This window comes from Clinocottus analis, unplaced genomic scaffold (genome assembly GCF_023055335.1).
Source record: "Clinocottus analis isolate CAN_PGR_092001 unplaced genomic scaffold, fCliAna1.0.p SCAF_17, whole genome shotgun sequence".
In the NCBI taxonomy this organism is placed as follows: domain Eukaryota; kingdom Metazoa; phylum Chordata; class Actinopteri; order Perciformes; family Cottidae; genus Clinocottus; species Clinocottus analis.
Genome location: NW_027175898.1, coordinates 319,886 through 455,000, shown reverse-complemented (window position 1 = coordinate 455,000; position 135,115 = coordinate 319,886). Strand labels below are relative to the sequence as shown.

The 135,115-nt window shown below is 43.5% G+C and overlaps 4 protein-coding genes across 16 annotated transcripts in view; 3 read left to right on the top strand and 1 right to left on the bottom strand.

Annotated features, from left to right (window-relative positions):
* daam2 (dishevelled associated activator of morphogenesis 2) overlaps positions 1 to 45,702 on the bottom strand; it is a 97,680-nt gene extending 51,978 nt beyond the window's left edge. Inside the window, exons 1-3 of one of the 3 annotated variants that reach the window (XM_068579760.1) lie at positions 45,545 to 45,702; positions 43,038 to 43,178; positions 8,638 to 8,927 (exon numbers count right to left, since the gene is read on the bottom strand). In XM_068579760.1, the coding sequence (XP_068435861.1) occupies positions 8,638 to 8,805 (168 nt within the window). In that variant the 5' untranslated portion in view covers positions 8,806 to 8,927; positions 43,038 to 43,178; positions 45,545 to 45,702. Of the gene's footprint in view, positions 1 to 8,637; positions 8,928 to 26,024; positions 26,267 to 43,037; positions 43,179 to 45,544 lie in introns of those variants that run through there. The other 2 variants (XM_068579758.1, XM_068579759.1) reach the window with 2 other exon arrangements.
* A 15,189-nt stretch (positions 45,703 to 60,891) lies between these two features.
* Positions 60,892 to 123,045, top strand: kif6 (kinesin family member 6). 5 transcript variants are annotated; one of them, XM_068580632.1, is made up of 23 exons: positions 60,892 to 61,099; positions 62,888 to 62,997; positions 63,329 to 63,403; positions 67,959 to 68,106; positions 69,296 to 69,405; positions 70,741 to 70,870; positions 75,327 to 75,533; positions 75,844 to 75,987; positions 76,658 to 76,744; positions 82,695 to 82,798; positions 84,668 to 84,773; positions 87,259 to 87,412; positions 93,762 to 93,962; positions 103,146 to 103,248; positions 105,774 to 105,829; positions 113,801 to 113,854; positions 114,334 to 114,409; positions 114,554 to 114,689; positions 117,115 to 117,197; positions 119,615 to 119,701; positions 119,790 to 119,876; positions 120,998 to 121,113; positions 122,453 to 123,045. In XM_068580632.1, the coding sequence occupies exons 1-23, from the start codon at positions 61,040 to 61,042 to the stop codon at positions 122,464 to 122,466; spliced, it is 2,448 nt and encodes an 815-aa protein (XP_068436733.1). In that variant the 5' UTR covers positions 60,892 to 61,039; the 3' UTR covers positions 122,467 to 123,045. The 5 variants fall into 5 exon arrangements, 4 of the variants coding, with proteins under 4 accessions (XP_068436733.1, XP_068436732.1, XP_068436731.1 ...); XM_068580631.1 differs by having other exon boundaries at positions 69,296 to 69,426; positions 119,808 to 119,876; XM_068580630.1 differs by having other exon boundaries at positions 69,296 to 69,426.
* A 3,205-nt stretch (positions 123,046 to 126,250) lies between these two features.
* LOC137787902 (potassium channel subfamily K member 16-like) lies at positions 126,251 to 129,288 on the top strand. Of its 7 annotated transcripts, XR_011077690.1 has the most exons (7): positions 126,661 to 126,859; positions 127,021 to 127,135; positions 127,217 to 127,383; positions 128,093 to 128,261; positions 128,381 to 128,614; positions 129,035 to 129,085; positions 129,202 to 129,288. XR_011077690.1 is itself a non-coding variant. In XM_068580664.1 (6 exons), the coding sequence occupies exons 1-5, from the start codon at positions 126,794 to 126,796 to the stop codon at positions 128,596 to 128,598; spliced, it is 735 nt and encodes a 244-aa protein (XP_068436765.1). In that variant the 5' UTR covers positions 126,661 to 126,793; the 3' UTR covers positions 128,599 to 128,636; positions 129,202 to 129,265. The 7 variants fall into 7 exon arrangements, 4 of the variants coding, with proteins under 4 accessions (XP_068436767.1, XP_068436765.1, XP_068436766.1 ...); XR_011077689.1 differs by having other exon boundaries at positions 128,381 to 129,085; positions 129,202 to 129,274; XR_011077688.1 differs by having other exon boundaries at positions 128,381 to 128,715; positions 128,826 to 129,251.
* Positions 129,289 to 130,587: 1,299 nt separating this feature from the next.
* On the top strand, positions 130,588 to 134,722 carry kcnk17 (potassium channel, subfamily K, member 17). Its single transcript, XM_068579724.1, has 5 exons — positions 130,588 to 130,797; positions 133,078 to 133,192; positions 133,929 to 134,095; positions 134,179 to 134,347; positions 134,472 to 134,722. Exons 1-5 carry the CDS (start codon positions 130,588 to 130,590, stop codon positions 134,720 to 134,722), a joined length of 912 nt encoding a protein of 303 aa, XP_068435825.1.
* Positions 134,723 to 135,115: the final 393 nt, after the last annotated feature.

Genomic DNA, 135,115 nt, shown 5'->3' with positions numbered 1-135,115 from the left:
GCAGCAGCATTATTGTGGCAAAAAGAGGGGGAAATCTGAAGGGTGTAAACTTCAAGGGGTCTATTGCAGATAGAAACCACAAAGAAGCTTTAGAATCTTTGGTCAAAGCCTTTTTTTTATTTTGCCAGCAGGAATTCAACGATGTATTGTGACTCACACCCGGACACCGTCGTCCTGGGTCTGCATTACCTGCTACGATAAACGCACGGTGCCGGTATTCAAGTGTCGGGCAGAAAACTAGTCGTCATGTGGTGGGTCGGCTTCTAACAACTCCCCCTCCACATCCTCGGGCTTAAAAACAAAAAGGCAGAGAAGCCTGTCTCTGGCACTCCACCTGGTCGCCGGGTTAAAGCCCTGCCGTCCAAGCTGCTGCTGTTGGGAGGAGCTGAGACTTGAAACTGGTAGGGAAATCAGTGAGAAAGAGACCTCTTTGGATTTTAACCAGATGGGAGCTGAGCCCAGCAACTGATCTCTCTGCTCTCTCCATCTTCTCCTCAGGCATCTCAGCTCATCCCACAATAGCTGGTACTGTTAGTCTGTTCTTTTTCAAGAATTCCATTTAGAAATAGATAGAAGATTACATAAGATTTTGATGCAAGAACCGGAAAACAGGAAAGGAGTGGCAGGGTGGGCCGAGGGCTAATGTATCTGGAGAGTTCAAAATGAGAACTGCATGTTTTATTTAGGTCCTGCCAGGCAGAAGTGGCACCGGTCTGCAGTTGAACCGAAGAAACGGAGAGATGGAGTTAAGGGGGTGGAGGATGAGGTTCGGGTGGGTGGAGGAATGATCATGTCATGCCAACAAGAGAACCTTTCGTTCCAGTTCTGCAATCTTTCACCATTTCTTTTTACACCCCTACCACCCAGAACGCCTTCTCCACTCACACCGACACTACATCACACGTCCTTTCCCCAAGGCCCAGACATTGTTACACCCCAAAAAAAAAAGCCAGGCGTCTCTCAAACCTCCAAAACAAAACCGAACCGCTCGGCTGTGTGAAACCTCTTGGTGTGTCCCCATCTGCCTTCGCCAACATGTTCCAGTTGGGAATTCACATAAACCAAAACTAATATTGTAACACCTGCTGCCCGAGAGGGAAAGATATGCATACCTCAGGTGCTCAACCTCTACTTTCATATTTCCTCCACAGCTGCCTGTTGAATAATGTTACAAACCCTCAAAACCATGTTTTGAGCTTTGACTGCTATGCACACCGACTGACCCTGTCGTTCAAAATGTCTATTTCTCTAAACACTTTGACACTTCTTTGAGATGTTTTTATAAGAGCCAGACTAGCCGTTTACTCTCACTCAAGTCTCGATGCTAAGCTAGGCTAAACACTGCCAGACACCCACCATCTAACTGTGTGTTTCCCAACATGCTTAGCAAGTCATCTAAATGGCAAACTTTCAGAGCAGGAATCACCCAGAGATCTTAGAGGTGAAGATGAGCATACTTATGCAACGAATACATGAATACTACAAACCCCGTAATGACAAAGGCCTAAAGACTCATAGGAGTAAAGTCAGAGCGGAGTAGGGGAACCTTAATACCTGCTTCTGTTTGGACTACTGTATGCCTACTTCAAGTGCTCTGAGATAAATATGCAAGCGAGGATAACTAATACCAAAATGTGAGAGAAACTAAATATACAAGAGGATAGAGGGGTCAGCAAGTGAGAAGGTGTGAGTGACTGGCTATCCTTTAAGGGAGGAGTGGGAGTGTCCCAGTGACAACTGACTGGGAATGTGTAAAGCTACACCTTGATGGGAAATGTGTGTGGTCCAAAGAATGACATCCTTTTCACACATGTGCGTCTGTGAAGTGGCATTTCCCCGAGATTTGAGGTGGAGACTATTCCCAGTGAACTCTAGGGCCCAATCCCAATCTCCACCCTTACGGACTCACGGACTTTGAGGCGCGCTCCCGTGAAGTCCTTGAGGGTTTAGGGGTGTCCCATTGTCAAATTGTGGAGTGCCTGAGGGCTCGGTGGCGGACATTTTGACCCCTCTATAAACCCTTTCCATAAGTCAACATTAGATGCTGACCATTTTGAACACACAGTTCCCAATGGGAGAATGGAGACGTAAAAAAACAAAGGAGATTGGGATTAGGTTTATGTAACACCTACTGGCGGCATCTCACTCTGCTTGTGAGACACGCATGATGGAAACTGGAAAGTTCTGCATAGCTCGCTGTTAGCTCATGAGCTAACTAGCACACGGGGGGAGACGCAATCAGCTATTAAACTCTAAAGCTGGCGTAGTGATCATTTTCATGGCGCGCCATTGATACATCCATCCATCCATCCATCCATCCATCCATCCATCCATCCATCCTGAAGCAATCTCTGGACGAGACAGAAAGGGAGAGGAAAGACGAGCAAGATGGCAGGAAGTCATATGAGGCATACAGTGAACCCACAGGAAGCTGTAGCTGCCATTATTGACCCAAACGAGTTTCTGTGTGTGTGTGTGTGTGTGTGTGTGTGTGTGTGTGTGTGTGTGTGTGTGTGTGTGTGTGTGTCAGCTACACCAGGCCCAGCCTCACAAGGCAAAGACAATCATCATAAAAAGGTCAAAGACCAAATTCTTACTCCTCTAAATTCTACTCGCTCTACTCTGTCCCATAACTAATCGACACACGCACACCACTTTGCAGCGTTCAGATGAGTCAAAGAAGCTTCTCTTTGAAGAGTCAGTCACTGCTGCCTCTCCCTTCGTCCAAACAAGGCTTGACCACTTCAATGATAAGGCCGACCGACTGAGGGCAGTGAGAGCTGGCTTCACAGCAGAAGTAGGAGGAGACCATTAGAAATGGGAAAGCTGGTTGGACAGGGAGGGAAAAGGAAAGGAAAGATGGTGCATCCCAGGGCGTAAGCTGCGGAGGAAACTCGCTCACCACAGCTCGCAGGGTGGAGAACATTTCCATTCCCCATTTCTTTTGATTGGCGTCCGGCTCGAAAGTCACACCGGAGGGAACATTAGGAGAGGATTTTATGTTTGACAGAGGCTGGTTTGGACTGTGTTTTGGGAGTGGACGCTATTAAGAGGTTGTGGCACGCAGATTCAGCCGCCAGCGCTGCACAGCTGGACCGCTGCCTGGAGTGGTTGGATTAAACCATCCCAAATTACGAGACGCAGAAAGAAAGAATGAGGCTCCCACACAGGGAACACTTTTTCGGATAGAAAAAAAGAGGGCAGAGAGAACACTCACTAATCTGACGTCTGCCGGCTCTGTGCTCGCCAGATGTTGCTCTCTGAGACCTGATTCCGTTGCACCAGTTTAGCGAGGTATACAGTACATTATATTCTCGCTCATCTTAACACAGACGGGTTAAAGACGGGGGTATTCCTTTTAATAAATCGCAGATGCAATTTGGGGCATCCGTTTAAAACCTCTATGCAAAAAATACAGTAGATGATCTACCCCGAGTGCCCTTAATCTGTGGCATTTTTTAAACCACTATTTACTTGTCTTTTTTAACACTTCAGTGGCACTGCTCAGTTGCGTTCAACAGGAAACAATGGCATGTGTGGTTCATTATAATAATAATAATAATAATAATAATAATAATAATAATAATAATAATAATAATAGGGCAGGTGCAGAGGTTTATCAGGTGAAAGCAAGTTGGAAGAGATGTGTTTTGAGGGCTTGCTTGTAGGGTGGGAGCCTGACGGATGTGGATGGGGAGGGCGTTCCAGAGGTGGGGTGCAGCAGCTCAGAAGGCCCCGTCGCCCCAGGTCTGGTGCTTGGTCCTGATGATCTTTAGAGTGGTTGTGCCGGCAGACGTGAGGCAACGGGTTGGGGCGTGGAGGGGGAGGAGGTCAGCAAGTAGGAAGGGGCCAGGTTGTTGAGGGACTTGTAGGTGATTAGTAGCAGTTTGCAGTCTATCCCGTACTTGACGGGAAGCCAGTGGAGGTTGTGTAGGACCGGTGTGATATGATCATTGCGTCGGGTGGAGGTGAGCAGTCGGGCGGCAGAGTTTTGGACATATTGAAATTTATTGAGGATTTTGGTAGCCGTAGAGGATACTGTTGCAGTCGTCGAGTCTAGATGTTATGATGGCGTGAATAAGAATTTTGATGGTGGCAGAGGACAGGGAGGGTCGGAGGCGTGCAATGTTCCTGAGGTGAAAGAAGGCAGTTTTGGTGATGTGGTTGGCGTGGGGGAGAAAAGAGAGGCTGGGGTCGAAGATGATGCCGAGGTCGTGGACCTGTGTGGAGAGAGTGACAACGGAGCCGTCAGTGTTCAGAGCAAAGGTCCGGGCGGAGCGGGTGAGGGTGTTTGGTCCGATGATGAGTATTTCAGATTTGTTGGCGTTGAGTTTGAGAAAGTTTTCTTGCAGCTATAATTTTATTTCATTGAGACAGGTGGTGAGAGTGGAGAGGTTGGCAGAGGTCATGGTCTTGGATGACAAGTAGAGTTGTAAATTGTAAATGCACGTCTAGCAAACATGTCCTTGCATTTTCTTCTTCTTGAAGAAACTGTCACCAGTGATGCATGTGTCCAACATCCTCCATCATCCATCTTCTAAGTATGAGATCAACTTCACATGTGGTGGTAATACATTTGACCTTGACAAAGCAAAAATAAAGCTGTCACTTCTTGAAGCGCTGCCAAACTTCACACATGGCCTATATATATCAACTATGCGTGCAAGCCTTAAAACGGTGGTGGAAACAAACAGTTTACAATGCAATCAACCACCACCACGCATACACAAAACGAACCTGGATCAGCGGCACGCAATTGCGATCAAGACATTCTGCAGCCAGCTGCAAATGTGTGGTTTAATTGATGTGATACATTTGCACGTCTGATGTGGCCTTTGCACACCACGTCTAAAATCAGTGGCAATCGCTTCCAGGCTTGCAATGGGTTGTCGAAATAGGTGGCTTTCCTACGGGTCCATGGCGAACTTGGAAGCAAGCTCAGGCGTTCCTGCAGGATGAGTTGTTGCACATTTGGCGGAAGAGAGAGAGTGTTTACACTAGGGGGTCTAAAGATGGATCCCACACATGCTTCTGCTGCAATATTAGTTTGGTCGGGTACACACTAAGGACAATAAGTCATCTATTTGCTACATGACGTATTTCGCGCCCATGCATTTTTTTCACAAAGTAGCAGAGACGTCAGTAGAGATTGCTCAGAGGTTGTACGTTTGAGAAGGTGCGGTGGTTTACCGCCACGACCACACGATCATGGCATTTTCTAAAGTCTTCTGTCCGGCTAACGCTGGCATCTGAGTGTACACCATGCAGTCTCTAGTGGAGGACCCCCATTATGGAAGCAAGGAAACGTGAAGGCAGTTTACTCCTCCGTTCGGCCCAGATCTGTCGCTCCCACTCCAGAGGCTCCATCAAGTTTCACTCTCCTCCTCAGGAAAGGCTTTCATAACAATAATCTCGTCTCCTGTTGCCATGGAAATGCACTATGTCATGTTATGCTCCATTTTTATTCATCCCCTCCGGATCACAGCTCTTTGCCTCGCTACATTTGCCTTCTTTACATCAGCGCTGTGTCCAGACAGAGTGACTGCCCCAGGTTTTGGTCCTGCTGATTTCTGGACGACTGGTTCAATGTATCAACGTGTCAGCAGCTGGATCGGTAAAACAGAAGTACAGAGGGGGGGGACCAGCAGCTTGGCAAGGGGATCATAGTTGGTAGGAGCAGTGCGTGCAATGGCTAGCCAATCAAGTCTCACATGAATCAAACTGTTATGTCAATGACCCTAGTGAAATATTGTGCATTTTGATGGACTGAAGGCTTGAGGGACCTTTAAGCACCCCTTTGGCTGGATCGCGTTGCTCCCCAGGCGAATGATTCAATATGTATCACAGTACAAGGATTACAATTCAATAAGTAAACAAGCAAGGTAATATATTGAGATTTTTTTAATTCAACGTATTATTTAATACGAACACATCAATAGTTTAAGTAACACAATGCCATGTGCCTTAAATTTGAGTTTATGCAATGAGAACAGTGGGACTGTTACATCCAACATTATGTCACCAGCTTCTAGTCTACTAGATTTAAGAACATATACAGGATCCAATATCCTATCGTGATGCTCGTAGTGGATTGATATGTGATTACAACTCAAAATATTGGGTGGCCATCATGAAACCAAAAATATTAAATATGTGTTCCTTTTGGTTTCAGAGATTCTTCCTCAAAAGGAGAGCACAGGAAGTGACTTAAAGAACGGATAGATTGATGTAACACACACACACACACACACACACACACACACACACACACACACACAGTTGGACTTTTATCTCCTCCTAGATGCAATGCTGACAGGAGGAACCAGAGCCTCACATAGACACGACCCCAGAGACCAAACGTCTGAGTGACACCACAAGTGTGGCCATCCAACCAGCATCTGAAGAATAATCGATCCACAACATGTGTAAGGGCCCAGATCCAATAACACAATGCCAAATCTGCTTTCTTTCCTGGGTCGAAAAACACAAACTGCAAGTCAAGAGGTTTTTAAATGGAAGATACACCATTCTGGCTGCTTCTCAAGCATCCTTGCATGCCCAGACGCTGACCCCCAACATAAGCTGTGGGTCATTCAGTCCTCTGAACCATGAGGGCTGCTGTGATTTGGCTCAGCACTCCCATGTGAAAGCCATCATTTTATCTTGTCTTTTAACTTGCAGCAGTACTCATCTCTGTTCCCTTTTCCAAAATTTCAGACCACGTAGGAGCACCAAGTTTCTAAAATGACAACCTGCTTGTTCACTAGAAGTAAGCTTTAGTTAATGCACAGCTGGAAGGGCATGCAATCAGGATTGAGGGGATCAACGTCTTGATTGCAACAATCCTAACTTTTAATTTTCTGTAATCAAGCCAAAAAATACACTGAGGCTACTGAGGTTTAATGGCATTTCCGGGGATTAGAATGGAGCAGAGACAGCACATTCAGGATCAAGCTAGGTCAATTAGCAGGAAAAACAGGGAAAGGATCCATAGTGGAAAAACATCTGCCTTGATAATAGCGAATCATTTCCTATCCATCCCAAATGGAATTTCACTTTATCTCCTGAATTGATTGTGACAGTTGGAGGAGTGCTATATCGTGCAGACGGTGAAGTGTAGCGCTCCGTGACAGAGGCAGAGGAAAAGGCTGAAGCCGTACTGCTGAACACGTTGCAGAGAAAGAGAAAGAGAGAGAGAGAGAGAGAGAGAGAGAGAGAGAGAGAGAGAGAGAGAGAGAGAGAGAGAGAGAGAGAAGGAAGGAAATCAGAGGTCGAGGGAGCACAGCGGAGGCGCAAAGATGGACCCAAACCGAAAAGCACTGTTCTTCTAGCAACGCCAGATCCAGCTCGCATGGCAACTGAAAACTACAGTCGACTTCTCCATTCTCACAGCTGTGGCCTGATCGCTTCTCGCACCATGGGTACATGCCAGTCTGGCACCAGTACAGAGGGACCAGCAACCTCTGCCAACAAGTGTGATCTATGCACGAGATGGGAACCGGCACACAAGGGCGGGCTGCTTAGTGAAAAGGATGAGCTTCTGAGTTTGTGGAATAGGGTTGGGGGGGCGAGGTCTCATCCAACCATCAAGACGCACTCCACAAGACCCGAGCCCTTCCAATGGCCATCCCCTTCCAATTGCCATCTCCTAATCCTGTTCGGTAAGGGGAAATAACTGGACTGCTCGGCAGTAGGAAAGAGAGCATTTCAGGATTTACATTGTTGTTTTGAGCCAACTCCATATACTTTACTCTAATGAGCAGCATTTCTTCATGGTGACTCATTTTGGCGCAGTATCCAAAAACAGTATCACAATTAAGTTGAACGTGCTCATTAAACAGACTCATTGGATGGTTTCAGGTAGATAAGCACATTATCCAACTACTCGCTCTACACTACCCACAACGTGTGCTGCCATAGGTTCTGATCCTACAGGAAGCATTATGGAAACTATCCTCAGTATACTGTTCAAAATAAATCCACAGTAACTGCTAAACAGCAGGCAGCTAGTTAACATGGAAGACATACTGATTTGTTATGTAGTCCTTGACACCACTTGGCGTCATGTTGCAGTTGGATTCAGTCGTTCACTGAGAGTGACCCTACTCCGCTATTGTAACCCCTAAAAGGATGCTGAATCTAAGGGCGTCCTCAGACCTATAGGTTTGTTCTGGTCCAGGTCAGGGACCAGTTTGTCATGAGCGGCTGTCTATGGGAGCTCGTTCAATCCAAAGAAGATGCAAGGCTTCTTCCAGTTGGGTCGGATAGAGATTGAATCATGTTATTACCACAAATGAGTAACAAACCCAACCAGAGTTAATTTATAACTCTGGTGCCAGAACAACCAGACCGAGACCTTGTTTAAGAGGTAGTCCTGGTCCAATTGTTATAGTGCACACCAGAGTGGGATTGCTAACTGGCCAAAAGAACACCACCAAGTGGGGTAAACTCTGCAAGGTTCAATTAAACCAAACTAAATAAAGCAGGTGTATAACACACGGCCTTACCACCAGTCCAAGTGGTCTATGTTAAGACTTCAGCTTAAGGCCTCACTGGTTAGATCGGTCAGGGGGCAAGCATTTGCTATGAGTGACAATCTAAGAATTCCTTCATTTACCCCGCTACATCTTTACTTACCACCAGTTCGGAGAAACGAGCATGCAGCTCCTCGGCGGGCGGCATGGGGGCACTGAACTCCAGCAGCTGTAGGGGCACGCTGTCCTTAAGGTTGATCTCCGGAGGCTCGCTGCTGCCGAAACAGCACAGGAAGCCCAGGCCCGGCCGCGTCCTCTTCCTGGGCGGCATGACGGCTGTGGTGACACAGGTGGCAGTGATGGTCCCGGGAACCAGGGGAGGTAGAGGAAGGGGCCAAGGGGCAGGGAGGGGGAGTGGAGAGGAGGACGAGGACGCTATCTAGGGGCCATGATCTAGAAGAGAGAGGAGAGAGAGTTAAAAAGCTTACAGAGACTTTGACAATGCAAGCTGTCATAAAGAAGTACTCTCAATGGCATGCAATGCATTTTGATAGCGTGTTAAATGTCATAATGCCACTGTACGATCATTGATCAATTTGATTGTCAGTCATCAAGTAGCACCACAGAGACTATACTCAGTTTATGAAGGCCTTGCATTAGCGTGCATGCACACACGCACATCAATTTTTCTTTTGACAGAAAGGGCTTGCTGAGCACAGGAAGTGGAGCAATTTATATTTCCGGCAGCCGCAGTTTGTTTGGAACAAACACAGGAAGATACATGATCTGCAACAGCCTCCACAGCTCAACAAAGAGGGTTTGGGGGGAAGAGAGAAGAGGGGGCAGGGGGGAATGCCACCTTAAGAAATGTATCAACTCTGTGCTTGGATTTTCTCATGACGTCACAAAATGCTAGAAATACTGGCCGAGTAGGGACAATCACTCGAAAGCCAACCGTTGATTTAACCTATTCAATTTTTCCAAATCGTCTTTATTCCCTCAACTATCTGTGTGAACCTGTGCCAGGGCCGGGACACGAGAGAGGGTCCGGTAACAGCAGGGGCCCGCCATCATATCCTCATCTTGACATCGGTTGCTCTCATGGCCGGACAAAGACACCTCTTGTCTGTGTGCTACAATGGTGCCATTCGCAGCGTGTGTGCTGTTTGTGCGGCTTCGCACCGAGAGCTGCCTCTGCAGAGCCCTCACTCCTTCAATAGAGTGGACACAGTGTGTGTGCGCGTGTGTATATATATATAGGCGGTAGCGGATGACACCCACTACAACAGGAGCAGGGCACTGAATAGGCCTCAGACACACAAGAGGATTTCCTCAATGCTACGAAAAGGATATGGGTGGTCTTCTTACTGTATGAATAACACACTCGCTACACCATATTACGACCAATCAACCACAATGTGAGCACACACCCACAGCCGGGTCGCACAGTTGCCAAAGCCTTTATGCCTTTTAAGTTCTTTATGCGGCAGTTTACTGCTTTTGTGAATGAATGGACCTCAAGTCTGTTATGCAAATACCACCGTCATGCAAATCCAGCAAAAAGGGTTGACCGAGAAATTCATTTCGAAGCTATTTATGTGAAATACAATCCAAGCGCATGGAACCAAGAGCAATAGAAGCAGATATTTAAAAAAGGCAAATACATCCATTCCCTTTCTAAATGTTATATTTTTATTGATTTTTGTACATAACCAAACAAGTATTTAGTCACGGCTGGAGCTTTGCAGCCATCTGTTTAATATGGCAGTGAAAGTTTATGATTTCTGTTTCTACGAGAAGCCACAATCTACTACATCTCTACCGACCATGACTCTTCTCCATCGCCCGCTCTCTCTCTCTGTAAATCTCTCTCTCACACATTTGTTCAGTGTGGGAGTTCTCACTGCACGGTTTAAAAATAGCCCGATGGTAAATTCTTTATGAATGCGCTGGGCCCTCGACAGGAGCTTAAAAGGAGAAAAAAATACTAACACCACGTTTCCATTTTGCCCCTTTATCGTTTGCTCAGTTGCTTTTTCCGCGTCTTTGAGTCCGCCATCCCAGTCGAGGCAAGCAGGGCGTTGCACAGCTATGAATGAAAACTGGAGGCTATTTCAAAGGAAAAGCAACCAAAGTTTCTCTTTGGCTTTTTCCAACATGGAAATGCAAGTTCTGCATCTTAAATTATTCTGTATAATCACCTTGAAATGTGTTTCATAGTCATTGCATCAGTGTCTTAATTATAGCACGCTAGGCATCTTGTAAATGTGTGTGAGGCACATTTGATACTGCACAACGGAGGTGACAATCCCTGAACTCCCCCCACCAAAACAAAATTAAATCAGAGAGAGATTAATCTGCTCCAGGGCAAAGGTGACTATAAGGTCACCTTTGACAAACTTTTGTTAGCCTGCTTGCTTCCATGGCTCTAAGAACGGGCCGTGTGCGTGATCACATCGGCCGAAAAACAAAACCAGGTGTTTACGCAGCTGAATGGAAATTGCACAGGTTCGAACGTTATGATTGTAGCGTAGTTGCGAGTATTTCCATTTTTTCTTAATCTCTGATGGTTTATGGTCATTTTATGATTTAATAAAAAGACATTACATATTATTCCTGTGAAACAATACTCACAAGCCGAAACCATTTTTTGGTTGCTGTAATTCCTGTGAAGAGACCACAGTCCAACATGAATGAAAAAGACTACAGACCAAATCCAGTCCTTGTTGCAGCTGAAGCCAACAATAAACTTCAGCAGTCAGAGCAGGAAAAATGAAGACAATATAATACAATGAAGTCCTTTTCATACAAAAATTCACTCTGATATTACTCTCAACGGATTTTTGTAACTAAAATAACTTTGAACATTCCTGATTCACTTGACTAACTCAGACTCCTGAACCCCTCATATTAGCTTTGGCTGGACATTGGAATGCATCGTTGCTCAGCACAGGGACTGTAAATCCTGTTTCCAGCTTGTACATGGAATCAGTTTAGGAAGGCCAGTGTAGACATGAGGGACCGCTTCAGTGACCAGAAATGCACATGAGAATGAGAGTAAATTGGACCAAATAGTTTAGCACTTTGTGAGACAAATATTTTCAGGGAGGTTTGTTTTAGTGTTGAGATGTCCAACAACACCCTATGGATGGTTGTTAGGAATATGGTTCTTCCTATTGGCTACATCATTATGGAATATAACCCTGTTGACATTCTATAACACTGTTGACAGTTTGCCCAGGCCCTTGAGGATCCGGGGCAGTTGTGCATTTTTGCCAATGGAAACATTGCCCAACAAAATAAGTCCCTGCTAGACATCGTGAAATTGCATCAAAATAACAGTGCTATCTGGTTCATCCCCAACAGAGGAACAGTGCTCATAAATGTAAGACAAAGCTCACAAGTTATTGTGCGCAATAAGTTGCAGATGCCCTGCTGACTTATATTAAACTAGATGTGGCTGAGGCAAGGCAGGTTGATCACAGATGAACGTAAAGATAAGCATTCAGTGCATCAGTGGGGAAAAAGGAAACGTAAAAAAAAAGCCCACTCCAAGATGGTAAATGATGGAGATTATTTTCCATGCATTTACATCGAAAACAACTCTCCTACGACTGCTTTTTATCATTTCTATTACTTTAAGATAGGGTATGAACTGCTGCCAAATCTTTACGGTGGTGATTAAAGGGCGAAACATACTCTTTCGTGTCTTTCGTGCTTGTGCCTCTGTGTAAAACCTGAGTATAAATCAGGCTTCAGTGTCACCGCTGTGGACAGCTGTCGAAGCCTAATGGAACAGAGGCCGCTCTACGGGGGGTGGAGGTGAGGGGTGGGGAGGGGAGTAGGGGTGGGGTGGGTGGGAGGAGCAGGGGAAATAGACCACGGAATTCAAACACACGTGCACACAGTGTACAGTACAGAAATACTGTGCGTACTGTAAATAAACAAAAGGTAGACCTTTGCCATCCTTCGTATGGTGGAGTCACCACACAAACACAATCCAAATTGACCAGGTCCACCGACATATGTGCCCTGAGAGCCCCTCTTATGGCCCAGCTTTTCTTTTTGATCCAACCCCCATCGGCCCTACCCCCACAACTTGCTGTCCCATTACTCCTCTCTTTTCAGAGTGAAATGGAGTGACATTTTCCTCCATCAACCCCCTCCCCCTCTTCCTGACAGTAACATCTGTCATTTTTTCCCTTGCTGCTCCTTGCGTGTCGTTCTGCCGTCCATAATCCCAACATATCCTACTCTCCTGTTCCTTTGAGTCTCTGCGCTCCCAACGTAATGACCAAGTGCTGCTTTTTGTACTGCTACCCTGAAGAAGGACCAGGCGGATGAATTGACCCTTGTTTCCATACTTGCTCTTCTGTCGTTTCCTCTTCAGTCTCTTTCGTGTCACCAAGCCAACGCACATCCAATGCGCACGCTGTTAAATACAACTGCATACAAACCTCCTCCTCCTCCTCTTACACACACACAGCTCATCACCGAGAAGCAGATATGTGCACGGAAGAGGAAACTGTCACAGAGAGTCAGTGCGGTTACATGGATTCGAATAACTGGCTTAGTCCGACTAAAATCGAATTATCCAGTTCATGTAAACACCTTTATTCGAATAACTGCGGTCCGACTACGATCCGATTAACACCCCTGGATAACTCGATTCGATTCGATTGATAATTCGAATAACGCTGCATGTATACGCTGAATCGGATCGGAACTGGACAATGCGTTTGTGCGCATGCTCAAGATCCCGCCGCCTCCTCCCTCCCGCCCTCCCAGGTCGTGACCCGGAAGTCGAAAGAGACGATAAGTTGTCACGGCCGGCAGAAACAAACAAACGTAAAAGTCGGGTTACGAGCCGATACTACCTTCGGTGGGTGTCTCTGCTAGCTCCCTGATGTAGCCAGCTAGCGCTGCTGCTAGTTCCCTGTTTGCTCTGCGCTAGCTCCCCGACAACCACCGAAGCTAGCGGGGTTCTCTCCATTATGAAGAGTGAAGAGGTCAAGCGGAGATGGCTGTATCACCACTACATGTAATGAAAACAGCGCCACCTGTCGTATCGGATATGACATGCATTCGGCCAATGATTCGATTTATTCACTGCCATGTATATTCGGATAACAGCAGTTGCCCCGAGAGAGAGCATAGTCCGACTAAAGCAAGATTCGAATTATTACCAGCATGTAAACGCACTGAGTGAAAACCTGTGGATCTTTGCGGGTTGGTGCTAATTAAAAAACATCCGTGTCAGTGCGGGAGGTGCAAGTAGAGGCGCACAGAGATTTGTGACAGGTCTAGAATTTAGGTCCAGGTCTGCAGAAAAGCGCACCGAATTCCCCGCTCGCATGCTTCTGCGGCAAACGCAACGTGCGCACACTCTAAAAAAGTCAGACACACCCACTCAAGGTTTTCACACACACACACACACACACAAAGAAGCAGAGAGGAGAGGCGGCTGGCTGCTGTGTGTTTGAAGAGTCTGAGCGGAGGGAGGGAGACAGAGAGATGAAGGAGGTGAGGGAGGGAGGCAGGGATAAAGGGAGATACTGCTGCCACTTCTCATTCAGCGCACTACTCCATCGCCTTATCCACAGCGCCGGGAAGTAGGTCAGTGTAGGAGGAGGAGGAGTGATGAGGGAAGGGCTGCTGCTGGTGTGCGATCATGTTTGGCGAGACGCAGAAGAGGTGTATATCTCATATTTAGTACCAAATTAAACAAATCCAGCTCCTGTTGATTCCATCCCTCATTGGGCCCAACTCCAAAGACTTACATAATGTTCCCACTCTACACGTCCCCCTCCTCCTCACTGCAGCTCCTGCATTGGGGCTTCTGCATCATGCTCTCTGTCACCCTCCTGCCTTCTCTACCCGCATCACACTCCAGTACCTCCAACTGACTTTGCAATACATGGACGGATGAATGGGTTCCGATTGAGCTCTCTACACCCAACTAATGCCGAGCAGATACGGAGAGGCAAAGAAAGGAGGGCAAGTGTGATGTGGCAGGAAATACAAGATGCAGTAATAAACCGGTTTGAAACAAATAACAAGTAGAATAGGCGAAGAAAGGCATGCCGAAGAAAGAGCTGGATTATTTTAAAGAGGCACTGAATAAAAGATCAGAAGGAAGTCTGCGGCACACTTTTCTTTTCCTTCTCACCCCCCCCTACCCTCACACACATTGTTTCTGGGTCCCACAAATGACGACCATTCCTCCAAGGGTGCTGGGCCTGGTGGAGGAGGGTTACATAAGCACTCAGCACCAGAGATGTCAGAGCAGTGCCACGCTGGCACGGCCACGAACAAGTTGGCGAAATGAAGGGCAGATTAAGGAATTGTCGTTGTTCTGGCAAAATGTTGGCATGCAGCTGGCGAGAGGAGCGCACGTCTGACCGAGCCAACCCCTGCTTCCGATGTCACGGAAGCACCGGGCAACTAAAATCCCTCAAGTTTCAGACCCGGCTGATCTGGTGGCACCTATGGTTACTGCTGTACAGCGAGGTTAAGCAGCTTCTTTTAGTATGAAAGGAGCGCAACCCGATCGCAGAGAATTTATGGATTCACGTTGTTATAACAAAGAAAACAATTGTCCAACAATGTAACACAAAGTTTATGATTGACTGCCATTTCCTTTGATCAAATGCAGTTGGAAGCCTGCAAGAGGAAGGGGGGACTCCACATGGAACAACCAAAACTATTACATAAAAGGCACTTAAGGATTTACATTGCACAATGTAAATCCAATCAATAGCTATTGTCAAAGAAATGTCAGAAATAAATAAGATCATAGAAGGAGGTTTGATTAGAGATGTTATATGCACCAATTTAATATCATAGGGTCAAAATTGAAGACAGGATTAGTTGAAGAGTAAGCCACATCAATTCTTTCCCATCTCTGTTGAGAGTTGCTCAGTAGTGATCTGGCAGGTGTGAGCAGAAAGTGTAATGTAAAACCCAAGGTCTGAAACAAAGATTGTGAGAATTGGAACGCTAAAGAAATGATCCAACCTTCAAACATCCCACCATTTCTGACAAACCACAATACACGAGTACAAATCCTTACTTTCTCTCGCACCACAAAGGATTACTGACGTCATGACGCAGGACGCCAACATGGAGAAACATATGTGAACACTCACAGGTCACAGGAAGTGAACCTCTCACACTTTAATTTGACATGAAGTAGCTATTCAACCCAGCAATTGGACACATTTAGGCTCTGCCACTTTTTGGGTGCTGTTGCCCCAGACATGCCCTCTCCAACATGCCCTTCCCTCCCTTTCTACTGTCTGCCTATCTGTTCAATGACTAATAGGCCTACCCAATTATATCCCCCTCCTCGCCCACCCTCTCCAATGCCACTGGCTGCAAGCCAAATCACCTGGGACACTGAAAACCCATTCTCCCATGAACCCCATTGGATCTGGGGCCCACCCACACTCGCTGCAGCAGGCCTCGGGGAAGCCATGGACACGTCATACATCTTAGATTGCTCAGGTCAAAGTTTACACTGTAGTACAACATACAGTACAGGTAGCCATTCCCACATACAGACATATAAACACATTTTAATTTGTTCCGTCTTACGCTAACCCAGGGCACTGCATCATTTACACGGGGGTCAAGCACCATGGGACGATCACTTCACAAGACGTGTTTAAAGTGATCGTGAACCAGCTGGTGTGACTAATAGACAATATCCATTAATGTTCAAATGAATGTAAACACAACAAGTGCACCGCACTCTGCACGCATCGCGACCAGCATTCTTGATGGGTGACATCACTCGTCTATCCAAGCGCATGTCTCCGCGGTTGGTAGCGAATTTCAGGCTCAACTGACAAATGACCGTTGCGGACCGAAGGGGTACTACCGTTATGTCACGGTACATTTGCATGCCAAGCATTCCTGCGCTGTCCTGAAAGCTACAAGCACACAGAAGGCCGGGCGCTTTCATAAGAGTCCAGTGTTTCCTCTACTGTTATTAGGGGCCGGGGCCCCACCCTGAAGAAAGCCCCCGCCCCCCAATCATTTTCTCTATAGCGCCAGATGACAAAATGTCATTTACGGTTCTCTTTCCTATAGAACAGGTATACATTTTTCTGTTATTAAATAAATTAAATGGCCATATTTTATTGATTGTATGTACACAACAACTTGTCATTTATGTTTCTACGTGGTCGTGCGACTTCCGCCCCATGCGCACGGACACGGAGGTTGATTCCTCCGTGGTGAGGGCAGTGCACGACCATGTCATGTCTGCGCGCTACAGCACATTAAATAGCCTGGAGTTTTTTTTCAGCGTGAGAAATACGATGTGTGGCGGGAGGGCGTGATTTAAGACCGAAATGCGTGACAGTCACGCTCAATGCGTGACACTTGAGAGCCCTGCTTGCGGGCATACAGGTGAGCACTGAGCATAGTCACAGCAGCGGACAGAGAGCGTCGAAAAATATGCCGCGTGAAAAGCAGACAACTATATCTGCGTTTTAAAAGCTCCCAGGTTGAAGATGGCAACAGTAGCTCTTCTGCAAGGAGCACCAGAGCAGCTCTCTGAACCCAGAGTTGCTTTCCTGCTACCGGAGCAGCTCTCCTGCTCGAAGTGCTTGTGTCTTGTAGCCAACAATGAGCTGCTGGCTTCACACACTACAAAAGTACAAAGTACACGGACATAGAACTAAGTCATTAATAAATACATGGTGAAATGCTTGTACTTTCGGGTAAATGTTTAGTTATGCCGTTAACAAGTTAAACTCGCCAATTCCTGCCGTTTTGTCAAAAGTCAATCTCTAGAAGTCTCCGTGAGGTTTTTTCTGCTGTTCCGTCTCTCGAAACAGAAAACTCTTATCAACATGGAGCATGAACTGAGAGCGGCCATATCAAATCTACAACCACGTTTTAAAAATATGTGTAAAGGAAAGCAGCTTACAGCAGCCACTAATACTAATATAACCTGATGGCTCACATATTTGCACTAATTCTGTTTTGTCAAAAAAAATATTAGCTTATTGTTTTTTACAATGAGCTATTTAAAAGTAACTAAATATTAGGTTTTTTTGCACATATACAATGTTATTTTTCTTTTTCGAAGTGATTGCAATTAAAAATAAGTAAAAAATAGTCTGATGGAGCAACCTGGTTTACTTGAAAGTAATTGCAATGTTCTTTATTCTGTTATCTATAAAATCACAGATGGAGTCACAAGATGATATTATTCAAAGAAAAAGTTTGAAAAGCTTGTTTGGTGGCCGATCCAAACTACACGGTGATGGAAGAGCAGAGGGGAGGAGGGGGGGAGGATTGGGGGGCTCCTCCCCAAGTCCACTGTCATCTCTACAGTCTTGGACTTGTTCCGCTCCAGGTGGTTCTGACCACACCAGAGGACCAGCTGTTCAACCTCCCGTCTGTTCGCAGACTCGTTATCGTTCCTGATGAGGCCGATGACCGTTGTATCGTCTGTGAATTTCAGGAGTTTAACAGACGGGTCCCCAGAAGTGCAGTCGTTGGTGTAAAGGGAGAAGAGCAGTGGGGAGAGGACACATCCCTGTGGGGCACCAGTGCTTATAATCCGGGTGCTGGATGTGATTTTTTTGCATAAGGTTTTAGTCTGCACACACATGTCTTCACAAAAGCTGATATATGATGTCACAGTGTCAGTGACCTCGTCCAGGTCTTTAGCAGCAGCCTCGAAAAACACTCCAATCAGTGGAGGCAAAGCAGGACTGTAGCTCCAGTTTAGCCTCTGTAGTCCATCTCTTCACAGTCTTCACCATAAGCTTTGCAGATTTGAGTTTCTGGACCAGGCAGTGATCAGAGAGCTCCAAAGCTGCACGAGGGACTGAGTGATATGCATCCTTTATTGCAGTGTAGCAGTGGTCCAGTGTGTTGTTGTCCCTGGTGCTACAGTTGATGTGCTGTCTGTATTTTGGCAGTTCTTTGCTGCTGTTTGCTCTGTTAAAATCTCCAAGAACAATGAGCAGGGAGTCTGGGTGTTTGTGCTTCACTGTGGTGATCTGCTCAGCCAGGTGTTGAAGCGCCTCGCTCACACAGGCCTGAGGTGGGATGTAGACACCGACCAGGATGAACGAGGAAAATTCCTACGGTGAATAAAATGGTTTGCAGTCTATTAAAAGTGATTCTAGGTGTCTGTGTCGGTGTTGCCGTCGTGCTCCCCCCAAAGCTGTAAACATAAGGGAAGCACTGGAGTCTGTACAGCGAGGAGCTTTCATGTGGACCTGGACAATGGGCCAGAGGATTTGGTTTGGACATCACTGCTGGGGGCTGACAGTGGAGGTAGGCTGCTGGATGCCTCTTTTGGCCTGAGCAACTTTAAATTTCTTCCATGAGCTCCAGTAAGAGCAAGCTCAAATCGTGACACGAGCACCTCATAGATAATAATAATTTTATAATTATTTTAATATTTAAAAAAATACAAATTTTGATTTAAAAAATATATATTAATAATCATTATAAGTTATAGTCTTGAGTTTCCCAAAGCACGATGACGGCAACAAACCAGCATTCAATGTTTCTTAATGCTTATTTATTGCTCAGTGCTCTTTTAAGCTGTTTTTGTGTGCGCTCTTTTGCAGCAGAACACGGCAGGCAGTACACACACAGCTGTCTTCCGACCACATGGCATGTAAAGACCGCTGTAACGCCTCCTGCTGCAGGAGAGCACACACACAAACAGCGTAAAAAAGCGCTGAGGAATAAATAAGCATTAAGAAACATCTGGGCTGGTCCGTTGCCGTCATTGTCTTTTGTTGGGAACGGAACGGAGAAGCGCTACAGCGGTCTTTACGTGCGGTGCTTTCTCCTGGTGTATCAGGCTGCGATTCTAGCCTACTCCTCTCGGCGCTGCTCACTTCCACCTCTTCCCGAGAGGCAAGCTTGTCACGTTTTTTTTACGTTTCCTATAATGTACCGTATACCAGTGGAAAGCTCCGCTTATTAGTGTTCAGAATCCGTAAAGCGTTAACTTTTGAAGTGTTGCGGTAATTTGAATTCGGCATGTCACTTTTTGTTGCCGGAGACAGGATTTGTCCTACAAGAGTTTTAGAGTTGTAAAATTAATGGACAGCTGAATCCAGATTATTTTTACTTAACGAACACACATCAGACCCACAGGACTTTGCCACCCTGCATGCTCATGTAATATAGGATTCTGCCTGCCAGCCCCTTCATTGAGCCCTTCTGTAACAATGAGTTGACCAAAGAAACGAAAAAGTCGGCGGTGAGTGCCAAGTGTTTAATGAGAAGTGGACTGCTAAATATTTTTTCACTCAAGTGGGTCAAAGGCTGTATATCTTATTTGACAAGAAACCCTTGCAGTTCTAAGAATACTATATCAGCCAGCACTTTTCCACCAAGCATGCACATGCTGCGTTCACACCAAAGGTTGGCATTTGACGCAATTAGATTACATGCAAAGTCAATGGAAAGACGCGAATGGTTTGCAAAAAAGTAATATTATAAAACCCAGGCACGATGGTGTTTGATGTTTCGATGCATGTAGAATTCACGCCACGTTCCCTTTCAGGCGCGAGTAGCATTCGTGACGCATTTGGTGTGAACGCAGCTTTACTATGCAAGTCCGGCCTGACTGTCAAAATTCATTATGAAACTCATTATGGCCCCTGTGCAAAAAAGTTTGCCCAGCACTGTCATAGACTGTGGTTACATGCATTCGAATTACTGGCTTAAATCGGACTGAAATAGAATTATCCCTTTCATGTAAACACCTTTGTTCGAATAATTGTGGTCCGACTACGATCCGATTAACACCCCTGGACAACTCGATCTGACTCGGTTGATAGTTCGGTCATCACGGCATGTAAATGGTGAATTGGATGAGGAACTGGACCATGCGTCATTGCGCATGCTCCAGATCCCGCCGCCCTCCTCCCTCTCTCCCTCCCTTCTAGGTCCTGACCCGGAAGTCGAAAGAGACGATAAGTTGTCACTGCCGGGAGCTGGCCGGCAGAAACGAACAAACGTAAAAGTTGGATTACAAGCCCATACTACCTTCGGTGGGTGTCCCCGCTAGCTCCCCGCTGTAGCCAGCTAGCGCTGCTGCTAGTTCCCTGTTTGCTCTCTGCTGGCTCCCCGACAACCACCGAAGGTAGCGGGGTTCTCTCCATTATGAAGAGTGAAGAAGTCAAGCGGAGATGGCTGTATCATCACTAGATGTAATGAAAACAGCGCCACCTATCGTATCAGATATAACATGCTTTCGGCCAATGATTCAATTTATTCACTGCCATGTATATTAGGCTAATAGCAGTTGCCCCGAAAGAGAGCATAGTCCGACTAAAGCAAAATTCAAATTGATACCATCATGTAAACGCACGGATAGAGGCATATCCGGTCTTCAACCGACAGCTATATTTAGCCATGACCGCATGGTCTCTCTTGAGAACATTCTCAGGCCACTCTGATTGGCTCATCGAACTCATTGAAGAGAATGATTTTAAGATGTCAAGTACGGATTCTTTTTAATAATATATATTTCAGAATAATAGGAATTAAACGATATATCGACATGACCCTAATTATTTTTGCCATAACCAGACAAGGTATATGACCACAAAGAAACTCACTAAAATGTTTTCAGTTAAATAAACAGTAGAGGTAACCAGTTTAAGACCTCGACGTTGTGCAGACGTGACACATTTTATTCATGCTTTATTTAGAATACATATGTTTTAATACATGCATATTTATTTAGAAAACATTTTTTAGTCCATCAAATTCCTGAATAAGAATGAAAAGGCTTTTGCAAAATTGTGTGATTGTATTGGACTGCAACTATATTATCAGTATAGCTGATAGTATTATGTTTTTTTTCTGGTTTCTGTTTCTTTCACTATAGTAACAGGACTATTTTTGAGTAAGCAATACGGTGAGGCAGTTACTGACACCAACATCATGGCTGCGTCCACAGACTCTCTGGGGATTTCAGGCAGCTTCTGATGAGGGCCGTCTGCCTCTTATGCCTACGTGCATCTTCCAGGAAAAGAGCCCTGAATCAAATGATCAGAACACACCCTTCCTTTCCTTCCCTTCACCCCCCCCCCATCCCTCCTCCACACACACACACACACACACACACACACACACACACACACACACACACACACACACACCTTTTAACCATTCCTCCAAACTTTCCTCATTCCTTTGCTTCACTTTCTTTCTGCCCTACAATCAGATAGTGGAGGCTGTCAGGATGAGATGACTGAAAACCTATACAGTTTGGGAGCGCTGCCTCCAGACGGAGTCGTCGGGAAAACAACAATTTCAATTCAGCTTATTTTGTATAGCCCGAAATCACAAATTCGTCTCCGAGGGCTTTACAATCTGTACACATTGACAATGGACTTCAAGCGCACGGGGCTTCAAACTTGTTTCACTGTATATAACGAGCTTAGAACTAGAGCGACAGAACAATGTAAAGAAGGTGTGGTTGAGCCCATTCCATGGCATGGAGCTTCATGAACAATTCAAAAGTAGCTCTGGTCAAATTGACCGCAACTGCAATTATTATTAATTACTTTAATATCTTGTGGTCAACACTGCTGCTTAAATATAGCCAGACTGTCTCCAGGGCAAATGCAATTGCATTTGGACCGAGAGGCATTTTTCATTTTCTTTTGTTTACAAACCAATCTATTCATCAGCCAGCCAATGCAAGGATCGCGTCATTATATGTAATCGCCCCAGGTTTGCAAAGATGTCAGCAATCGTGTTTGTGAAGCACACAGATCGGGAAGAATGGCAATGGTTATCGAAGGTTTTTCATATCCATCTCCCGTCCATTGATGTCCCATCAGTGTGAACTCAACTGCTACAAAGTGGTTGTTCTTGAAAAGCTGTCAGAGCTGTCCATATTGTTTCGTCTCCAACATACTTCATTTCATTTAAAAACAGCAAACCACCACCTATACGTGGCAGTCTTTCAACATCATCACATCATAAACTCTTTAAACTGTCTACTCTTTCCCTGCCAACATTTGAGAATTCTCTGAGGTCTTATTGGCTTCTAGCCTCATTCAAAACAAACACATAAGCACAGTTGGCTTTAACGGGGCCACGAGGCACAGTAACCCACCTCACCCATAAAGAGGAAATGCCTCAGTGGTTACACTGGAAAAATTGGAGGGGTGGGGGTGGGAGAGAGAGAGCAATGTTTCCAATCCTCCAGGGATGTCATTAACAGCCATTTCATTTAGCTTGATTCATTTAAAAAAAGGGGGGAAAGAAGCCATTTTCCGATGTGAGGAGCAAACCACATGAAGTACCAAGGGGTTGTTACAACTGGGCCTCTAGATTGAGTTTTTGCTTTGATCAAAACAGAATGGAGCAGCTCCAAGAAGCGGCCTTGAGTTCCCCAGCCAGTTGCAGTTTGAAATTATTAGAAACATGTTAAACCCCTATATCGAAGTCACGGACCACAGACATGAGTTATACAAACATAAATTGAAATCAAAACCCCGTGCAGAAGCAAACAGCTTAGTAGAAGTTAACGACGAATCAAGGCAAGTTTGCAGAAGCACTTTTTTGGGCTGCCCAACAAGACAAAAAGCCCTTTCTTGCGAGACGTCCATAAAGGCTTCAGCAACTGTATTCAGATGGCCATCCACATGTTGCACAAGGAAAGTCCACCAGTTGCTGTGTGGGAAGCTTAAACAACGCAGATGTTCTGTTGGCTCAAGAAGAAGGTTGTGTCGAGGTGGGGGGACCGACCCACTGCTGACCCACTTCTCGTCTGGCCCACGGGCTCATCTCCGTGAGTCACATCTATGCTCATCAAACAGACAGGATCGCTGGAATAACCACGCTATTAATACTGGGAATGAGAAGAAAGTCAGCCACGCCACATTCCACAGGCCCAAACATTCCCACATCTTAACGGGCCACGGAATGAAATCCCATACTTGGCATCCCTTTCCCTCGAACACCAAAGCGCTACCCTGCCGTGTCAAATTATTTACTTACTTCATACGAAAGGAAAACCAGAGTTGCAAGCGCCCAGTCCAACTCGAGACGTGTTGTCATCATACGTGTTGATAGAAATGGCTCGAGTGCAAACTCAGAGGTGGTTCATCTCAAGAGGGACGAGATGCTGGACTTCCCAGAGACTCCATGTTCTTTAAAATACCCCAGAGGCCTGCCTCTTCCCATCAGTGCTGTGCACTTATACAAATCACGCAGATGCCTGAGAAGATCCAGCTCCTCCGGGGGCTGAAAGTGGTAACTTTTCAACATATCACTCCAAACTTCAAAGACTCACTGTTACATTGATCACCAACTACACCAACTAGCAGGACTGGGTCTTTGTCATCAATATCTTTAAAAAAAAAAAAAAAAATTAAAAAAGGTATCACCCAAAAGTTCTCCATTCAAACAACACCCTGAATTACTCCCTCTTGGGCTCTGGTCTCCAATAAAATGACAAATGTCCGTTGTTTTGCACGTTGCCAATCAGCACATCTCAATAATTGCATGTGCACACAGGTTGGAGTAAATCCATCAATGGCGCTGAATGGATTGGGTCAGTCCATATTGTGCATTGTTAAGCTATTAATCTTGCCTGGGTAAGAGGTCCACAGCTGCAGTATAGAGGACAGAGGGCTTCTGGGTAATGTATGGAATGCTCTTCTGGGACAGTTATAGCTACACATATATGACCAGCATTTTTTCCCCCTTTAAAATAGCCTGCGGTAACACTACACTGAATTGAAGCGCTGTAAAGAGAAGATATGCTTACACATCATAAACCCCAGAAAGTGTGTCACTGGCACAAATACAATAGTGGCGTTTGACACACTCTCATTCAGTGTGGGGGACTTCCAGTGAAGGAGCGAGAACAATAGCAGCCTTACTGCCCTGGGTTTTGTTCCTCAGGCAGCACAACCACTCGACTGTAAATACAACAGCATGATAATCCCTCTCAAAATATAAGATAGTTGAATTTAAGCAGCTTTACAGACCTCATCTCATCTTCCTCTCTGTCCTGGTCGTAATGAGGAGGCCGTTGAGCTGCCAGTCAGCAGCAGGGCCGAAGCGATAAAAATAAAAATAAAACACTGTTCACTAACTCGTCCTCGCGCTCCCTATAATCCTGTGAAAGCAGTTCATGCATCCGTAATTGTCGGTAAAATATGAAAGCCCTGACGGCAGCAGAGTGCATATATGTATGCTACGTGTGAGTCCTCAACATGCACTAATGCCCCCCAACGCACTGAATCTTTTAGCGATGTCACTCCGCATGCCCCCTGGCACACGTGAGGGGAGGAGGACTTCCAGCCGACTGCAGAACGAGCCTTTAATGTAGTGGAAGAGGATAGCATCTTGTTCCCAATGCAAAAAAGACATCAAAGAGAGCACGTGGCCTCATGACTGCAGAAATGAGTTTTGCCTCTGGTTCATCAACCTGAAAGGAACCGATTATGCTGAATGTTGCAGTAATCATGTTTGTCTTGTGCCCATTCATACAGCCATTATCTCCCAGATCAGCCATTTATGAAGCCAAAGCCTCAAGTAAAATGTTCACAAACGCCGTCGCATCTGTTTTGGGACGCCTTTCACCCAAATAATCCGTTTCACAGGTGTAACATTTGGAGGGAGCTCCACTGCTGTGCTTTCGACACGCGCTCAGGATTTACAACTGGCTGGGAGAGGCAACGCTTCCACACGGGAAAGGAGGCTTCACAATTTCTTCCAATTAGGAATCCTGGGAGACTCCCACAGAACGTTTATGTTGGTCTGGGCTGTAGACGGCTTCTCTTCAGGGAAATGTGGATAGTCTATCAAAAGGCCATTCCAACATCCCAAGCAAAAGCAGGCCGCATTTAGAGGCATGCAGAAGCCTTCTCCCATAGCTCCGTATTGGGTTGAGTTGCTAATAGGAGATGTACAGCACATATGGAATGTCTGGCTGCCAGGTCTACCATTTACACCAAAGGGCTTACTGTGTGATTAATGAACTTGTATGATCAGCCAACGTCCAGGACCCGACATAGGACACTGTCCCATCCTCCCACAATTCCTGAAATTACAAACATTTCCCTGAACTTTTTTTTGTATGTTTAAACAGACCGTGGTTATCAATCTCTTTTAATTCGCTCCCTCAGCTCTCAATACTGCTGAACCCCCGCCCCTTATCCAACCCTGAAACTGTCCAAAGTTTTCCAAAGAAAATGAAACTCCAAACGACCTGAGCTCAATTTGAATCCAAGACTACCACCGATATGCCAAAAGTCTTGCACATGCAATGCAGCACCGTGCATGTGGGGGTAAAGCCAGCTGGGCTGTCAACACCGCTGGAGAAGGTGCCCGGACATAAAGACCAACTCATCTTTTGCTGCTGTTCATGACCTATAAAGTTAGTAAATTACTGTATGCAGTGCATGCAATCGGTGCACGGACAAACTGGGTTTTAACTTCAAACAGCCAGTTCTGTGTGTGTGCTGTCTCCTGCAGAGTTGAACAGCACCACGATGTGTCTTGGAAATGAGATCGAGTTTCCCTACTCACCCACTTGAGAGATGGATTGTCCCTGTCACGTCACTTAAAAAAGGGAAACCAGTAGCCTTTTAACAGAGCGAGGATACGAGAACGTTTTTAAGCGTTCCTGCAGCCTCCGGATGTAGGTCCCTCTTCATGTCCTGTGGAGTCTGTGTTTCGGGTCCGGATTCCATGCCTTCGGCGAGTCCAACAATGTTTCCCGACCGAAGCTGCTGCGTTTTTGTCTGCTTCCCCTCCCTGAGCTTCTGAGCCGAGCCCTGGATTTCAGCTGACTGCACTGGGAGCTGAGCTGTTGACATTGTCCCCGCTCCCTCTCCCTCTCTCTCTCTCTCTCTTTAGATCACTCACCCTGCCCCCCCCTCCCTTTCTGGATTCCGGCTCCAGTGTATGACAGCATCCATGTGGTTGACAGAGGGGAGAGGATGATGGACTTTTTGTGAATATTAATGCATTTATGTACATGTGCGTTTGTGTGTGTGTATGTGTCCAAGAGAGAAGGCAAGCTGAAAGAAAATTACCATTCCCACCCTATCTCAACACCCAATGCGTTCCCTCACCGAGCAGATCAAAAAACAATAAAAGCTGTAGATGGGGGGATATTACACACATGTTCAAAGGAAACCCCTTTTCCTGTATCGTCTCCTTATCGACAACAGACGCATAGATGCACACAGGCACACCCGAGCACACACGCAGACGTGCCAAATATGAGATTCACCATTATGGACTTGCCCCTGTGACACAGACAGGAAAAGGCTTTCCCTGAGATACAATCGGTGTTCATTGAGCGGAAGGTGAGACAGGATGCTTGATTGTGCGAAGTTCTGTTGGCGTTGTCAAGTTTACACCCTTAGCTATGATGGGTTGTAACCCGTGGAGGGAGGAGGGTCAGCTGGAGGGCCACACCACAGACGGGTTTGTGAAGTGTGGTTCAAGTATGTTACTGTGATAGTACACAGGGTCGGTGAGTGCAAACATTGGCGTCATCAACCCGAGACTCCCTTTACACTGGCCAGGACCTGGACACCCCGGCTGGCCCCACACAGGCCCAATCAGCTGGGAACATCAGCTTGAAAAAACTCTCAAAGACATAAAAGTGCAATATTTAAAGCACCACATTACCAACGTTTAGGGAGCAAGTCAACTCCTATTCCCATGCTTATGGAAAAATGTGTACAATGTTGGGCTCTCGTAGTAGCTCTGTCCTGTTTAGTAAAATGTTTAGGTACTCTACTCACTTTATACTTCTAGACTATTACAAATAATATATTACATTATACAATATTGTACTTTTAGCTGCCCAGTACTTATTTGACAATAGTAATTAGCAGATTCAGATTCCCAATACCCTAAATCAAAAAATAAACTATGATGCATTATTAAGGATGTCGTTTACAAGTATATAATCATTCTATGCTTAATGTTTATAAATAATATAAGCAGCTCAGATAAGCTTTGTCTTCACCAGCTGCAACATTAAAGTGATGAACACATTGTTGCAATATTAATTAGAATCCGATGACATATTATATCGCCTATTATTTTAAGACGGCCCATTTTGCTATCTCTTTTTTTATTGCAGTATTTTTATTTTAAATATATTTTGAAGGTGAGGGGTGCTGTAAAGCTCATTTTCTTAGCTGTGTACACTTTCACAACGGTGCGTTTATAATAAAGCTAAGAAGTCAGACTATGGTCATAGGTTTGGGCAGTAAAGGTATATTGGAAACCCTGACATCTATCAGCAAGACCTCCAGAGCCATACAGTTCTACCTTTACTGCCCAACCTTTTGAGGACAAGGTTCAAATGTCAATTGATTTTATACCAAGTGATCTTATCTTCACAGATCGGGGGAAGGGCCAGCTCGCCTGCTGGTTATTGCATTTAAACAGCTGGTCTCTGCTACACAGCAGCTCTGTGCAAATACCAGTGCACAATAATACAAAAGATAATAAATGTGGAACCTCTAAAGCAGGACCCAAATGCATACATTAACCAGCATCCGGTCTCAGTGAAACTGTGGCATTTGCACTTGCACAAATAAACTAAGGAGTCGAGATGGGTGAAGGAGGGGGTTGGGGAGGTATAATATCGTTTGTCAACTTTCTCTAGGGATGGAAGACAGACGACACCGAGTTGCCGGCGGTAATGCCTGGGTGCATTCCTGAGCGAGCCCAGGGGATGCATCCATTAACCCTGCTCTCAGAGGGGTCCAGCTCATCTCCATGATGTCCACTCTCCCCCCCAATCGCCTCTTTCTTCTTTCTGTGCAGCGTCCACGATGAGGGTTTGAGTCACTTCTGCGTTCTCTCTAAGAGGTAACAACTCTATCACCAAAACAGGTGGAGGGGAGGACCTAGAGGAATAGGCAAAGCTCATACCCCGGCCCAGCTAAGTGCACTTTCTGCCTCCCCTGTATCATCCATCACAGTCGGCTAAATTACAGCCACTAATTGATGCAAATGGAGTGGGCTTGGCATGCTCGCAATAAACATCATGCCTCCTTCAAAACAAAAACAAGAGGGAGAGTTGGGGATCCAGTAAGCCTTCCTTGTGTCCATTTGTTCTCCTGTTTTTCTTTGGAGGGAACCTTTGTTTTCACTCGCCATGGACAGCGTGCATTTTGCGGGAAAAAAAGGAACTCCACACTGTCACTCTGTGTGCCAGAGAGATGACCGACGATTGTGGCCTCCACAAAACTTGGGTTTTAGTGAACTTGTGCTGCCCCTCGGTGTGATTCCTTTCACAACACAAGTGAGGTCGGTGTTCAGCCAAAGTGAAGAGTCACAATGGGACTTGCTGCAGAGACTCCACAGCTCAGGTTAAGGTACCTACCTCTTCGTAGCAAGCAGCTCCAGACAACCTGCCACTCACCAGTCAGACCTGTCGGTTAGATGGTTAAAGCTGTCTAGACCCCGGTCCTGTAAGACTTCACTCAGCGTCCCAGGCAGCGATCTTTCCCTGAGGTAAAACCCTGCACCTCCACGCTGCAGCAACAATTACAGTCTGGCTAACGAGTGCTAAACGAGGCCAGCAGGAGGAGTAAAAAATAATAATTGCCACTCAGAGTGGGACTAAAAAAGGTGAACGGAATATTGGACAAGAAGAAGGCACGTTCCCCCAAGGTGGTCTCCTTTAGGCTCGTAAACCACCTCCCTCCTTCAGACCTCTCATACGCTGTCAGACTCGATAACAGACGAAGAGACAGCGAGCAGCGAGGCCCTCGTTTCACATTGGATCTCCTCGCCACTCTTTCCACGGTCGGCACTAAGGACAAGCGACATGAGAGGCAGAGTGTCCTCCTCCAGAAGCACCGGCAGCAGAAGCAAACACGGCAAACGCTCATGCTTTACGACGTGTTGTTCCTGAATGCTTTATTTAGGGTTCCTCCTGGCCCGGCAGCTCTTGCTGGCCAGGAATTCCTTGTCGCAGCCTTTTGCACATAGCCATTTATTTCCCACTCGTATGGAGAAATATTGCGAGTAAGAAAGAGCATTTTTTTTATTCACGGTCTAATTGTACGCTGGCTATAAAACACTATGCAGCCATATTTCAAAAGCCTCTGCGGAAAAGTACCCTAATGACAGAAAGCCATAAAACAAAAATCTGTTTGTAGTCACTATGTTCTTATTGTGACATTCCTTTCCGTCTTTGTTATTTACAGCCTTACTGTATACATTCATACTTTCTACCACGCAGATGCACTTCTTCCTTCAACCCTCTTTTCCATCACTAATATGAGATAATCCACCTGCTGATAAGAATCAACCTTGATTGAGAGTAAACAAGCAGCTCAACGGGATGACCAGTCAGAGCGAGAAAGTGCTTTTGTGAATGGCTTGTTTGTCCCGGAGGCAGACTGGGCAAGGTCAGAGGTCACCCAACCGCCTGCACCCACAGAACCTCTGCTGTGTGCCTGGATGTGTGCCAGCTAAATGCAGTCATGTTGAGACAACGTTCCAGCTTTCTGCTGACTGACTTATGACAGCTTCATCGTGGTAACCGATGATGTAACACCATCTTCAGGCGCGAAGATCAAGCTCTATTCACTTTTGGATAATGTTAGAATAATTGTATCACACAGTGCAACCATTTTTAAAATGTTGCGATGCACAGGTTTCTTTCCACGACAGCAGAAACTAAAACCATACTTTGCTTCTCTTGCTTCTCTTGACTGACAGGAATCCAGGTGTACCGGGGTAAACAACTGATGGCAAAATTCAAAAGGAAACGACCTTGCTCTTTTTTCCAGATGCCACCATTCAAAAGCGATGTTTATGTATTCTCGTTGCTGTTATATTGCCGATACAGGGACTTCACTCCAGAGAGTGCAACTTCAGCTGGACGACTGACATAATAATTTATCACTATTTCTTATACCGACATAAAAAAATTCATAAAGCTCAAAAAGCGCCAGCCTTTTCAGGAGGGACTTCCTTTGTGAGTTCTTTCGTTGACCACAGACTCAACCCGAGACTAAATTCTCCATCTGAGCTTCTCCAGGTGCAAGAGTGTCCCTTCTTAAAACCCATTCAGAACTATATAAATCAAGGCCCTCAAAAGCATTGCATATGTCTGTGCATGGTGGAGCATGTCTGGGAAATAGGAATAAAAAGTTGAGTGCAATTTTAAATTACATTCTCACACACACACACACACACACACACACACCTCCAGAAAAAAAAAAATGCATGTAGTTGCATCTGTTCTGCAAAAGGGGCCTCCTGCGGACAGGTGCATGTCCGCGTCCAAGACCTTACGACAAGGTTGCTGACCCTTAACCTCTTGTTATGGGTGGGAAAGTCTTTGAACCTGGCGGCACCATTAGACACTGACACTTTTTAATGACACTGGCCAAGGTTAAGTGTTAATCGACGGTGCTGGTGGTTGTTTGTCGTTCACCGCTGCCAAAGCAGCAGGTCAGAGCTTCAAGCAACCTGGCTGGTCCCAGAGAGATAAGGTAATGCTGAGGGCATAATGTACAGGGACAAAATGCCAAACAACAGAAACACAGCAGTATTTCATTTGCAAAATGCTGTAACAGCTACTGTGACAAAAGAAATAAAAGCAGTTCTCTCCTTTCTCAAAACATTTAAATCACAAAGCAGAGGAAATGGATTTCCTAAAAATAGCCCACCAATTTTTTTCTCAAACCCTCTGGTCTGGCCTGACCATAATGGATCCAACCAACCTAAGTAAAGCCACAGTTTACTCTGAGTGACGCGGCTTACATCGTCGTTTCTCAGTCCCTCTCTTTCTGGGCAGATGATGATGGCCTTTCTGGGTTCTGCACTGAAGCTTCTTATCCCATCTTATGAGCTCTCCAGAGATGACAAACTAATAACAAACACTTCCTGTTTATCCACATAGTAGAAGTGCTGAGGGACAGCCAGTGCAGTCTATCCCCCGTTAGTGCTGTAGGAACTATACAATACTTTACATTTTACACTTTATAATAGTTAGAAGGGGAAAACCGTAACTTAAAGAATTCAACTACAACATCCCATCAAATCCACAACCGAACAATTTTGGGACCACGCAAATTTAAATCAAGGATCTCTGCACTCGCGAAACAGCAGTCGATCTTTGACCCATCAGCATCACTCGAGCACACGTGCCTCGTGTTCAGTGCAACCACACAGAGAGCTTGTCTGTACAGCTGCCTCCTACATGGTGGGAAGGGTCAGATGTGTTATTACAATGATTTACGATCCCCTGAAGCTGAGGAGCCCTTTGCCACATCCTGTTCCCCAGCTGAGGAGGGGGCTCACACAAAACCAAAATGAAGTTACTTCGTGATTTTATCGTGGACTGTCACATGGATTACGTTGCTGTCTGCCGGGTCAACACTTTCCCTCCAGTGGCTGAGTGCAACATACTGGGGCCAAAGGTTGTTTCTGCGGGACTGGGTCAGGACTTTGATATCTTCCTGCAGTCATCAGCCAGTTATATATGATGGACACAAGCATGTGATTACAGATTACACCCAAACTAGATGCGTCCCTCCACTTCCTGCCGCCTGTGTCACAGTGGACAAAGATGGGTTGCTCTGCATAGAAGCAGAGCAATCCAGCATGCCCAATTCATTTATTCATTCATTACAGTTTAGTACAACTGGGATCATATTTGAGTAGTTTAAGTCATCTTTGCCACCGGCAGCATTTATAAATACCTATATATAGATATATCTATATATAGCTCCTTTAAGCAGCTGTGTGTGTGAGCAAAGGAGTGACTGTGCTGGTGAGAGTGGGAACACAGACATGGATCTTCTCATTGCTGTGTGTGTGTGTGTAAGATAGACAATGTTGGTGGGACGGAGAAAGGGGAGACGGGGACGGGAGGGGACGGAGGGGGCGGTGGGGAGGGGGGGGGGGGGGGCAATGTGTGCCCATTACTCGCAAGAGGGGTAAATGATGGTGTTGATTAAAGCCAGCTATGCCTAGAGGCAGGAGCTCAGCACATCCTTCACCTCCGCTCTGAAATATGGCTTCTCAGTGACAGTCACTGACAGACAGCGCTTCTTTATTGTCTGCTGCTAAAAAGTGTCACTTCCTGTTTTAGACAGACAGATAACTTGTAAAATCAAGCTAACAAACTGATGATGAGAAAACTTTGTCGCAGTATTTATTTTTTATATAAATACAATTCATCTGCAATGCTGTGGGTTTTTGAATACGCACAGCGTTGCAGATGCATTGTATGTACTGTATGTGTGCAGGTTCTGGACACCAGGCTGAAATGTGTAGAATGTAGTAGTGTGGATGTAGCCTTGCTGCCCATAACTGTATCTACGTTCAGAACGTACAGGTAGGGTGATCCAGAAGGACAAACCATACCATCAACGGCTCCCATCATCATTAACAGAAAATAGAGTCGAAGAGTATAATTCTAGCTAAAAAGAGTCTGGTGGAGGAGAGGAAACTCCACCTTGAATGGCCCTCAAATCCTTAAATGTCCATGTTTATGTTGTTCCCCATCTTCCGTGTGATTTCAACACAGACCTAAGAACATTTCTGCTGCGTTTCTTCATTTGAGACAGGGCTGTTTTAACTTCCTAGTAGTAGTTCTTTAACAGCTAAATTCCTATCCTATGATTTCTATAACACTAGTGTCCTAAATACCATCCTGAAGTGAGATAAGATAGTGTAAGCGACGTGGGTGTATCAGCAAGAATAAATCAGTCCAACACGTTCTGGGTTTTCCTCATAACTTTAGTCACAAGTCCACATTCCAGCCGCACCGCCAAGTCCCCGTTTTCCCTTTCACTTCTCCTCACTCTTCTTCTCCCTCTCACTTTACCCTCTCACATCCAGACGCACGAACAGCGCTGACTAGTGGTCATACCTCATACACGTAATTACATTTACATCATGCAATTTCACTCTTACAATAGTATTCCAGACTTCAGTCCTTTCTGTAATGAGGCCTCTGCTACGAATAAAAAACAAGCCACGACCCCGGTAAAACAAATCTGGGTCAATCACATCTACTCTGGCTGCGTACAATCAACACACATTGTTTCGATTACATGCTATTCCAGCTAAATGGCCAGGTCGGGCCTGCAGTCCTTGTCCCATTGCACACAGCAACAGAAATGTGGGTCAGCATTCTTTTTTCCTCCGGCGGCTTTTCCTCTCGCTGCATCTCGGTTTCCTTAATGGAACAATGAGTCTGCCTTTTTTTTGTTCCTCTCGAGACAGTAGGACTGTCGTGAGAACTGGCATTATTATGACCACGGGGCACGATTATGAAGCTGAACTCGGTGACCTCGCCTCACAAACGCCTATGAACCATTTCATTAGTCACAAGCATTGATTGTTGGGACCGGGATGAAAGGAAGGGGCGAGTGTGTCTCAGTGGATAGCATTGCTGTTTTCCAATCAGAGGGTCAGTGGTTCTGCTAATCCATGTCGATGTGTTATTCAGCAAGACACTTAACCTCAAATTGCTCCCCGTTGCTGTGTCTATGGTGTACAGAGCAAAAAAATGTAAGTCGCTTTGGATAAACGCATCAGCTAAAATTCAATGTAATGTAATTGAAGCCGATCGATGAGATGACCCAAGGGAAGGGCTCGACGGCCACTTCACGCTCGTCCTCCGTTGACAGCCTCCTTTGAGCAAAAATGGCTTCCTAAACTTTGGGCCTAGAGTTCTAGAGAGACAACGGGAAGCCAAGCTGCAGAGAGGTGGTCTGCAAGTGGAACAGAGCTAAAAATAACCTACAGTGAAAAATGTACTGACAGTTGATATACTGTTACATTGGAAGTCTTCAAGTGTATTCTAATGAAACACACACGAAAAAAATAAGAGCGGGGATAAGTCTGGGAAATGTATTGCGCGCCGCTTCACCAGTAGCCAAATGCACAAGACAAATTTATGACCGGCGTATGCTTTAACACTTTGTCCGCTGTGTTAAAAGTGAGTTTGTGCGCGCTCGAATATCGGCGACAAAACAGATCACAGCGGGGTTTCTTCCCTCCATTCTGCTACACAGGGCCACACCAGCGGGCAGCAGATTTCTTTCCTCTTCCCTTAGCTCCTGGAAGGAATGTCAGGAAGGTAATGTGGTGACGGGTGGGTGAGGAGTGTGCGTTCATCCATGCGAGCTACATGGTAGCATACGCTATGTTAGGACTGCTTCATGGAAACTGACATTGCAAAATATATATTTTTGCCCTGCAATATGATAAAAACACAAGATTATTCATCCTGTAGACTGTTGCCTATATTGGAAAGTGAAACGCATCCGTCTATCAGAGATTTGCTTCCCTAAAAGATGCCGTTTTATTTCTGGCTTAAAAAAGGTGGGAAAGGGGCGGATAGAAAGATGAGGCTCCATTTGCTTCTGGAGCTCCTGCTCCCCACTGAGGGGTGAGAGATAAAGAATGCACAAGCCTTCCTGCCTCGCGGCGCTGCGTTTCCACAAACGTCGCCCGGTTTATGTACCGAAGCCTGTCACCAAGGCAACCTGGCAGTGAAACGGGGCCCAGCACAAGAGCGGGGGAAGGAAGGGGACGAGTGAGAGAAGCAAGGCTGGGAACAGGCTGAGAGCAATTCTTCTTCATCTTTATTTTAAAGCAAGATGATCCAGATACTGTGAATACATAACATATCCTCCTGGAAAATCTTATTTAATTCTCATGGAATAATTGAATTTTCGCTCATTATTTCAGCAGTATTTCATCAATACCTTTAACTTGATAAACACGCCTAAACGTCCGTTCAAAGTTCCTCTCCTCTCTCGCTGTCCAACAACCACTTCAAAAAGAGGATCCCAACTATTTTAAAGTTTGTCACCATGCCGTTGTAATAGCCCGAATCACTCTGGTAATGAATTGTACATTTAAGGCAATTTGTTTGTTAGCGCAGCAGGACGGTGGACGTGTGCATGGGTTGATACAGCAGCATTAAAATGTCTGCACCGAGGGTCCAATCTGTCTGACTAATGCCTCTAATCCCCCACACCCTCCCCCCCGGCGCTAGCATCAATCCCACTAGATGTGGTCAAGGGCAAGGGTACAGTCGGGTAGGATCACTGCCACTCCGCTGACCTCTCCCATTTCTCTTCTTCCTATCTCTCTGCCGATCACTAATGTCTATCGGCCTCCGCACACTTCACATCTTATCCTCACGGCTGCTGGACAATGTATAAGGTGTAAGAGGGGTTGCAAAAAAGTCATTTGCGAGATGGATTACTACCCTAAAAACAATTAATGCTCCCATGCTGTTGCTAGAGGGAATCGGCCTCAAGTAACCTTTTAACGCCGGCCAATTCCTGCGCTGCTGAAACCGTCAAATTGTTTGGCGCACCGACAGCAATGACTTATGGGTTATCTCTCCATCAGTCCATTGCTGACAGGACAGACCTTTCAACAGAATAGGCACACATTCTTTTTTTAGTTTTTACCTTCCTGGATCCGTTTTTCTCCTATATTCTGACACTTGAATGCCAACCGTGATCCTTTTAACTGCAAGCCAGCTATGGCAACCACAGCCAACATCGGCGGCGACAAGCGCTACGTGACCATAGTAGCAGGCGACCGCATGTACAGGTGCACACTCTAAATGACTAATTGACCACTGGCAGGTCTAGAGACAACATGCATCACGTGCCATCTGGCGCCTTCGCCGATGTCGCTTCAAAACAGGAAAAAGCGGTGTCCCGCTTCGCGTTTCCAGCCCCGTGTGATCTTATACAATTGTACAAATGAGTTTCCCTTGAAACCCATACACAAATATAAACATCTGTTTATGAAACACAATGCGCATGGATACTGAAGCGATCAAAAATAACGGTTGCCATGACTTGGCTGGGTCATTTGAGTTCCCCCTCGTTGGATCTAGGCGTCTATTTACGCCAGTGCTTCCTGAATGCTGATGGCAGATAGTCCCCTGGTTTACACAAGTGGAAGGAGAGGAAAAACAGCACACTGCTCTGAGAGGCTGCTGCCGGATGCATAGGAGGAAGTTGGAGAGGAATGGCGGGGGGTGAGGGGTAACCAAGGGAACAGCACCAAGGAGGTCACCTGATGTCCACATGTGATGTTTACCGCAAAGGGAATGATGGAGTGTACGTAAGAGGAGTGTGGCAACCGTTTTAACAGGAGAGCCATTGTGCCGTTGTGCATCAGCACAAACGTGAAAAAGAACCTGTGTTTTACATCAGTATTGATCAGGGAGAGCGGACAAGAAGAAAAGAGAGAGAAATACGGTTAGAGGGGGAAACAGCTACCACGTGTCAAGAGGCCGAGTGAGCTGTACTGGAAGGAGAAGGGACGACCCGGTACGAAGAACCCCTCTGCCGACAATGGAACTGTGCAAAGGACTCAGTTCCTCACACGGCACAAATAAATGCTTCGCCTTTCAACGGGCCATTTGAAGTGCAGCGCCAGAGCCCGGAAAAAGAACCTGAGTGAGATCAATCTGCCTCTCTGGAGGGATAAATGCAAAAGGCCCCATTTCAACAAGCCCTCTCCTGAGACAGGCCCCTATTCATACTGCCTCTGAATGCTTTAGTTGTTACCAACCACGCGGTTTGTCACTTGGCAAAAAGGAGTTTTTGAAAAGAACTTGCCGGGGATGAAGGATCTATGGTTCGGCTCCACCGTTCAGGCAGAGTTGGTCTGTTTAGCCACTCAATAAGCAAAAAAAAAAGAAGTTTCTTACCGCTCCTGTATTCTTCAGCAACATGCAGCCATCCATCTCAAAGCTCAAGCACAATGAGAGGAGAGTTAGCTCAGATGTTGCATTAAAGGCTGAGAGAGAGCCCGTAGCAAGACCGTAAAAGTGTCCGTCACAGCTTTCAATTCCACTTAAGAACTTTGGACTGTGCCATAAAGTCATAGCATGATTGGAAAGAAATGCAAATTTAGTAATCTAAAAGTCTTAGCAGGAATTACGACAGTGTTGAGCTAAAGATATGTTTTACTTCTTGGTACTGGTTTGAAACAAAGTGAGATCAAAGTTTTGTGTTTAAAGCATAGGTCAAGAATATTATGACGGATTAGAAGGGTGAACGGGATGCGGCTGCATCTTAAATCTTTTTCAGATGCTCCAGGTTTATATCACTGCGAGTGAATTCAAGTTGCCTAAATTGAACGTAGGATGGTGGTGGGAGGTTGGGTTATCTGACGGTTTGTCTAATCGTTGAAAAATAATTACAGCTCGTTCCTATGCTGATCCCTGCAAGGCATTGTGGAATCAAAAGCCTGAGAAAGTCTTTCAGGGGAATCCCATGAATCAGATAGTGAACATTAAACAGTACCCAATTGTGAAAGTGGAAGCAAATCAATGCCAGTGGTAACTGAATGCATTGAAAAGGAAAATTGGAATTCAGAATCTAAATAAGCTGAAAATTAAAAATTAAAAATCAAAAAAATCCAGCTTTGGAGCCAGCATATTCTACTAAAGTAGCCAAAGTAAACCCACCACATTCTGGCTCATTTAAAAAGTAAAAACCTGTGTCAGATCAACATCTATGTCTCCATCTCAGCCCCATCCCCTCTCCCCGTCTGAAGTGATTAATTGGTAAGGAGTGCTTTTTGCCAGGCTTCTTTATTGCTCTGCTGAAAAGACTGAAGGATCTCCCCCTTCTGCCGCTTCTGAAAAGATAAACTGCTGCTGGACTATAACACAAGGGGGCCTGGTCATACATACAGTTAGTGACTTGGGACTACCCTACCACTAGAGGCTGCCGGGGGAAGAGGGGGGCCTCGAAGCAATGGTGGGACTCAGCCTCTCCGATTCTGGAGGACCCCAGGGGAAAAGCCGGTCCAGAGAGCGGGGGACTCTCACGGATAGTCAAGCAACTTTCCCACAATCAAGCACACAAACAGAGCCGCCCAGGGCAGCGAAAAGGACCCCTGTCCGTCGAGGAGAGGGAGGGACCGAAAGAGGAGGGAGATCTGTTTGTTACAATACCACAGCCCAAAGACGTGCATGCCATGCCGTATGGCTGGTGAAAATGCCCCGGCCCTGTGAAGGATATTCAGTGGACTCACCCGCAAGTAACCTGAAGTAGATTTTAGAACCTCAGAGGGCTGGAATGAGCCTCTACCAGATGATTTGGTCAAACTCACACAAGCCCATTGGTAAATTACCTCATTAAGGTAATCTGTCTTCAGCACAATCTCCCACTACAAATACCATCTGCTAGGCATTAAATGGGGTGTCAGGCCACTGAGGACATCTAGATTGGTAGCGGTGAGGTGAGACTAATTTAGGGAGGAGTTGATCCTGGGAAACAAACAATGCAAGATAAAAATTCTAGGACAATAAATTCTGTTCTCAGTTTCCCAATCGGCATTTGCAAGCTGAGGAAATTCTCAGTGTGAACTTTATCGTGAAGGGAAAACAAAGCCACATGATTCCAGATAGATTTTCGAACGCCATCGACTACCCAACCTGACATGTCAGGATAATTAAATCTGAAGCGCATACTGACAAGCTCTTTGTAAACACAATTTATTTCTGGGAGGGCCGGCCGGGCAGTAGGGCCGCGTCACAGGTCAAAGGTCACCTTTCACCAGGTTTCACTATGTGTTGAGTATACGCTTAACAACATAGGTTTGACCTCTGGTACAAAGAGTTGCATCTGTTGCAATCAAATGTCAGGGCCTTAAATCCTTTAGAGGTACACCAGGATGTTAAAAAATCAGTACACTGCTGAGTGAGCTGACAGCTTCGTGTCTCCATTGCTCAGTCTCGTACCCCACTGTCTCTGACCCAAGCCATACTTATTCAGGGTCCATCTCCTGGAAATCTAAAGGTTACGTCTTAAAAATGTGGCATGTAAGCCTCCCTTCGAGTTGGTCAGCAGAAGTCCTCAAACTTCCTTTTATAGAAGTAACCCCCCGAGCTGAATATCAAGGCCATTATAAATAAGAAGCTGGAATGCAGAAGGGGAAAAAATAAACATCCAGGCCGCTTCGTTATCTCCACTCAGCTGTGCCGTTTAGAGGCCAATCCTTCGAGGTGATGTCACGCTGGCATTGCGTTACTGTTAAAATAGGTTTCCTGTAATTTTGTATGGTGACTAATTCATTCAAGGAAAGGCAAGCCAACTCTACTAAATGCAGGACCTTGAATTAAGGTAATACAACCTTAAGGATTGTATATTGTGGAGAGATTGCATGTCTTGTTAAATTATGAAGCAGGTCCTAGTGCTAAATATATATATATATATATATATATATATACTGTGAATGTATTGAAATGCTCAATCCACTAAGAAACTAATTTTACTCATGTTTATTTAGAGACTGTGCCTGTAAACAAGCAGTCAGGATTTTAATCAGGTTGCGATGTCAAAACTATATAGTGACTTGTAAAAGGGCCGCTAATCTCTGTGTAGTTGACACAAGCGGTAAGTCCCCAACTGCAAGGACCCAATGAAGATGGCGACCAATCAGATGCTGTGCTTTTTTATGAAGGCTTCTTAAAAAGAAATGCCCTAAAACAGAGTGTTTTAGAGTCAAACATTTAGACAGAGGCTAAATGCAGGTAATTTTACATTAATTAAAGCATGCAAACACCAAACACGTCTTAGTAGAAACACAAATACATACATGAACCTGAAAATGAGCATGATGCGTCTCCTTTAACTAAAATCTCATCAACTGCAATTAATAACAATTGCCCTATGGGGAAGCCATCAGTCAGTGAACTCACATTCACACACACATCGACTTGAATGTGAATACAGGAATCATTGTGGAAGTCTACCCTCTGTGGATGAGCAAGGGGTCAGAAGTGGTTCAAACACCGATGATTAGTTATGTCCACTGGATAGTTTGTACAGACCACAAGGTCAAAACAGAACATCCAAGAAACCAACACTTGCTTTGAAGTAATGGTCAACTGATAGTGGATTTTAAAAGGCAGATAACGTTAAAAAAAAATAAGTCAAAAGCCGATTAATGGGCCGATACCAGGAGTTGATCACATGCACACATATCAACCAAAGTGGCCCAGAAATGATAAAATATGGCTTAAAGTTGTGCTGAGCTTTCACTTACTGCTAGCCAACTCACAATGACAATGCTTGCTAGCTAAACAGATACACCGTGCTTTCAGCATAACTTACCAATAACGCTCTTTTATGAAGATAACTTTCATTTATTTATATATTTATATATTTATATATTTATATATATATATATATATATATATATATATATATATATATATATATATATATATATATATATATATATATGAAGTACCCATTGACTTTATGCATGTAGCTTTGTATAATGGTGATGTACATTCCTGCATGACTGGCAGCAGTTGCGCGGACATTGAAAGGTTGAGCCAATGACGATGATCAAATTGGCCAAACCGATTAATCTGTCCACCGCTCGTTTCTTAAGGGCACTTAAATAGGTAAACCTCAAGGTGGTGGGATAACATTGTTTGAGGCTTTGTTGAGTACCGAGGAGCAGGGACAGACAGAGGACCATCTATATGTGCAGCCTCTCAAGCTAATTTCAGAGGCAAAGTAAGTTGGAGGGGCAGAGGTGCGAGGGAAACCTGCAGCCGAGAGAATCCGGGGCACTGACGCACTGGAGGTTTGACAAACGATTCCATATGTGCTCCAGATCCCATGTGAAAGAGCTGCTTTGTGCTCAGTGAGGTAGCATGCGCACTGGTCCCGAGTGGACCCCCCCCCCCCCCACCAACCCACTGACAAAACCTATCTGGCCCTTCCCCGGTAGCTCGGGGTAATATTAGCCAAGCGTGAGGGGGAGCAGGAGCAAGGGGTTCGGGTGCCCGTGTCTCAACCCTCAGTCTGGCAGTGTATTTTGACAGCGGCTAATTGCCTGTGACTACATGGAGACAGGGGGCGAAACAACCATTGCATTGAGTTAGTTGTCTGAGGCGGTTGACGGGAGGGCAGGGAGGGTAAAGGGGACCACAGTTGGGATCGAGGAGGCGTAGGTTGGGGGCAGCAAGATGTCAAAAAGTAAAGACATATTAGGCTATTCTCAACCTCCATTACCCCGAGTGCTAAATCATTCCCTGTGATGGGGGGAATCATTCGTCAAGACAGCAAAGAGGCAATCGTACACGAGCACCTGCTCCCCCTGTGTTCAGCCCTGATGGGACTGAAGAACCAATCATGTGGCCATTGTGCAGTAAATATTACCACGACTGTGGTCAAAAGCTCCCTCTGTGGATTATTAACAATGCACGGAAACCGAGACTTAAAATCACCTCTAATTTATACCAGGGGTTGAAGCGTGTCTAATCGGGTAGTCAAGGCGGCGAGCTACTGTTTCCAAAAACACCAGAGTGCCGAGAGAGCACAAAAGCCTGGCGAACACTGACACATTGTGCAGAGCTGCAGGAACAGAACCTGAGGCGTCTATTCTATGATAAAGTATCTGGGCTTTATGATATTTTAACCATCTGATTATGTAACTTTTTTTTTTTTTAATTTGGAGCGAGTGGGTGTGTGTGGTGAGACAGACAGGAAATTAGACTATAGGGACAGATTGAGGAGGAGGAAAAGGGAGAAGGGGGAGGAGAAATGGGGGGAGAGAGAGTGCAAAGTGTCTTGCACTGTTTTGTTTGATAGATCCCAGTGGACAAGAGGTTTCCTCCTTCAAGAAGCATGACCCATTGGACAATGTTTTTTTTCTGCATGCAATTAGGGTGAATAGGTTCACGGTTGCATAGCTTTACATACACCACAATAACTGGACCACAGAGTGATGCGAAAAGCAGAACGAGAAAGTAAATCCTGGAGATATACAGATTATTGAGGTGAGGTGCCAGCAAAATGTATATTAGGATCTTATCAGCACTGCTGCGCAGTCGGCTACGCCTCTTGCTGATCTGATGCCAGGGGTCTCTGGCCCACTGGGGCCGGTCTTCCCGTGCCATGTGTCTTCTCCGACTTAGGTAACTCCAAAGCCTTGCCACTCTACAGGAGAACCAGACCAGAGGCCATTGCCACCACCCATCAACAAAGCCATGCACAACGAGCACCTGAGGCCTGGACCTGTTCTACAAAGAGACGAGATGGGGGAGAGATATCTTAGGTTGAGACTTTCAACCTGGGATAAGCATCTCCAAATGTGTATTCTGCCTCCCCAATAAAGATAAAAGTCTGGAATTCAAAATGTAAACTGTCCTTGTTTTTTTTTTAAATTTAAATCGTCCAAAAACAATAATAGTCATAAAAAGACGCCATCAAAATCTGGTCTATGATACACGTCGTTTCATAGTGACATTGGATCCCATTTCTTCAGAGGTGTGCTTCGGCTAAGTGTAAAAATAATATGGTTGCCCCCTGCTGCAGAAACAAATCTGCGAACCAAAGCGGTTTCACTGTTTTCCACATGTGCTCGTAAATAAGCGGTGGTGTTCAGGGAGACTGACGGGTGGAAGAGGTGGGGTGGGGGTGTCATTACCACTTGGGACTGAGGATTGGGAGGAAAACAAGTGACGGGAGGGTTTGGCGGATGTAACGCTGTGTCTGGTACAGGATTATACCAATGCAGCTAATTACTCACAGACTCCGTCTTGCTGCGCCAGAAGCTCTGCACGGATAAAGTTGGGCCCGGCTGCTGTCCACTGCGCAGGAAGCAGGGTGGGCCGGAGCAGGGGCCGGCCTGATGCATTCACCTTGGCCACTCAGTGCGTCGGCAATGGGTCTGGAAGCAGAAAGTAGTGCTGGCCAACTTCTCAGGATGCAACTTTTATGAGGCCTGGCTGGGAAGGAGAGCCACCCACTTGGTGCAACGGTGTCGGCCCTTTCAATGTGATCCGTTTGCATACCGATTTATTAATAGTCACATTTGGAGTGCTTACATTCTAAATCCTGAGTGCCTCTGACAGATTGTACAATGAATCAACGGCTTGGCAGCAGATGTGCAAAGTGAAAGGCTGCACAAAAGATGCCCAAGATCTAAGCGGCATAGCGCCAGATCCCCCCCCCCCCTTCCCCCATCCTGCCCGGCACGCCCGATTCTCACCTTACGGCCCCAATGGGCAAAAGTCGCTTGCAACCAAAACATCTAGCCCCAGGTGGAAGCGAGTCAACATCTGTCTCTGTAACTGATTGGGAACAATGTTCCCCGACCAAAACAGACCACCAACAGCTCTACTATGTCTACCCTTCGCTTTGTCAGCAGAGGGGTACAGACAGAGGCAGAGCACCTCAGACCAGCAGCCTCGTTGCTTTTGGACGTCACACCTATTTTTTCTTCCCTTTCTGAGAAGGATCACAAATCAAAACAGGAGACTCTAAAAAACAGCCGCCTTTGCCTTGGGAGTAAAGAGACAAATATTCCCTGTTTTACATTGTATGTTTTTGCATGCATGAGGTTGAACCTGTGAAAAACGCTTAAAGCGTATTGAAAGCTCAGTGCATTGCAGCTCCGCTAAGAGACATACAGCCGCCTATAGTGTGGGGCTTTGCACGAAATCCATCCATTGCTGCTGTCCAATAATGCGAGTCTTCGGGGTTCACTGAGCAGCCCACTGAGGCCTGTAAAGTGTGCATTAGACATTATTGAGAAGTCCGTCAGCAGCCTTACATGGACAAATCCTGCAAGTCACTTACCCCCAATGGGTTAGCATGATTCAAATGTAATTTCCTTGTCATAATCTCATTCCGATCCTCTCACCCATAATCTTTTGTTTTGTATTCTTATTTGAACTGTGGCCCAAAAAACAGTTTGTCTTGATCCAGTAGGAGGAATGTAGCAGATGCTATGTTGGCAAAGCTGTGTGTGCGTGTGCAAAGGAAGAGGAGGGGATGATTTCTGTGCTGAGCATGGTGCTGTGCTCGTAAAGCCTCAACAACTGACCGAGAGGAGCCAATGCTGCATCACTGCCAGATGTTCAGTCAGCTTTAATGCCAGCCTATAAACACAGGCAGTGTGGGCTTTAAGAGGCATGGCTGTCCCCACCCCCACCCACCTAAGTGTCCAATCATTTCCCTTCCTACTATTAAAATATAAATATAATATAAAATATAATATAAATATATAAATAAATAATATGTAAAATATTTATTGCAGGAAAACAAACAGTAGGAGACTCACTTAAACAGAAATCATTTGGTTGAAACAACATTGACGTCGTTATGAGTAGGCATTTTTTTCAGTATGACCAGGCTGCGGTGCGATGACAGAGCATAGGGGACGCAGCGCCCTCTGTGGATGGTCACGGGAACTACACGCACCGTGTGGTACAGCGCGCGGCCGCCTTCTCATAACAATAATAATATTAATAATAATATCGTATATGTAACGCGCTTCTGTAAATACTGACTACGGATACTGACTACGGAGCACATCGGTATCGATCAGTGAAAATAAGCCGTGTGTGTGTGTGTGTCTCTGTCTGTCTGTCTGTCTGTGTGATAGATAGATAGATAGATAGATAGATAGATAGATAGATAGATAGATAGATAGAAAAAGAGAGAGAGAGAGAGAGAGAGAGAGAGAGAGAGAGAGAGAGAGAGAGAGAGAGAGAGAGAGAGAGAGAAGAATCGGTGAAGGCACGCTGTCATGCGCACAACTGCGTCTAAAGTAAGCAATGTAGATCGAATGGAGGTCGGGAACGCGCAATATTTTACAGGCAAGGAAAGTAGGTGACATGCAACAATAAATCGTGCCCCCCACCTGTAATATGGATATCTAATATATAGGATGATGGATCTTAATCTTAATTGGCATGATGGGCACGCAGCCGAGCCCAACAGGAACCCCTTTCCACCGTAAATCTCGAATCTCATCAGCCTCATTTCACGATACTACCCCCCCCCCCCCCCACACACACACACACACACACACACACACACACACACACACACACACACACACACACACACACACACACACACACACACACACACAGCGTGCGTGTTTGGACCTCAACGTAACCCTCATCAGCCCCTCAGCCCTCCAGACCCCCAGCCGACGGATACCTGAAGGCGTCTCGCGGCACCATCACAAGGCACCCGCTCCCAATTGACGTTGGGCTTTTTTTTCAGTGACACTGGACAACTTACCTGTGAGGCTTCGTTGCGGAGAAACGGTGGCTGCTCGGTCACAGTAAATCCCCTTGTCGCTGTCACCGCGCGTGCCACACGACCGAACGAAACCAGAGAGCCGCTGCCCACCTAACACCGCGCGAGGCTTTCAAGCGGAGCCGAATGAGAGCGCGGACTGAGGGACCGACAAGTCGGTCAAACAGCAGGCAGCACCACGCCTCCGCTCTTAAAGCTACCGCGCTCTGTCTGCGTGTGTGTGTGTGTGTGTGTGTGTGTGTGTGTGTGTGTGTGTGTGTGTGTGTGCGTGCGTGTTAGAGAGTGGGTGCGTGTGTGCGCGTGTGTGTGTGTTGAAGCTGAGGATGTACACTGTCATATGTGAAATATTTCATAAGTCTAACATCATTTGCAAAAACAATTCATTGTCTTTATTTTTTTTTTTTTTTTTTACCTTTTTCCATTTTTACCGATGAATAAGTAGCCAAGCAGCAAATGACATGTCACTGCAGCAATCTCACAGGAACAACAAAGTGTTTTTTTCTTCTAAAGTTAAAGCTCATCTCAAGGTAAGTGAGGTTGAGTCCTTAGTGAAGAGGCAAGTCCAGTCCCAAGTTAAGTGTGTGTGTGTGTGAGTGTGTGTGTGTGTGTGTGTGTGTCTGTGTGTGTGTTTGTGTGTGTGTGTGTGTGTGTTTGTGCGTGCGTGCTTGCGTGTGTGCGTGCGTGCCTGCGTAAGCGTGAGTGGGTGGGTGTCCTCCCAGGTCGTATTGCTGGGCCCTGCCGGAAGGGGAGGAACCAGTCCTGGTCCTGGTTCCCCATAGCAGACCCTGCTGCAGCAAAATGATAATTGTTTCTGAATTTGGTGCCATGAAACACCTTCTGTTGTCAGGGACCGCCTAAAATCAACATGACAAAACGAAAGTTCCTTAGAGTAGCTTTAACATCCGCTTATTTCATAATTTTCTTCCAGATCTTTTTTTTTTTTTTTGTATATTTAAACTGAAAACATCAAACGAACTCAAGCAATTAATTTGAGTCAAGGCTGTCAAGTCGCAAGTCATCAAAAACAATGACTTGAGTTGACTCAAAGTTCACGTCCCTGGAACAACGTATGTGAAATAATTACTGGTGTTACTGGATGCATACTGGTATGAGTGGGACGGGTTGCGGCGCACTGCAGCTCCCATGTTCGCCAACAAAAACAAGAGCCAGTAAAGTTCCCCAGACATTCGAGTAAAGGTCTCGCTTCCCCCAGTTGCTAAGCATTTAATCCTCTGAAATATGAAGAAACAGTATGACTGTTTTGATCTCCTCGCAGCTCGTAATCCTTCATTAATTGCAAATTCTGGGCACCCACTATGACCTGAGCTCACACACTGACGTCGACACTAGGTTCATCCATTTGAGGGTGAAAACAAGTCCCGTTGCAAGATAATTTCAATCGGCATCGTTAGGGGGCAGAGAGAGAAATGATATTTTGCATGAGTTAATATGACACCAAGGCCACGGCAAGCTGCTGTCACAGTAAATGTGTGACTGCTGCCCGTATTGTTTGGGATTCTTCAAATACCTTCCCGCTGTTAGTGCACAGCCGTTTCCAAAGCCCTGAGCAACATTTAACACTGCCGTATTCATAACAGTGCGGCCGCATGATTTGTGGTCATTGTACTCAATGCAATCCTCATGCACGTGTGCAACAACATTGAAGGGGAACAAACCGGGCTCCTGTTCAGGTCTGTACTTGTATGCTGGCTTTTTACTAGAATTTTACATGCTTTAATGTTTTTTAAAAAACACGTTATTTACCCCCCACGGTCTGTCTTTATGCTCGTATATTCACCTTGTGTCTGAAACTCTCCATTTAGCGCCTCTCTCTTTAAACCCCCCTCTTCCAATAAAAGCCCAGTCTGCTCTGAGCCTGCACATGACATTGGAAGGGGAGCCAGAACGGGTTGGCTTGTTCAATCACATGCTCTGTGTACTCATACTACCATACTAAATAGCATGGCAGAAAAACAAGAATGTACCCGATACACAGGGTGTCAAATGCAGTATATCAGGAAATACCAGGAGGACTTAACACATCCGTAGGCAGCTTTTGGCTATTCTGACCCACAATCCTATGCAGCGGATATATGAATATTTGGAATTTTTGTATATATTTCCCGATTAAAGGCACACTACATGTAACAGTACATACTTTGAAAGAGCAGCTGCAGTATAAGTAATAAGGAAAATGTTTCTCATGTTTTTCGATCTCGGCGCCCCCCCTTAAAGCTGACTGGCTTGTCTTATTTCTTAATTTGTAGGGTGATAAACTCTCCAGATATTCAAATGTCGGTGGACTTTGTCAGACGTCCCCTTGGAGGGACACAAATTCTTCTCAGTTGTGACCTTGACTTGCTCACGAGTTGTGCATTTCTCTGCGAGTTGCTTTGCTCTCTTCCCAGAAATAATTGCATCAGCTACTGTAAGTGTCACGTTTGTCAGGCGACGCGTCTGCACTCTTGACTGGAGCTTCAGGAGTCCATAGAGCTGTCCGGGGGCCTCGGCGGCTTGGCCTGTCAAGAGCAAAGATGACATTATCCAGTGGAGGCGAGGGATTTGGCCTGTGGGAGAAAACCAGGCATGGGGCCTCGATTAATCTCTTCAATTTGGCAAAAACCAAGCGGAGGTCAAATCTATAATCCAGAGTGGATAGTATATCATAGCGGAGTTAGATTCATGTCAGATAATGACACTCTGTCAGTAATTTAACCTGAGCCTTTTAGTCTGACCCCCCCCCCCCCCCGCCCCCCAAAACTCAGTCAGTGAATGAGCCATGCCGACATGTGGACACACACACTCACACACACACACACACACAAAGAGGCGAGTGGGTAATTGGCCGAGGTGAAGGCACTCTGCTGAAGGCGCTCTGCTAAAGTACATTTGGAACTCTTTCAAAGTTTTGGAAGGCATGAGGGCTGTTGGACTGCGGGATCTTGTTTGTAGTCCTGATTTGACACATCTGCCGTTAAAAAAGTTCCAATCAACACCTCAGGACCACAAAAGAGAGTCTTGCAGAACAGAAAATGAATTCACACGAAATGTAAAAACAGCAATAAATACAAAGATAGATAAAATATTATGATACAAATAAGTAAAAAATGAGAATACAACAGAATAGCAAATGTTGCACACTATGTACCTAATAATTAATATAAATGAATGTGGTTTCCATGATACACAAGCTATGGAACATTTCTATTCACACGTTGAGGTGCAACTGAATAATATGGTGGATCTTAGGATACAGGACTGCTTGTCAGGTTGGCCTCCTGGGATAAGCAACTTGGTGGCTTGACAAGATACACTTATCTCAAATTGCCTGAGTAACAATCCAGCTGAATAAATTACTGAAACGTTTAGTGTGAGTGGTAAAAATGACTCCGGTAAATCTGTGAGAGGAAAAAAAAGCGGCGATTGCTACGAGGGAAATTACTTCATGCAATCCAAATGACAAATATTCCTGGCCATTTTTTATTTACACTAGTGCCCATGTAAAGCAGGCAGTAGAGGTTTCACCCACAAGGCTTCACGAAAATACATTATTGGGAAGTAAATCAAATGAAATGTGTTAAAATGTTGTGGCGCATTTGCTGATTCAACTGTAATTTCGTTTCAATTCAATTTATTTGTAAACATCTTAAACTTTAAACAGCATCCAAGTGTTTTGGTCAGGGCCGTAGCCACAATGTAAGAAATATTGCGGTCACAAATCAAGGTTGAATTTTTAAAATAACTTAAATAAAATGTCCACTATGTCCTCCCTTATTACCACCAATGAGACGTTCTTGAGCAATTGCACTTGAACCCCAAGAAAGTTGGTTGTGGCCAGTGCTCTGTACTTCTCCATAGTCTGCTGGGGGAGCAGCATTGGAGCAAACAGACTTAACAAACTGGTGAAGAAGGCCGGTTCCATCATTGGCAGCAAGCAGGAGTATCCGTAACAGGTGGTGGAGAGGAAACTGAAGAAATGATTGTCCATATTGGATAACCAAGACCACCCTCTCCACCACCTACTGCAGGGTTAGCGGAGCACTTTCTCCAAGAGACTCATTCAGCTTTGCTGTCACAAGGACCGATACAGGAGAACATGTCTGGAGCAGGTCCCACCTCGGTTTCCATGGCCCTGCTAATCCTCCTCCTTTCTACCTCTTCCACTGACATGGACTGTGGCCATTTGGATCGTGGACTACACATTATATACATAGTTTCTGTCATATCCATGTAATGGGCTGTAACTCTGTTTCGTTGCTCATTCTGGTCACATTACATCTATTGCATCTGTCCATTCGGGGAGAGGGATCCTCCTTTGTTGCTCTCCCTCAGGTTTCTTCCCTTTTTTCTTGATCCGATGTGAGGTCCTGGTACAGGGATGTCATGTCTACAGATTGTAAAGCCCTCCGAGGCAAATCTTGTATTTGTGATTTTGCGCTATATCAAACTGAATTGAATTGAACATTCCTGCCCTCTGTGATAAGACACATAAATCACCTATGGTCAGATCCTCCGTCAATTGAATGATCAACATCATTAGCCCTCACACTGCTTTTGTTGTCCAGTTAGTCATTGTACATACTTATACACTTTATAAACACTGCACATACTTTGCATTTTTGCACTTTTATTATTTAATTTCCTAAATTAGTACGCTGTGCTAATTTGTTCTATATATTGAGTTTTGTTGTACATCTTGAGTATTTTCATTGCGATATTTGTTCTACATAACCTTGCTTGCTACTGTGACAAACAAATGAACCCTTGGGGATGAATACATTATACATCTATCTATCCATCTATCTATCTATCTATCTATCTATCTATCTATCTATCTATCTATCTATCTATCTATCTATCTATCTATCTCTCTATCTGTCTGTCTGTCTGTCTGTCTGTCTGTCTGTCTGTCTGTCTGTCTGTCTATCTATCTATCTATCTATCTATCTATCTATTTATCTATAATGTAATAACACAACGTAGCGTAACAACACTACGTGACAACGCAATATAACAACGTAACGTAACAACCGCCACAACTTAACTAGCAAGAATAAATAACAACGGCCTTGAGCAGACTTTCTCACGGGAACGTTACGTAACAAGCTTAAAGTCAGAATTTACTTTCAGTTTTCTAGCAGCTTTCTATTTTGGGCAGCACTGAAGGAATCTTGAGCAACCAGTGTTGAGCAAGATAAATTAAGAAAATGCCATTGAAGTACTCCGACATCAAAATTCATAATTTGCTTCAAGAGTGTGAAGAGAGGTAAACACATAAAGCAGCGGCTGATGTACATGCGATGCGTTGCCGCTGCAGTTTGGCCACAATGACAAAGGCACCGGTTACATGGCAAACAGCGGTTTGGCCTGTTTATATTGTACATAAGGGGTCAGTCGCACCCAGGAAAGTCCCTTAAAACATTCTGTTTTAGAGAAATGGGCAGCATGTAAAGCATGCACAGATTGTATTAAACACAGAGGTCCTATATAGCATTTACCGACAGACTAAACTCACACTGTAGCTGGTATATTGTATATGCAATATTCATATGAATTTGTCATTTGGCAGGTGGACAGCATGGCATGCTATGCTGTTTTTTATCGAGCCTCTCTATAGACAAACACACACACACAGTACATATTTTCTCATCCTCTCTGATCGTCTCTCCCTGTACCCTCTGGAATAGAGGGTGAGAGCAGAAGGAGAACGTGCTCAGTTACACCTCCAACAAAACTTTTCCATATGCCCTCCCATCAGTCTTCTTTTCCCTTTATGCATTGTGATGACTATAGAACAAAGTCTGACAATCAATGAGACTCCTTTCTATTCTATTTCTGCCTTGTGTGATACAGTGCTTTTCACTTCCTGGATGACATCAAAGAAGTCTCCCCTCATTTGTCTTTACGTTGCATCCCAGCTGCTGTCCTCTCCTCGGTCAAATGCACCGTGTAGGTTAAGGTGTGCGTGTGTTGGTGTGTATGCTGAGTTTAAAAGCATTGCAAAGCCATTACATGGACGCCAATGTTGGCAGGAATATCAATGATTTCTCAACTAGAGACGAGATGGAGTTTTGTATTGCCCTCTGGCCAGAAATAAAGGAGCATCCTCTCTCTCTCTCTCACACACACACACACACACACACACACACACACACACACACACACACACACACACACACACACACACACACAGGCTCTTAGTGTGGCCTAATTGAAAGTGACACGTTGCTGCTAATCAATACACAAACCCGTTGTTGCTATGGAAATATCCTGAGTGAACTGTCCCCATTCCTATCTGCATCACAGACACTCTTGTCTAGTCCTCCGTTGTTCTCAAAAACAATCCTTTCCATAGAAGCACTGTTCAAACTAAATCCCTATCCAGATGAAAAAGCACAATTGAAGGGCTTTTAAGGCCAGTGGGCAGGTTTCACACGCACACACACACACACACACACACACACACACACACACACACACACACACACACACACACACACACACACACACGGCTTGAGAGGATATTACTTTCCATTAAACTTACCCTAATCATAGTCTTAAACTTAACATTCACCTAATTTTAAACCAAGTCTTGATAGTTCACATTAAGGGGACTTTGTCCAGTTTGTCCTTTAAAGGCAAGTCCAGACATGTGACCGTTTAAACAGATTTGTGACCCCACACCATAAGTTATGGGGCCACAAAGTGTATGCTGAACCATACAATGAGACATGTTTGCTGGAGTCACACTCTTTGGCTCTATAGCATTATGTAACCAAGCAGTCAATAGTGCATAGCATAATATTGATATCAAAATGGTAAGGCATTTCAAGACCACAAAAAATAAAATAAAAGCAGAACCGGGATCGGCCTCCTCTGGTGTGACACACATTCTGGGGGCTGGCCAGGGGTAACACAGTGACATAACATGGCTCATTGTGTGTGAGGGATGGCATGTGAGAACGGCAGCCCGATACAGCCCTGGCCTGAATGGGACCTCAACGGCAGCTGAGTTTAGCACCGCAAGGTATTTCATTGTGACTCTGGTGCGCTGCGGAGGTAGAGGAATTTGGATGCTAGAACCCTCCACGGCAGCAGGCCTTCAATGAACCTATAGTGGGGAGGGGTTCTCTGTGTCAAATTCCCACTCAGCTCGCGGTTAGCATTCCCCGCACTGCTTACGTAACGCTCTGTGTGTGTGTGTGTGTGTATGTGTGTGTGTGTGTGTGTGTGTGTGTGTGTGTGTGCTGAACCATCACCTGGACCTGGTTTGCGTTAGGAAGTGTATTTGTGCTCTGGGGGAGAAAAAAGAAGGTGGAGAAAATGGATTTGCTGTCGGAATTCTTCCAATGTCTTTGACGCATTACAGCTTCGAGAACAATTCGCGCTTGTCGCACGTTCAGCCCTGTCTCTCATTTTAAATAAATTTCTTTTATTTCCTCTAAACTCCTTACCCTTCTTCTCCGCGCTACTTCCGAAAGGTTCACGAGGAAGTTCCACTTCTCAGGAACACGACCGATTTTTTCATCGTGGTCTACGTTCTCTCTGCTGCTCGACAGAGGAGAGAACGTGGAGATGTGTGCTCTCTCAAATCTGAGTTTGGTCTATTTATACGGTGTGTGTGTGTGTGTGTGTGTGTGTGTGTGTGTGTGTGTGTGTGTGTGTGTGCGTGTGTTTACTCACTTACTTCCACACTTGAGTGAGTGAATTACACCTCTTCATAAATATCTCTTCCAAAAGAGACTTTCAGAAATATGTATACAATTGAGGAACTGAGAAAGACGAACGTAACTACTTAAGAAACATGTATATCTACGCAGATGGCTCAAGAATGAATTCCAAGGGTCTTAAGTAAGAGACAAGAGAAGCATGCTGGGCTGCGATCAATGAAAATTTTTGACATACTGTCCATTTTGCAACACTGGCCTAAGAAAAATAAATACAAATCCCCAATGCTAAAAAATGCAGAGCATCACGAGAGTTGCTATAAAAGGAGAAGGTATGCGACCGATTTTCCATGCAAAATGCACCAGATGTACGTGCAGGCGTTAGTTTTGGAATTACTTTGATGAGCATTTCTAAAGCTGTTACCAGGAGGCCAACAAAGAGAGTTATGTGAGAGCGTGATGTTTACTGACAGCAGGAAATGCAACTCAAGATAATCCTTGAGGGAAAGGATGAGGCCGAGCAGGTCACTGATGCACTGATGTGAGATGCACAGCAAAGACACCGACGCGTCTCTTAATTCGGCTGACAGTGGGACGTTAAGCAGCGACTAGCGGTGACCCTTTCCTTTTTTAAGTGTAAAGAAAAAGGACTTCAGGTGCGTTTCCACAGCCAAATTCAAGTTCCCAGTTCTTCAAAAATGTGAAAAGCCTTCTCCTGAGCCCAGCATTTGGTTTTGTCTGATCTGGGCTACCCTAGAACATGGCGATGCAACATGGCGATGCAACATGGCAATGCAACATGGCGAACTCCGTAGAGAGGATCAATGAAGATGTGGGCGCTAATTCTGAGCTTAGAGGGATTTTCGTTTTAGGTGATTATATACACTCATGAAAACAGAATAATGAATATTAAATTCCATTTCTGCTCTGTAAGCTCCACACTGGTCCTGCCAAGAAAATGTTGCTTTGGTTTGCACTCACTTTTTATTTCAACTGTCTCCAAGTTACCACATATACAATCATACTCTGGATTTTATTTTACATTTCGATTGCCTCGTGAAAAGACGTTAATATGTTTTCTTCGTACTGACAGAAAAACAAATATGCTGATGGATGAAAAAAGCCCCCAAAAAAAGAAGCTAAATGTCACGCTGTCCGTGACTTCTTGCTCATCCCCAAATTCATCCCACAATATTGCCAATCTTGGAATCTTGGAAATCCATATACTGTATTTGAGGAATGCAGACAGACGTCTGATATGCCTGGGCCTAGCAAGCATAACAGAGGGCAGAAGCCTCAGAGAATAACACATAACCAAAGCCCCAAAGAATTCCCTTGGACACAGCTATTGACCAGAAAACTGTGCTCTGGAGCTGCTGAAACCCCAGACCTAAATAGCATGGACTCCACTGCTGGGACTGCCTGAGATAGACACTCAGCACTTTGGTTAGTACTGTTTCTGTCCATAATTGAAATTATATATATGTGTGTGTGTGTGTGTGTGTGTGTGTGTGTGTGTGTGTGTGTGTGTGTGTGTCTATATATATATATATATATATATATATATATATATATATATATATATATATATATATATATATATATATATATATATATATATAATTTGTATATAACTATAAAGCCAAAGTTAAAGTCATAAAGTCATGCATGATAGGCATGGCCACTTACCTACCACATTGTTGATCAGCGTTTGCTTGTATCACAAGACTCTCCAGGGAGTTGGCTGTTCTATCTAGTAAGTACATTACAAACAAATGCATTTGGCTGATACCAAATTAACATCCCAATGAACATGTTACACAGTTAATGTGAATTACAGACTTGCTACTCAAGCTTGCTAGCTAGCCCTAGAGTTAGCTGGTAGGTTAACGGTTGTTATGCTCACGGTACTTGGCCCCGCCAGGCCTTGTTTTTTACAGTTCCAGGATCTCGCCGAACTCAAGGCTTGTCCACCACTTACGCGTAAACCCATCAAGCATTTTTATCAATACATATAATTAGTCAGTTAAAATAAACAATGTTTCAGTCTCTTCATTTTAATTTAATATTATAGTTGATATAATGACATGCTTCATTGCGCTGCCCTTTCTGCTATCTGCAAGCGTGTTATTTTTTTGTTTGTAATTTTAGCTAATTAATTAAATTTGATCATTTGCTCGTCACATGAACAAATAAAATAGAATTCTGAAAAGCAGAGCAAAAAAGACTAATCTCTCTTTGCGCGTGTGTCTGGGTGTGTGCTAAAAATCCTCCGCACACTTATGCAGTCCTGTCAGCCATATAGGGACACTCGTGCCTTGTTGGTCAGTGTGGGTTATGGACCCGTTACTGCTCCCACCATGCTGGACATTTTTAAGGCTCGTGGTCACGTGGTAAAAATAGGATCCATGCACCCTACACGCTAACTTACATGTATAGGTCAGAGCATGGGCTGACCTCCTCTCACCACAGCGACCGTGTAATTCTACGCCGAAAATAACTCCTTTGCAGTCCTTCCCTCTCCGACTGGAGCGCTCACCCACCCTTGCGAACACGCTGGTGTTGTAAATTAACCTTTTTTCTACCCTGGCTGACTCCATTTTGCAGCGTAAACACGAGTGTCTCACGCAGCTGAAATACTAAATGTGACTGAACTTGTGATTTTTAGGCATAAGTCTTTTTGATGGTAACTGCACGTGATAGGCGGTCACCATGTTCCCAGTGTTCAAAAAAATTATGTATTTTTTTTGTTTTCAACCACCCTTCATGTACGTATGCCTGGTCCATGTGTGTGTTTGTGTGATAACACTCAGCGGCTTCACAGTCTAAGCAAGGCACCGTAGCAGCAGAAGCTGGTCTCTAATCGTCCCCCTATGGTTAAAGGAGCATTCTATCGCAAAGCCTTATGTGGCCACCCTCACAGAGAAGTGGGACGACACATTACACACACACACACACACACACACACACACACACACACGCACACACACACGCACACAAGGTCACCCCGCAACATATCATCCTTTGGAATATATCTAATCTCAACCATGAAGCCACAGAGTGGCAGCTACTTAACTGAAGCATCATCTTCCCCACTCTGTAATAACGGCCTGTCCCAATCGAAACTATCCCAGCAGGCTTCCCTCAGGGGTTGATTATCACAAGCTGGCGAGGGCACAGTGTTTACAGCTTGTTTTACTTTTTCACAAATATATTCACAGTTCACATTTACTGCAACCTCCATACCCATAGGCACTTTTAAAAAGGCTGCACACGGAGAACAACTCGCACTTTGGCGGCCTACTGTTTGGTGCTGCTTACGAGCGGTGACGCAGGCATAACTTACCGATTGATGGGTTTCACTAACTACAACGACACTTTTGTCAATGCCAGCTTACCCAGTACCCGTGAGGAGGGATTTTTTTTCTTACATATGTAGGCCCTAAAAGACAACAAGTGCCAATATGCCTCATAGTACTAGGAACAGCGATCGCACCGTGGCTGAGTAACAATACCATCCGGGCCATAGGCTAGTGATCTCTTACTATTGGTTGTTCAGCGGGCCACATGGCCTGAAGAAGACCTGTCGTCAAAACATGTTCTTTTTTAAGTGATTTGGCAGCTACAACAAACGATATATACTATATCCCTCATCTTTGCTACTCGTTCTGCCTTCCTGTTTATCCTGATTATTTTTATTAAATTACTTTCCAAGAACACCCTGCATGTTTCTGATCTCCGGTTGAATACAAAGAGAAACCAGTTATGGTTCTCCCCACAAGCATAAATGAGTATTAGTCAGATGCAACCAGTAAACTGTGATGTGGCAACATGTGTGACATCTGTGCAGAAATAACAAATGTTCCATCTTCTGTTTTGTTTTCTTATGCCCTCCCTCCCACTTGCTTTCTCTCTCTCTCTCTCTCTCTCTCTCTCCCCCCCCTCCAACAGATCTCACTTTGACACACATGCAGCATGTTACGGGGTACCAGATCATCTTTTGCAGACATCCACGCAAAATCCCACCCACACAGTTACATTCTGTTGAGTGAGTGCTGCACACACCGAGCACACACCGAGCACACCTTCTTCAGTACCTGCCAGCGCTTTTAGACAGAAGTGACGAATGCTGGCAGAGAGGACTGAAAAAACTGGTTTTATTTGTTTCTGCCGTCAGAGTTGTTTTTGCTTTCCACGAGTTTTGTTCTTGGTTTTAAGCAGGTAGTCTGAACCTTTATCTGTATCAACAGTCTTTACTGTAATCCTCACTCCATTCAGGTTTGATGAAGCTTGCATGTGTGTGTGTGTGTGTGTGTGTGTGTGTGTGTGTGTGTGTGTGTGTGTGTGTGTGTGTGTGTGTGTGTGTGTGCATGCTTGAACACGTCACTGTGCATAATCATCATCCGTGGTGACAATTCCCCTCTTGACACTTTCTGTTGTCACCTGATCTTCCTGTGAACCCATGCAGGGAGATGAAAGAGGATCACAGTGTCAGAGTTACAAGAAATCATTTGTCAGAAAGAATTCAGTGCGGTTTTGAACGCATGCAAAACTTAAAAGTGAAAAAAAAGAAGACAAAATAGTGTTTGTGATTCATTGGATGGGAGTAAAACAAAAAGATGATTTTGATGTCCGTTTCCGTGGGCCAGACGCGTGCAGTACCAGTTGGTTGCCTCCTCTGGGGTGAAATCACAGCTATGTCAGCTGCAGCTAAAGACAACACATAGACCAAAACAGGAAATTAAGAAGAAAAAAAGAAAAGTTCACAGCTCCCTGACAAGCCCAGTCCAGCCCTCGCTTGATGTTTACTGCTTGTGTTCTTCTGTAAAGAAAAGAGATTGAACTATTTAATTGTTTTGTAGAGAGTGGAAGACGCTGCTTCCTTCTCAATACTCACGGCCACTTTATTTTTTAAAGGCTGCATTTTGTATGTGATATCATTTGCACATTTGTAAAGGTTAATCTCCACATAAGGTTCTCTCTTAATGTATTTTTGTCACCAGCTCCAGTGATGCTCTCTTCCTCTCTGGTCCCACTAGATCAGGCGTTTCGTGGAGCTGTTTTAAGAAGCAATCATCCATATGAACAACATAGTGACTGCACCACTTTCTGAGGGACTTTCTGTGTTAAGCATAGCAAAGTACCCTTGACATCTAAAGCCCCTCCTCCTTCCTCAAGTGTTTTCCTATGAAAGTTCAGCAACACGTGTCAGTTTCCGTTCAATGCACCGATGCAGGGCCTCAAGGAAACAACTTGAGGCAACACAACCAGTTTCCATTTTCGGAAAAGATAGGAGACTTCCCGTTGCATACTTATCATACATATCATCGTTTATCATAACGTGGATTACACACAAATGTAATTTGAGGCATATATACTAATTACATAGGCAAAGCTATGAATGCTGGATAAGCATAGTGCAACACTTGCACATAGGGCCACACTTCAGAAATAACACTTTAGTTCATATGCAAAAAAAAAAAAACAAAGATAGATTTAATAAGCTATTCAATGGAACTGGAAAAGTTTCCACTTTAGATGGGGTGGCACAGAAGATTTCACCACCTTTGCCGTTGGCGATGAGGCGCAGCCAGTTGGTGCTTGAACTGACAGGAAACCTGAACAAACAGATTTTACAGCTGCGGTTCTGTTGCCTAATAGGCTCATTTAGCAAATTGACCTCCAGTAGATTTGTCCTGACATGTATTTGGTCATAATTGGTGTGCAAATCTTAAGTGCAGCGACGTGGCTGGCAAACCAAGCGAACGTCCTACGAGGCGGTTTTAGCCTTATTCACCCTGCCCGGCCCACCAGAAGCAGACCTCCAGTATGGCGGCCCCATGAACTTGCTACGCTACCTGTTTGAAGTTGTCTCACTGCTTCAGGTTAGCTTTCCTTCAGCCATGCCCTGGTGGCCAGGTGCAACATGTAGGCAGCAAATCCTCTGAAAGGCTGCTCTTTTTTATAATTGCATAACATAAAAACATCCCGAACACACGCAGTCTTACCTGAAAGAATGCGGGTGGGGGGCTGTATGTCACACCATTTGGAGCCTGTGTGAGACATATTGGTTATCCTCACACGATCCTCTCATGAATGCTCCTCCCTGAGCGAGAGGACGAACTGTTTTTGTTGTTACAAGAAGTTATGTGTAGCAATTTTACCTTGTTTCATGAGAGATAAAAGTGTTTGCTTTGGAAACAAGGACGAGTATGTATTAGGGTACGCATAGGGAAATATAGTGTCGTGTTTCTTTGAGTAGTTTGGTATTTTATTTATAACTTCTTGTTCCTAGCAGGTTGAGTATTTTTGTCTAAGACTAATGTTGGAGAGGTAACGACGTTGCGAACTTGGCATGTGATTATTTGCACATTGAAACCAAACTGACCACTAAAAGCAGAGCATGTAGGGCACAGCAATGCACAACAAGACACACAGGACAATAATCAAAAAACAAGGCACCACACAAGAAGCATTATTTTTGTTTGTTTTTGTATCGCCAAGAAATGCACTGGAACAAACACATTATATTCTCCCACCATTACACATTGCATCCTAGCTGGTGTGCAGCTGGGGAGAAGGCCTACTGGTTGGCTATTTTTGTTGGGAATGGGGGGATACCAGAAACAGACATTGGAGACAGGGTCAAAAGCAACCACCACTACGCCCCCTCCCCGCCTTCACAAATACAAGACATATGGTTCCACGTAAGTCAGCTGATAAGTGAACTTCTGATTCTCACAAGGGCATGTTTGGCCTTCTGCTGGTGGATTCCAGTGCTCCTATATAACTTCTGTCAGTGTTCTTTGTAAGCCGTAGGTAATATAAGTGTCATTATTCAAAAGTCCACTTCAACCACAGCAATGATAATTAACCCCTAAAGCTGCGCATCAACAGATGCAATGTGGTGTGTGTGTGTGTGTGTGTGTGTGTGTGTGTGTGTGTGTGTGTGTGTGTGTGTGTGTGTGTGTGTGTGTGTGTGTGTGTGTGCATGTGTGTGTGTACCGACAGGACGGCTGCATTCCAAACACAAAGTGCACAAAACAACATCCAGAATTCTGCAGTCTGGTCTCACTCATTTCTCATTCCAGCGCAATCCTGTGCTTCATCAAAGAAAACAAAAAGCTATGGTTTGCTGCTGGTCTTGTTTTTTGTGTGTGTGGTTTTTTAATGCAACAGTTACATGCAGAAACAGTACACAGTGAAGAACAATACTTCAGACACAGTGTGTTGTAATCATTGTTAACTGTATTATTTTTGTGATAAATCCATGACTATCCACTCTGTCAACTGTTGTTGAGTGCATTTGCATCTTATGTGTGGGGAGTGGCTCCAGTGCTAAATACACCTGTGTTAATATAACCACTTGATCACAGAAACTACAGTGACCTTTTGTCTTGAATACACAACACCCGCTCAGACAATAGCCGGCATCAAAAGAAAATAAAATAGCATTTCCGTCTGATGAATCATCTTCAAAAAACAGAGACAATCTTTGCCAGCTGGAGTGGACCGCGGTCGCCCAGCAACCGGCTGCAACAAACTAGAGAGAGAGAGCGAGAGAGAGAGAGCGAGAGAGAGAGAGCGAGAGAGAGAGAGCGAGAGAGAGAGAGCGAGAGAGAGAGAGCGAGAGAGAGAGAGCGAGAGAGAGAGAGCGAGAGAGAGAGAGCGAGAGAGAGAGCGAGAGAGAGAGAGCGAGAGAGAGAGAGCGAGAGAGAGAGAGCGAGAGAGAGAGAGACTAGCACAGCGCCAGCGATAGCCAACGAGCTCACTAGCGGTGCGGAGGAGTTTGTTTATTTAAAGGGGGGAAATGGTGAAACAGACGATACAGATATTTGGTCGCATTAAACCCTCGAATAAAACTACAGTGGTAAGTGGACAACTGAGACAACGTCTAATTACAATGTTTAGTAGGCCTACTAAACTATAGTTTTAGTAGGTCCGAGAGTATGATGTCCCACCACTCCGGTTGTTTTTTTTTTTACAACAGACATGTCGTAGCAGCGAAATTACAGATGTAAACTAATGGCAGCGCCAGCGATAGCCAACGAGCTAACCAGCTAACCAGCGGTGCGGAGGAGTTTATTTATTTAAAGGGGGGGATATGGTTAAACAGACGATACAGATATTTGGTCACATTAAACCATCGAATAAAACTAAAGTGATAAGTGGACAACTGAGACAACGTGGAAATACAATGTTTAGTAGGCCTACGAAACTATAGTTTTAGACATGTCGTAGGAGCGAAATTACAGATGTAAACTAATGGCACCTCTCCCTTCGATTAATTCTTGCAATAAATCCTTCAGTCATAAATAATATACTACGCAGCACCAGGGCCTGCAACTGACGCACCTGTACACTCCCAAAATATGGAAGAGTACATTCAACTAGCAGCCATAAAACAGAAACGAGGTAAAGTGACCATATACTTTATAGACCTCCGCTAAATGAGTCTTTTTGGGGCTGATACAGATGTCCAACATCAACATCAGTTACTGTTGTTGTTGTTGTTGTTGTTGTTGTTACATTTGACCTACAACCCTCAGAAGTTGCCTTTGTTTCCCAATTCATGTTATTTCTGGTTTAATATCTGGTTTAAATACTATATCAGATACACAATAAATATGAATTCTTTGAACTCCATCATTCTCATACTGAGCCAGAATCAGATTTGTATTATTATTTAGGTGTCAAACTGTACAATAATATCAACCAACTGTTTTTTTTTGTTTGTTCTTTTTTCTCAAATGTGTATATAATTGTCACCTACTGTCAGACAAGTGGCCATATTGAATACACATGCATGTAAAAAAAAGAGTAGAAAAAGTAATATTATTGACAAACATACCTGGCAGCACTCTCACTATTCACCGCAAAACCCAGTTTATTGCGCTATTTTAGTATTAGCTGAAGAATAAATTAATCAAATTACTTTCTGTCACTTTTGTCTGAGCTTGAAAATATTCAGCGAAAACGAAATGATATATATATATATATATATATATATATATATATATATATATATATATATATATATATATATATATATATATATATATATATGTGTTTCCTAGCAGAGCACTGGTGGTCAGGAGGAGGTGACGGTGAAAAACAATCCAATCATTTTAGGTCTTATCTTTTATTCGCCTAAAACTCCCTAGGGACCTTGTAATTGCATCAGTGTCTAACCCAAAACATGAGCCAGAACATGTGCTGAGGGCTGTGGGTGTTTTTATCGACCCACACGGCCCTCGCTTTGAATGTCCACCGCTGTTCAATCTATATCGGTTTAATCTTCCATAGCTTTCCTCCTCTCCCCCGGGCAATGCTGAGCAAAGGTGATATTGCCCGGTACATGATCACGATTACCTGTGTCGTCCTACTGCTTTCCACCGGGCACATGTTGATAAGCTCCAGCTCTTTTCTTTCGGAAAAACCACAAGTAGCCAGACTTGTATTTTAGACCTGACATGATGCATTGTTCTTGTGTTTAAGTTGGCATGATACTCTTTTTAAAAGAGTAACTGAGTGCCTATGGCTGTAAAACACTGTGCACATATTGTGTAAGTTATACTTGCCCTGCGAGGATGATCAGTAGTCCGGAGGCCTCGTCCCTTTAGAGGACTGATTCTACTTTTGTCTCTGGCTCCCTTAGGTGTACTCTGTGGACAACGATGAGCCGGCCGGTGCTTCCTTAGAATTCCTGGTGCCGCGGGACGTGGCCGAGGGCTTTGTGAACAACAAGAGGGAGTGCTACAAGTTCAGGTGGAAATGCATTTGTATCTGTGAAGCCTGTAGCCTACCAATAGCCTACAGAGGTTCCCTCTTGTCTTTATAGAAATCCAATTTTCACATTTAAAAAAATCTTCCTGAGCGAACTCGCATCAATCTCATATTTCTGTGGGATAAGAAGTGTGACGGAGAGACCAAACTCCTCGTCATTCACATGGGAAATGACATTAAACTGTGTATCCAGGCCTGCTGTGGGTCATTGTTTAGAGCCTTGACAGTGTGAGATGAACCATGTGTACCATAGTAGTAAACTAAAGAATAGACAGATGTTCTGACCTCGTCTGTGCTCTTCCCTTGTGTCCAGGTTCCTGAAAGTATTTGATCAAGCTGTCAAACAAGAAGAGATATTTGAAAACATTGCCAAACCAGTTGCAGACAGGTAACACTTCTCCAAATGACAATTCATAAATACACGTTTGTATTAATGCCACCTAGATTTTTGAAAGTCCATGTCAACCCTTTATCACCTTTTTGAGTTATCCCATTCACAAATCCCCGCCCACCTGCACCCAGCAGCGCTCAGCTCCCCGTACAGCGTTCAGGGCCACACAGGCTCTGAGCGTCCCTGTGGACAGGAAGTCAGTAAAGCTTAGCTTTCTTTTTAGATGGAAATGGAGGGTGTCTGTGATTTTTGGCATGCTTTGCATACTTTAACCACTAAGTGGGCCGAGCTGGCGGGCGAGATGGCACACTGTGCCATCGTGAGTGTGAGAACATTTCCAAGCCACAACACAGAGCCATGTTGTAGCTGCTCACTCCTTTTGAGCTGTCGTTTAATCTTTCATGCACAAGGATCACATTCGGTAGAGCAACCTGCAGAACGCTCTGCAGGTTTGAACGGCCCTCAAGATCAACATGACAAGTCTTTTTGAAGGGAAAAAGGGGTTCAGCTGGGTCTGTTATTAAATGCAAAAATGTTCAAATCTATTTTAGATGAATATGCCTAATATATCTGGCTAACTTTATTCAAGATTCAAGATGTTTATACTGTCAAATGCGCAGATAACTACAATGAAGAGCTTATTTTGCTCGGACTTCCTAACACAGAATTACAATAAACTTAAGGTAAAAAAATAAAAATGAGTAAAATGCAAAATGAGAAGTTCTTTCCTCAAAACAATCTATCTCCATCTGAGCCACCAGAAGTGTGTGCAGGTGTCTGCGTCTGCAGGGAGACCGTGCCCTCTGCCTGGATTTCTTTATTTTGCCATGATCAGCACGTTTCTGGCTGTCAACCTCTAAAAATGTCACCACCAGGAAAGGGAAAGCTACATAAAAGGCTAACAGATATAGTGAGGCAAACCACCAAGCGTACAAAGCTTGTTAAAAAACGAGAGTTAATCCAGGATTGGCTTACACACACTGAACCCTAACCGCGGTCAGGGGGTGTGCACTTCTGGCACGACGCCAAAGGACTGGAAGGCGTCCAAAAACATACTCCAGTCAAAATCAAAAAACAAACTGGGATGAATGCAGGCAGTGGGCTAGCAATTGTTGAAGATGACATATTATACAATCTTGTCAAAAAACTAAATGGAAATCCCCAACCTTTTTAAAAATGTAGAACCCTTCTATCCATTCACAAAATGTACACAATACAATATGTTTTGCATTCTTCCATCTTCCAATTAGCAGCTTCACCTTTTGAGAGGCCTCTCACATGATCTCCACAAAGGGAGACTCTTCCAGGCGTCAGAGCTTTCCCTTCACTTTGGCTTGCTCTTTATCCAGGACTGACTTCAGAAAAGAGACGGCAGCCAAGAGGAGAGGAATTTCCATTGGAATTTCCTGTGATCAAATGTTTGCTTGTGCTGTTGTTGTTATGTGAACATCATCATGGCTCAATTTAGCCCCGCCACTTCCATTTCTCCTCGGGCTTGTTAGTCACAATAGGGGCTATTTGTGGCAATCCACAAGTGCTTTGCGTTATCTTTGCTATTAGAAGACGCATAAACAACACGGCAAGATGTCTGGATTGGCTGACTAAGGACTGGGATGTATTTGACCTGACTCACACAGGGTTCACAGACTCGGGTATTGGGTTGCTCTTCCCAGTCAACCCTTTAACAGTCCCCCCTTTGTTGAGGCAGATGGTAAACATCAGGTGAAAAAAACTCAGTCATAACCATGTCTGTCTTTCCGTATCAACTCGAGCTTGGCGTCTTTTCGCCATTAATATGACATTAACGTCTGCAGCCTAGAGGACACTAGTCATCCTGTCTCGCCATGACCAATCTGTCTGTCCGATCAGACATTTCTAAGTCCACCGTCAGTGGCTTGACCCGTTCTGCAGGATTGCCCCTTCACACACTGAATGTTCTGAATTGGTCACCACAGTGACTAAAAGAAAGGAGGAAATAATTCAGCTGGCTCATCAAAATCACAGGAAAAGGTCAAGACTTGTCTCCTTGCCACGAGAAGTATTGAAAGAGATTCTGAAAGAAACTTTATCTTGGACTACCGTGGCCCGAGCCATGTGAAGCCCAGTTTGTGTGCTTATGCCTTGTGAAGCTTATCTTGATATCAACATGGTCCCAGTTAGAGAAGCACATCTGGCTGCAGAAATCGCATACAGAATATAATTTGAACTGGCAAGCCCCCGTCGTCTTGAAACTTTTATTCAGGTTTCATCAGGAGTCAATTTGAATGGTGGCAGTTTGGCCATCACCGCACTAAAACTCTGTTTCGTGCATGCAGGCATCCAATCCTCTCAACTAGCAACAACTGTCAGACTGTTGTTTTGGCCGGTGCTCTGTCAAACTCAAGTTTAGCCAAAAGCTCTAACCCGTTTATTCGCACACTCTCTGCTGCGGTGTAACCCAAACCAGTCATTTCAGTCCCAACACAGGAGTTTAAAAACAAACCAGCATTAATAGCTTCAGTAGAGGAAGAGCCACCGTAATGATGTTGGGCTGGCAGGGAAAACCCTCGATCTCCGCTGTAATCCAACTTTATAAGGCCGTGAAACCTGTAGCCCAGAGTTTAAAGAAGAACGGGGCTCTGTTCAGTTTAATACTCAATCCTATTCGCCTCAAAGGATTGGACAAAAAGAACGGGAAGAAAATGGATATTCTCGGGCGATGAGTTGCCAGTCTCCAGGAGAGCTGAGGTGTAAACAGGAACAAGCATTGGGGAACACCCAAGCCTCAGCGGCAGGGCCGAGGCCGCATCATTAGCGCCGACATTGCACTAAACACAGAGCCTGTGTCTTTTTCCCTCGATGCCAATCACTAGCCATGACTCACGCTCAGACTAAATGGACGCCCAACGGCCGTCCAACCAACCCCCGTTCTTATTGACTCTCTGCTTTATATAAACTGACATGCACCCTTTTCCTCTCACCAGTCTCATGCAGGGTGTGGATTTGTATAGTGTATAGGAAGGGAAACCCACACACTGCTGCAATACTGGGTTGGCAATACCAATACAATAAGCGAGAGGCTTAGATTTGTTTATAATTCATCTTGAAAAATATAGTGTCAAGATATCCTTTTCATTGCTATTGGCATGTCAGTGAACACACCATTTATCCTGCACTTTTGATCCAAGGTTGTGTGTCGTTTGGCTATTTCCTCCTAGTTTATTTCCAAAACTAAATAGAACAGAAGTTTGATTTTTAAGCAAATTTATCCTACCTCATTTTGAATACCACTATTTTGGGCAATCTTTCATTCAAACGGAGCTTGACACAGTTGGTTTCCATGGCCCTGTGCACGTGCAGAAGGGGGCAGTTCAATGCCAAACCAAAATGTACCAGGCCCTGCCTCGTTGAGTGGGGTTCTGGGCCTTTTTCCTTCGCTCATACTCCGAGACATTCCTCCCTCACCGGCAGATGTCTGTCGCCATAGCAGTTCCCTCAGTCACTGCCTTCCTTTCCTGTGGATTTAAAGTGTCAGATTCATTTTGATCAAACTTTTGTAGTCTGCTTGGGGATATACTTACTTGACTGTCCATTGCACTCTTAAGATTAACATAGTGGCGTTGCTGGAGGTGCACGGTGCAATTTCTTTTTACAGACAAAGCTTTTTGCAAGACATAATGTTTTTAAAGTTTGACTATTTCTAAAAAGAAAATGGCTCTACTTTCTACTTGTAGCAATCAGTCATCTTCAGACACAATGTTGTTCTTTGATTGTATACAGTACAGCAGTGTTCATACACTGTTTAATATCTTCCTACTAATCTGTTTTTATGTTCTTGTGGACGTACAGAAATACACTGCCTGGCCAAAAAAATGTCGCCACCAAAAAAAAAGGTCACACACACTAATATTTCATTGGACTGCCTTTAGCTTTGATTACAGCACGCATTTCGCTGTGGCATTGTTTCGATAAGCTTCTGCAATGTCACAAGATTTATTTCCATCCAGTGTTGCATTGTTTCTCACCAAGATCTTGTATTGATGATGGTAGAGTCTGACCGCTGCGCAAAGCCTTCTCCAGCACATCACAAATATTCTCACTGGGGTTAAGGTCTGGACTCCATGTGTGAAAATGATGTCTCATGCTCCCTGAACCACTCTTTCACAATTTGAGCCCGATGAATCCTGGCATTGTCATCTTGGAATATGCCCATGCCATCAGGGAAGAAAAAATCCATTGATGGAATAACCTGGTCATTGCTGAACCTGGTCGTTGCTGAACCTAGACCTGACCAACTGCAGCAACCCCAGATCGTAGCACTTCCCCCCTACAGGCTTCTACAGTAGGCAGTCGTAGTTAAATCCAGGTAGCAACTTTTTTTTGGCCAGGCAGTGTATAATCTTCCATTTTACAAGAATAACTACTGTACTTGTAAAATGTGCTTGTCCTTGGTAGCTGAATGGTTCCGTCATTCAAGTTCAGCCAGCAAAATGTCCAAAAAATGGCAAAAATTGTTGTGGCAGAAAGCAATGTTCAATTTTTTTTTAAATTAAATGTGTGCATGTGCGTGCAGTGTGTTGGCTGGGTATAATGGCACCATATTCGCCTATGGCCAGACAGGCAGTGGGAAGACCTTCACCATCACTGGAGGAGCCGAGCGCTACAGCGACCGAGGCATTATCCCTCGCGCCCTGTCCTACCTGTTCGAGCGCGTCTCCCAGGTTAGCATGGTACAGTTAGCCTGTTTCCTCAAGTCATCCAGGATATTGATTTCACTCAATTTCATAAACCAGGTTTTATCGCACACATTTCTATGTACTATTTTGAAGCATTGCATTAGAAAAATCATACTAAAACGACAACATTGGAGGTTGCATACCATTTGATATGGAATCACCTTTGCCGAATAATTTGTGACGTAGTGAACTTTTTAAATTTGCAGAATAAATTGCCATGACTCAGCTGTTTCTGGTGTAAGTGTCTTGTCTTTGTCTCTGGGACAGCATGGAACCCGGCCAATACTAGCTGACATGAAATGACAATTATCAATGGAAATATATCCATGAAGACCTTTAGTATTCTATCGTAAATGAGATCGATGACAAAGCTGACTTGTTTTGTTTTCAGTTCCATCCTCTACCTCTTCTAACCTGCATACTGGCGGGTCGCAGTGATGCCTGTAGCATAGCCTATAGCGCCAATGTCTAACCAAACTGCCTAGTGCATTGGCTCCAAACCAGGCGCTGTAACTGGCCTAAAATTTGCTTTTTTCCCCCCACATTTCAAAAGTAAAAAAGAAAAATATTTGACGATTAAATGGAAACCCAGCTACAAGAAGCATGTAAGATAATACTCTACTGCACGGGTCACTAACAGGCAGATTCGGACCCAGACGCCGGTGTATTTAGACCCTGGACCTAATATTATAAAAAAATATTGACGGCGCGCCTATTTTTCAACCGGCGCAGCTTTTCCAGCCTTAACGGCACTCGTTTAGCGGTCCAGGAAAACAGCGACCAATCACATGGATGTAAATGCCTGAACAGATGTAGTCCCTCACACACATTTTGTAAGACAATAGTATAATCAGTTTGTAAAATGAGTACTTTATTTTAAGAAAAATTGTTGCAAACCTTTCAGTTATGGTTTTTTTCTCCCATTTTTAAATTCAGCCCTTATTGTAATTGAACGTAATCTGGACCTTTGCATAAGGACATTTTCTCAAACTGGACTTCGTTGAACATTAGTTGAATACCCCTGTTCTACTGTCTGCCTCAGCCATCCTTCTTTTCCCTGCGCTGCAAAGCATCTACATTCTAAATGCCTGCTTCTGCCAAATGTCAAACACACTATGATTTCCCTCTGTATGCACCCAGTCCAATTTAACATTCTGTATGTTATGCTCCACAGGACAGCAGTATGGTTTACACCACACACATTTCCTACTTGGAGATCTACAACGAGACTGGATATGATCTTCTGGATTCCCGACATGAAGCATCTCGACTGGAGGATCTGCCGTCAGTGTTCTGTTCAATACTGTAACCTTTACTCTGCTGGTGGTTTGAAAAAGTCCAAACAATTCGAGTCATGTACCTTGTGGAGTAATAGATGCGCTTTTTTACAGCTGAAAAAAAGCAATCACCGCTGGCTCCATTACTCTCCTAAAAATTGTGGGTTTAGCCCAGAGTTGTGATGCGGTGATCTATGGAGACTTGAGTGTTTACCATCTCACTACTAACTGCCAACGGACATAAGGAGATTGTGGGACAGCAATGATGTGGTCGATCTGGTGGCAGAGCGCAGGAGGTTGAATGGGAGAAATAGAGCTAGTTTGCCCGTCTGATTCTTATTCTTTTTTTTCTCTTTGTGATTATGAATTCCATTTCTCTGGAGGTTTGTCTGTGTATTATTTTCTTTCTGTTTTTAGTTGGGTTTTTTTTAAGTCAAACTCAATAGCTCCTCTTTTCCAATGAGACTTTAGTCCTGCAGGCACACCATCGTCTCAATACATCATTTTGCTGTTTGTCTTGTATTTTAGGTTTCTCTTTCCTCATTTCACAGAGGATCCAGCTCAAGGTTTAGATACCCACAAATCACAGTCTTCTGGAAATAGACAGTGCCCCATGTTAACCATACTGTGGCCACACTAGCTGATTTAAGAAGAAGCTGTGGCATGGACAAATGTCTCTCTCCTTGTCCTTCCCGGCCCACCCCTTCTCGTCTTTCTCACATTCTTGGACTCATTTTTGCCTGTGTTTTACTTCTTCTTGTCTCCATTTGCATTATTCCCATCATGCATTTGGCATCTCACCTACCAAATGCTCAAAAGTCATTACATTTGTGTAAAAATAAGTTTGAATTTGTTTTATCCAACGACATAAATTACCTGCACATAGATGAACATAATTGTCCACATGTGTTCTTCAGTCATTCCGCCCTCTTTGACCTCTCAATCCGGTAGCCATACTGTCACAAGCCTGATAGTGTGAGGAAAATGATGTGGTGAAGTCGTAGGAGTCCTTTCAGCCCCTTCTGTCCAAAGCATGCTGGGTTTCAGGGCGCTTGATATGGGCAAGAACCAATTGGCTGTTTGTTTTGAGCTGCGGTGCCCTTCTGCAATCAAAGATAAAGCACATGTGTCGAACCCAGTCGCAGCCCACAATGACTCGCAGATGTGGTTTGTTTGGAAGGGAAATTGATCACATAACTGACATATTTTTTTTTTCATAATTGCTTCAGTGTTGGGATTATTTGGGCTGGCATGGATTAGTCCTGCTTTGTCATTTTTAATGTTTCAAAGTAGATTTATTACACATTGATTTTCCTTCAACAAGGTTTTTTATGTTTCCCAGAAAGGTTCTAATAATGGAAGATCCAGACCAGAACATCCATCTGAGGAACCTGTCCTTGCAGCAGTCAGCCAATGAGGAGGAGGCTCTGAACCTGCTCTTCCTGGGTGACACCAATCGCATGATTGCAGAGGTGAGAGAGCGGGAAACGCATGCTTCCATCTAACAGAAATGTATGGTGGAACTTTTTTTAATTCTATGTATTAATGCACATGAACTGTACTTATCTAGGATAAGCCCCTTGAAAGGTTAATCTATTTTTTCCTGGGTGTCAGAAACAAAAAGACAACACAAAAAATAAATACAATAGTTAACTAGCTACAAAGTAGCCAAGGACATATTCATTAATTAATATCACTTAAATATTCTTCTCAAAATAGGTAAACAAAGTGTTCTTCAACATACCAAATCAAAGATCGATTGTGAGTAAATTATTCCGATCAGAGGGAGCCTTAAAAGACAAGCTGGTTTTCCAATTGTTTTTATTACTGTAGGAATAAAGCTGAGCAGCTAAATCTGTGTAAATCTTGTCTATCCCTGTGGACAAAAGAACGAATGTTGCAGAATGCCAGAGTTCCTTTAGAAAGCCTCTAATGTTACCGCAGCAGGGTCTGACAACCGGCTCCCCTCAGTCCTGGTTCTGGGTATTGGTGTGCGGATCAACACAAAGCTCTGTTCCTGCGCCAGGCTTCTCGTTGATGGTCTCATCTAGGTTTGGATTTGAGGCTCTTGTTTTCTCAACTGACCATCCATGCAGTGTTAGTAGTAAGGATTGTCGTTAGTATGCAAAAAATACCTGACCAAACTGAGGATAAGTGACATGAATGTTATTTTTTGCCCACAAATTCTAAAGGCTACCTTAAGACCCTTCTAAAATATTATTTTGGTCCCCTGTGGTCCTGTTTACCACTTCCCTCTCACAGTAGAACCAAGCATTTTCTCTGTAATTTATGTTTATGTTGCGGTGGTTCTTTTCTTCACTTAGACACCCCAGGCTGATGAGACATGTGGGTCAGCCTTCGTTTTGCAGCTAAGAGCTGAGCTCACCTTATTTACTCTTGTTGCCAGTTTGTAAGTAAATAACAGTCAGTAAAAGTGTGCTGCATGGTCGTGTTTCAATCAGATACTTGCGTTTGCGTTTTTAACGAGTATTCCAAAGTCAGGTTTTGATATGGGTGAGAGTCGTCCACAGAGCAAAACTGATCCAAAGCACATAGTTATGGCATCCAAAATGGAATTTCACCGGAACATGGAAATGGGATTTAGCAGCTAGTACAGTCACGTCAGGTTTTGCCAGAACAATAACTTAATGTGTTCCTCATCCACCTTGAGGACACACTGCTAGTATCCGCTGTTGTAAAACCTGGTGGTATATTTCATGGGAAACACATTTGCCTGTTGCACAGGCAACTGAGGTGTCTCTCAGTTCACTCCAGTCCACCCACACAAACACTTTGGTGAACTCATCCTCTCTGGGAGACCTAAGCAAACAAAGAACCGCCATCAAAGAGTCCTCCCAGAAGCCCTTGCTCCTCATAGACGTCAAATGAAGTTAACACTTAATTTTTTTTTATGCCTTTTCTTGCTCCCTGCCATGTGGATAAAAGTTGACACATCCGTTGAAGCTGCTCTCGGTAGACCATGAGCTCACTCGCTTTGAGACTTGGCAATCCCCTCTCTACTTTCATTGGACAGGAAATAAAGTACACCTTCTAAACTCCTCACCCTTTCTTTAACCTCACCAGGAAACGTTTCCTCTCATCGGCTCCTTTTTTTTTTTCTCTCTCCGTCCCTGTTTTCGCATGTGGGCCTGGACCTTTTCCCCTTTCCACATCCCAACTGCCTGCTGAACCTGTTCGGTGCACAGCAGGTGGTCTGAATGAAACACTTCACGTTTTATCTTTTAAATCATCAATCTCTGAGCGTTTCAGGGTTCGTAGCACCACATTGCCCCTTCATGCTAACCCACTGCAGCAGTGTGTGTGTAGTCAGCATGTGGTTTGTGTAAAATCTACACGCGGTCAATTGGGAACATGGGAGAATACAGGAAGTGACTCCAAGAAGGTTGAATGGTCCTGCTGTTCTGTTTTCCTACAGCTTTGCCATACGTAAATGTCCGTGTGTGGACACTTTTTCCTCTGTGGACATGAACGCACAGTTTTTAACCTTTTATATATACATACTATGCTCGAATTTTAAACTTTTTAGTTTTTCTAGGACTCCCATAGGTTTGAATAATATCTGGTGGTATCAAAAGGAAGTTATTGTCGGGGCACGATTTTCAAACATCAAAGCTCACCCGGACTGTCTCTCAGGAAGGACACAATGACGCTCAGAGATAAGAGCTAACAGCCACTTCTTATCTATGGACTGCTGCCAGTGTATTTCAATACATTTAACTGTCATCCATGAGAGCTGTTGTCAATTTCCATTGTCGGACAGTCACTTAATGCATAATATGTCACACTTGGCTCAAATGAATGCAGTAGCCGTGCAATTTATCCAACCATCATGAGGGTTATATTGTTAAGCTTATGTTGAAACTGTTGACAATAGGTGTTGATTCAATTGAATTATCATTCTGAAGGATGAAGTTAGTGGTACTCTTGAACTGTATTGTGTTCAACAGTAGAGAGAGGTGGTTCAGAGATACATATATATATATATATATATATATATATATATATATATATATATATATATATATATATATATATATATATATATATATATATATATATGTGTGTGTGTGTGTATATATATGTGTGTGTGTGTGTATATATATGTGTGTATATATGTGTGTGTGTGTGTGTGTGTGTATACATATATATGTGTGTATGTGTATATATATATATATATATGTGTATATATATATATATATATGTATATATATATTTATATATATATGTATATATATATGTGTGTATATATATATGTATATATATATATATGTGTGTATATATATATAACCATTTTACAAGTACAGTAGTTATTCTTGCAAAATGGAAGATTATACACTGCCTAGCCAAAAAAAAGTCGTTACCTGGATTTAACTACTACTGCCTACTGGACAAGCCTGTGTGGGTAGTGCTATGATCTGGGGTTGCTGCAGTTGGTCAGGTCTAGGTTCAGCAACGACCAGGTTCAGCAATGACCAGGTTATTCCATCAATGGATTTTTTTCTTCCCTGATGGCATGGGCATATTCCAAGATGACAATGCCAGGATTCATCGGGCTCAAATTGTGAAAGAGTGGTTCAGGGAGCATGAGACATCATTTTCACACATGGAGTCCAGACCTTAACCCCATTGAGAATATTTGTGATGTGCTGGAGAAGGCTTTGTGCAGCGGTCAGACTCTACCATCATCAATACAAGATCATGGTGAGAAATAATGCAACACTGGAAATAAATCTTGTGACATTGCAGAAGCTTATCGAAACAATGCCACAGCGAATGCGTGTTGTAATCAAAGCTAAAGGCAGTCCAATGAAATATTAGTGTGTGTGACCTTTTTTTAGGTGGCGACTTTTTTTTTGGCCAGGCAGTGTATATGGAATAACACATGATATAGAAATGCTTTATGTGATGAACAGTTTGCAATGACCAATGAGTGAAAGGTTAACTCGTTAAGGTTTTACCAGCAATTGGTTGGTTAGTTGTTCTTCAGATTCATCAACAGGGCCACTTTACTTTACCTTTGACATTTTATTTAATCCGATTAGGTATGTGATGCCTTGTCAACATCTAAGGTCTGCTTCATATTACTTCAATGGATACCCTGAGGAACACACTTGGACATGTGCAGAGTGAAGGGAATTTGGACTGAGAAAAGGGCTGACAGCGGTGGGTTTAGATAGTGAAAGATCTGACGGGAGCTGTCAAACCCTAACAGGCAGGTGTTGGCACATGTACGGCAACAACAAGTCGGGGTCAGAGCACCGTTTTTTGAACGAACGACCTGGTATGTCTATGATGATGTTTTTCAAACAGAGAAAAAAACAAAGTTACGTCTTCGGTCAATGACCAATCCCCAAAACTAAAAAAAAGATGTGCTGCATCAGCCGGACCACGCCCTTTGTTCAAATACAAATCTGCGAATTTAATCACTATCATGTGTCCAGGTGGCCCATAAGCAGACAGAAAAAAGTCAATGATCAGCACTGTGTCAGTGAATATCCATTTCCTCTGTTTACCCTCTCATCCTGGACCCCATGAATAATCATCCTCCTCTGATTAATAAAGCTTGTTTGTGTGGGGTGACTCCCACTCTATTTCGGTCCCCCCCTGACTTCTGCTGTTCCAGTAACCATCTGAAAAGCAACCTCAGCATTTTGTAAAGCTGCCACCATGTGTTTACTGCTCTTGAGTTACACATGGTGTGTCTTTGATCTTCAAACCAGCGGGGAGCAAGAAAACAAAGAAGAATCAAAGAAAGGAAACATGTTTTTTGTTGTTTCAATATGGAAAGTTGGGCAGATGGAGAATAAAATTCCCTTTTTTCTTTTTCTGTTTGGTGTCCATCACGTGTACTAATTTTAGAAGATTGAATAAAATTGTTTTTCAAAATCTTCTATCTCTTTACCCCAGACTCCGATGAACCAGGCATCCACGCGTTCCCACTGTATTTTCACCGTGCACGTGTGTAGACGTGAGCCCGGCTCGGCCACCCTGCGGCGCTCCAAGCTCCACCTGGTGGACCTGGCGGGGTCGGATCGAGTTAGCAAGACTGGCCTGGACGGGCAGCTGCTCACTGAGGCCAAGTACATCAACCTCTCCCTCCACTACTTGGAGCAGGTAGCCGCTTCTGAGACATTGTTTATTCATTTGGAATTATATGTTGTGCAAACAGTTTAGCATTCAAAATATATTTTGTATAAATAAGGAATTGCATTTTGGCATGCATTTTACTGTGTGTGCAGTTAAATGCTTTTTGCAGATTAAGGCTACTTCATTTGGATTGCTATACGTTTTATTATGTGAGACATTTGATATTGATTAACTGGAATCTTGCAGCTACTGTAAAAATACAACAGCAATGGATGGAGTAACCCTCCATCTCCGTGTTGATTTACACATGGGCCCTTTCCACTGCTCTTTTCTACAGGTGATCATAGCTTTGTCAGAGAAGAACCGCTCCCATGTCCCCTACAGGAACTCCATGTTGACTTCTGTGCTGAGGGACAGCCTCGGGGGCAACTGTATGACTACCATGATCGCCACAATGGCAGTGGACAAAAGGAACCTTGATGTAAGGCCATGATCAGGCGGACTATTCTGGTAGATTGCCAGAAATAGTGTTGAGAAACAAGTTTATTCAGTGAAATATTGGTACAGCTCCTTTGGCCTGGCTAGCTAGCTCTTAAAAATACAGAGCAAGGGGAGGGGTACTATTCAGAGAAAAAACCTTCCAAAAATAAAGTTCTAAATTCAAGAGAAAAACAGAGTGTTTCGTGTTTTTCGCAAAGGAACCACAACACTTCACTTTGCAATGTTGGATCGATCTCATGATCCCCGAGATCAAGTCAGCTGCCACTCAACAGACGTGTGTATGTGTGTGTGCGTGTGCGTGTGTGTGTGTGTGTGTGTGTGTGTGCGTGCAATATACAATTATTATTATACAATACATTATATAATGTAAATGCAGTGTGTGGGAATACAATTATTATTATATTATATTATATTCACAAAAAATAAAATAAATAATAAAATAAATGTATTATCTAATCTAAGTAGCATCTTCTGATTGGTAGGAAATGAATGAAAAGCTCAGCCTTGTAAAGAAAGCAACAGTGTTATATTGTGTCATCTTTGTTTGCATGCTTTCAGTAAATGTACTAGGTTTATTCATCAGGAGTGATATTCTCCCTGGGGCACAAAAACCCCAAACACTCAAACCTCTTTTTGAAACTGTCCTGCAGGAGTCCATCTCTACGTGCCGCTTCGCTCAGCGCGTGGCTCTCATCAAGAATGAAGCGATACTGAATGAAGAACTGGATCCTGCCCTGGTGAGCCGGCCCAGACACGCGCGGCACTTCCTTCAGTGACTACAAATACCATCGCTTAGCCACACAATCATACCACAGAAGCGTGACTTGATGCACTGCCTCAGACCCTCCTCGGAGCTTCCAGGCTTCAAATTGATCAGCCATTGAGTTGCAGTGAGGATACAGCTTCTAGACGTAGTGTCCTCTTTGAGTTTCCAAACACCAAGTTAGTTCTTTCAGTGTCACAAGCTATTGTGAAAGCAGCAGTTTTCTAATACCAACAATGGTCTTTGCGACATTTCGGCTGCTCACAGGCTCCTGTTTAGCGTTGTCTCGTTTACTTGCCTCCAATTCTGTTATGGCCTTTATTTATTTTTATATCCCAATAGCTTCCAGCTGGAGACTGGTGTTTCCAAACGTCTTAACACGCAGGCAAGCACAAATCGCACCATGTCATCAATCTGATGGATCAGAAAAAATGCGAGTGGGAAGTCTGTATGCTTTCAGTCATTTTGTTTAGTTGCTGTATACACTGTGAATGCATGCTTTATTTTGGTAGGTTAGAGAAGAGGCCAGAGCAGGAGATAAAGAGCAAACAACGTTTTGGTGAGGATATGTCATAGGATTGTTACAACATATATTTGTAACAGAGGCCTCTACATTTTTTTACGCACAAACGTCCATATCTGTTTTTTTGTTATTGTTTTAATTTTTTTAATGAGTGATTAGCTCTCACAATGGTTTCCCTTCCTCACTTTCTCCTTCCACAACACTCAAACCTTCCTGCACTGTAGTATGCCAGGAAGCAGAGCTGGTAGCTGTTATATAGGCCCCTCAGGGGGGATATCCAGTAGTAAGTCTTCACAGCTACTTTCGTTTCCTCCCCTCCCACCCAGATCTGCCCGAGGATCAACTGCTACTGTATTACTGCTAGTGAGACTTGGCTTGCCATTTGAAAACCCTACAGAGGTATTTTTAAGAGAGTCTGCGGCCGGGCGCAGTAATTGTGACAGTGTCTGGCTGCTCCCTATTGAATCCGGCACAATTTCAGCTCCAGGCAAACCCACTGCTTCGCGGGCAAATTTCTTGTCTCCATTTATGTCTCTTTAGTATGTTTCTCATTTTGTCCATTGCTCCAGTCTCTCTTTCGCTCCCTCTATCTCTACGCATGGTTTACTGGGAGAAAAAAAAAAAGAAAGTTGAGTCAGCAGCTCAGTTTGCAGATTAGAATGATGTAATTTATTGTGGTTCGGGGTGACACTCAGACTCCTATCTTTGGCCTGCCCCCGTCTGAAGGCACGCTGTCTTTTGGACAAGCTGGCTGCGCTAATTTCTTTGAAACCTGGAGGGTTTTTTTGCCCAATCTTGCAGCCAGTGTTTGGTACATCACTCAGACCGCTGCCTCAATGGTCCTATACTGTAGCCTACAGGCTCCACAACGCACTTCTTCAAAGCCTGAACAGCAGGTAAACAGGCGGACCAGACACAATATTTAACTCTCATGGACAGAGTAAGAATGAGGTGTTGAAAGTGACCTGTGATCATCATGAAGTCAGCCACATTGCGCTTACGTATAAGGTTGTCTCTCTAAGTGCACTAAAGTCAGTCTTAATCCTCCATTTAGGCCAGGCTGATCCTGGTCTGCAGGAAAAGGAAATTATCGACAGTTATCGGATCTTCCAAGAGGCTTCAACCACAGTTTTGGTGTCTAATTTAGGGACTCTTGAACATTGTGTGCACAGGTCACTTAGTTTGAGTTGAGCTGAATCGCCATCAAACTTCTAGGTAATTCCCAGAATTGGTGAAAAAAATTATCTTAAGGTGTTGTTAAGCAGCTAAGCACAGGGTAATATGATGCTGGGTAACCTCACCCTGAACCTGGACTCTCCCATCACTTAAAGAGACATACAGCATTTTGCATGAGAAGACAGCTATGATTAGCGTATACCTGTGAGTCAAACAGAACCCTGCTTGGAGCCCACCAGAGAGATATGTTTGAGAAGTGGATGTGAGAATTCCTGAGTAGTGGTTGCACCCCCTTGGAGCCCTCATTCGTATCGTCTCAGAGCCTGGCGTTCGTTGGTATAGAGTAGTTTGTAAGTGAAGTGGTGTGTGGTTTAGTCAGCTGCTCCTCGCCTCTGTCTGATGTGCCTAAAGAATGCTACCATGCATGGAACACAGCCCATGTGTTATCATTTGGTTTTGGCGGATATAAGACCCATGTTGAGGTGTGTTGGGCTCTGACTCCTCTTCCTTCATAAAAAGAGGCCCGCATAATAGAGCCAATAACACTGCAGTGCTGTTTACCGTGGGTGGGTTTCTGCACAGAATGGATAGTATATATTCAAAGAGAGGATTTACGGTTTGATGTTAGATTAATATTTTAAACTTAATGGACTTTCAACTCTGCTCTATAGACTCCAAAGCAATCATTTGAGATAGCCAAACTTTTTTTTTCATACTTGATATTTTATTAAGGTTATTTCTACAACAGAAAAATACGTCACTCAACTGGTTTTGTGGATTTAGAGCTTGTCATAATTTAATACTGTGTAATAGTGATACTAGTTACCTGGAGATGTTGGAAGGAGATGTTTCTAAAACCTTTCTTCCTGGATAAATCCTTTAAGCACATTGTAGACCTTTCCCTGTGTTTTTCTTTAAAATCAGGTTTTAATATATATTCATATTTCTTGAGGGAGTGCAGTTTGTGACAGTGTGGGCTCCATAGTAGTTCGGACAGATCGATGGAGTAGCAGCGAGAGGTGGGGCTATTTGAGAAAAGTCCATTACATAGCATGTTTGTCTCAGAACCTAGAAAGTAACGCAGAGAAACATGTGTTGCATGTTTTATGTTGAATATTGCATATTACACTGACTTGGCTTTCCATAGGACATGCTGGCATCATCGATCACATGGCCTGAGTCAGTTTTTATTCCGAGTGTATGGAAGCCTGCTGTGGTACCAGTGTGGGCTCGGCGCTCTGAAATAGCGTGATTCCGCTGACCAACGGCTGGCGGTCAGCATTTCAGGATGCAGCTGGGAAAATTACATCAGATCAAGGGCTCTAAAAAAGAGATGCAGGGAGCGGCTTTGGTGAGGGATGGTCAGCTATGATGCTAAAAAATATGATATAGGGTGGATTTGGGAGTGGCACCTACCCAAAACCACACTTGCAGGTCTGTTTTTTCTCAAGAGCATCTTGAGTTGACAATGTCTGGCTGTGTAACTGCTTTCTTCTTTCTAGTTGAAAGATGTGTTTGCTCAGAGTGAATGACTCAGTTTGACCTTTTCACCTCGATTTAAGTGTTCACTGAACTTCTTAGGTCCTTAGCAACTTTGTGTCAGGAGTAACCACTTTCTGTTGTATTTGCTCTCTTCCACCAAGACTGTTCGAGCCTTTCAGTCTGCTTTTAGTATTTTGCAGTGTGGTCACATTCAGTGGTGATCGTTAAGTGGGATTTATACTGAAGAAGTGGGTCATGTGAGAAAAAGAACAATTGCTACTTTTTTTTAGGTGGTTTTATTGTGTTTTGTGGTGGGATTTGTGCAGAATTTTTATTACAACAGGTCTAGATTTGTTTCAAGAACTACACCATTCATTTGTTCTGGTGTTAGCCTATCTTCCCTTCCATTAGCGTGTAGTTACACGTCTGTGGTCAGATGTCATATAGAAAAGCTCATCTTTTTATTGCACTGATTGACCCATTTTTCAGAAGACTTACCAAATAATTGAATGTCCAGTTACCATCTCATACTATTAGCTGCAGAGAAATCAAGCTATAGGTTTTATCAGGCTGATCAATCCTCATGGGTTGTCTGTTGTTGATGTAGCCCCTTTCACATTTAATCAAAGAGCCTCAAGTTCAAGTAATGGCACACTGCTGATAACATGCTCAGCTTAAAAAAAAGCTCACATATTAAGTGTGCTCACCTCTCATCTTTTGGTCCTGTTGTGGACCAGGAGATTCAGGATTTAATTCCTTTCAACAGGTCTGTTGCACGAACGGCGAAAAATGAATGAAGAAAAGCACTGAGTGTTGAGAACTGAGTGCTTGCCTTCACGGGTGTAGAAGTAATGGCAGTACTATCTGTGATTGATACATTTGTAATCTGCAAGCATTTGTGCTCCTGGTTTAGCCTTTGTGTTACTGGATTAGCCTTTATACTACTGGGTTACCCTTTGTGCTGCTGGTTTAGCCTTTGTGCTGCTGGGTTTGCCTTTATGCTACTAGGATAGCCTTTATGCTACTGGATTAGCCTTTGTGCTACTGGGTTAGCATTTTTGCTGCTTGGTTAGCCTTTGTACTAATGGGTTAGCCGTTTGTGCTGCTGGGTTAGCCATTTGTGCTCCTGAGTTTGGTCACTGGCACATGAATGAGTTAAGTTTTTGACTTCACCGTCAGTCCATTTGACCATGTGTTTTTTTCAATGGTTTTGTTTAAAGCTGTTGTTTATGTTTTGTGTTGTCTGTTCACATGGTTAACTGGGTTTTAAAACAGGCGGTTTTGTCCAGTTCTGCATTGGCTCATATGATCCATCACGATACACTTAAGTCACTCACGGTTCCTCTTGTGCTGTGAGTACCAAATCTGAAATAGAAGCTAAGCAAATCCCTCTAACTGTCTAAGAAATATGATTATTTCTAGTTATTGCAGTGTGTTTAAAAGGGTGTTCTTTGAACTATGTAAAAGATCCGCTGGTCTAAGCTTTTTAGGGCATTACACACACAAGACAGTGATACACCAAGCTGAAATGGTTCTGTCTCATAAGAATTAATATTTTTTTTGGTACTCCTACTTACATGTAACTTAACGTCTGATCTGAACTCCCTGATTCTAAGTGCTAGGTAGCTAGACGCCTGCTAATCCCTGCCGAGACTGACATGAGGCCACTTAGATTGACCTCCGTAGACATGGACCGTTTCAGCAAGGAAACCAGAGCGCCACAGGCTTATCTCCAAAGATTGAAGGTTACTATGTCAACAAGGCCAGGACTCTTTTTCATGCATCAAATAGATTTTTTGAGTTTTGTATTATGTTAAACTTAAATGGCTGTCTCTGGCCTACCTGTGCTCAGCAGGTGGAGAATGCGGTACCTGGGTTACACAAAATAGAAAACCTGTTACTGCCAGTATCAATCAGTGGAATTATGCTTTTGGCTGTTAATAAAAGCAATGTCCTGGTCCCATCACATCGTCTCTCTTCTGATCATGTTTTTTTTTTCATCAACATTCTTGCTTCTTTTATTATTATTTTATTTTTTCCAAAGATTGCTATTTAAGTACTTATTTAAGAATCTATGTCTGTACTTTGTGAGATATTTTACTTTTCTACAAATATTTAAACAAACATATATATATATATATATATATATATATATATATATATATATATATATATATATATATATATATATATATATATATATATATATATTATAATATGTATATATATATTATAATATGTATATAGATATAGATATAGATATCTATCTATCTATATATATCTATATCTATCTATCTATCTATCCCAAAATAAAAAAAAATAAAAAATATATATATATCTCCATTAACCAGACCCAGACAGCAGTTCCTAGCAGCAACCACCCAGTTGGCTTAGCCGAACATGTGCAGACAGACGGCAGCAGATTTTTTCTTTTCTTTTGCTACCATATCTTTTTAAAGCTAACTTATGTTTTATGTTTTTCTTTCATTGGAGCATCCAATTGTCTGGAATCACTTAGGTTTGTCCTCAAAATGCATCGGCAAGATATGCCGCAACATCACTTTCACAAGGATTATCTCATCAGTCGGCGACGGCAAAACAGCCAAATGTGTGTGTGTGTGTGTGTGTGTGTGTGTGTGTGTGTGTGTGTGTGTGTGTGTGCGTCCACATGTATTCCTCTGTCTCTAACCATGCCTGTGTGTGTGTGTGTGTGTGTGTGTGTGTGTGTGTTTGTGTGTCTCAGCTCATAGCCCGTTTTAAGAGGGAGATCCGGTCTCTAAAGGAAGAGCTTGCCATGATCACAGGAGAACAGAGAGATGAGCAGCTTACTGTGGCGGAGATCCAGAGGTATGTCACCTCCTCCTGCTGCCTGATTCCTCTTCCCCTTAATCAATGAATTATGGCCTGTTATGAGCAAGGCATGCAGAGGGGAGTGCGTATGAAATATATTTCGAACTGTGGCTTGCCTTCGTCTCTCTCTCTTTGTTTCTCTCTCTCCCTGAACTGTGTGAAGAATGTCTCTTTTGCGTTTCAGCATTGCGGACAGCGCCGTAAAACTTAAAATTTAATCACAGCAGGCCGATATCGTTTGGCTCGTTTGAAATGCGAGTTTCCAGAAGAAATTGCATTTTGCTATGTTTACCCAACACAGGTGTGTGTGTGTGTGTGTGTGTGTGTGTGTGTGTGTGTGTGTGTGTGTGTACCCCTCTGCAGCCTCTCAGGGCAGTGCAGGCACGCATGTTTGTACATGTGGATGTATTTTCTTTTTTATTCCATTCTTTCACATTTTATTGTATTTTATTTTTTTAAAAGCCTCCTGTGGACAGGTGTTGGAAATTAGCATTCGCTATATACACTTAACACAGTGCATCTGGTTTTCTTTTGTGCATAGATGTGTGCTAGGAATTGTAATGCCATTGTGATGTCCACATCAAATAAATAAAGTCAAAGTCAAATGTATAGGGCTGCGTTGGCCCTATCGGCCTTCTAGGATGTTTACAGTGCGCTTCAAACTCGGGGACGAGAGCAGATGGACTTTTTTTATTTTTTATTTCTAATTTGTATGTGTAATGGTCAAAACAAATTATGTTTCAGGATTCATACGTGTTTGGGGTTTGCCTCAAGTGCCTACATAACTTATGCTGTTAACCATGCACCAATGCTCGAGAAACCTCATCCACTGAAGCTTAACCAGATCTAATAGAGTTCCCTAGGGCTTCAGCCAGGGCTGCTTTATTTCTGCTCTTCTACTCAGATGGCAGAGGGACCCAGTCGGTCATGAACAGATTTCAGGCCAGAGGTCCCATGAAGGACTTGAGACACCCTCCAAACATCCCCAGTGTTGATGTATTTACCGCACCTTGGTCCCCATCAGTTTGCCTTTTTATCATTTCCTCTCTCGTAGAACAATTGTCCTGGACTTGCCCCCGCTTGAGGTCAAACTGTTGTTGTGACCGCATTCACTGCTCATGCTGGCTTTCTTGCAAGCGTTTTCTGACTTTCTCGACTCATCCCTAACACTGGGTAAATGTACATATCATGGCTCATTTGTTGTAACATTTCAAAGCTTCATTGAGCTGTCGTTGATTTTAAATATTTTTTTCTTCTTAGTTTACTTCTATTTTCTACTTAACATATCACGTCACACTTTCGGAAAGAAATACTATTTGGAGACTGTCAAATACTGGAGTTTGAGAGAGGACGCTTTTTCTCTGACAAAATATTGTACATGGCAGTGAAGGGCATTATCCAGAAGCCAGCATTGTATCACAAAACCACCGGTGTCTCACAGAGCCATGGTAGAATGACCACTACGTTTGTTTTAAGTCCTTCGTCATGTAAACCCAGCTTGTTTCTCCGCCGAACAAGTTTGCAGTGGAAAATAAAAACCGCACATTGCCGTGTCCGCATTGGATCCGTCTGGACGGCTGCCCGTCGGCCTGGTTCGTCCAAGAGCTGGAAGAACTAATGTTTGGACTATCACCCAGTGATAGTTTATCAACGGTCCGGCACACTGGAGCTGAGGCACACGTTTAAGTAAATAGTTTTCTTATGACCAGAGCCACATTTTAAACATTGGATATACATATGAACTATTTGAGTGGCTGCTGAGCCTGTCTTGAGTGTGATGGAGAGGGACTGGAACATGGTTTCAGCTTTGTTGGTGTTGTCTGAGAGCACCTGTGTGTGTTTGTGTGTCCGTGTGTCTGTGTTTAGGTTGGAAGAGCTAGTCAAGGCCTTCCTGGAGGACCCTGATCCAGACGTGACACTGTCTTTAGGACCAGACATGCGAAAGATCCAGCACTGTTTCTCCCTGCTGAAGGTAATGCGTTTATACAAGCTGCATGCACATGTCCCCGTTTGACCTGGTGTTGGTTTTCCTCTTCCTGTCCATGAATAGGTCCACTGGCCAGTGTGGCAGCAGCAGCAGATGTCTTCTGTCCAGCGATTTTGGATTCTGTTGGTCAGTGTTGGTGCTAGATAATTATCTTCACCATAGTTGTGAGGGGCTGGAAGGTTAAGAGCACATCGGATCAGTGAGGGGTTCAGAACTAATCTCTGAATCAATCATCAGCTCAGCAGTGACCAGCTGACCAATCCCATCCTCTATATAGCTTGAAAATATAGCTTAATGTGGTTAATGCGACTGCAGGTGGATACTGTATCATCAAATAGCATAGGGTCACTTTATCTTCACAGAAAACATGATCTTATCCTCAGGCCTAACCCTGTAAACTGTAAATCGTGTGCTTTATTCTTGAGGCTAGGAAGTGAACATATGTGAAGATTCTTTGATGCCAAACTTATCCACCGCTGTTGGTTTTCCCACGGCGTGTCTTAAGCCTAGAGGTTTTGTTGTTTAGCAGGTCTCTGTTGTCCAATTAGAGGCTCAGTGTCATGTGACATGCAATCGTCAATGCCAGATACTCTTGAGAATCTCAGCTAGAAAACTCAAGACAAACCAACGAACAAAACATTTGTCTGAACAAATTTTTTTCACGTTATTTATTTTTATATATATATATATATATATATATATATATATATATATATATATATATATATATATATATATATATATATATATATATATACATATATATACACATATATAAATAATGTGAAAAATAATATATATATAAATGAGGGACACTGGTAATTTCAGCTTATGAAATGATATTCACAAAAAAGTTTACCTTTAGAGCACGTGACAACAATTGCATGAAGCTATCTGAAAGTTTGGATTTGTAAAAACAACAAAAACAACCTTCTCATAACTTATGTTTAATAATGTGTAATCAAGTTTGGTATCTGTAGAAATAGTTTGCTGTCCTCTTACAGATCATTGCCTGCCCATCCCAGAGGTAGTTATCCAGAAAGTTACTATTTTGGCAAAGAGCAGATTAGATCCGCCCCACCACATTTTCTAAAAAAATTGTTTTAGAACTAGCCAGTTCTTCTCTTTGTGACTCGTAGCTTGTCTCATGCACAGATAAATAAAGCTGTGTCCATCTCTCAGACTTTTTGAAACCTCACTGCTGAAAATATTCCTGCAAAAATCTTCTACAGCTACAAAAATGTGTTTTGTAAAATCCAATTTGTGTGCATCCAACATTTTGACAGATGCATTGAAGAACTTTTGTGATATTTCTTTATTTTTTTAAATTGTTTAAATGTTTTATTGACCCTCATTTGCTTGCATAAGATTCAAAAACTTGCATTACTTATTAAGCAAACACATTTACTGCTTCCAGATTCTAAAATATTAGAATGTTATTTGAAGAATTTGAAGCTCTCCTTTGGGTTCTCTTCTGGACTTAAAAAAAATTCGGGCTGACACATTGTCATGCGGGCTGCAGCGGAAGACGTTTGCACTTGCGTGTTGTTCGCCAAATGTTGGCAGAAAACACAAACTCTTTTGTTCTTCTTTGTTTGGAAGAAAGTCAGTTGTGTCACGGAGTGCATTCAACATTCATCAAACAGCAGCCGCTGCAACCGTGCTGCTAAATGAGCGTTCTTGCACTCCACCCTGGTTGGAGTTGGAGCAGAGCGGGGCACCAGAAGCACTTCCAGATCCCACTCCGATGTCTGTTTATCTCTCCTTCAGTTTGTTATGTTCCGCAAACTCTATCTCCTGTTCAGTTTACATTCCTCCGAGCATCACCCCATTCACACTCCACCGATTTTAGAGGAATTTGGTATCTGGTTTGAATTTGATTCCTTTCTTTCTTTCTCTTTTTTTGTTCCTCAACGCTGGTTAGCTGCTCCCCGCTCAACACTTTGCTTGTGCGTAAAAAGGGCAGTTTGACCTACACGGTTTAGCAATGCATGTTTGTTGTCACTCTGCAAATCGGAGGCCGCCATGCAGTGCACAGTGCACTCGGTACCTTACTGCGTCTCTCTCCATGTGGAGAAAACGCTAATCTGTTAACATGTTTACCACCTGTGTTTAAGCCTGGTACATCATTGAAACAGGCGTTCTATTACAGATGGTAAAAAGAGGGTCAATTTATCTCATGTTAAGGGAATATCACAGGACTAAGAAGATTACAGCTTTCCAGGATGATACTATGTGTTTTCCAGATCGTTTACATTACATTCATTTACATTAGAAATTAGATTGTTTTTACTGAAAGTTGTTTTTCTCTACAGCAAACCTAAGCATTGTAGATAGTCGACTGCATTTGCGTGTTGCAATTGCATATATGTCTCAATCTGTCACTTCAACATATCTTTGATGAAAAAGAAGCCATTCTCTTAACTTCCATTCATGGTCAACAATCTTTCTTTTATGTGTTTTGGTACAGATAATGATCATGGACCAGCAAAGTAGAGGAAATAGACGTGGTGATGAGCAAGCGTCACCGGCAGCAGCGGTGGCAGTAGATCCACAGAGCCCCCGCTCTGCAGCAGAGGTGACCAAACTGAAGGAGATGATGACTCAGCGTGACAATGAGATCAGTATCCTTCTATCGTGAAGCAGCTGATGGTTTCATTCTTTTAGTTTTGGAGGTAACTTGTCTGACGAAAACAATAAGGCTGTTGATCAGCGGACTGTAAAAGTGTCTAGTGTAAAGCTCCTGACCGCTCCCGGAGGGACCCTGGGTTCGATTCTCAGTTACAACGCCTCCTGTTTGTTTGGTCAAATGTTTTATTTAACTTTTGCAGTAAGAGAACATGCAGAGCAAACATAATACAATACATTACATTTTTTTTAAATACCTAAGTTAAGAAATAAAAATACACAAACAGATGAAATAAGAAAAGAAACATACACTTTTATTAATCCCCTTGGGGAAATTCTTCTCTGCATTTGACCCATCCTTGATGAAGGAGCAGTGGGCTGCCCTGTGAGGTGCAACGAGGGGTTAAGTGTCGTGCTCAGAGACACTTCGACATGTGAACTGTGGGGGGGCTGGGGATCGAACCGGCTACCTTGTGGTAACGGGACGACCTCTCATCCCCCTGAGCTACAGCCACCCCAAAAACAAAGTAAATATATAATTCCCCCCACCCATCTTCTCACCCTTTTTACTTTATCGGCGAGTTGTATAGTGGAACTAAAGCAGATGGCATAGAAGGGAAAATGTAACGGTTAATAGGAGCAGCCGGCAGCACCATGTATGAGAAGGGAAGCTGCACCATCCCAACTGCATATAGGGAATTTGCATTTTAAATAGATCTGCCAAAAAAAGCACAGTCGGCTTTGAACTCTAAATGTTCGTCTGCGTCCAGCTTCACAGTTTAATCACACCTACTGTTGATTGTCGAATTAATAGCAGAAAGTTATTTATCCAGAAGTAAATCTTCCTCTGTTATTGCTCGGTTGGATTACAACGCTTCTGCAAACATACGAGTTATGAAACACAAGCAGCCTCTAAAACACACACAGAATGTTGCTTTAATGTGCATGTTACGATAGATTCTCATCTACCGACAGCAGTTCATCATGGTGACTGTTAATCATAATATGGTATTTGCATGTTGAATATGATATTTCTAATAGCTTTATAGGATTATTCTCCCCTCAGCCCCTCTCGCTGCGGCTTGTCATTAGATCACGGCGGATTAGTTGGAAAATTGAGACGTCTGCTTGATTGTTTCGCCACAAAAACCTCAGCCCACCAAAACAAATAGAATATTATCATGCATATACTTCACCGCGGTATTTCTTGGACCAGGCGTGTATAATGTGAAATCCTCTCCTCTTTGTGGATGTTTCTCTCTCACAAAATGTCATACGTCGGTTTTGACGTAATTATCGTTGCGCGTGTCTCAAAGCACATATTTAGGCCAGTAAAGCATGCGTGCTACCAAACATATTTCTTTGTGAAGTTTGTATATAAAGCTGTAGTAGCCTATACTGTCAATCGCTCAGTAAGGGTAGTCTGTGTGCAGCAAGTAACTCTATGATCTGGGTTGACCAACCCTGTAGGAGTTTCATAATTTCCAGCCAGAGTCCTAATAACTAACTAGATTCAGATCACTTCTACAGCTTTATCTTGTATCCGCGAGCTAATCACCATGCTTTCCATGCCCGTAGAACCGTGGTAAAACTGTTCCTGGGAGCCAAAAGGTTCCTGTTGCTAAAGGCTCAATGTTTCCAGAATATGGTTGAGTCCTCGCAGGGTTAATTATGGCAATTTCCCTGTAAAACCAAAAGGTTGTATCTCCACCCGCTGGCCCTGCATGTTTCCATGCACGGTATACTCTGCATTTGAGTGGGGCACCTGGTAGCGCTTAGTCCACTCTGCTAGAGTTATGACACGCCCACCACCAGCATGATGACAGAGCAACAGGGAGAACCAACAAACACTGCTGATTTTAAGAGCAACGTTGCAGTCGCACGTGAAAGTTCCAGGTCGCGCTCCAAATTTTTCTGTGCGCAGAAATTTTTTTTGTGGCGTAGTCAAGTGAAGTGTGTCTTGAAACTACACCTGTCTACACATTCACTTTCTTTTCCTGAAGGCTGTTTTCACAAGCCCGTCGAGAAACCTGCATGATGTATGTATGTCCTTATAGTTGCTGTATTACCTGCAGAACAGTAACTCATATTTTCTGTGAGGTAAATGACTGTTTGTCAAAGGAATCTTGTGACTTTTGTATTACAGCGACAGGGAGAACCAACAAACACTGCTGATTTAAAGCGCAACATTGCATTCACACGTGAAAGTTCCAGGTCGCAAGAAAGGGGCTGTTTAAAGGCAGAGCTAAATCAGGGGAAAAATTCTAAATATTTTCCCCTCCACAAAACATTTTTATGGCCCTTTCTGATGAAAGCCAAAACCTTTATCTATGCTCTCTTCAGACTTGCAGAACACAGGAGTATACATTTGGTACTAACCCATTCAGTTATTTCCAAACTTGGCACTAGAAATGTTTACTCAGCTAGTGCTCGCAAACCTTATTGATTATCTTACTGTGGTAACCTAAGCCACTGCTTTATGTTAAGGGTAGAAGGATCTTTTCCATTTGAAAACCCTCGAAAAGAGAAAAGATGGACTTTTCATTTAAAGGACCAGTGTGTGTGATCCCCTGAGAGTTGGTCTTAAGGATGTCCGCAATGTTTGTTGCACTGCAATATTTCTACAACAGCCAAAAACGATAAATTCCGCCACTAAGTTCTACACACTGCTCCTTTTAGAGTCACCCAACGGCATCCCATTCATGAGATGTCTCTATTTAAATAGAACGTGTTGTCAAAAATAATGTAATTAGTTTGATAGTTACATTCATTAAAGAGGTTGACATTTAGCAGCAAACTCTGAACTGGTCTCTTGAGTCTACTGGTCTAAATATATATTTTATCTTTTGTACGAAGAGCAAAGAAAATACCAGAGTCAAATTGCCGTTAAAGCTGATTCTGATTCGGATATTGTCTTCTGGCACTGGCAATGTTTTCAAGTAAAATATGAATGCTAATATCCACAGCTCTCAGATTATTCTGTTTTATGTTCTATTGGCTCACATGTATTCAATAGGGATTTGGCTAACGCTAAATAAAAATGGCAACAGTAATAAGGGACAGAAGTTATCTTACAGCGTGTTTACTGCATTGGCACGGGGTTTCCTAGATTGTTGTAACAGCTCTGACCATTGTTCAGTATGATTTCTTTCATTGAGACACTGCTCCAAATTCCACTTAATCAAAAGTAATGCTGTTCGATTTATTGTTCAAAGACTAAGCATGCAAAAAATAAAAAACAGCCTCTGGGTCTCATAGCTGCAGTAGTTTATAAATTGGGCTGGAGACGTTTGGCTCCTTATTTTTAGCCACTCAAGTATCCTCATGACTTTGTTGTTCCCCCGACTTCACATCCAGGGCGACCATCAGTTTGACGTTTTCCCCGTTATTGGTGGGGAAAAAAATAATCTGGGAATAACTCTGCTTCTAAATGTTCTTTAGTACTTGCTGTACAATCTTCATTACTTGCTGTCATTTAATCGTGCCTTTTAATTGTGCATACAGAATGTAAAGTTGTCAAACAGAGATGCAGCAATGATTTCCTGTTTGCTGGCATCTCCCAGCTGTTTGAGCTTGAATGCAAATGAGTGCTGATTTGATGAAATGACCTTAATCAGTCATTTTGCAGATTGTAAATGTCTTGGATTAAACTGACTATAGCTATATCTTTTATTTGAATGGTTTGAATCAGGGTAGGGCTGAATAGAACAGAATACTGCTTTAGTTGTAAACCTACTCAGTGCTCTGTTGACGCAGGAGTTTAAATCAGCACTGGCAAGTCTTTGGTGTTGTTTGGATGACTGGCTTCAGTCTAGTGGGTTCTTTTTTTAATCTCTGTGTACTGCACATTGTATTAGTTACCGACACAGGAACTCTGATCTGTTTTATATTCCAGCAATCATAATTATTTGTCTTGGATGCAATATAGCACATACACATTTGAAGGCTTTACAATAGCAGTTTATTTCAGCTCCATCGACCACTCCCCCCTCAGTTTTATTCAGTCCAGATTTAATTGCGTTGTGTCACCTATTCTGGTAACATTTCCTGTGTTCTGTTATCACTATGCTAATGTTCACCAGAGGTCACTGGTTACAGGTCAGCCAAATGAAGCGCAAGATATGAGGACTATAAGATAAGCACAAATGTTTGAATATTATTTTATGGACCAAGGTTTTTGAAGGAACCTCTTCATGCTTAACGCCACATGAGGCACCCTTCAGCATCTGCATGGGACACACCGGGCTTTCAACTAACTTCCAATGTAAGCCCATCTACGTCATTTTTAGACGATCAGGAAACCGCTGTTTGTGTCCAGTTTAAAATTAAATGTTAACATCGACTTTTTTAACCCAAGCCACGACCTTTTCTCTAACCCAATCAAGTAGTTTTGATCCTAACCAAGTACCCTTTCGAGTACTTTTGTTTCTAATAATGAAGTTAACCTATGTGGGAAGTTTATTTTGAAAAGACACGATGGGTGCAAATGAGGGGAACTGACACAAGAGGTGAACCTGGAGCGTCACTGTTTGAAAATTGGGTACAATAATTATTTAAAGCTTTAAAGTGTATTGTGCCAAGAAAATATAACTGATTTAATATAGTAATTGTGGCCGAGTGGTTTAAAAAGAATTTTCATACAAAATTGAAGCAATTTGTGGCACCAAGCAAGATTTGGCACTGCCCCTTCTTTGTAGCTGCGGTCATTTTAAAGGCATTTTCTCTATTTCCTGTGATGTCTGCTTTATAGGACGGCATAATGGAGAGTGACAAGGAAGATCAGAAGGAGAGATGAAATGCACATCGTGAGCGAAGTGTGACCACATTTCTAGTGCGTGGCATGCAAAGCCACCCAAAGATCCAACATGCAACCCCTCAAAAAAATGTTCATTCCATGCTATAGAGGTCCACGGTGGTGTTCAGCACAGATGAAGGTATCAGACGCTAGAGATCTGAATAATGGGAAAACCTGCTGAACACAGTCTGAAGTAATGACTTGTAAGAAACAATGACATAGGACCCACAGAAATGTTCATATTTCTCTGTAAAACCTGGCCTCTGTAGGTCGTGTCGGGGTTTAGATCTTGGCAGTTTATAGAAGACTGTACGGTTCGTTTCATTGGAAACTGCAATTGGAGACTTTGTTCCTTCGTGTTATTGTTCCCCCTGACATCCCTTTTGTATTGGCTGACAGGAGTATGAATTAACGTCTCCAGCCCCTTCAAAACTATGTCCATTCTTAATCCAAAATAATGACATTCTGACTCTTTCAGGGGCTTTTCTTCTGACCACTATGGTTTCGGGCAGACCACAAGTAGATGTCTGCTAATCTCATGATAGAAGAACGGACTAATGTGTTGTCTCTAAATTATGGGTTGTGATTAGGCCATCCAGCACACTTCGCTTTATAGCGGAAAAACAGGCACACAGGGAGCTGAATGCACATTTTATGAGAATGTAATGTTTTATTTATGTAGGTAAAGGAATACTTCTTTTCGTATAAATTGAGCTAAGCTTTTTACCAGCCGGTGGCAAGCTTTGATTTCTGGCTTTAGTTGACATTTTAAAAGCAATCTTGGCAACGTTCTGTAAAATTGACTTAATCATGTTTTGTGTTTTTTTTTTTAATCTCTCAGATTTAAAATGCTGAACAAAGAAAAAAAAAGCCTGAGTCTGAGCAGGAGGCAGAATAGTGCTGTCGAGTTGGATGAAAGTACAGGACATGGTATAGAGGAAGCGATTAAATGGTCTTCACGTCACACACAGAGAAGTGAAACGTGCCATGGCAATCAAAATGTGTACGGGATCAAAGTGGGGATTGTTGCCTTTTTTAAACTACTAATTTACTGCATACTCTCACCAAGACGCAGGAACACAACTACATGCTGATTCAAGCAGACAAACACACTCACGCAACCACATCAGTGAGAGAAGATTTTGTAGAATTCTGGTAGTGTATCTGCCTCCTCCAAGGTCCACTGATCCAGATCATGACATCTCCTAAAGTCAGGGCATAGATGTCGTCTCGACTTCCTCCTATTGTACAAAAAAACAAGAAAAACGTTGAAATACAGTCTGCGGGTCAGACACTGGGCGCATTGGCAGCACCCCGTGGTCATTAAAAAACCCCAATGAATCCAGCGGCCTTTAAAAAATCACAATCTATGTGTATATTGTCGATTCAGTCAATCAACCGTCATCCTCATACCCTGACATTAATCTCCATGTTTATTCTTTGCATCAGTTGAAAGAGGTACTACTGAGTGAAAGATCCTTTATTTATTTTTGTATCCAGTACTTTGTCCAAATGAAAGACAAGTAGAATCCTTAACTCGGTGCCGACAGGTATCCTCGTTAAGATGCTGAAGAGGGAGAAAAAAAAAGTCCAGGATGCTGCTGCTCAACTGGCTCACATCCCCGATGGCCAGAGCACGGCCTCCGAGATGGCCCAGAGGCTAATGTCAGTGTCACCGCTGAGGGAAGGAAGCACAGATACCATCTCAGACGGCCATGGAGGACGAGCTACACAGTACATGAAAAGAAAAGGTAACTTTAGTCTCTTATTTACTTTCCTAATTTTAGTTTAGAGACAGGCTTTCTTAATGGCAGTCCATCTTTCTGACCCCGAGGACTTTGCAATGAACTCGGTGCTAGGAGCCGAGACAGGTGATCTCCCTCCATAGGAATGTGGGCGGCTCCGTGTGGCCACGCTGATTTTCTCTGTTCCCATGGGCCATTGACAAACCCTTGATTCCTGGGTAGGATAGTCTCCGCCTAGACGTTTTCTTACTGTCTAAACAATGTCATCAGTGGGATTGCATGCTTTTCAGATTTTCCCTTTCAGAGGTCAGTCCTGAGGCCCTGTGTGATTGCGTCAACAGTGCGACATCAGACAGCACAGTACATCAAACCTGTAATTTGGAAATCTCGCGAAAGGGATCGAATTAAACAGAAGCCAGTTTGTCTCGGTGACTGTCAGCGTGCTTCCACATGTGGTGCTGAATGGAGTGTCATCACCATGACTTATGTCGGTTTATGTCCACACAGTTTAGTCCACGGTGCGTGCCTTCCGAGGGTTTAGGTGTTCAATAAAAGTGGAGCGAAGACTCCGAGATGGCAGACGCTTCAGACCGCAGCTCCTCTTGGATTGATACAAACTTGGTTTAAACAGATTGTGCACGTTGCCGAAAGTTGAGCCAATCAGGCTCTGAGATCGGCTCCTTGGCCAGCGGCAACATTTACTTGGCTTTTCCTGTTTAATTTTGGTTAAGTGGAGCCTTAAGTGTGATGATGAACCTGAGCCCTCGTAACGAGCTCAGTCATAGCCGCCGGGCGCGGGCGCATGGGCCAGCAACTCATCATGCTGAGGCTGTGCTCCCGTCTGTGCTAACCACAGCTCCCCTCATCCTTTTCTTTTTTCTTTTTTTTTGACATTTTTGTGTAATGCTGCCCGGTGCGGTAATAAGGCCGGCACAGAGATAATTGCAAACAGGGTCCCTGAAAGAAGAGCCCATTAGAAAACAAACACGTGCTTGAACCTGGTCCAGTCAGAGTTAGTGAGTGAATCAGTCATTCACGGAAAGGACAATGAGGAGCACTGTGACGGATGGCTATGGATCTGTGGTTTATGAAACCCACTGATAAATGAGTTGCCATGTGTGTTTCAGTCGCTCAGTATGGGATGCTGTCTAATACGCAGTGTTGCCACTGGGTCTGTTTTTACCTGCCCCCACCAGTCCTTCCTTTTCTCCCTTCCCATAGGACAGTGATGACCTCTTTGGGTTCTTTGTGGCCTCTGCTGCTTTACCACCGCGGACCTTCATAATGCTGTCTATGTGTCTGTTTTTATATACTGTAGTAATCACAAGACAATGGGGCCCCTGGGCGCAGACATGCAAAGGGTCCCACCACCCTTACATAGTAGCAAGACCCAGAGAGAGAAAGATGGTCATACAGTTGTTTTGAACGTTTTGTAGTTGTTGTTAATCTGGGTTTTGTTTTGCCACTCTTTTTCTAGTTGTTTTGGTCTCTTTGTAGTTTGTTGTGTGTGTCTTTGAAGTGGTTTTGTGTGTCTTTGTGGCGGGTTTGGTCTCATTATAGATTTTGGTGACTTTTTTTTAAAACAAATTTTATGTTTCTTTGTGGCCATTTTGAGTCTCTTCCTAGTTGGTAAGTGACCGTTTGTGAGTAAAGGCCCCTTACACTTTGGGCCCCTATAGGCCCCTCTCAGTAATCCATCCCTAACTGTAGTGTGTGATCTTTACTTATTTATTATTATTATTATTATTATTATTATTATTATTATTATAGATTGAGTGTTTACATTGTTACAATGAGGATCTTGGGTCCATAATAACCAGAAATGTAAATACCAGTCAGTCAGTCAAGACTCATACTGGATCCAAGCATACAATATTACATGTGGTGAATCCAGATGTTTCATGATCAAATGAGAGAGGACACAGGTCACTCCGATCCGACTCACAAACTCAAAACGTGGTGAAGAACCCTCCTGGCTCTCGTTGTAATTCTGGAGTTACTTATGGCCAGCAAACCTAAAAAGTCTGCAATACCACACTCAAATGACATTTTCATGGATGTTCCTCTGATATTAAGGGATAAGTTGTTACATTTGCTTTATAAGTTTGACCTTGAGGAAAATATGCCTTCTAGGTAGCTGCTAAGTCTTTATCGTGATCCACAGACCCAGGTAGTGCAGCCCTGAGGCAATCCTCAGGCACTTTCCTTGATGAACTGCTAACCACACGGTCGGTGCTGACACTTGCCCAACTTTCATTGTGATGGTAAAACAGCACAGAAAAGGACAACATAACTGTGTGCGTTGATCACCGGTCAATGGACATTTGGAATACACTGCGTAGTCCAGAGTTTAATTTAAGAGAATATACGATTATTTATTTTCCATAAATTTATAATTTTTATAAGTACAATGGCCTTAATAGAGTTGTTGGCACCTGGTCGCTGCGCTTTTTACATTACATTTCATTTAGCTGACGCTTTTATCCAGAGCGACTTATATTTTTGCTCTATTACATCGTAGACACAGCAACGGGAAACAATAAGGGGTTAAGTGTCTTGCTCAAATACACAACAACATGGGCTAGTGGAGATAGGGGATTGAACCACCGATCCTCTGATTAAAAGATGGGCTTGCTGATCACTGACCCACAGTTGCCCCAGCTTTTAAAAAGGTTGACGGCCATAAACGTCCCGAACGCTGCAAAATAACGAAGTCTCTGGAGACTCCGCCTTGCACTTCCAGTGGGTCCAAATTTATGATCGAGAGGAATTAGTATTTTGTACTTTTTTTTCCTACTCACTGTGCCTTTAATTGTTCATCTGTGTTATTTCTCTTTTCCCTCTTACGAAATTTATAAAGTTTATGTCAGGTAATTTGTAAAGAAGTGAGTGCTACTCTGGAAATGGAGTTTGTCGGTTCTTGAGAAAAATGTAATTTCATCAGCTTTACTAAGTTCCATATTGCATTGGAAGTCATGAACTCAGCTGGTGTGATTACGTCACTCTGATACACACACTATACAATAACTGAATCCGGTCCACTTGCCAGCAATATTGGTGCTGTTTATCATTGTCCATTAATTTCCCTCCTCCCCCTCCCCTTTTCCCCCCAAAAAAACAACAGACCCTGCAGTCTCTTATGAGCTTGTTACACGTCCACTCTGGAATGTCCATCCACTTTTCTCACACATTGCGTGAAGCCAACGGTGCGATCTCCACACACCTACTGTCCATCAGCCAGCAGGGAGCTTTTTAGAACCTGCTGAGCAGGGCCTAGAGGACGCGGCTCACACTTCTGACTTCGTCAATTTCTTAAAGCTCCAGTGTCCACGTTCAGGAGGCCGTGACATTGTTACAAATTGAATTGCCTTTAATAACACAGAATATGCCAAATATTAGAAACACACAATTGACACACTAGTTTTAAACAGTGCACTGTGCTGCGTATTATGTGCTCCACATCTGGAGGGCCTTTATTCGATGGTCCACTCGGAGACCCATAACCAAACTATATGCGTGCATTAGATCATTGTTCTTTATAATGTCCTAATTCAAAACAAATGTCTTACACTTCTCCTCTTCTCGAGCTCGAAAGGTCACTGACTGTTCATGCATGTTTAAATGTAGGTGCCATAGCCCTCCGCCTCTATGGTTACCTGGAGGACAATTACTGCCCCCTGAAGAGTAACTGTGAATGTAATGATGATAACCGTTCCATAGAAATAATTCATGCTGATTGAATGGCGTACAATCCATTGTACTCTTTTCCATAATACGTCCTTCTGTTCTGAATGCTTGGTTTTGCCAGCATAGTATGAAACGTAAACATTGGGGAGCATCTCTTGCCAACACCCCGGCGACAGCTATGGCTTGGTATGATGTTTTTGGGTTGTATTCTGTTGGTTTAACTAGTGGAATTTTTTGTGGTTTAAAGGTCACTGAGGTCCATCACGTTCTCACAATATTCTCAGAACACCTTCAGGGAATTTCTTAGAATTTGGCCAAACATCCACTTAAATTCAGGATTAGAGTTTGGGGTTCAAAATTGAAAGCTCACTGTGACCTCACAAAAGAATATTTTTTGACTCTAACTAACTAATTATCACAACTTCACACACATGTCGGATAAAACAATGAAGCGGTGATATTTTGGGCAGATGTGGATGTAAATGGCAACTTGGCAGAAAACAAAAGTCGACAATTCTAGTTTGAGTCCCTAACAGAACAGGACTCCAACAATGTGCACCATGAATTGCTAAGTCGACTACTCCGAGATGCCTTTTCCTGTGGTTAATTTACTGACTTCCTCCACAGGCACAGATGCACTGTGTCTTCTTCTTGTGCTCTTCCGATTGTTTTCTTAGTGTCGAAAGTTCTCTAATGGATGGACAAGGTGTTCCTGTTGTAACTCAGGCTGGCGTGAGCCTGTATTTAAGCTCAAGGAGAGACCCAAGACTTATATGAAGATTTCGATCTTTACTGTAAATCCTGCGAGCATGTAATGAGACGCTGATGGTTCTACCAGGCACTTTACACGTTTCTGTGATCCGAGAAAGAGCTCGAGAAAATAGGACACCTTGGCAGGTCGAACACCCCCGTACCCGCTCAGGAGGTAGAAACGCACAGATCCATGGTTATTTTACTGTCCAGTGGACTACAATCCACAAACGTATAACAAGCTGGTGTATGACAACATTTCTTATGAACTGATGGCCCAGTGCAGTCATTCATCTGGTATTTCATTTCTAAAAATGTGTTGAAACAGCAACAATAGTCACAACAACACATTCCTCCCCTGTAAAACCTCTGCGGTTTGTCAGCACTCAAAGCACGGAAAAGAGGAATCAGGAAAGTTGGCCCTCGGTCGGTGCGATCTCATTACCCCACAAATGATGTTACTCCAATATAATATGATGTCATATCACTCTTACATATCCCTGGAATGTTGCTTTTTTTTTTTACAGGAGTCGATTGAGTGCATTTCTCTCAAGAAACCCCTTAAACCGCTTTGTTGAGCTTGGCTCTTCCAGCACACTGTACGGCTGTGAGATGCATGCTGGTTTAAATCAGGACTTTCCAAAAATAAAGAAACAAAAATTCATGACTGTCTTGCAATTAATCTCGCATGAGTTACTGTCCTGTGTACGTTCTTTGGATAGAACAACTTCATCACAAAGATCCACATAATTTACAAGGGAGGGGAATTTGGTGATTATTGTGTAGCTTTGGGTTTTCCACTGTAATCTCGATGTTTGTTTGTATGTTTTATATTATAATTTTAGGCCATATACAATCCAGTGCAGTCTCACACTCGGGGGAAAAATGTTGGTTTGTTGGAAACGCCGTTGTTACTGTAAATTAGATTGGCTGGGTTAAGAGACAGAGCTTTGATTGCGTGATCTAGAATGCACGACTAAATGTCTCGGAGTCGTTCACTTTGTGTCAGAATCAGAACAGTTTAATTGCCACGTATGTTTGTACAAACGAGGAATTTGTCCTGGCGGAAGGTGCATCACAACAACAACAACAACAACAACAACAACAACAGCAACAACAAAGAACATTTAACTATACAAGTGAAAGTATAACATTTTTGATAAAAACAAGTAATAAGTAAATAAGTAAAGATGCAGTAAATAAGTAAGGATGCAAGTAAAAATAAAAAAACAAAAATAAAATGATCAATAATAATAATAAGAGTAAAGTAAAGTAGACGGAATGAGGTTATGATTTTTGAAAGTGACAGGTGAAAGGTAATGTGGCAAGTGACTTTAAATGTGAGGTGTGGAGAGATGTGCAGGCGAGAGAAGGGAAGGGATAGTCCTGGGGGAGACACAGTCAGTCAGTCAGGTCAGGATCCGGGCTCTATTGATGAGCCCGACTGCTGCCGGGAAAAAACTTTTCATGTGGCGGGAGGTCTTGGTCCTGATGGACCTCAGCCTTTTGCCAGAGGGAAGGGACTCAAAGAGTTTATGTCCAGGGTGAGAGGGATCAGCCACAATCTTCCTTGCCCGCTTCAAAGTCCTTGAAGCGAACAAGTCCTGAAGGGATGGCAGATTGCAGTCAATCACCCTCTCGGCAGAGCGGATGATGCGCTGCAGCCTCGGCTTGTCCTTGGCAGTGGCTGCAGCTTGCCAGATGGTGATGGAGGAGCAGAGGATGGACTCAATCATGGCAGTGTAGAACTGCACCATTATTGTCTTTGGCAGGTTGAATTTCTTCAGCTGCCTCAGGAAGAACATCCTCTGCTGGGCCTTCTTTGTGATGGAGCTGATGTTCAGCTCCCACTTGAGGTCCTGGGTAAGGATGGAGCCCAGGAAGCGGAAGAACTCCACAGCATCGACGAAGGAGTTATGCAGGATGAGAGGGGCGGGTGGGGCCGCGCTCTTCCTATAGTCCACAACCATCTCCACTGTTTTCAGAGCATTAAGCTCTAGGTTGTTGTGGCTGCACCAGGTGGTCAGTCTCCTATCTGTAGGCAGACTCATCCCCGCCGGAGATCAGTCCGATGAGGGTGTATCGCTCGCGAACTTCTGGAGCTTGACGAACTGGTAACTGGAGGTGCAGCTGTTGGTGTACAGCGAGAAGCGCGGAGAGGAAAGAACGCAGCCTTGGGGAGAACCAGTGCTGGTGGTCCTGGAGCCAGAGACATGTTTCCCCAGTTTCACATGCTGCTTCCTGTCTGACAGGAAGTCTGTGATCCACCTGCAGGTGGAGTCTGGCACGTGCAGCTGGAAGAGCTTGTCCTGCAGCAGGGACGGGATGATTGTGTTAAAAGCAGAGCTGAAGTCCACAAACAGGATCCTGGCGTAGGTTCCTGGGGAGTTCAGATGCTGGAGGATGCAGTGGAGGGCCATGTTGACTGCATCGTCTGCATACCTGTTGGCTCTGTAGGCGAACTGCACAGCGTCCAGCAGAGGGTCGGTGATGGCCTTGAGGTGGGACAGGACCATGCGCTCAAAGGACTTCATGACCACAGAGGTTAGGGCGACGGGCCTGTAGTCATTGAGTCCTGTGATCCTGGGTTTTTTGGGGACGGGAATAATGGTGGAGGCCTTGAAGCAGGCTGGGACGTGGCATGTCTCTAGGGAGGTGTTGAAAACGCCAGTGAATACCGGATACAGATCAGCACAGTGCTTCACGGGTAGAGAGGGAGACAGAGTCCGGGCCCGCTGCTTTGCGGGGATTCTGCTTTTTGAAAAGCCTGTTGACGTCTCTCTTCAGAATAGAAAGAGTCGTCACTGGGAAAGGTGATAGGGGGGAGAGGGTAGGTACAGAGGTGAGAGTGGTGCTGGGGGTTTGTGGCTGGATGATGGGCCTGTGGGAGATGGCGTCAGGACTGCTCCATTGTCCTTCAAAGCGGCAGTAGAACTCGTTCAGCTCGTCTGCCAGGCCGGTGTCGTCCATGGAGTGAGGGGTTTTAGGCTTGTAGTTGGTGATCTGCCTGAAGCCTAGTTTATGCTTTTGCGTCAAGTTGACGCCGTATCTACGCCGTCGACGTGACGCCGTCGTTGAGCATTCGAATTTCTGCGTCGAGGGACTGTATTGCTCTGCAGTTCACTGCCATGTCGCCAGGGGTGTGTGGCTGTGTGGCTGTGTGGTTTCAGGGGTTATAGAGTGGGTTATATAAATTGATGAGCAAATGCTTTTATTGCAAATGTTGAAGCGCAGGCGGCAGAGAAGACGTTTGCGGAGTTGGTCTGTGCGACCACAAAAAAAAAGCAACTGCCGGAAATTACTTTGTGAGCAGACAGCACTTGCAGTCCGCGTCAACGCAACGCGTACTTAGGATTTTTGGGAGGTGTGCGTCCAGCTCCGGCATAGGGGTGTGCGTCGGGTCGACGGCGTAGTACGGCGTCGACCTGACGCAGAAGCATAAACTAGGCTTGAGACCTCTCCAGACAGAAGCAGAGTCACGTGCTGAGAGCTGATGATGCAGTTTCTCAGAGTACAGTCGTTTAGCATCTCTCACCGCCTTGCTAGACCTGTATTTTGACTCTGTGAACAAGTCCTTGTCCTTACTCCTAAACGCCTGGTCCTTTTGCAGGCGTAGTGTTCTGTGTCCCCACAAAAGCAACTTTGTGTTATGGAGATTGTGACAAGCGACAGCACAGACTGATTGCGCCACGCTAAATGTAGCGGCTCTCAATAATCACCTGCCAACATGATTCAGTATCCACGTATCATTTTGATGTCTTTTGGCAGAAAACAGGTCTTATTCACCGCAGGTGGTTGGCTTCTGAGGCTCTGGGATTGTGCGTGCTTGGATGACTGGAATGGGACACTTCATGGAAGGAGGCCATTATTACCTCCGCCAAAGATGTTTTCAGTTCCTTTTCTTTTATCCGTCTGTTTGTCAGCATGGTTATGGAAAGACCACCGTCCTGATTTTCATGACACTTGGTGGAAGGATATAGCATGAGCAAAAAATGGGCCATTATATTTGTGCACTCCAAGTGCCCTTCTAGTTTTTGTTACACCTGTGCTTTTCTGCTGTGACATGTCAACAATATGCTGTTTTTAAATGTATTAAGTAGTATGAAATGGTGTTGTTCTTTGTGTGTTGCCGTACACATTTGGCTTTGTCCCCCCCCCCCCCATCTCCTTTTTTACACAATGTGAATGTTAATTAATTGGTGAATCCATTATTTTTCTGTAATTTAGTTTTTACATATTTTTTACTTTAACAAAGTACAGTCAAAAAATGAAAAAACAAACCTCACATAACTCTTTTCAAAAGACAAAGAGTATACATTACAATACGTATAAAAATATATATTTAAAGAAACTAACCCTGTTACCCAAACTTTCTCTTGCTATATACATTAACACCATCTTTTAATATACTAGTCACACACACAGTATCAGTACTTTTATAGGCAGCTGCTCTTAACATGCTACTTTACTAATTTAAGATAGACTTCCTGGTGTCTTTCACGCCTTCTTTAAAACCATAAGTCTCAGATCACCAATCACTTTCACTAGTGATAGTTGGGAGGTCAACCGCATCAGTGGCGCTCTGACGCTTCCAAACAGGAGTGTACCTGTGTATATAGAACGCACACAGCTCAGGTCTGATGTTCTAATCCACACAGCGAGACACCTACCATCCCCTAGTTAGGTTAAACCTGGTCATATAAATTCTCAGAATACCGCTGATGTCTTTGTGCTGGATCTTTTTTCTCTCAGGTACACAATTGTCTATGGGAAAGCAAGAGGCCTTTGAAACCTTCATAAGGGACAATAAGGACTACCTGGCCCGTGAGGACAACAAGGAGCTACTCAAACAGAGGTTAGTGACCAATAGCACAGTTTTCTTACATTCCCTTCCTTATGTTGCCCAACATTTTTATTAATAATTAGGGCTGGGCAAAGTTGAACAAAATTAACTGATTAATTAATTTTCTGCGATTAATTGCATTATGTGCCAAATTCAATAATGAAGTAAAAAACTAGTGTATTGCAGCTTTCATTTTAAATTAATGTTATCAGAACAATATAACAGCACTCTGGAGTAACAGCAAGTTAACATACACACATATATAGTTTATAAATATTTTTTCCTTTTTTTTCTGAACAGGTAATGTTCAGTAGTAAGGACAGAAACTACAGAACAATACGTGCTTTTGCATCTGGCTCAACTCAGCAAATAGTCCGGTGATGCTACGGAAGTGCAACGGGGGACCTAAATTATTGCCTTCAAAGTAAAAGCCCCCAAAAAAAGATGTTTTAAATAAAAAAATGCAGTTAACGCAAATAATTAACGCCGTTAATTGATTGAAAAGTTCACTCGATATTAACGCATTAACTTAATGTAATCACCTGTACATGCAACACACTGTAGATGCATCAACAAAACACACTGTGGCGATGCATCAATACAACATACTGTACATGTATCAACACAACACACTGTACATGCATCAACACAACACACGATAGATGCATCAACACAACATACTGTACATGCATCAACACAACATACTGTACATTAGTGGCCTAGGCGCACCACAGTGGAGTAGGCGCACCACAGTGGAGTAAATGCGCCCGGCAAGGGCCAGCACAGCAAGGGGAGAGCTCAACCCCGTCATGTCAACAACAATGCATGATGTCCAAATCTATCCATTTTAATAACTTGTTAATTTTGTCTGGAATCAGTGACCTCAGTGAAAACCTCAGTGAGCGGCTGTTGGGTGTGTTATAAGGGGCATGCCAACAGAGATAACATATGTTATATATGGGCGACTGTGGCTCAGTGGTGAGCAGGATCGTCTTTCAATCAGTGCGGTTACATGGATTCGAATAACTGGCTTAGTCCGACTAAAATCGAATTATCCAGTTCATGTAAACACCTTTATTCGAATAACTGCGGTCCGACTACGATCCGATTAACACCCCTGGATAACTCGATTCGATTCGATTGATAATTCGAATAACGCTGCATGTAAACGCTGAATCGGATCGGAACTGGACAATGCGTTTGTGCGCATGCTCAAGATCCCGCCGCCTCCTCCCTCCCTCTCTCCCAGGTCGTGACCCGGAAGTCGAAAGAGACGATAAGTTGTCACGGCCGGCAGAAACAAACAAACGTAAAAGTCGGGTTACGAGCCGATAGTACCTTCGGTGGGTGTCCCCGCTAGCTCCCTGATGTAGCCAGCTAGCGCTGCTGCTAGTTCCCTGTTTGCTCTGCGCTAGCTCCCCGACAACCACCGAAGCTAGCGGGGTTCTCTCCATTATGAAGAGTGAAGAGGTCAAGCGGAGATGGCTGTATCACCACTACATGTAATGAAAACAGCGCCACCTGTCGTATCGGATATGACATGCATTCGGCCAATGATTCGATTTATTCACTGCCATGTATATTCGGATAACAGCAGTTGCCCCGAGAGAGAGCATAGTCCGACTAAAGCAAGATTCGAATTATTACCAGCATGTAAACGCACTGAATCAGAGGATTTGTGGTTCGATCCCTGGCGCCGCTAGCCCATGTCGATGTGTCCTTGAGCAAAAAACTTAACCCTAAATTTGCTCCCATAGCTGTGCCTACGGTGTATGAATGTGTATGAATGATTAACCATACTGGTGTGACACCTTGCATGGTGGCTCCTCCCATCAGTGTGTGAATGGGTGAATGATGTCATGTAGTGTTAAAGCGCTTTGAGTGGTTGGAAAACTACAAAAGCGCCATACAAGTACAGTCGTCCCTTGCTATACCTTTCGCGGACTCGCTCTTTCGCGGATTTTTTTTTTACAGCGTACAGTACGAACGCGCATTGCGTTCTGCGCCCTCATTAAGCTAAGGGACTGTACCGTACACCTTGTCAATCAGTCTCCTCCGTGCAGTGTCTCCTGTACAGTACAGAATACGTCCGGATAGAAAGTCCGCGGAGCGGCTCCCGGACAAAGAGGCACGGTCAGAGGACCTCGTGGATTGATCATTAAAATTAAATTTGTTAAACATGTTCGGGCTTATTTTTTAAATCCGCGAAACTTTGAGAGTGTTTAAATAAGAGACAAATGTGAGAAAATGTTAATGCCTGTCTGAGAAAAGTGTATAAAAGTGTGTGGTTAAGGGTTTTACGGCCTTAAAACATGTATAATAATGGTAAAAAAAAAAATGCTGACTACTTCACGGATTTCATCTATCGCGGGTTGTTTTTGGAACGTATCCCCCGCGATAAACGAGGGACGACTGTACCGGTCCATTTACCATATGCAATTCTTTACTAATACGCTTATAGTTACTTTACCAAATTAAATTCTTATAATCAATGTTTTGCTTCCATTGGCCATCCACACCTGCATTCTTTTGAACAGGTCAGCTGAGGCCAGAAGAACTGGGGAGAAACTGAAGGAGGCCAGAAACCGAATGAGTAAGTTGTCTCAACAGATGTTATCCTCCAGAAATCACATTACATTGAGAACTTGTGAAAACATTCAACTCTGCAGTTCATCATTAGCTTTGTCCACATGGCAAACTATGATGTTACGGTGAAAGCCCTAAAGAGCGCCAGTCATTTCTGGTCACGCTCTCTGCAACCCAGAAGACAGCCGCCTACCTACCTGACAAACGTTAATGAACAGATCTCTGTTCCCCCAGAGTGGAGAAGTGACGCTCAGCACATTCCTGAACTTTTCCAGAACTGAGAGGCGTTCTAATTTCCCCCGACCTACTGTAGTCTCTCAACTTGTGCTCTTTACTAGCCAGGCTCCGGCTGTTTCATGACGTCTCTGTGAGCACCCCCCTGTGTTCTGCTCGACAACGTCTTTGACAGGTGGCTTAGCTCTGCCACATTGAGACTTGGCTTAAACCCCAGCTTCAGTCAGAGCTCTATTGTGAAGCATTTAAACATGTATGTACTGCTGCGTGTCAACACTATGTCACAGTGGATAGTCCAGCAGCGAAGACGAAAAGAGTAATAGAATATAGTAAAAGTAAAAAATACACACCTGTCTTGGTTGAGACCCAGCATGCAACTCTTGGTCTCAAAGCATTGTGGGTGGGTTTTTTGTGGTCACATAGCTAGCGAGTCGGGTTGTGCATTGAAGTTGTGATGAATAAAGGTAGATGTGACTTTTGTTTACCTATCTCCAGGCCCCATAACGATGACCTTAACCATACCCCCTGCTGACCATAGCATTATTGTGTATATTTTGTACGGTTCACAAATTGTGAGACCTGTCCCTGGACCAACCGCACCCCCTCACAACTAATTGCACACCTCCGGGGAACAATAGCATCATAAAAACATGCATATTTTGTTATCGACAGAATTAGAATCAGAATCAAAACTATTTGATGGCCAGGTATGTTTCACATAAAAGGAATTTGTCTTAGTGGGTGGTGTATACATTAGACCAACAATTAACACAGTCTCATTCCCAATTCGTCACACACAGAATCGTGGTCAGAATTCTTGGCGTTAATAAGTTCAGGAAACTAAGCTACTTGGTTAAGTTAAGTTAAAGATTGTATGTGCTAGTTAGCCCGCGAGCTAACAGCGAGCTACGCAGACCTGCTTTCCAGTTTCCATCGTGCGTGTCTCACAAGCAGTCCACAGGGAATAGTCGCCAAGCTTCTTGGCTAAGTTTGTTCTTCTACAAGAGAGAAATAAGAGAGAGAGAGACATACAGATATCATAGGCGATATCTTATTGGATACATAGAGTGTTAAACAGTGTTCTATTGCAGCAAGCAGCTCGCTGGCCCCAGCAGAAGCAGGCAGCAAAACATGAGGAACAGACATGAGACAGGAGCTGGTCAATGAGAAAATAAGCTAATAGGGAAAAATAATTATAATACATGTAGTGTATTTATGAAAAACAATTGCATTATAAAATAGATATAACTTGTAATTATATATATATATATATATATATATATATATATATATATATATATATATATATATATATATATATATATATATATATTTATAATTAAAAGTGACTGACTGCAAGTATTGAGCCAGGCCTTCTCTGCTGGCTTAAACAGAATCACAAAGTTATAGCTATTTTAAAATAATAATAGAATATATATATATAAATATATATATATATATATATATATATATATATATATATATATATATATATATATATATATATATATATATATATATATTCAATAAAAAATAAAATACATTTAAAAAAAATCACAGAGTAAAACGGAACAGCTGATGGAGCAGAGGCTCTCTGTGGCCAGTGTGGACACTTTTTTTTTCTCAGGTGGTAGTGTGTTGTCTGTTCGAATAAAAACCAGTGGATCTTTGCAGCATTGTCGATGGACACCTGAATTGACAAATCAATGTGAAAGGCGAAGCAGCACACATACGCCAGCAGCTCTGCCAGCTCCTGTTAGGCACGTAAGACTGAGGGCCGCTCCTGGATCTAACAGTAGTGGATTCATTTTTTTCTGTGCCGTCTTTTCGCGGACGTATGAATGTTTAAAAAACTTAAACACTAAAAATATGTGGCCCTGCAGGGTTCGTTTTGAGAGGGTTATCGTGAAACGTGAATCCACACGCCCGTTAATGTGAAGCCACAGCAAATTAATGTAAAGCCACACCCTGTTAATGCAAAGCCACACCCTGTTAATGCAAAGCCACACCCTGTTAGCGTGAAACGTGAAGTCACAACCCATTAACGTGAAGTCACACTCCGTTAATGTGAAGCCACACCCCGTTAAGACAAATGTGTGTAGGCTACATGAAAAAATATATTGTAAAAACAAAGTTGCTTTACTTAGAAAACGTACAATTACTGAGTACCACATACAAGTACACAAACAACTATATGCTGGTAACCAGAGTATATGCAGTTTGTTACTTTCATCCCTTCCAGTTGGACAAGAAGTTGCAGTACACATCCCTTTGTTCAGTAATGTATCGTAATGAGTTACAAGTCCTATCGCCCCTGTTTTCAATGTGTTTCAATGATCTCATTGCACTTTGGTTGAATTTTCCAGTCAAGTCACAGCCGGTAAAAATGTGCTGTAAGGGTTCAATCTGGTTTGCATTTACTATCGCAAGCTACATTTATGAATTTCCCTGGATTGTGTGTGCCTGTGGCTCATCTCACATGCCATTTGAAATGGATAGGTTTGCCTCACACCAGCGCTTGGCATCTTTGCTGTCTCAGATCACGCACGGTGGTTTGGTAGCATTTGGCTATTCATGCCAGCGTACACTTATCATCCTCGGAATTTAAAAAATAATAATAATTCAGCACTTAGCCTGTGAGGTGCTGACACGGCCGTATATATCAGACATGTCATACATCACACGAAGACATTGTGTTGCATATCAACTCTTCAAATCTGTTCCGCAGACATCATCACCCTGTGGGTGTAGTATTTAGAAATTGGATTTACTAAATGAATGTGTGTTTTTAGGATTGGATTTAACATTTGAATTCTTCGACTCGTTCTCATTTGGAAAGATACCCAAAGAACATCTTGACGCTGTCAGATATTATTACACTGTACGATGCACGGGGCTGCATTCTTCCCAGATGAGAGACAATGTTTATAGTGGAAGGTGTTTGCCTCTTCTGGATGGAAAGTAGAACCATAATGTTGAGCTCAGTGTGCTTCCTTGCCATCTTGGAAGCCCTTCTTGGAAATTGCACACTAACTGCATCTCATGGTTAATGTAAAACATGAAAACATTCTGCATAATATAGACAAAAGCTTTCGCGGTGTTTTCCTGATGGCTATACCCAGCATGAGGTTCAGTAGCAGGGGAGAAGCAGAAAGGTGGTAGTCCGTGGAGACGTCAGTGTCTAAACATTACTCTGGTTTACAGTATTGTACTTGGCCACAGCAAATGAGTCTGGAATCGGATCACACTGGAGGAACAGATATGTTTCGAGCCCTTAGGATCTATATGTATTCAAAGGGATCAGCGATGCACATCTTCTACCTCATGAAAAGTGTGGGGCATCTGGAAATGAGCCAAAGGCTTTGGATTTCTCTGCCAGATGTGTGTGTGTGCGCGTGCGTGTGTGTGTGTGTGTGTGTGTGTGTGGGGGGTGGGGTGGGGGGGGGGTTATGGAGGAGATAGAATCCAAGATGAAGCATCTGCTAACTGCTTTGGGTACCCCTCTTTCATGCTATATTCACCTTTGCTGAAATAACCCAAAGGCCCAATCCCAATCTCTACCCAAAATTTTCAAGACCTGAACCCTCAGGGAGTCACTGATGTCAGCTGCTAAGTGGTTAGGTATGAGAGGCTGTGAGGGTTTGAACTGGTGTAAATTTAAATGGGACAGCACTTTGCTGCAACATCACGTGACTATATAACAAAATATTGTGTACAATTGTGTATTTATTTTATACTTTTCATTCACTGATTTGAACGAGATGAGAAGTAATTTAAAAATTTTTTACTTGTTTTTGTCAAAACAAATTGTTTGATGAATGTAAAAACATGTCTGCCACAGAGCCCTCAGGCACTCCACAATTTGACAATGGGACACCCCAAAATTTTGCGGGAGGGCGCCTCAAAGTCCGTGAGTTCGTAAGGGTGGAGATTGGGATTGGGCCCAAAACTTGTCGATAGATTTTCAAGGAAGGTCTATTTGGAGCCAAAAGCGTGTGCGATTGCCAAGAAGATTGTTCCCCTGAAGCACTTGATAAGGAATATAGCGAGGCAAATGTCACTGGACTTCTGCATTGCATGTGGCCTTTGTAGTCAGCGGCCACATATTTCTAATGATCAGCTGCTCATCAAAGTAATTGTATGAAATTGTTTTTTGTTTCCTTTTAGTAGTTTATGTAGTTTATTAGTCCAATTATATTAGTGCACTGAATAATGCTGAATCCGAACTCATAGCGAATTGATGACCGAGTAATTGGCTCTATCTGGCTCTCAACATGGCGTTGAATGGTTTCTAACTGCACGGACAGTGCAAGCGACAGCAATTACTTCAGTGTGTTCATTCTTCGTATGGACTTGAGGCGACGCCCACTCAGATGTTGAGAAGCTTGATCGTATGTATGAGCTATGGCTTTTGAACTCGCCGCAGTAGTGGGCGGGCGTCTCACATTCAACCTCCAGGCCACAAAAATCACCAGATATCTATTGAGGCTTGGAGCTCGACACCGGTCCTTAAAGACGTCAGCATGGTCTCCTGACGACGTGGGAGGAAACTGTGCACGGTTTGGAAGAGGTTGTGGTGTCGAGCCAGTCTTGTCCTGGAAGGGGGACAGGAGCCCTTGAGTGTAATGACACACTATTTATTACACTATTACTTAACAAGTATGAAAATGTATCTTTTATGGAATCTTTCTTGTCATTTAGGGTCAGGAATACTGTCAATCTTTGAGCTCCAACCGGATTTTTTGTGACAATAATCTTTAATGTTTGACTTTTCAGTCGCAATATTTTGATGCAGTGTATCAAAATGAACAGGAGTTTATTCTCACACCGTAGTTAAGATCGCTTGAACAGAATATTATATATCTGCATTGGGATGTTATTACCTCTAAGTGTTTCATGACGCCAACAAGAATAATATTCATGACGCCATGAATATTTGGACTGTGAAACATTTCTTAAGTTTGCCTATTTACACGATTGCAACGTATTTCATTGGTTGAAGTGTAGACTTTCAGCTTTATTTCAATAGATATAACACAAATAGTATGTCCCAAAACAAGTGAGTTCGAATAACTCCCTGTTGAATTTTGGCATGGGGCGGTCTCCTGAGAGAAATCCTTGTGTGTTTGATACGCACATCCCGATCTGACCCATACATGGACCCTTTTATATATGTGTCATGACTTCCATAGCAGCCACCCTACACGTCTTGCCTCACGATAATGTGGGTTGTATACGACTTACGGTGCATTACTTTTTGTGTCTCAATAACGCCGAAAAAACACAGCAGCGAAGTGTGATTATCGCTATGGGCCATACTTTGTCCCTGTTGGTGTGTCTGCACTCCTTAACCCTTTCTGCATGGCCTACACCTGGCAGGAGTCCCTTTTAAGTACCTTGTGAAAGAAGGGGCTTGCGCATGCGTTCATTACAGGTCATGTTTGAAAAAGTGGCGTCTGACAGGAGACTATGGCATCTGACCACATTGTAAAGCCACAAGGCGTCCGGGTTCATTTACATTCCCAGCTACTTTAACTGCAGACTTTGTGTGAAAACACATGGCTTTGTGAGGAGGGGTTCCCAAACCCTGGTTCATGCTCCACCGTCGGATGGGAAAAAAGACGTCATCATGGGCACAACATGTCCTTGTGCGTCATTTGTAACATTTCACATCATCTATTCGCATCTCTGGTCTGCTGCGGTCAACATATGAAGAGGAGCGTGTCAAGAGTTTTTGAAAGATGAGCTGGTCTGTGTGCTGCATGGGCAGATTGAAAAACGTTTTTAAAAACATGAATCGTTGAAATGCTGAGAGTTGGCGTAAAACTCAATCTGAAGTCTGGAAGAAGGACATTGTCACGCTGGATCGACCCCAATAAATCTGTGAGAGACGGCGCTTTACCCAAGGTTGCTTCAGCGGGACAGATGTTGGTATCCATTGTCTCTTTGTCAAAGAAAGATCTCTCGAACTGTTTTATGGCACCACAAGAGGTGTTGCATGAAAAGGTAGCTCCTCCCTTTTTTTAAAATCATCAAACGATACTTCATCTGGATTTCTCGTTTTCATAGCCTGGACCTCAAGCTTTCAGATTGGCGACTGGATCGTGTTACAGACGGAGCTGCAGCACCGCTCCGTCTACGTGTGTATATGAGACCTGAGGGGTTGTAATGGAAACTCACCACATGCCCAACTGACATTCAACTCTCTTTTATCTTTGTCTCTTCCTCATATAGTTATCCTGGGCATTCATTTAACTCGCTATCCGACACACCATTGTTTTTTTTGCCCGAGTACTAAATGTATCCCTTATTTAGTGTAGATGGAAATGGCCTTAAATATGACCGATAAAATATTCTTCCCTCCATTTCCTTTACGGGTATTTTTTTGCCACTGAAGCGTCGGCTAAAAGAAAATTCAATATCTTGAACGATTAGAGGGAGGACACATTGAGAACAGAAGAGACACAGAGGACCTCCCCATGCGTTGACCCGATATCGCTACCACAAGAGAGGCAGTGGTCCAGCGCGCCTCCCTCACGTGGCTTCCGGGCTCACCAGAGTCCCAGGAGTTCACTCCGACTGTGGAAGCGTGTTCCTCTTCTGCAAACCACTCAATGACAAGCTCGCAGATGCCGGAATTACTAATGCTTTTGTTTAAAGACAGCTCGGAGACGGTGGGCGTGTAACGTAACCCTCGTGGCCTGCGAGTCGTCACTGTGTGGTTTTGTATGTTCTGTGGCTCTGGAGGGAGCTCTCATCCGCTGTGTTCGGAGCTTAACCCATGCTGGAGAATAAAACTATCTTTTGTCCAGTACAATACTAAATCCTGGTCCCATCTTGATCAATTTTTAACAAACAGTATAAAAATGTTTTACAATAAAACCTAGTGCAGTGACAAGATTATTTGCCTTATTTTAAGAGTAAGACCATTTGCACAACTTCTCAATTTAAGAATGGAATGAAACAAGGACAATTAAAGTTTTTTTTAAAATTAGTATTATTATTATTATTCTTTTCATTGCAGGGCAGAACCTGCAGCTTCATATCTAACATATTAAGAGATGACAGCAGACTGGTCTATACAACACACAACATAATACAAATAACCATGCCGAATGAAAATTGCATGGCCCATAAACAAAACAAAATGAAAAAATGGCCAAAATGATATCATTGGCATGTGAGTGCTAATCAATTGTTTATCTGTTTTATACTGGCGACTGTGGCTCAGTGGTTGGCATGCCCGTCTTCCAATCAGGGGATCAATCCCAGGCTGTGCTAGTCCATATCGTTGGACTTTTGGAATTTGGGTTAATTTAAGATTTTCTGTCTAGTTTAAAGTCTCATTTTAGTCTTTCAGAGCCAAGAATTTTGGGCTTATTTTAAGGAATCTTGTCAAGCAAAAAAGCTTACCCCATTGGCTTCTTTCTAAAAGGGCTGCTTTTGCAGAGTAGATGTTCTTTAGTGGGACTCACTTTACCAAGTCTTCAGTCGCAACAAACATTTCCAGGTGCTTTTTGTGGTTGAACAGTGTCTAAGGCAGGCAAAGATAGTTTGAATATAATGTGTAGAACAAAGTTGAGGAGTTGGATTGGTTAGTTTTGAGTGTTCTAGATGAACACATACTAATTTTAAAAAAAAAGTATTTTAAATGGAGAAATGATGGAAAGTGTTCACAAAAATCTGAATTGTTTTGTCCCACACAAAAATTGAAATTGCTTCTCCCCCCCTCCCCTTCTCCCAGATGAACTGATGAAGCAGTTGGCATTGCAGAGGAGGAGGCCTAGGGCAGATCTTGGTAAGATCCAGTTGACGATGGATATTCACGCAGCACAGAATGGAACCGTGAGTCTGTAGTGTCTGAGAATAATGCGAGACTCGTTTGTCATCTTTTTGATATTGAGCCAGCATGTTGTTGGTGCTTAACTTAAAAGCCTTATGCAGTAGTCCTCGCTGACTGGGAGCTTAGTGGCCAAAGACCGAGGCGTTGCAGCTACGAGACGCCGTCATTTTGCTTCTTTCTGACTGTTTTAATCAGTGACATAAACACTGTGATGAAGAAATCTGGTTAAGACACACAAACATCTCCCTTCGAGTTTGGGCACCAAAGGCTTTTCTTGTTATTTCTAGTCCGGCATCAGAGACCACTTGGCCTCTGTTATCCGGGGCCAAGTACAGAGAGCATCGTCTCTTGACAAAACACATACAACTGATTTCATTCCACAGTGTGTCCACATTTAAAACGCTGTGCCTTATGTCTGTCCAACTCCACCACAGCTGTAATGGAGAATCTCCCAGAGGTCGACCAGGTGGAGGAAAACCTGTGCAGAGACATCGAGCAAGAAAAGAAGGCGTGAGTGTGGGGAAAGTGCACCTCAATGTATTACGTGCCAGACGCTGTATGCACCCGAGACGATGCTCAGATTGATTAGACACGGCAGATGCTGTGCAAATGTGGACACAAGATGAATCTGCTGCTGCTAATGCCCCTCCTCAGTTACCAGAGCACCGTTGGCCGTCTGAGAGCACTGCGGACAGAGATTGAGCACCTGCAGCTGTTGTTGGAGAGGTCAACGGTCAAGCTCCAGGGAGACTTCCAGAAGTGGTGGAGCCAGGAGGCCTCCAGCGTGCAGGTGACTGACATTACCTTTGCCCACCTCTGACAACAGCACACAAAGCTTCTGCTAGCATGACGGCCGGAGTGTCAAATATATGTTTTCTAAAAGTAGTCGGGAAGGAAGTTTCCGTTTATCTTCAGATGGGTTTCTGCAGTGTGTTGTCTGACTCATGGCCTCCGCAGACACGCTAGCATTGTGCGCATAAACTGATCCGCGTGTGTCTCTGACTCTGTCGGCTTTTGCAGCACCAGCATGACCCTTGCAGCCTCTGTGCAGCATCATGCTAAATGAGCCCTGGTGGGAAGAAGTGTAGGAGGGAAAATACAGAATTCCATGTGACCCGGAACAAAGTTCCCGATAGCAGCTCTTAGTGAGGCAACACAGCAGCAGAATCAATACAATCTATACAGATAGCAGCGTTCTATCCAGGACAACATGTTCAGGGGGTTTCTCAGCAACACAGCGGGGCATAAGGAGTGAGTCAGCATTTATTTCAGTCCGAAATAACAATTTTGTGTTTGTGCTTAAATTCTCGGGATGGTCCTCGATGTTTTGAAGTGGGGTTGATTGAGGTACTTCTCCATAGTCGTGTATTACTGCTGAAAATGGAGAAACAGACAGGAGTACCAGACTGGGAGCAGAGGTGTGTACTGCTGTTGATGTATTTTATACTCCTAAAAATCTGTGTTCGTGTACACTATATTTGGAATAATTAAACCACTTGACCGTGCCATCAGACAGCTTTTCCCAGTGGGAAACTGAAGCCGCTATCTGTCACATTACCTCACAGAACACGGGAGATGCTGCTTTATCAGTCATTTAGTGTCATTGTGTGACTTTGGTTAGTTCTGATCAGGCAGCAACCTCCGTTTCTGCAGAGTGAAGCTGATATGGAAGCGTCTTAAACCTGCATTCTCTCCAATGTCCATCAGAGGGCGACTCCTCTGGTTTTATAGAAGTCGTATAGAAAATGAGGATACTTTCCTCACACAAACAACACATACAGAGAACCGGGCCTCTGGTCTCTCATACACGCTTTGCTTGGCCTTGATGGTTGTTGTGCACATTGGGGAAGTCAAACACAAAGGAGATGTTAAGCAGCAACATCTGACCTGCAGACACGGCTGGCGCTTTGCACAATATCTCACTTCCATCTGAGCATGGTTTTTGGGATTTTTCACTGGAAAGAAAAAGAAGTCTGACAGACAAAGCTGACATGTGCAATTCCGGATCTACCAAGCAGGAAGCACCCCCCCCCCCCCTCTATTTACTGTTCTGTTTTTGGAAACCAGCACACATGGGCTGCAGTCTAATAGTCACCTCATAACATCTAACCCTAAGCACTTTTCCTTGACCTCTGTGGAACTGTCACAGGGTCAAGGAAAGATGGGAAGGAGAATTCATGAAGAGTTAGAAAAAGACAATCGTGGTGTTTAGAGAATCCGACTCCACTACAACGTTGTAGTCCATCTTGAACCACAATAAAGCATCTTAAATACTTCATATGTCTTCCTACAGTGTTGCAACATACATTTTTTACAGAGTACAAAGCTACTAAACTGTCTCTTCTGTTTCAAACATGATGACTTAGATGTGTTCTCCTTCTAACCATGTGTGTCATATATGTATGTGTTATATCACTTTATGTTGTTATGGTTTATATGCAGATTATAATCTAATCATGAAAATATACAGACAACAGTTTATGAAACACCACACAACTCTATAGTGTTTTATTGTAATGTAACAAAATAGTTAAATAAAAAGATGATAATCACAAACATGTGGCAGACTGAAGAGCTCGTCTCGTTTAACTCTTTCATTAAAGCTTCTGTAACTAAAGTAAAATAAAAGAAGGAGGGCTGAGGCTGCAGTACAACACCAGAGAGAGAATATCAAATACAGCAGTTTGCTCACTTTACAGCCTTGTTCAGCAACAGCAATGTCACGTTTGTAGTGTAATTATTTACATGATCTGCGTTTATCGGTCATAATCGTTTATTCTCGTGAATGGCCAAATGAAACGTCACTTTAAATGTTGCCGCCACAAGGGATTGGGTTGGCATTATCTCCTTTCCTTTCGTTAAGACAGTTCCAGTAGCTCCTAAGATATAGAAGCTAGGTTAGGAGGCATGACGCTACTTTCCTTTGCGTTTAGAGAATTCGACCAGCACCTATTGTGGCGGCTGTTGAGTGAAATGACCCGGAAGTATCTGGGTCATTTCACTCAGTTAGGAAGGTTCCAAACCAAAAAGGACTATTCGACCACAGCCTCGCAATTGATCAAACTTTAAGTAAGAGGTGGAGCAAGACAACCCCAAATACCTGGAGGTCTTCTGATCCCCCCCAGCTGTACGTCACATGTAGTGTTTCACTGTCACCATACGGAATTATGTTTCTGAAATAGTTTGACAGTTTCTCAATGCTTGTGAGTGACTAGGAGTCCGAGGCCACGGCCAAATGTCCTGCAGGGTCGCCACGTGGAGCCTCGCAGCCGCCTTCGCTGAGCACGCCAGGATTTAGGTGAGACACATTTAGCTGATGATAACTTAGTTTTTTGTCCGTCCTTCAATCCCCTCCTATCGGATGTAAATGTCGATACTAATGATCGTGTCACTAAGCGTTCAATTTGAGCTTCTAAAATGGAAAGTTAAAAAAAAGCAAACAGGGAATTGATGATAACTCTTGATTTTGTGAAAATGGAACAGCTAACCTAATGTTCTGCTCTGCTCATCAAATACTTTCTGTGCTCATTATAATTGACCGCATGCTCAAGGGCCTCTCGTGGTTGCCATGTTTTACACTATTGGAAATTATATTTCGTGACTATCGTGTGCCCACGTTGACTCCTCACCAGTAAGGGGCTTCAAAACAACCAATTAATTGCTTCAGTAGCAAAAGGAATTTCAGCCATCACTGACCATACACAAGTCATATGCCTCGTCTGCTGCAGGTCACATTTTACACACATAACGTCAAACTCTGACATTAATGGATATGTGTGTTCTCCTTCTAAACTAGAGCATCGGCTCACTATTTAGGGTTGTGGGCTGTGAGGAGACGTTGCAAACCTCTCAGGCAAAAGTTGGACTGTTGTGTTAGTGGCCTGATCATAACGGAGGCCACTGACACACATCCTTTCGTTGGGTATTTAGTCAGACATGTAACACCGTCACTACAGTAGCAAATGTGACGGGAAATGAAAAGGAATATAAAGGAAACTGACAACGCCACCTGGGGACTTGCACCCCAAGAAATAAAGGTTTAACAACCCTAATATCTAGTTTGTTTAAAGACACACAGATTCAGTACTGATATTGGACAGAGACGTGTTTCATAGAATAAATGACAATTTTTTTTACAGGAGTTAATATAAACACTAAAAGCCAAAACATGCAGAACAAAATCAAAACAAAACCATGCAACACAAAACAGGCAAAATGGGCATAGTAAAACAGGTAAACACTACAAACTAAAGCAAAACAGACTAAAGCAAAAGGCTTAACAGATCAAATGATCGAAGTCAAAGAAACAGGCGAAATCAAACAAAACAGGTGAAAGCACAACAAACAGGGAAATCTAAACATTCAACTAAAGTAAAACAATGAGCACAAGCAAAACAGCAGCAGGTTAACCTATAAATGATAAAACAGAAATTAAAAATAGTGATGTGTCCTTTTGTGTTGAGGCTTCAAAGCCCAGCACTGGAAAAGTTCTTATTTTTTATGAAAAATGAATAAAACATTGTACCTAGAGTAACATTACATTTAGCTGAAGCTTTCATTAAGCAGTATACATTCTGGACACTGAAACTCTGGGTTAAGTGTCTTGCTCAAGGAAGCATTAACATGGACTTGCGGTCCCGGGCTCAAACCACCGGCCACCGACCCATGATAACCACTGTGTCACAGTCACATCACAACCCTATACTCAATTTGTCGCCACTTTCCCTTTTGACCTAGCCATTATATCATAAAGACAGACACGATATTAATTAATATTGTGTAATGTAATGTTAATTCAAAGCTTCACACATGGTGTCGTTATGATGACTCTGTCTGTTTTACATGTTTTGTCCACTATGTAGCGCAGTAGAGCAAATAAAGCATCATGAAGCTTCGGCCTATGAGCGAATCACTTGGATGAAAAAGCCTTGTAGCTTCAGGAAGCTTCATCTTGCCATCACTAATTAAAAAGGGTAACACCATGCTGCAATGTACTTACAACAAATAAGTATGTAAAAACTTGCGATCCACCACAGAGACCGAAAGGGGATGAGGCTATGTAAACAGTTAACTTTTATATTGGCACAGATTAGTTGCAGAGCCGGCCCAAAGATTCCGTTCAAAAGCCCTTCTCTAGGGAGCATTGCCCACTAAACAAGTAAAGCTCGCTGTTGATTACATACACTTTAATGCATTCATCTATCTCTTTTCTTCCAAGTATAAGGGTCCAGTTTGCATTAATATTATGAACGATTCCATCCCATCCTATTATCCAAAGTTGCCAGTCCCTCGCAGGGCAGACATAGAGACAGATAACTATTCACGCTCACATTCACACCGACGGGCAATTTAAAGTCCAATTAACCTCTGCTGCATTATGACTGATCTTATCTGGAATTACTGTTATACACTGTTGTGAAGCAATTGTGATTTATAATGATGAAGCATCGAGGCCACATCGTCCCTACTGGTTTACATAATACTTTCATACTGAGACAGGGATAAACTCACATTGTATGGCGTTAAAAAGGTCTTAACTTGACCCTGTCTGTGTACAACGTTACAGCGTCAGCTACGTTGCACTGCGGCTTCCTCTCATGTTGAAGACAAGCACAGTATGCATGTGATGAGTTCTCACTGAGGACCTCCTGGATGAGTTTCATGTGCTGTGGTGCTCTATATGTTCATAAGTGGCTCTCCTCCCTTGTGACACAGTGCACCTGGGCTGAGCCGCACTGAGAAAGAGTCTCCACCCAACCCGGAACCACATCCGGACCGCTCCACTGCTTTTCAAGACCTCAGGTTAGTCTTGCCTCACCTGCACAGCAGGTTACACTCTGTCCTCGTCATCATAGAATAATTGCAGCTGTTACGTGTCCATTAATTTCAGAAGTGTCTTCCCCAAAAGCACGGCTCCCTCCGCGGCCATCCCAGCAAGAGAGCGAAGGCCAACTGACTGCACTCCAGCCAGGTGGAGGTACATGAAGGGCCGGCAGATTTGGTTTCTCATGACAATATAGCACCTCTGGGCCTTTTATCTCAACTCATTCAACATGCCAAAGGAAATCCTTGAGATAGAGGTTTGCTGTTCAGGGATCAATAACTTAACCGGTGTCTCTCATCACGAGATAAGACATCTCAGAACATGACACAGTACAAATATAAACTGTATGTCCAACACTATGTGTACGTTAACATATTATTTACACTACGTATCCCACATGTTTGCAGTAGCTCTTGAGTCTATACATACAGACTGCGCCCGGAGGTTTTATATCCACGCAGCGTGTTTTCTCTGCACTTATAGCCATAGCAGCCATAACTTTTGTATTTTTCTGTGAAGTAATGTCTCCAAACTCCACTAACCAATCAAAGACCAGGCAGCTCGCTTGAGCGCCACTGCTGGAACTACCGTTTTACAACCACAGTAAAACACTCAGGGAATAACATACACGCTTTTGTCACTGCAGTAACCGCTTGTAGCACAGCAATACTGTTGTTCCATGATGTGTGGAACTGTTACCTGTTACGGTTGTTCAGCTCATTGCCTTCTATCTTGTGCCGCACTTAAAGTGTGGTCCTTGGTGGTCAATAAACCTCCATAGGAGTATATATCAATACTAGTTTCCACATTCACTGACTTTGATCTTTTATCCAACATCAGTCCCGCTCAACTACCAATTTCAATTAAATTAATAATTTAACCTTTTGAATACCAATTAGTTTGTATAATGCCACTGCAATTATTGTCTATAAAATAAACAGTTTGGAATTTGTCAAATTTTAGCAACATCATTGAATTCAAAATGTCTCTACCTGCTGGAAAATAGTAAAAAATACATTTTCTAAGCCAGGGCTCTAGCTTGAACAGTAGACTGCATGATAATGTACTGTGATGGTCGTGGGTTCAAAAAGTGTCTGTGTTTTTGCATTGCGGCATTAACGCAGCCAAAATGATCGGAACCTTCAAAACGAAAAAGCATTGGTGTTCATCTGAAACTTAATGGTTTTCTAGAAATTAGAGAATGTCAAGCCAGTGATTTGTAATACAAAACTGAAGAACGTCTGCTGATATTATTATTATATTATAATTATTAGGGCCCTCTCCACCACCGAGCTCTCATCTGTCTCTCTTCCCCTGACTGGAGACCAGCAGACTGATGCTGACATCCTGGCCTTCATCAGAGCCAGACAAAACCTCCTGAACAGGACAGGTGGGTGAGGGAGGGAGGGAGGGAGGGAGGGAGGGAGGGAGGGAGGGACGGAGAGAGAGAGAGAGAGAGAGAGAGAGAGAGAGAGAGAGAGAGAGAGAGTGAGAGTGAGAGTGAGAGAGAGAGAGAATAAACTCAGTAAGCTTTTGCACAAAATCGCCATTTTGCATTGAACGCTGCCCTCTGGTGGTGTGATGCCTCACAACACTTGTTTATTAAATAATACACACCACATTCTGTATGTTCCATACATGCTTTTTTGGTGAAGACCCCATGTTTTCACACCCTCTCCAGCTCTACAGCGACTCTTCTGCAGTTCTGACGGGATTCTCCTCTCCTTTGACCCTTGTGGAGCTGTTTGCTTTGGCACACATGGGAAGTGGACTTAGCAGTCCTGTGGTTTGCCACTAGATATCCAGAACGGCTGAGATCATGTAAACAGACAAAAGCAGCCATCTAAAGGCTTTCTTTCTTTTTTTCTTTCCTTCTTTCTTTCCTTCTTCCCTTCCTTGCTTCCTTCCTTTCTTCCTTTTCTTTCCCCACGTAGGGCAAGGAAGACTCATTTCACAGTAACTGAGCTTTGACAGGAAAGCCCCTCTCTTTGGTTGTGCGGTAACCCGTGTGTGGCGCTATCCCTCCTCTTAAAACGGCTTTAAAGAGCACTAGAGCATCCTGGGATGTTTTGGGAACTTGGCAAAAATAAAACAAACAGCGCAAGTTCAGAGGGGAGGCTGTTACTGTAATTGTAAGTCGTAGTTTAAGGGTGTTTCATTCAGGGATTGGTTCTCTGAAAATAAATACAAAAACCACAACACAATACAAAAAAGTTTGAGTTTGTCAGACTGTGCAAAGCACAAGTGTCTTCTCATATTTTTTAATGACTCGCGGAAAGACCTTGGGTGATTTTCTTGATTTCTCAGCCATTGGCTGCATACAGGATGTGCCGTCGTGATGTCATCCTAGCTGGATTGAAGGGTTGTGTCTGTAGGGTAACTCACAAGTTGCAAAACACTTGTAGGAGTTGTGTTAGGTCTGCAGGAAGCATGTTGTTCTGTGGGGGTTTTGCCCGTCGTCATCTTTGTTTGTTTCAATCACAGTTTGGGAAGACGTAAAACTAACGACTGAAACCATAAACTTACTATGTTTATCAAGTGAGAAACCATTTTCTCAGACTTCTATGCAATGAGACTGTTGGCAACCAGAGGTAGTTGCCCCCTGCTGGACATTAGAAACAATGTAAGTTATAAACTCTTCCGCATTGTGTTTCACAGACCAGGGGGTGGCTGCCTGATTTCAACTGGGTGTCTAATCTCTCTTGTGCTTTTTTATTTATGTATTTCAGGCCAACCACAGTGATAACATGAAGATATGATTAAGGCCTGAATGTATCGTCATCTGACTGATGGCACCACCTGGCCACATCTGACCTAAAAACATGTACAAGACACGATCAAGAAAAGCCAAGACTGTCAATCAAGATGTGAAGAAATGCTCTCATCGGGGTCCAAAACATACTGGCTTTCCCCGACAACACATTGCTCACATCCTGCCTGACTTTATATACACACACACACACACACACACACACACACACACACACACACACACACACACACACACACACACAGCCTCCTGGAGAGGATGTCATTGGCATAATGGGCAGCAGTATAAATCACAGCCCACGCCGGCTTTTTGATCTGAACAAATGTTGTCTCAAGATATCAGAGGAAGGACCGGGCGACTGGAGAGCAGTCGGCTCCAGTGTGTGTTTGAAGAAGAACATCATTACAGGAAGTTTCCACATGCAGAAGGACGAATGTATTTCTCACTTCTGTCTGGCTGTATTTGATTCTAAGCGCAACACATTTGTATAAAACGTTGTAAACAGAGGTATGTAATATATGTACAGTAGACTTCTTGATTTTTTATATTATTTCTGACTACAATAAAAAAGCTTAAACTTCTATACTTTGCAGTTACTAGCCTACATTATTTATGAGATTATTCCTTTATACCATGTGAACTGGACATGCACACACATACACATCCCAGCCTTTCTGCCTGTTCTGTTCAGTTTTGTGAACGTTCTGGTCGATGAAAATAGCGACAGCAGAATGGACTCGTTAGAACAACACATACTTCAGCCATGAAGGGTATAGAGACACATTTGGTTTCAATCATAATCAATACTCCAATTTATTCCACATCACACCATTACTGGTATACTTAGTTACATTCAAGAAGCTGTCCTGAAGAGTTCTCCTTTAAACACCAGCCTGTATTTTGCTACTATTATACGGCACATGAGATGATGTCAGATAAATGTATAAGCAAAATCAATTATTGTGTAGCTATAAATTTTTAATCTGGTCCTAAAACTATATCCGTCTGTACTCCCTGGTATGAAGGGACATTGGGAGGTGGAGCCTTCCAGCATGCACGGCAGAAGGCAGGGAAACGGCCGAGAAAGGTATCTGCACAGGGCTTCCTTAAGAAGTACTATTTTGAAAGTCAAATAAGGTTAAGAACATTTCTTTGCATGGAGTATTCATTCTGTATGGATGCTTATACTCAATGATAACAACACGTCATTCAATCGTTCAGTGCAGATAAATAGCAGGTAAAAACTGAGTTACATTCATCTTAATATCAGCTGTCTGGCCAATCAGTGGCCTTAAACAAGCAAGGCACAGTTTTGTATGAGATGTGCTGGCCCACATCAGTACAGGAGATTCTCCCCCATCAGACAGTCGATGGGCTGGGATCGCCCGTCCCCGATTCCCCTGACGTTCACTGTTCCTATCAACATCGACAGTAATCAGAGTCGGCCCATCCCGTGGCGTCAGACACACCAACCAGAGAGAGGAAACAACCTGTGAAGATTGGAGACAACTTCTTTGCATGGCTTTGCCTTGATTTGTTTGACATATGACAAGCAGAATTTGCATCCAGTTGCCTGGGAGAAAAAACCCTCTTTGATCAAATCATCTGTTATTTCTCTCAGTCTCTCAGCACTTGAACTATAGCGCCTCTATTGTCTTCTGACCACTTCAAGGGCCGTACACAACATTGACCCACCCACTGAGCCACAGGCTGCAGGGACAGACTTCAAAAGCTTTCCACCTCACACTAAACAGCAACGGGTAGCTAAGTAATGGATAACTATCAAATAGCTCAGCTGAGAGGGCGAGCTGGTGTATCTCAATAATGGGAGTGTTCTTGGGATGACTGGCGTGTTGGTATCATGGTTTCATATCAATTTCATCATCCCACACATACAGTATATCGGGCTGCGGTTCTTTTTTCACCCTTTTAGGGTTGAGGTTTATTTTAGCAAATTTCTTCCGGCTTTCTAAGCATTCATTCTTTTCTTCTTCATCCTTGTTTTGCATCTTTTAAACACACATGTGTGGTATCTGTTTCTCAGCACGATGTAGCTATGAGTCTGAAGTATTAAGCTGCCAGGAACCCAAGATACAAGAAAAATGTGTCTATTTAAACATGTGCGTATTTATTCTCACTCTAAATATTATTATTATTATTATTATTATTATTATTATTATTATTATTATTATTATTATTATTATTATTATTACAGTAGAATTATTTTACTAGTATTACAAACAAATACAACAGAAAGATGTAATAATAATAACGTACAAAACCAAATCACGGGCGGACTGGGGGGGGGGATCCCTGGAATTACTGTCACAGAGCGACAAACTCAATACACGACGTGTTCATACATGTGTGGACAGACACCCGACCCGCGGAGCCACACAGCCACCACAAGCATAGAGCGAGGTCACGAGAAGAAAAAAATAAAAAGAGACCCTTGCTGACCGACGTGGACCGACCCACGAAGCCACCAAAGCGGACTACCAGCAACGCTCAATTACGCAGCGCCGACATGCACCGGTCCTCACTGTAATTGCGCCACAGGGTTTCAGAGATACTACTTGGTCCGTATTTCAAAACGGGGCGAAGACATCGCCACAGATCCCTGGTGCTCTTTACGTGGGCCAATCCCGACCTGGCGACGCAGGTCGGGATTCGGCCCGAGCCTTTCCAAGCTGACCGATAGTCTGTTGCGGCGCACCCCAGCGTAGGAAATGCGCCCAGTGAGGTCCAGCACAGCAAGGATTGAGCCCAACCCATGCATTGTTGTGTCAACAACAATGCATGTTGTCCAAATCTATCCAATTAAGCTGCAACACTGACACCCCGCAAACTGCAGGCATGACTTTGCAGCACAGGCCGCGGGTGGAAGCTGCGAGGAGAAGCACCAGAGATTGGATAACAAATGCTGTCAAACAGGTCACAAGGAAGAAGCCATAACAGAGGCTTGAAGGAGCAGAGAAATAGAGGAATGCACAGCTGCACAATGCAAACAGAAAATAAGATAATAGGGAAAAAATATTATAATACATCTAGTGTATTTGTGGTAAAATAATTACTTTATAAATAGCTATAACTTTGAATTATAACAAATAAAAAAATACAAATATATATATATATATATATATATATATATATATATATATATATATATATATATATATATATATATATATATGTCATTGTTGATGTAGCCAATCAGAGGTCACACGGGAAAGGTCTTGTCAGGCCAGTAATCAATGACTTTGGGATGCCAATAGCAGGACTGGAAGGACTGGTCTTATGATAATGATTGCTGTCATTATTGGCATCTACCTTGAAGTCGATGGTTTTTGTACACCTTCTCAGGCTCTTATAAAATGTCAGCTTTCTAAACACTGCAGCCATAAAACCCTGTTTGGTTCTCAGCTCTTTGGTTTATGGTCCAAAGGCAAGTAACGCTCTCCTCACCTCTCCACAATCCAAAATTTGAAAGTGAATAAAATGACTACCCTGCATAAAGTATTTTCAAAGGCTCTGGGATCAGTGCTGGGAAAGCCAACAGCAGTTGGGTAAAATATTAACTTTTGTCCCACTGACAAGATGCTGCCCTTGCTTCTTTATTAGTGGAAACGGTTGAAAGTGTATGTGTGGGTCCAGATGTCACGCTAATGAGGAGGAGGGGTGGGATTGTTACCTAAGCAACCAATAAATCAAAGCCCAGACATTTATGGTGCTCAGACCAATCAGAGTGAGAGCACTAAACCTTGCGAGGATTATCCAGTTAGAGCCGTCTCCCCAAGATGCCAAACATCGATCGTTTCTCTATGTGGTTGTGATTTAAATCTGGCTGCAAGTATATTTTTGTCTCCATTTTTGTTTATTTCCTGTTAGCTCTTTCAAAGAAGAATGCCCCACACTTCAGTAATGGAAGCAGTCTGTATGGAGCTACCCAGTAGATCTGTTTATTATATCAAGACTTTGATTGTTAGTCCTTTCTGAAGGGGATTGACCTCTTCTCTGACCTTGAGCATCCACATTCGGGTCCTTCCAGGCGGTTGATGGCGAGGTTCCAGTTGCTGCGGGTCAGACTGAACTGGACAGTAGTTTTGATTGTGGCCCACTTTACATACCTCCTGGTTGGGGCAACCATCTTCCAGATACTGGAGCGGGAGGCTGAGAGCAACAACCGTAACCACTTCCAAGTGGAGAAGTTGCACTTCTTGGCTAACTACACCTGCCTAGACGTACCGGCTTTGGAGAAGTTTGTTCAGGTGGACTTTCTTTGGAGTTCTTCAAAGAATTCATGTCACGTCAGTGTAATGAGGAGGTCTCGTCAAAGACAAATTGGAAAGATCAATTTTGTATAAAGGTGCACAGCAATAAATGGTGTTTCAGTAACCTGACCTGATAAATCAAAAAGGAGGTCATGAGCCAAGATAATTATGGAAGGGATTGCTCGAGTGTATCGTCTGCATAAGTGAGGTGAGTGTGATCTTATTCTAGGATTATAATACGCTTCTTTGTTCTCAGGTCATTTTAGATGCCTGGGAAAATGGAGTGAATCCCTCAGGCAACTCAACAAACCCCAGCAACTGGGATTTCAGTAGCTCCTTCTTCTTCGCAGGCACAGTTGTCACCACTATAGGTGAGCGTCTTTACATTATTCTGCATTTTAACTGTCCGATTTAATGAAGAAGTAACGACAACCTCGTTGTCTTGTCCACAGGCTATGGCAACCTCTCCCCCAGCACTGTCTCTGGTCAAGTGTTTTGTGTGTTTTACGCCCTGTGTGGAATCCCACTGAACCTGGCCTTTCTCAAACAGCTGAGCAAGTGCCTCACCATCCACCTGGGTCGACTGGAGAGGGGAATGGTCTCGGTTGTTCCGCACAAGGTACGGTTGGACGTTTTTAGCCAGTAGCCACTACTGAAACATTTAGGCAATGGTTTTCTCGACATGGTTATAGTTATTACCAGCTACATTGGTATTGTTTTTGCCTTTTAAGCAACATTCTCACTCCCACCTGCTTGGTCAGTGCCCCTCAGTGTCAACGCTCAGTTCCACTCCAGCGTCAAGTTTAGTGCGCCACCCATCCCGCCTTCCCTTGGCGGACTTTAGCATTTAATGATAGTATGTCAGTTGCTCTGACCATCTAATAATGTTGCGCTTGGGTTTATATTGGAGTCTCATACAGAATCTAAAGGGTGTGTCGATATCAGACACTGAGGGACACTGACCAAGCGTCTGTGTTTGACACGTTTGGAGGGACAACGCTGGCAAAGCTGGTTTTGAGTACCTTTCCAAGTGTTTATATTTCTATCACTTGTGTAGTTGAGATCATAATAAAGGTTGAGTTTCAAGAAGGGTATGGTCTAAGAAAGGGGGCTAAAAATAGGGCGTGCAGGAAGTAGAAAAGTAGTGATTGCCCCATCCCTGCTTCACGCCTCTCATCCAATTTGACGTTGCGACTGGTGTGCCCCCATGTTTTGCTTTGCATTTGTTCACCTTAACTGTGGAGATCAACCCTGTAAAATATGCCCATGAAAGGGCTCAGTGTCTTGCCCATGCAGATGCTTCTGGATCTCACCTGTCTCTTTCCCAGGAAATGGTTGAGGCCATGGCCGTGAGCTTGTTCCTCATCACAGGCAGCCTGCTGTTTTTGGTGATCCCTCCTCTGCTGTTCAGTTATGTGGAAGGCTGGACATTCGGCGAGGGCTTCTATTTCTCCTTCATTACCCTCAGCACCATTGGTTTTGGAGATTATGTAGTGGGTGAGTAGAGAGAGCAAACACCAATGTGGAAAAACCACGGCAATGACTTTTTAATGCTTTGAGACATTTGCTGTGTTGTAGATTTATTGTATAAAGAAAGAAAATTCTGATTCTTGTAGGGACCGACCCGGGCAAGGAGTACATCTCTCTCTACCGGAGCCTTGCAGGCATATGGATCATCTTTGCTTTGGCTTGGCTTGCTCTTATCCTCAACATGGGGGCCAGAATAATGGAGCATGTGATTGGCCAGACTCATCCAGGGTTCAAGAAACAAGAGGAGGACGAGGAGGAGGAGGAAGTGTCAACCAGTAAACTAGAAGACGCGTCAAAGATCTGACAGTGGACTTTAGATGGTGAATTTCACCTGTCTCACCGGTATTGTCCTCTTCATGTAATAATCTCTACATTCAGCAAGAAAGCAGATGTGGCAGTTTTATTAGCTGAAACTGCTTTTGTAAGATATTTTCTTCAATATATTTATTCCGTCTTTTGATTCTTTAATCATACCTCACTTTGTCGTGAATTGTTTCAATACAAGCACCAGCACTCCAAATGTTTTCTCAGAATTTTTTAGGGTAAAATACTTTAAACTTCACTCTCTCTGACTGGACCGGCTGATGAAAAGAGCAGTAGACTTATTAATGGGGAAATATTACCATCTTGAAGTCACAGAATTGGTCTGACAGTTCACAAAACATGTCCTGACATCGTCAAGCAGTTCAAAAAGTCAGGTGAGCACCTTACCAGTAAAGCCACCGGACTTCTGTGTGCAGGAGAAGCTGCAGGCGGTCACTTCCCATCTCCACACATAATATGGCAAACAGGTGCAGTGGACGACTTTTGATTACATTTACTGTTCTCACTGCTTCATCCAAAACCGCCTTTAATTCTGCACACATCGTCTTTGTTGCCAGTGTAAGCTATTGTATTGTGTTTCCAGGGCTTTTATTTTGAAAGAGGAAAACGGAAGAAGAGGTGCGGAGAAATGTTGGTGGGGAAAAAAGGGAAGACGTTAATAAAGAAGTTGCCAACTTGGCTGACGAACGATTGTGTTATTATTTTTATTAGTACCACACAGTATAGGCGCAAAAAGAACCCTTGGTTACACCAGTTATAGAATAACACGTAAGTTAAATCACACATATTTTTATATTAATTTCAAACATTTCAAAATTGAAAATTAGAAACGTTTTATTTATGTATAAGTGACCTCTCGCGGCCCACCTGCAGTGGCCCGCAGCCCACACTTTGGGAATCGCTGTCCTAAACAATTATATTATAAAGGTGTAAATGTTCTTCTGTTGGCCAAATATTCAATACAGAGTATTAAAAACTGCTTAACCTTATTGGGGAGCTTTGGTTTGTAGTTAGAGTAGCCAAGTCTATTATGGTAAGGATTCAAATGTAACACATTTATCAACTTAATACTCATTCTGTGAACTCTACATACAACAAAAATGTCAATATTTCAACCTTCAACATTTTTAAAATTTGTATTTTATTGTTCTCAAGTGAATGTATGTATTACAGTTGGGGAACAATTAGACACAAAATAAGATAAAGGGTCCTGATTTTTTTCATTGTTAATTATCAGGTTTTTCCTAAATAATATACAGATGTTAAGGCATTTTATTATTAAATGGTCTTACAAATAGTGTAAATAATAATCTTCAGACAAAAGGTTAAATTGTAAATTTCTGCTGAATCTGATTTTGTTTTTTTACTCTTGTCGATGTATTTTGTATTGCTCTGTTACCCAACAACTATAATTACAAGTGTGTGTATACGTATGGTTTGTGTGTCATCACATGAGTCCACATCTGTGTTTGTGTACTGATGGTAAACTCCGGTAAATGGAGCACGTAGGGCTATCTAAAACAAACACATTAATCAAGATGCCGGTGTCAGGGTGACCTGAGAGCACACAGGACTGATTTCTGTAAGGCAGCTGGAAACCGGGTGGAGGCCTTTTGCCCGTCGTTATGATTATGTCTTAAAACCAGTCAGTAAGACAACTGTCGTCCTGAAGAATGAAACGCAACTGACAAACCAACAACTGTTCCTGGTCTTGAAGGTGTCTCAGCCAGCCATGACTCCATGACCCCACAGACAATAGCTTATTTTGTCCAGAAACTCCAAAATGTGGCTTCACCCATCTTAGTCATCACCTCTAGACCAACCTTGTGCTGGTGTCTCCACTAGATTTGCATGACAAGACAGTAGCGCAGGTGAAGGTTAATTTGCCTGCAGTGCACGGAAAGACAGGAAGCCGAGCAAGTAAACCCTCACTCCTCTGGATCCAACGAGTTCTATCAGAGCAGCCAAGATGGGTATTAAGGAAATGTTGTCGAGGATGCCCTCCATCCTCATGCTCGGGGCAATCTACGTGGCCTACGTGCTGATCGGCGGGGTGGTTTTCTGGAAGTTGGAGGGAGATCTCGGTCAGAAGGACATCAGTCTCCTGTTGCAGAACAAAAAGAAGCTGCTCACGAGGTACACCTGTCTAAACCAAGAAGGCCTGGAGGCGGTGGCTCAGGTAAGGCACGGGACATCAAAACGATGGCAGGTTGATGAATCCTCACCCGAGGCCGAGTCACGGAGAATGGAGCTCTTTGTAGCAGGCATACAGTTTATACATTGTATGCCGTGTCTCTATTTGTTTTCCTTGAATGGCCAAAACAACCACTTTTACCTATCTGAAATTCATGTAAAACTAATTTTACACATGTTTTCTATGCTTTGTACTTTACCTTCTAATAAATAATTCAAGTGATCAACAACAGGTTTTTAACAGCAGTGCGACTTTTAGCAGTACAGTGTACAAGAGCAACAACATAATCTGCAAGTAAAATCTATTCCATGCAATGAAGGGCCATTTGTTATCACTTATAGGTCCATTATGAGACAAAGAGGCAACTTCCTCCATGCAAATACTAGCTTTTCAAGCTTCTCCAGCTTTACACAGCAGCAGCAAAGTTGTGCAATATATTTCCTTGGAAACTGATGAGATTGGGTCCGTGTATTTTGCGGCCAACGGATTTCCATTTAGAAATATGAAAACAAAAAACGGAAAATGACCCATTTTCCTTTTTTGTTTTGATAATAGAAAACGGAAAATGAAAAAAACGACCCGTTATCTGATTATCTTTGATGTGCTTAAACATGGACATCGAGAATTAAAATACTGCTGGAAATCTTCTTTCTCAATTTCTCGTAGGTTTTTGTGTTGTGACCCGGAAATTGCTACACGAGCTTGACAGTCACATTTATGTCAGCAGAGGGCTGATATATAATCAACGTATTTGTAATATGTCAAACACCGACGTAATCAGAGAGAAAATATGTTTCTAATCAAGGTAATTGAAGATGCGTATCAGTTCTCGGGGAACATAATTTGTAGGAGGTTGCAGCATACCGCCTCCGCACATTTCTCCCTGAAAAACCCCGTGTCGTCCCAAACTTGGTACATAATTCATTGCCATTCATTGGTGTGTCTTAAATAAAACCTGCATATTTGTGCAATGCCATTCTGTTGCGGTGCATCTCATGGATGTCTGACACCAAACTAATTACACCGCCAACTACGGATAGCTTTCGGGTCACAACACAAAAACCTACGCAGTGCGCCCTCCGCTGACATGAATGTGACTGTCAAGTTCGTGGGAGTAACTTCCGGGTCACAACACAAACCTACGCAAAATTGAATGAGAAGATTTCCACGCAGTATTTTAAGTCACATCAAATAAAATCAAATAAGGAGTCGTTTTTCATTTTCCGTTTTCGATTATCAAAACAAAAAACGGAAAATGGGTCATTTTCCGTTTTTTGATTTCCTTTTTCTAACGGAAATCGGGAAATAGCTCGTTTCCCAATTTTGGTTTTCTCATTTCTAAACGAAAATCCGTTGGCCGCAAAATACACGGATCAGATTGTCTTTAGACCTTGATATCCGTTTCTGGAAAAACAAATAAAGCATGTTATGTTGCACACGCTGTTCACCGAGGAAGTAAAACAACAGATTGTTGATGATTCTGCCAGGCCATGAGAAAAAGCTCTTAGATGTGCATTGTAGATTCATATGCTTGCATGTATTTCCCATACTTTAGTACTTTAGTATGGGAAATACATGTGGAAATACTAGTGGGATATTTGCTTTGACGTCTTTTTTCCAGTCAGCATATGTTACTGAATAGCAACAACATTGATGTTGATGCTTTGCGTTAAACAGATGATACAGCAGCAATGCCCCTTGTGGAAACCAGGGAAATAGCGTGTATTTGCCCCGGAATGCAAAAATAATAAAATGGCTCAACCTGCTGGAAAATAATAAAAACTACAATTTACAACCCAAGACATTTTTGTCCTCAAGGCTTCATGCATATCTAAGAGTACAACTGTGTATTTTGGCTTCTGCACTTTTTATTGATGGATTATTGGATTAGTATTACTTCCAAAATTTCAAAATCAACTGTCCCAAATATATGTCATATGCATTAACACAGCCAAAAAAAAAGAATAAAAATGAAAGCCCAAAATATCCCAAGGGGGTACACAGGTGTCAGACTGTTATGTATTTCTTTTGGAAAAATTTCCCACACTGGTGATGAACTCGAGACTGTAATGTGACAGGCTGTGTCAACATATCTGCTCTCCCTGACACAGTGTTGAGAGGGGTCTTCTTATGCAGACCCCTATACTGTACTGACCTGACCCGAAAGGTTTTGGATCAATATGTACAGGAGTTACATAACTGTGAGTCAGAAAGCCATTGAGTTTGACCATTATGACCCAGTTTGTTATTTTCTATCCATTGCAGGTTGTCCAGGATGCGTCTAAAGCGGGCCTTAGTTTGAAAGGCAACTACACGTCTGACGGCTTCTGGAAATTCACCAGCTCGGCTGTGTTCGCTGCCACCGTGGTCACAACCATAGGTTAGTCGCCACGGGACGAAACCCAAGAGATCTTTGATCTGGCACTAAAAACCATACATATATAACACATGGGATTTGATAATGTCAGTTGTTCACCTGGTTAGCGGCGAGTTTTCATTTTGTGTTGGAATAACTGAAACTGGATTTACACTTGTGTTTTAATGTTCAACATAATGATCCATTTTTAAACCCAATGTTTTTGTATTCCTCTCTGAATAAGCCTCTTATTTATACTAATTTGGAAAATTACCATTTCATACACAAGCTGTTTTGTTACTTTTATTTTTTTTTTGTTGTATTTATTGAAATAATACATTAGAAAAGAAAATAATATTTCAATGTGTTTTTGAAGTTTTCCATTTAAAAGTGCTTCTCTTTCATAATTTATATATATTCATTAAGTATTTATTTCAAGAGGACACTTGTTTGGGGGCAGGATCTATTATGGCAACTAATTAACCCTGAATGAGGACTAATTGAACAACACAAAAAGCAAATTGAATGAAATAATTATTCATTAACAAAAACATTATTGTAATTGTAATCAGTCCACGAAAAGGTAACACTTGTAAGTTTGATTTGTGAAAATGAGATGCTTCTTCGGCTCACCCCTGAGCCTGTTTGTAAAAGCAGTTAAGTGTGTAAACCTCTGACTGACCAATGAAAAGAAAACCTCTCACAGGTATTTGCCTCCAGCACAGCCAGACAACGCACTAACAGCGTTTCATGTTGGCAGGTTATGGAAACATGAGCCCCAGCTCCACCGCAGCACAGATCTTCTGCGTGTTCTTTGCGGTGTTTGGCATCCCGCTCAACATGGTGGTGCTTAACAGGGTGGGCAAGTACATGCTCGCCATAGAGAGGAACATCTCCGACTTCCTCGAGGTGCGGACCAGGCGGAGGGTAAGGAAGATCTTTAATCACCTAATCTAATGTCTGTCTCAGGCCACTCTGGGTGTTACTCTTTGGCACACTTCTCTCGGCAGAGGTGTACCCGCTTCTTCGTCCACCTGGTGTCTTACCTGTGCGGAGTGGTGCTCTTCTTCGTCATGCCCATGATTGTGTTCAAACTGCAAGAGGGCTGGACCTTCTCCCAGGCCATCTACTACTGCTTCATCACCCTCAGCACCATTGGCTTTGGAGACTTCGTGGCAGGTGTGGCCAACGGATCGTAGCAACGTTAAGATCCTAAAGGGCGCGACCATTCACTCTGAGCTGCATTTAAGAAAAACAGTATTTGATAACTCAGCTTTGTGTTTACGGAGTATTTCCTTTCCAGACAGCAATCCGGACAAAGTATACCCAGAGTGGTACAGTGTCCTTATGGCCTCGTGGATCTTCTTCGGCCTGGCCTGGCTGTCCCTCCTCATCAACCACTCTATCGACATTCTGGAGAGGCTCAATACCCACTTCAAGCAGCGGTGGGGCGGACAGAAGCCGCCGGGCGAGGCCGGCAACACAGGCATTGACAACCCAAACACACAGGTGAAGGAGGAAGACGAGATCAAGAATCCCCCGATAACACAGTAGACTGCAGAACAAGGTGAAGAGGTCAGCGAGCGGAGCTAGTTATAGAGCTGTCTGTCTGTAGATCGGGACATGGGAAGCAGGCTCATCCATCGATACCACTCAGGATGTGTGTGTGTGTGTGTGTGTGTGTGTGTGTGTGTGTGTGTGTGTGTGTGTGTGTGTGTGTGTGTGTGTGTTTGTGTGTGTGTGTGTGTGTGCATTATGAGACTGTGAACTGCCGAGAGTCTGCGATGATCCAATGTACAGCTGAGCAATAGTTTGTCTGTTTTCATCTGATTCTCCTTTACAAGAATATTGACTCATTTTTTGTTGAGTCAGGATTTTTTGTTGCACAGCATGCGACATGCACACGCTGTTTCATTCTGTTAGCATCTAGCTGTAAAACCTGTGACC

What these genes read in the sequence shown, in the direction of transcription:
- kif6 (XM_068580630.1), top strand. Translation starts at nt 61,040, where the DNA reads ATGGTGAAACAGACGATACAGATATTTGGTCGCATTAAACCCTCGAAT. An exon ending in TCAGTGTTCTGTTCAATACT is followed by an intron (nt 69,427 to 70,740) that starts GTAACCTTTACT and finishes TATGTTTCCCAG; the next exon opens with AAAGGTTCTAATAATGGAAG. An exon ending in AAGGAGCTACTCAAACAGAG is followed by an intron (nt 103,249 to 105,773) that starts GTTAGTGACCAA and finishes TCTTTTGAACAG; the next exon opens with GTCAGCTGAGGCCAGAAGAA.
- LOC137787902 (XM_068580666.1), top strand. Translation starts at nt 126,549, where the DNA reads ATGGCGAGGTTCCAGTTGCTGCGGGTCAGACTGAACTGGACAGTAGTT. An exon ending in CTTTGGAGAAGTTTGTTCAG is followed by an intron (nt 126,762 to 127,020) that starts GTGGACTTTCTT and finishes CTTTGTTCTCAG; the next exon opens with GTCATTTTAGATGCCTGGGA. An exon ending in CACAGTTGTCACCACTATAG is followed by an intron (nt 127,136 to 127,216) that starts GTGAGCGTCTTT and finishes TCTTGTCCACAG; the next exon opens with GCTATGGCAACCTCTCCCCC.
- kcnk17 (XM_068579724.1), top strand. Translation starts at nt 130,588, where the DNA reads ATGGGTATTAAGGAAATGTTGTCGAGGATGCCCTCCATCCTCATGCTC. An exon ending in CACCGTGGTCACAACCATAG is followed by an intron (nt 133,193 to 133,928) that starts GTTAGTCGCCAC and finishes TCATGTTGGCAG; the next exon opens with GTTATGGAAACATGAGCCCC. An exon ending in AGGTGCGGACCAGGCGGAGG is followed by an intron (nt 134,096 to 134,178) that starts GTAAGGAAGATC and finishes TTCTCTCGGCAG; the next exon opens with AGGTGTACCCGCTTCTTCGT.